Below are 144,179 nucleotides of genomic sequence, written 5' to 3' on the forward strand. Positions count from 1 at the left end.
TGCACGAGCCAAACTCTACAGTTAGCAAAATGCACGAAGAATAAACATAGAAGTTCGCATAAGTAGACAGGCAAGCGTTCAAAGTAGACAAAGAAAACTTTTTCAGTATACTACCACAAAGTATGTGATGCGAATGGACCATGGTTATTATTCCTCTCAAACCTTCTCTGTACTATGCTGCCTTGAATAAAGGGTGGTCGTTAACCATCACGTAACGCATGCTGAGCTTACATTTATATCTAATATAATGTTTGATATTGTTAGGAAACTTATTTGTTGTTAGAAAATCTTCCTTGTTTAATAATTATTTTTAGCTCTGTCTGCTTGCTTTCGACAATTTTTTCGTAAGTTAAAAATTGTTGATAAGAATCACAAAGTGAGTCGTATCCGCTTATTGAATCCACAAGGCTGCTATTCAAAGCATGAATCAGGGAAGAAATGACTGCCTGTAACTATATTTCAGTGTTTTTGTTAGCATATCTCCACATTCTCATTGCTAAATTAGTTATATGCTCATAATAGCGATTCTCGTGTTAAAATATAGACAAGGTGACAAAAATGGATTTTTAATCATAGTTCTTGAAATAATTACAATTTAGTTATGAATGGTTATGTTTGAGTACAACCAAATATTAGAAACTACAAAATTATCCTACGCCATTTTGGCATTGTGATTATACAAAAGCTAAAGTTTTAAAAAATCGTTTGCGATATTCACTCCTTCGCAGATATGAAGGATGTTTCATCATAAATTGGGTTAGCCTGATGCATGACCACCACCTGTCGACTCTGTCCTCTTGTCTCTCTAAAAGTTCAAAAGATAACATAAAAATTTAATTTAATTTATAATTAATAGGCTCCAAATAATTCTCAATGTTTGCAATAGTTCCACATGAATATATTAATATCAGAATTCATAAGTGCAATGTATTTTTTTCGATGAGTGGTAGGGTCTGAAAGTTTTTATTCCGGATTTCAGATTCCTGTATCGGAAGCCCGTATAGTTTTCACGGATGTGTAAATTGTTTTAAAGTTTCTGTTTACTTCCACTGTTTGCAGTGACAATGACATATAGTTTGTGTGCACGTGACCTCAAGGGCTTACAGTACGTCATTTCGGGGAAGTGAAGAACCAACATTGTTTCCAGTAATGCAAAATAGTCCATAATCATAGAATCAGGAAACACAGAAAGCTCACTCCTTTGAATTTTCTTTTGTGCATATCTTATTACACATTTGTTTACCATAATGGCGGGCCAGTCAATTGCCTGTTTTGACCTATAGGAATGTTAGCATGCGTAACTGCAGCCAGCACCAACTTACGGAGTGAAGTGGCCTTTGTGTGTATTCCTTTAGTCTGTGCCATAATTACTCGATTATACATCCAAACTTTTAATGCCTTACGTAATTGAAATTTTCTCATGTAAGTTAAAGCATAAGTTTCTCGTCATTTGTTCCACGTAAAACCTTGCTTTAATGGCATTAATTTTCATTTTTGTGGTCTTTTTTATTAGGTTGAAATAAGATGGCTGAACAGATTTGGGACCTGGAAAAGTTTTCCCCGTAAGTTTTGCTTTTTATCGTTAACATTTCTATGCTGCCTTAGACATTTCTATGCTATCTAGAAATAAAAAAACATTTTCTGTGTTTCTATGGAGTTATAGAAACACGCAGAAAAGTTTGGGAGAAATGAGAAATTACGTTTCAAGAACGCGTGCACGAAGTGCGATCGCTTCCAAACAATTTAAAATTTTATGTATTTTCAAAAATTCAAATTTTTTAAGTTTACTATTTTCTAAAGGGAATTAGCATAGCTATTACAACAGAAAAATACTCCAAAAAACATCCCTTTGAAAACTCAAGATTCGTGTTATATTGACAAAAGAAAAATTTATACTTATAAGACAAACTTATAAACGATATTTCCACTTTTTTTTAAAGTAAATATCCTTTCAATTAAAATCATAGATTTGTCTCTTGTTAATAACTCGAATCTTGAGTTTACAAGATGACGTTTTTTGTAGTGTGTTTTGTGCTATATTTCTTTCAGTAATCGGCTGAAATACTTTTTAGAATAGCTAAGCTTTATGTATTTTTCGGAGACTTGTTCAAAATTTGTGCGGTCTTTTATTTTGTGGGTTTTGCACAATTTGTCTGATTTGAGAGTTATTTTGACTTATCATTTAGGTATAGGTAATCGGACTTTGTCCGATTTTTATTGGATTTGAACGATAGGTAATCGTAGTTGTGCAAATGTCCTATTGGTTCCTGTTAACAGGTGCAAAATGTAATATTCTATCAACTTTTTCCGAATTTTGTCAATGAAAGTCAATTTGAAAGTCTAACTAAAAATAATCAACGTAAATAATTTTAGAGAGAAAGATCCTTCCCTAAACCATATCATACCTTCTTCTAAAACATCGTCGGTACAGAATAACTATTACCAATATTATGAGGATTAAGCCAAAGCATGCACCCACTGACGGTAAGACGATGTTGAAAATCAAGTTGTTCTTGTCTGTAGTCCTCGTTTTCGTCGATACGAAGAATTTGGAAGAAAACACGATTTTCACTCGGGTTGTGTTCCCAAAACTTGCCCCTCCAGAAATATTAAACAAATGAACAAAAATGTAGACGTCTTTTTCATTTTCTGGTAAGGAGTAAAATTGAAGTCGCATAGATGAATTCCACTGGCCTTCCCTCATAAGCACTTCTCCTAATTCAGGAGATACTTTGAATGAACTTTGTTGAAACTCGACTTTCCACGATATATTTATATCTCCGGTCGAACCTTTGAGTCTCATCAGTGGTAATAACATTTGTTTACTATGAAGTTTAGGATCGTACATCACACTGTCGTTTTTGTCAATGTACCCATAAGGCATATCACTACCTAAATATCAGAGAAAAACAAGAAAAACGTTGTTCAACAGTTTTGCGTGGTAATGAAACTTAATGCTCGCAATCGCACTTTTCTTCAATTATACTTTCAATAAATTCATTTACTCACATCAAATCATATTAAACGTTGTAATTTCTTTAAAAATAAACCTCAATCCAATTTTTGTCACCATGAGTAGAGTTAAATAAACTGTTTACGAGTTAGTTTGAGCATACCTAAATAGTTGACTCTACTTCAAGTCGGATCAATCCTATATTGAGTTATTTCAGCCCCCTCAGCTTATAAACTCCCTTAATTGATCAAAAGTTGCATTTTTGATCAGTCGACTTTCCGCCTTCAGCCAACAATTCATAAGCCGAACATTACCGTTAAATTCTCTCTTGAACTCCACGATTCCATTCTCTGCTTGAAATGTCCAAAATAATGCAAACTGTGTGAGATGGCAAATTTTCACTTTCAAGGTCTTCTTGATCTTGTCCACCGAACTCCATGGCTCCGGGCATGTTTTTGCTGCATCGAACCTATAGTAATCGTACGTTGATGATTAATCGTCTGTTGCATATTTTAATAAATATCGTGCTGTTGTAATTTGGAAGGAAAGTCGACAGCCTTATCAACGTTTTCATGCTCTTTTATCCAAAATTTTTCTACTGAAAATATCCTCATACCATGTTTGATTCTCTTTATCCCAGAGTAGTAAAACAGGATCGATATCTTTGCTCGTTACTTCATCTGTCACAACCTTTCGATTCTTTTTGAGCATTTGATCAACATCATAAACCAAAGTGATCGTTATCGGTTTTTTGAACTGATAACGGCTCTTTAACGTGTTATTTTCTGGCTCGTAAGCATTAATTTGAAAACTATAATCCCCAAGTTTGAAATGCTAAAAAAGAGAAGATATCTTTTAAGGCCCGTTTACAAGATCCGATTTTGTCGGATCCTAAAAAACGGATCGTTTGAACACATAAAGTGAGCTTCCGATCATCGGATCCGTCAATCTAAAAAATCGAATGGAAATAGCCGACTATTCAAATGACACAAAATTGAAAAAAAATTGGAAACAAGAACAAAAATACGAAAAATATATCGATAAATGTGCTGGATAACACAAATGGCTGCTCACACGACTATAAATATCGAAACAAGTATAAATATCAAGGAAATTATCGGACTGTCTGAAGAAGCAACGAAAAGTCTTATCCGAAACAATCGGATCCGACAAATCGGATCGTGTAATGTGTGTTTATACAAGATGAAAAAGTTAAGAGAATAAGGAAGAATAATCGGTTCAGCTCTGCAAGAGAATAACTTGAAACCCAAATAAGACCAAAAAGTTGTAATATTTCACTTATAAAACACATTGTTTTGTCTGCAGATGCTTTAAATTCCACAAAAAATGTTTCTCGTGCACGTTTTTACCTTTGATGGTTTTCTGTTATCAGGGTCAACAACTGTCGTGTCATCAACTGTGCCATTTTTCAGTTCTTTTTCATCGAGACTGTACATTTGAAATTTCACTTTATCTTCTACAGCTCCGGGCGGAACCTCGACGCTGCCATATGTGTTTCCAACGTTTTCTTCTTCCAAAGTTTCATTGGCGTCCACATTCATTGTGTTAAAAAGGAACAAACCTGAATCATTCTTAGAGAAAACGTATTCACTTTTCCCAACGGTAATGCCATTGGAAGTCAAAGGTTCTGACTCCAAACCCGCTCCGTTATAAGCTTTCACTGTAAGGAAGAATTTCTGCCCTTTTTTGAGTTTTCCATCTTCAAATGATGCGTACCAAAGTGAAATGTTGCCAACTTCTTGAAATTCCCAGACATCGTCTTTTCCAGGCTGACTACCCCAACCTATTTCGTAAAAAGCGATGCCACTTTCCGGATCTTTGGATTTCCATTGCCCGAACAAAGCGTTTGTAAATACCTAAGATGTAAGAATGGTAAAGGAAACGATATTTACAAGACTTGTTAGTAAGTGTTGTTTTAAGTAGATGATTTCATGAAAAAGTGTGCAACAAAGTCAGACAGTCCATTGTCAAGTAATTGTTTAGGAATAAATAGAACAAATTAATGCAAGTGCTGCTTTTGATCATATGCTGCTGTAGCAAATTAAACCTACTGCTTGAGGTTTGATGCCTGTTTCTGGAGCTTGTCCTAGCAACGCAAAGACAAGACAAAGAAAATGGCAATAGACATGTACCAAAAAATTATTCATACCTGATAGTCTATGTCATTGTCGACAAGTCCGTCAATTACGCTGTGTATAACAGGAGGTGTAGTGTCAACCAGCACTCCGTCACTTGACTTGGCCGTACACAATCCAGCGTAGTTACAGACTATAACAGTAACATAGTAGCTTTCTTTATGATTTAGCGACAGGCCGTTAAAGGTCTTATTTGATTGGTCAGTAGCGTTTTGGCATGCTAGTAAATCGTCACTTAAAGGCCTCGAACCGATGCACCAAAACTGTTCTGCAATGTTACTCTCGTTATCTTTGAAATCATTCCATCTTGCGCTGATTTCAGATGTGTCATTCGTGTAGTCTATGTCTGTGTCAAGGAAGTTTCTGCTAGTGCATTGGTGTTTTGAGCTTAAAGTCGTATTTGCTGAACAATTTTGGGAAGCATCACTTCCTGGTCCATCAAAAACTGAGCCTGGTTCTGGAGAAGTGTTGTCGATTGAGAATGGGAAGGTTTCTGACTCAGTTCTTGCTCCTGTCGGCAATATCTGTGCCAACCGGACCACATAACTCTGAATAGAGCCTGGTAGGTAAAAGTCCTGATTTTCGAGACTTGTTGCCCATTCAGTAACGGTTAAATTATCCATGGACGCATTTTGTACTATTGTGTGGTTTGACATGAAATGTGGTGGATGATTTGCACCATCTGCCAGCTTAAAATGTGCACTATTCGAATTTGAACAGACGCTGTTGATGCAATTAACACATTCTTCTTCGAAACCTGAAAAGGCTTTCCACCCGGAATGGCACTGGATGCACTTTATGAGCACACTCTGCTGTTTATTATAAAGTCTCTGGCGCACGTGATTGCGTTTACAAAATGTTGTAACATATAGGCGTCCAGATCCGGAAGAAACATCGTCTAATGACCAGGTTTTGATATTTGGCGTTCCTAGAAACAAATGTGTATCGCTAATTGCTACCGTTGGAAGTATGTGTTTGTTTGCAAAGTTAGACTTTGCATTGATGGTCATTTCACCAATTTTGGCGCATCCGTGAGAAGGATCGTAATTAATCAACACGACACCGGCATTTTTGTTGTATGTCATTCCTACTGCGATTATGAACTCTTTGCTTTCGGAAACATCTAGATTTCCGGTCAACTCGATTTTTGAGGCAAACTTGTAACTGCATTTCCGAATTGTGCTCCTCTGTGTGGTCGATATTTCGTATGCGTTTAATGTCTGAGAATTTTTCGAAAGAACTAGAAGCAAATCTACTTTTGTGGCTAAATAGACAGTTTTGTCGGCAAGCAGAGATTCTCGTAAGCTATTAGATAGTATTTGATCAATTTTCCAGGATGAATTTGACGCTTTCGTATATATTAATATCTTTGTGCTTGCTACAACCATATACTGATGATTAATAGACAAACTAACATTCTCGCCCGTTATAATGACTTGACGTAAATGCCATTCGTCACTTTCTTGTACAAAAACTGCCACAACGCAACTATTGCTTCGTGGATCTTGACCGCTTACAATAATTGTTCCTTTACCATCATATTCGAACTTTCTTCCAACATTTTTGTGTGTCGACCATCGGTCGTCACCATGACAATAACGGGGCATTGACGTCATGCTATATTTACAATTAGTCAGATGGACGGAGGCGCTCGAAGCGTTCAACGTTTCGACATGAATATTTTTGTAAAGAGAAACAATATTTGCGAATGACACCAGGAGGGTATCGTTTTTCGTCTTTGCTTTGTAATGCACCTGACTGTCGTGTGCTGCCGTATCATTGAGTGAAATACTAAAAATAGGTTTGATATTGAAAGAATCCACAGAGAAGAAATATACATATGTTGAAGACGAGACAACAATGGTATTAGAGTCCAAAACACTAAGAGAAACTCCAAAATACGTAGTTTTTGAAACTGGGATAAAATAGCGGTCAGGATTTACGGATCTCGGCTTCTTGTTCTGTTTTGAACAACACACCACATTATTTCCATATATGTGCGTATTGTTGAACATTTGTTGACTCACCAGAGTTTCGTTTTGAGTTTCGTTCGTGTTAAAGAGAACTCGATTTACTCTTGCTTCGTATGTGACGGGAATATTATTAATGGTGACAGCAGATTTATTGTTATCTTCGAGTTTCGTGTTCAGATAGAGACTGGACGGATCTGAGAAAAACAAAGTGTTGTCGGCAATTTTTCGTGTTAGTTTGGGTATTCTTACATACTTTTGCCAACGTTCTATCTCTTCGCCTTCGGCACCATTGCTCGTAATAACTTTCATTGGACTTGGAGTGTCAGGAACGATTTGAAACTGTTTCCCATGTGAATCTGTGCAAAGTCCGACCGTGTTGCATACCCTTACAATAACATGATATTTCACGTACGTTTCTAATCGAGAACCACTGAAGGTGATGTTGATCTTTCCACGTGGAGCTTCTACAAAGTCAAAGACAAGTGGCTCACCACGCCATTTATTTCCTATTGTATGATTAAAAGAATTTCTCTTTTGCATTGCTAAAGCAACATGCACGCTTAAATTCGAAAACCTGTTTTCAGGAATGTACCACCTTACGAAGATTGCATCAGAATTTCTTTGGTAGTTTGAAACAAGGCTAGGATTACTCCAATCTTCAAACATCGAAATGTTTACCAAAGGAGGAGGCTCTTTCTTGGGAACGCAAAGTGAAGATGTTAGCTGTGTATATTTTCCAACACCGTTCCGCAAACGAACAACGCCTCGAACATGAATGGCTGTGTGGAGATCGGGTACAATTGCAGAAACGCTTTGTGTATTGCGTGGTATTGTATGCCAAGCGTAAATGTCACACGTGCCGTTCACGGTTTCAAGACACCATTCAGTTGAAGTCAGACCAGTTTCCTTATCTTCATACTTTGACCACTTCATTCTGATAAGATCATCTTTACAGTTAATTTCTAAACGGTCGTTTTTCTTTGCTACAAAAACGAATACCACATTGAAGTTAAGATGGCATAATGTAAAATGTTCGTTGATGAAAAATTATCTTACCTGATGAAATATTATGTACACAGCCTTGAACTGCATCTGTACAAATGTCGCCAGAGCTCCATCTTTTTCCATTGTCAGCTTCTTTTGGTGGAGTTCTATCGACTGTGATAGCTAGCGAAGAAGCTTCCGATGATAAGCCCGCCAAATTAATTGCTTTCACTGTCACGTAATATTTTTCGTTCTGCTGCAAGTTTAAGCCGTTAAACATGTACGTTGTGTTCAAACCAACATTCCTAAAATCGATGACATTGCAATCGTCTGGTGCTGTGCCAAGACAAATCTCGTAGTAAGATATACCAGATTCAGGATCGTAGAAAGCCAGCCATCTAAACATTTCAAAACATCTTGGTGTCTCAAATTGACGAATATCAATATAAATTGTTTTGGATCAACAACCATAAAAATATAATAGGATGTATTAGCTACGTCAGTTTTGGGAGGTTTCTACGAACTCTTGCTCGTGCAAGTTTGGTTCAATATGGCAGAAATCATTGTATTGCTCTACCAAGAAGGAAATTTAAAGGGAAATGATTTATTTATCATCATTATAGACATACGACAAAACAATTTGATGAATTCACTGTTGCTGATGTATGCTACGTTTCAAATTTTTTTACGTTATCCACATAACGTACTTGTTACATAGAAATGTGAAGTTAATAAATATTTGCATTCAGGACAATTGGATCTTCCCAGGTGTTTTGTTTCTCTGAAGATAAATTTAGGCCTGTTTTATACGTCGCATTTACATGCGTCCAATGCATTAGAGACAAAATAAAATGAGATAAAATTGCTCATTATCTTTTGTTTTGAATCCATTCGACTCATGTAAAATGCGCCTTATAAAACAGGCCTTAGATTATTAGACTCTCATGACTTGACATAAATAAAATATGCTTTGTTGTTATTTACAAACTCCAGTCAAACCAAATTATATCTGATAGTTACCTCGCTGCGATTAGCGCTGTTTTATTGAAGAATGGACCAGAAGTTAAGATTGTACCAGCAACAGGATTGGTATTGTCGATCAGGAATTTGTTCGATAAAGTTTCAACGTTCAAACCAACGACGTCGGTTGCGCGAACTATGACAACATATTCCATTCCATGATTCAGATCGAGCATATCAACTGGATTGTAAAATTTGAAAATAAACAAAAAATGCTCTTTAGCGATCTTACATACATCATACTTTTCTAATTATTTATGCATTTTTCATCAGAAACTGTGCTGCTTATGGGACAATAATGCACAATTCTTTCTCATATGGTAGGGTCTGGTAAATTGGACAGTGGTTGGTTGATAGAAAGTAGAAGTTATACAATGTGCTTTGGCTGTTGAAAAAACGTAAAACGCTAAACTTCTTGATCAAAATCATCGAATGACCAAAAATATATTTGGCAGCAACTCACCCCTCAATGTTACATTTGTTTCCGTTCCAGCTCCCGTACCTTCCAATAGACAAGATGATCGGTTCAGTCCCTCGCATAGAGAAAATTCGTAAGATTGAATACTGCTTTGATTGTCTTTAAATCCAAACCAGTGAACACGAATATCTTCATTTCCGTTTTGATATCTTAATTTACCATTTTGACTTGCGACAACGATCCCGGCAGTAGGAGCCTTACTATCAATTGAGACTCCATCAGATATCGTTGTAGTGCTTAATCCTGCTCCATTTATTGCAGTCAATGATACATAATACGTTATTCCGTCATGAGCTTTTTGAGGAAGAAACGCGGTTAGCTTTGTCGAGGAGACCGGAATACTTGTTTTTTGTATGACATCGCATCTGTCAAACGATGTGCTTACACACCAGCTAACCGAAACTATGTCGCTATCAGGATCTTCAAGCTTTGACCATGTGGCAAATAGTTGATCCTTATTTTGTTGGTAATCAATGTCTCGAAGCTGAGTTGAGCCATCAAAAATTTCAACAGACAGTGGAGCTAAACAGGAAAAAAACTGACAATTGCATTTTTGATCAAAATGTTTTTTAATCCACGAAGAGAATTGAACGCAATAAAATCTCATAATACATTAATATCAAATATTAATAGTAAATCATAAAGCTAATCTTTTGCCGATTGTTCGATAATGGAAAATTGATCACCAGGGAATCTCAATCAGCACTAACCTGTTGTGTCAACGGAGAAGGGCTCGGAGGAAATATAATCGGAGGACAGGCCAGCATTATTGATGCTCCATATTGAGACAAAATAATCTTCAGAGTTGAGTAAACTAAGATTGTACCATGTATGATGAAAGACATTTCCCACGGTCGCATTGTTTGTGATATTACACAACCCAGGTTCGGTTCCAACACAAACACGATATTCTTTTATACCACTCTCGCGATCAATGAAACCATTCCATTCCGTTAATAAGCTCGTCGAGATAAAATCAAACTGCTTACCGATTGTGTTTGATACAGTAATTACACCAATGTCGGGAGGACTATTGTCAAGTGTGAATGGCTTCGACGCAGCAGTAGACACAAGACCAACTTCGTTTGTTGCTAGGATCTGAATGATGTACTTCTGTCCTTCAATCATTGGTGGATTTTCAATGCACAAAGACGTTTGATTGTTCACACTTTGTCGCTTTACGCTGCAATTTTGCTGGTTTGCATACAAGCATAATGAAAAATGATAGCTTACTATCTTTGTCTCCAAATCAGTAAACGAATGCCAGGACGTACACAGGTTTTTCAGATTGGATAAATGGATTACGTTGTTTATCAAAACGCTTGGAGATGTAATTTTAACCTTAAACAAAGAGATCGTTTATTCAATATAAAATGAATCCATGTTCATATACTTGTTCTTATCTTTCTTTAAAGATGTTTATGGTAAATGTGATAAAAATAGTGGAAAAATTGCACCTAACAGAATTTCAAAGTTTAGTGCTTTGCAAAAGAAATATATTTATTTAAATGGTTCGAAACTTTTCATTATGTCTAAATAATTTGCCAAGCACCTCCTTTTCACAAAACATTTAAAAGGGTAATAGACATAATTTTCTGCAGCGTCAAAGTGTAAAAGTAGAAGTACTGAAAAATTGATTTGGTCGAAATGCGAAATTGCAAATATTTCCTTGCCGGGAACATTTAAGAGATTATGGCTAAAAGCTTTCAAATGAAACCAAACAAACGTAAAATGTCTGCAGAAAGTGCAATTCATAAATCAATAAAATCTAACTTGAAATTAATCATATTGCATGGTAAATATCGATTAAATGAGTGAGATTTCATTCTTACATTTCCATTTTCAGGTGGTGTTCCATCTAGCAGTACTCCATTCGAGTATCGCTCAACCACTCCACCAGCATTGTTGTAGACCCATAAAGTTGAATAGGCTTTTGTGCCGGAACTAACATCTGGTCCAATGCGTAAACTTGCCTTAAGCACGTCTACAACTGTCACTTTCAACGACAAATCGCAAGCTCCTTCAACTGATCCAGCGCAAATGACGTACTTCCAAATTCCTGATTCTGGATCACTAAACTCGTCCCAGTTATATTCGATGTAAATGCCTTTTAATGTCACAGCTTGATCACCATTGCTGCCATCTCGTGGTGTAGAACCTCCAACTGGCGGAGTCTGGTCTATAGTCGTGCCACTTGCCGAGGAAAAACTGGTTTGACCTGCACCATTAGTGACTTGCACTGTGGTGAAATAAGTCGCATTTTGAGTAAGATTTAAGTTACGAACAACGGTCGCAGTGCTCAAACCAACGCTTCGATAAGCAGAAACATCACATACTCCTTCCATTGTACCAACACAGACCTCATAGCGAGAAATTCCACTTTCTGCATCGTAAAAGCCATTCCATGCTACAGATATTTGAGAAGGAGAACTTTGATAGCCATTCCTACTGATGGTGGTAATCTTCCCTATGTCAGGTGGAGTTTTATCAAGAATAAATGAATTTGAAAATGATTTGGTCTCCAATCCAGCAAAGTTCGCAGCTTTCACTACTATACGGTACTCTACTCCATGCTCGATTCCGGTGTCATTAAAAGTTATACTTGTTCTTAAATCGACGTTCACAAAATTGTTAAGACAAGAGTCTGTCTGTGCTGCATAACATACTTTCCATTGGTACTCACGAATGTTTGTTTCAGCATCTTCAAATCCTTGCCAAGAAACACGTATTGGTTGCCCGTGCTGCAACAGTATAACGTTATTTCGCCCGTTTACTTGTCCATTAATTTGAATGGTTCCTACATTTGGTGAGCTTGTGTCCACGAGGACCTTCCCTGTTTGTGCGAAAGTCATTAGGCCCGCACCATTCTTTACCGAAAGCCTAAGCACAAAAAGGTCACCTGGTCTAAGATTTGTGGGAAAGTGCAGGATGCATGAAGAGGCTTGTGTTCCACATCTTTGCCATTCCCTTAAATCACACGTTTCATTTCTCTTGCCCGCACAAACAGATATGTGTTTAATGTTGCTCTCATCGTCACCGATGTAGTCCCATGTTGCAGTTATATCATGTTTGCGTGTAGAAATATGTGAAATTCTCAAGTGGCCGAGACTATTACTTGTATTCTCATTTGACTTTATTGAAGATAGTATAGAAAATCCTTGAACAACTGGTGCTGTTCGGTCAATTGTTACTCCATCTGTAGAAATAATTGTTGATAAGCCAGCGCCATTAACTGCTGTTACAGTGACAAAATAGGTATAAGAGTGCTCCAAGGCTACTGATGCTTCAGCGATTAAGCTGGAATTAGCTGAAGTCTTGTTCAAAACGTCGCACATTTCTGTAAGAAAAATGCTATAAGGTCATCTACGTCGCAAGTGAATTTTCAAGTATGGGACCGATGAAACAGTAAAAATTAAAAGCCTATCAGTGCGTAAAGCAAAAGTTGTCAGTTAATAAAAGCAACCAACTTGATGGAAAGAGAGTTCCAACTAATTGAGCTTAAAATTTGAAAATACAATTTCAGATTCAAGCGGATACAGTTTGTTACATTTACAACTGACTATCTTTAAGTCCACGAGATTTTAACAACAGATCTCCCTATAAAATAGTTTTGCACGAGCCTTTCAAATTTTTTAAAAGTGTTGAAAAGTGTCATTATGTAAACTCTATCAAACACTGTGATTGGTTGTTTTTAGCAGCATTGTTTTATGTTTATACAGCAAGAAAGCATTTCCCAGTGCGCCTTAGTTATGACCACTATCTTTTTTGTTGTAACGTTTAGCAAGCTAGAAGCTGAAACGTTAAATTTGGTTCATGGTGTATGCGAAAAATTATAAAGATTAAATAATATCATAATTTGTGGGTATCACCGTGTATACCATTACTTTATGTAGAGAATTTCTATACTATACGTCACTTTAATTTTTCAAATCACAAGACTTTATTTACGAATCCATGTATTACTTCATCCACAAATTTCGCACTTACCTACTGCAGTTCCAACGCAGAAAAGATACTTAACAACTCCACTCTCAGCATCGACAAATTTATCCCAGTTTGCAACAATACGTGTATTATCTGTTTGAAACTCAAGATCGCTCATTCCATCACCATCCCGAAGTTTGTTTGCTAAAGGAGGTTGCCAATCGACAATTATTTCAGACGAAGTGATTTTTGCTTTAAGTCCCAAGACATTAATCCCAACAAGTGTGATATAAAATTGAAGACCGTGGGCTACACGAAATTTGACATCGTCTAGATTTAAAGCGCGTGTGCTTCCGTTAACACTTATATATTTCATTAGATTATCTGAATTTGGAAAAGTGCCCACTCCGATATAATACTTCTTCATCGCACTTTCCTTGTCACCCATTGTCCATGTTATGGTTGGTGCAATCGTTTCTTTGATATACATAGTTTTAGTTGCTTGCTTACCACCAATCAATAGTGTGCCTGGATCTGGTGGAGTTCTATCGACTGTTACGCCATTAGAAATTGCCTCAACACTTTTGTTTACTCGATTAACTGCTTTGACTTTTACGCTGTAATGCTTTCCATCCATTAATGTAATTCCATGAAATTGGTGGGCAGATCTCCTGAGAGGTGGCTCAACTGACTGCAACGGTATTGCACATGAAAATGTTTCGTTTTCCTCGTAAGTAGCTTCTCCATAACACCATGAATAACCCAGAAGACCATACACTGGATCCTCAAATCCTGACCATTGAGTCCACATTGCTTTATCATCCAATTGAAAATCGATGTCTCTTTGAAGAGGTCCGTCATATACTGCTCCAGCAGTCAATTTCCCTAACTTCACGTAAACTCCATTTGAACAATTCGTAACGGAAAGTCCAGCCTCATTTGTGACTCTAATACAAACATAGTAAGTTGTATTTGAATGTATTGTTTGGTTTGCAATTTCGACACTATTTAAAGAGCTTTCAAACAAAACATTTGTGTAGTGGTTCTCTTCTGCACGAAGAGTTTCTTCGAGATTCAAACCGATGGCCCATTTATATGATGCTATGCCGCTCTCCATATCGATGTATCCACTCCATTTCACCATGAACGACGCACCTTCGCTCATGAACGAATTACCATCGTACGCCTCTGGGAGAACAAAGTCTGCGATCACCCGACCAGCTGAAGGTGGAGATAAATCTGCAAAAACACCAGTTGACCCGAACGACGTCGTTAATCCTGCATGATTGGTTGCTCTGAAATGAATGCGGTACATTTTTCCCGGACTGAAGAACGCATTAGAAATTGTAATTTCCGAAATATTTCCATGAACTTTATGGAAACGTAGTGCATTCTCAGAATTAGTTACAGCACTTAAAGCCCATTCATTATTTTTGATGTTACTTTCTTTATCAAAAAGCTCCCAAACCACCTGAAATACATTTTCGTGACCACGGTATGAATATCGTATTAGGCGAAATTTTGGTTCCGTCGTGTCAATGACAACAGCATCAGACCAATAAACGCTTGTTAAATTAACATTGTTCGCCACGCGAAGTCCAACAATGTATTGGCCGTCATTTCGAAGTGTCACAGGGTATTTACCGAGTCCATCAACAACAAACAATGACGAAGTATCGCGTACTTTTATGCGATAGAATGGAACGACATAAGTAGACGTCAAACGTTCTTGAATTGCAAATTCGTAACTTAATATTCCCGTCTCGAAGTCGCTACAGTTTCCGTGAAGAACCAGTTTTTCTGTGTAGCTACTAAAACTGGTTTTCTCACTATCCACAGTAGAATGATACACGTCACTGCAAATGGGAGATGTTGCATCGACAACAAAACTGATGCTAGTTGCTTTAGATGTAAGACCAGCGCCATTTTGAGCTGTAACCGACACAACATAATGTTTTCCGTTCCGTATACCACTCATGTTTAACAAGAACTGTTCAGATGTTTGATTTCCGTCAAATGACCAAGGGCCTGCTACAATCTCCGTACTTTCATTTTTTAAGATGGAAACATTGTACTTAAAAATGTTGCTTTCAAAATCAACAAACTTCCAACGTATGTTTACCCATGTGCCGAGTCCAACTTTTTTCAAACTTTGATATGCATTTTCACCAACACTTATGTATCGAGATGATGGTGGGGAGCGATCTACCACTATGCCATTGCTTGACATGGAATTCTCCATCCCCACGTTGTTTGTGCATCTAACTGTTGAAAAATATTGCATCCCTTGCATTAGATTGAGGCCATTAAAAGCAATAACCTTTTGAAAAGGTAAAACTTGCTGACAGCGAACGACATCTTCTTCACCTGGCTGTGAACCAATGCAAACTGAAACTTTCTTTAAACTGCTTTCTTTATCTTCACACTTCCAATTTAATGCCAACGAATGGACATTATTTGTGTAACGATAGTCAACACTTAACATAGATCCGTCCTTCACAGGGAGTACAAAAACAGGTGGCGTTGCCTCTATCAAAACTCCATCGGAAACTGCTATGTCACTCCTTATTCCAAGGATATTGTATGCCACAACATGTGCAAAATATACCCGTCCATTAGTAAGCCTTGAAACCTGAAGGTTTGCTGACGCTGCCGAAGTGGACAAACCAACACTTGTGAATGGCTGAATGTCTGTCTTGTTGGGCGAAGTACCAAATCCTAATTCGTAGTGATGAATGAAGCTTTCATTTTCATGGAATCCTGACCAAGTTGAATGAAGAATATTTATTTCACGTTGATATCTTATGTCAGCCCCCCATTTTCCATCGTTCACTTTGCCGGCGATAGGTTTGGTGGTATCAACCAGCGCACCATCACTCCAAAAGCTTTCATAATTACCTGCTTTATCTGTAAATTTTACAAGCGCAAACACTTGCTGGCCAGACCTGAATGAGACATTCCCAAAGATGTATGCATTTGCTTTTGGCAATATTTTAACTGTTGGAAACAGATTACAAAGGTGGTCATATTTTTTCGAACTCAAACAAACGTCGATTTGCTGTGTTCCAGAAACGTCCAATGGCTTTGTCCAATGTATACGGTATGTGTTTGGAAACGGATGAAATTGAGAGTCCCTTATTCCCCATCCGTCTATTACACGTGTTATGAAGGGTGGTTTGTTGTCAAATAATAATGGCTGTGATGAAGCAATCGAAAGCAGTCCAGCTTTATTGGTTGCTTTGACCGTTATGTAATAACGATATTGATATATTAAAGTTATTGGAGCCAGTGCCGTCCAATTCACGAGAATTGTATTTAATCCCACTGGGACGTAATATTTCTGAAATTTTATTATGTCGTCAGCTTTAGGAATTGTTGAGACACCAACGCTGTAGGAGTGGATACTTGATAGGTCTTCACTAATTTCAAAGAAAGCTTTAAAGGCGTATTCCTTTGTGGATGTATATGCGACTGCCATATTTTGGACGCCATGATAGAGTTTGGTAATAGTTGGTGGGGTACTGTCAACTACAAAAGCTTTGGAAAGAGCGCTGGCTTTAATTCCAGCCCTGTCTTGAGCCTCGACAACTACAGAAAACACGCCGTTAGATAGTTTGACGTGAATACCAGCAATTTGAACGCGTCCGACTATTTTCACATCACCTACTTGACTAGCAGTATCATATGATAACACAGTCATACCAAACCGTCGTATTCCTGAATGTGAGTCATAGAAGCTGTTCCTATCACACATGTTAAGCAGATCAGGTTGCTTTTGCTTGTCCATTGGACACCATTCCCATCGAGCCCACGCTGATTGGCTTATCCAAGTTATACTTAGAGGTGGTCCATCATGACCTGGTGTGACCAGGCCGATATGCGGTTTAACAAAGTCTACCATTGCTCCATCGCTACTACCATTTATGCACATTCCCACTTGATTACATGCAATGACCGTTACAAAGTATTTCACTCCATTTGTCAAGTTATTGCCTTTAATCCAAGCCTTTGTTACCAACTTTTGTGATACAAAGGAAGACTTGTCATCCAATCCGGGTTTGGAACCAAGTCCCACAAAATACTCCCTAATTCCACTTTCTAAATCTGCAAATGCATTTTCCCAATGTGCGGGAAAGGTATAAATTTGATTGCTGTATTTTTTATCGATACCTTGAATACCATCTCTGATATACTCATATTGAACTTTGGGCTTTGTTGTGTCGATCAATACTCCATCGCTGCTGGAAGTTGTTTTATGGCCTGCTCTGTCTTCAACTCGGACTGTTGTATAGTACCTAACACGCTCAGTCAAAGAGACGTTGACAAATGAGATCCATCGAGTATGTGAGTAATCTGAAACTTTTAGGAATAAGTGTCTTATATCTGTGAACGGATGAATATCGTCTCCTCCGGGGTAAGTGCCAACGGCAGCTTTGATATTGTCCACACCGCTTTCATTATCGTAGCAAGTAAACAAGGCTGTAAGATTTGCAAATTGTGAAACGAAATCTTTATCCTCAATATCATTAAATCCAAGTACATCTCTAGGTTTACCATTGCAACGTGGACGAGTGATATCAGGAATTATTCCAGTCACATTGATGATGGCGTGAAGACCTGCTGCGTTGGTACCTTTGAGTACGGCCGTGTATTTTGCCCCTGAGGTTAAGCTCAATCTTTCTATTAGCATCGAATTTTGCTCGACAGGAATGTTTTGAAATTGTGTGGTGTCTGTTTTGGTCCTTTCATCAACAAGTTTCCACTCGTACTTAGCCATTGGACTCTCGTTATCAACGAAGTGGATAAATTTGCCAAATATTCGTCTTGTAGAGGGTATAAATTTTCCACCACCTTTTCCAATCGTGAAATTTTGAGGTACAGGAGGAGTTATATCTATTGTAACACCATCTGTACAGGCGATGGTAGTCATTCCTAAGCTGTTGATAAGAATCACTCTTGCGTAGTACTTTGAACCAGTTGGAAGAACAAGACCAGTCTTTTTGAGATCAAAACTTCCACCCGTTTCTCGGAGTGAAATAAAATCAGCTTCTTGTGTGCAGCTTGGTTTAGTCGAGACTCCCCAGCGAGCACTTGAGATATTTTGAAATGATTTCTTTAGACTAAAATATAACGATAAGGTTGTATTGTCTGTTTGGTAATCAATGTCATACGTGGGGTTTCCGTCGTTTAAAAAGTTCAGCAAAGGTGGATTTTGTGTTGCTGGAAATGGTTCACATTTCGCTATGCCACTTTTTAAACCATGCCCATTAACTGCTTGTACTCCGGCATGAACTGCCCTACCTTCTGCAATGTCAATATTGTCGACAACAAGGCTTTGACGCTCGTGTTCCCTCGAAAAATGGTCGTCTCCTGAGCCAGCAGATGAGCCAATTGTGACGATGTATGTTTGAATGTTACTATCCTCGGTGAAACCATGCCATTGAACAAAGTACTTTTTGTGTCCAACCTGTTTTGCCTTGCACACTCCGATACCGGGTGGAGTGTTGTCAGAATCTTGCCCACAGTTTCTGAACAGCAGTTTGTGAATGGAAGACGTTGACCATCTAATTCCATTTAACTCGCGTCTTGAACACCACCTTATATATGGTATTGGAATTTTTATTCCCCACCCTATGCTTTTCCAACGGAATGAAAAGCATGCCCTAAGACGGAACCACGGATATACACGTACAGCGAGAGGGTTAGTGTCGAGTTTGAGCTCTAGGCAAGCATTTAATGGCCACTTTTTCACACTAACTATGATCTTTGGAATAAGCTTTGTTTGCAGAATTTTTGCTTCTATGGTTATACCTGCTTCTACAACAATCAGAGAAACTTTTGCGCCAGCTTCAACAGTCAACCACACTCCAGGAATAAGAGCAATGTGAATCTGTCGTTCTGGGATACATAGCGACACTCTGGTGTTTACAGAGTAAAAGAACGTAGAACTGAAGAAAAATGTGATTGGTATGCCAAATACTATGATAGTAGAACTTACTTCGGGTACAAGTGGATATGAGTCTATAATAGAAAAAAATGTTCATTTTTGGCAATTGAAATCACTGGAGACTCGTTTGTCAATAACTTATTTAGCTTATTATTATAAATAATTTGGTCAGTTTTGTCAAGCACGCAATCATTTCTACATTTCAGTAGCAATTTTTAACATTTTTCTCAATGAGTCGTGTGGAAAAAAGTGTTCAGCTTTTGTCTTTCTGTTTTTGTTAGTTTTATATAATAAGCACTCGTTAGCTTTATACAAAAACGCCAAACCAGCTATATGATGACCGAAAGCGGCAATTTCACAAAAGAGGCTATAGTTGCCTAGTATTCAACTTAGTTGTTGTTAGAAAAGTTTATAAATTCAATATTTGGATATTGTTCGTAAATCATCTCACAATCATCGTGCTTTTTTATGTTTTAGCAAAAGATCCGACAAAACTTTTTAGATTGTTGTAGCCGACTCCCAAGAAACTTTGAAAAATGATTAAAGCTATCTTGCTTCAAGTGTCCATTTTCTATTTTTTCCAATGAAAAATTTAGAATATTAAAAAGTGACAACACTACTCATGCTGCTCACCTTTGGCCAGCTCAACGTCATGATTCCACAGGCATGATATTTCGCCATTGGTCTGCCGTTGACTTCGTCGAACTCTCGCCAGCTCTTTCGTATATATATCCCTTTCAATAATATTGTCTGCACTCCTTCGTTTCCGGTCATTTCCACATTTCTTTTTTCCAAATGGTACCAAACGCGATCGTGGAATTATTGTATTTCCTGCAACTTGGAAGTAAAGACAATTCTCGGTTATTGTAAACTCAGTCTTAAGAACTGGAACGTACATTCTAAAAAAGCGATCTTCGAAGTCTCCTCCAATTCGTTCAATCTTCTCTTTTTCTGATATCACCGCGCTTGAAAACGCTGCGATGACCTTGTCTTCACCAACTGTTTGCACTGCCTCGAGACCAGACGGCGTCCTTACCACTCTTAAAATACTAGACTCGCTAAGAACACCATTTGACACATTATGAAATTCTATTCGGCACTGGTAACCAATCACCAATTCGCACTTTGCAAGACATCCGTATTTGATTCCATATTGTCGAACTATTGTAAAACCTCGAGCAGGCTCTGGTATTGTTAATTGTTTCATTTCGCTCAAAATATCTCCATATGGGCTAACAGCGTAGCTATACGATCGTTTGCCCTCTAGAACCCAGACCTCCATGCCTGTGCTGTCATGCGAAATAGATTGCACTTTATACGGAACAGCTTTGTTTTTGACGACAGCAATCGTAGTTGGACGTTTAGATGCCATGCTAGCCCGGACATCAGACAATTTTACTGCGTAGAGACCATCGTCGTGTGCGATCCATATTAAAGTTGATTTGAGAATAACTATGCCACCCATGCTTATTGGAAATGGTTTTCCGTCTTTCTTGATCTGAATGATTTTAAGTATCTCAGTCTGTGAAGACTGGATCCTGACCACAACTAACAGCGACGCTTTTCCCGTATTAACTCCAACTCCTTTCATTCCAAGTATCATCTCATTGCTGGACAACTGCTCGATGCTGCGAATTTTGTAATCATCAAATAGTCCGGGGACTGGCCATTTACCGTTGTTTGCTAAGGATGTGGAGGACAGGTCGTCCAAATGAGGAAACTTAAGTGGAAATATCAGATTAAGGTAGGGTTTGGAAGATCGACGTATCAATCGCAAACAAACATCTGAAGAACAATGCGTGTATTGGTCCCAAGATTTGTAACTGGCACTTGAAAGTCCCTTTTGACGCAGTTGTATTGAGTTTAGGAAAGATGTGACTTTTTTAAGTAGGTCGTCTAATTTTTTTGACGCTTCTATAATCTTTGTCCCATAATGACTAAGTTTACTATCAAAGATACTGGTAAAATCGCCAGTTTTGGAAAGAACGTCGAGAATTGGATCCAAAATTTTGCCGACAGCATTTTGAGCGTTTTTGATGAAGGTAATTATATTATTGACTAAAGTATGAAGCGATGGCTGCAGGTTGAGAATTTGGCTTATATCTTGAGATTTTATCACTAACTTATTATAATTGTTCAACGTTTTAAGGATGCGCTGAAGTTTTTTGTTAAAAGGCTCAATATTATCGGTGTAGAATGTTTTCATTGGACTGATGACATTATCAACCAAAGATTGGATTGCTTCTTCAGTCTTGTTGACTTTTCTTACGTAGTCGGAAATTGTCTTTGGAACGTTTGCGGCGGAACGTCGTTTAACCTGTATATAACATAATGAAAAAATCATTTCTCCCAAAAAACAAAGCAATCATGCGCTAGTTATTGACGAAATTTAAAGGATAATTAACCTAAGTTCTTTTTATACATCATGCTTTAGCTTGATTTAGTAACCATGACGTCACGGTAGACCTAGACTTAGACTTTCTATGACAGCAGATCCTGTATGTTGTTATCAGAAAGAGCAAAAAGTTGGTTTATACTTCATCTGCATGGGTTTCTTTCCGATTTACTTTTTTCGTGAGTTTTTATCGTAACTATATATGTAGACAGGATTTCGGTCGCTGCATATTGTCAATAGGAAAGAAAGGAATCTAGTACAGAGTTTAATCATAGAGGGAAAATGGCATAACTTATTTATTTGAAACTTCAGACAAATCGGATTTTTCAATGAAACGTGTTTATTTTCAATAGCGTTTCATCAGCTATGTCATGAAAATCGGATATGGACTGTAGAGAGTTTGGTTTAACACTTTAAGCACTTTCGCGTGATTTCTGTATTATAAGTTTAAAACTTACTTTTACACCTTCGTCAGCATGAGAAATTTTGCCTCTTAATGTTGAAGATAATTCTTCAATTAGTCGAGTGTCGTCTTTCAAGGAAAATTCTTCAATCAAATTCGAAATGTTTTTCACGTTCGTAATGACACTGTAAATAGCTTCCACTTTCTTTTTGCATGTTTCTATCTTATCCGTGACGTTATGAAAAATACCAAAACTGTTTTTCAGTGTTTTCATCTCATTGAATACTTCACGAGCTTGACTTTTAAGTGCGTCTGATAAACATGTTCCACCTGGAAGACATTTTTGTAAACTCAATTCCTCCAAGTTTTCTGGCATTAGTTGAAGAAATGCTTCAATGTTTGCATACACCTTAGAGAATTCATTGTACGCTGATTGACCAAATGAAATAATTTGTTTTCCGCAGTGCGTTGACAATTCACCAAATATAGACCGCATATCTTTGCAACTTGGCAAACGTTTGATTGCTGTAAGTATCGGCGTAAAATTTTCGGAGAAGGGTCTCATTTTAAGCAACGTTGCTCAAATCAAAGCAATTATTTCCAACATTTCATTGGCATCTTCTCTTGCTTTTTCCATCGGCTGTTTTATTACACTTAGCTTCGCTACAGATTGTGTTATGAATGTATCGGTTTCTCTTGTAATGAATGCACGGAGAGATTTTATAACGCTTCCCTTATCACCGTAGACTCGCTGGGCGCTCTCAGTTAACAATGAACGAAACTTATTGCAAACGCTTTTCAACTTTTCATCAAATTTCAGTTTAAACTGTTCTCGAATGTCCAATTTTCCCAGTTGTGTTTCCCAATAACTTACATTAGTTGAAAACATTCTAATTGTGCTGGAAAATTCTTTAGCTTTTTGCGCGTACTTTGGGAATTCTTTAAGATGTGTGATCACTTTGTTTACAACATCGAAAACATTACGCACAACACCAAATACACGATTGTCAGTTTTCACTAACGACAAGAATTCGTTAATGATCCGACTTATTACAACTACATTGCCAACATTTTTCTCTAAATACTTTTTGTACCATTTTGTTACATTTTCCACTGAACTGTCAAAATTGTTAAGAAGGAAAAACTCCCCCTGACACTATTGACGTGATAAAAGCAGTCGAATCCCTTATTGCGCTTTGCGCCTCCTGCTGAATATTGTCTATTGCATCACCTGATACGTTCACGGCTTCGTAGCAAAGTCCCAAGGCTTTGTTCGAGGAATTAACAACGAGCTTCACAGTTGATTCAGCCAGCTCGTTTACATTTGTCAGAGATTCCTCGAATAGATCTAAGTGGTGTCTGACAAAGTCTTTTGAAGCTGTTGAAATGTTATTTTTTAGTTCGTCGATCATCTCATCAACTTTCAGTGAATTGTTTACAATCTCGTTCACAACACGTCTTGCTACGAAACCAGCGTTCTGTATTTCATTAACCATTTTTTTTCAATGTCATTTCCAAACGTTTCCAACGTGTCTGCAGACCCTAGAACAAAATTTTGTACTTTGCATAGTTCCGGTAGTGGACCGATTGACAACTTTTCAATCCACTTTATTAGCTCATCAAGAAAGAGTGAAAGTTTGCTGAGGTTAAACAACGCCAAATTAGATGTTTTTAAATTCCAACGGAAGCTTTGTAGGCTTATTCGAAACCATTTCAAAATGTTCAAACCACCTGAAACCTCGTAGAGTCGTAACTTTAACCTGAACCTTGGTAGAATGACATTGAGGAGCTGTTGAAAATCAATATTTGGATCTCCAAAAGCTTGAAATATATCAGCGAAATTTGGGAAAAATTCAAGAAATTTTTTAAAGCCAAGACCTGTAAAATTGCTTTTAAGGTTGAATCGTAATCTCCAGTCCAAAGACGGGAAAAAGCGGAGATCCGTAGATGGTAAATTTATGCCGAACCGTGGAAAATCAACATTCAAAAAATTGTCAAACATGAATTTCATATTTGAGAATGTGTTGAAAAAGTTTAACAGACGAGACAGAGATATTTTAATGTTGTGCAAAGTTGAAGTAAAACCCAACGTTAAACTAAAATCAAACAATTTGATGTTTGGTATAACAGAGCCATGTGTCGCGAGTCTAAACTTGGATAAATTGAGCTGTAAATTTTCAAGGAAACGAAGCGCTCCTAGGAAGCGGAATTTTATAAGACCTACTTTAGGAAGATTGATGGATAGTTTTTTGAGTAAAGTACCTATGTTCCTTAGCCAAAATTCACTTAAGCTTTTACTTGCTTCTTTAACGATTTTTTGAAGTTGGTTGAATGAACTTGCAAAATTTCGAACTTTTTTCGTGCGGCTGATAATATCTATCGCTTCTGATAGAAATCTCACGAAGTCTTTAGCCTTAAATGGTATGTACTTCCTAAGAAGCTCAATGAATTTGTTTACTTTGTCTGTGAAAATTGTTGAAATGGAATCAACTTTTGCCAAGAAACTATCCACAGTATCAGCAACGGTGTGAATTATATCTTTAGGTATATCGTTCTTAAATCCAGCTCCCATTCTAAACGAAGCCTTTCCGTTGACTATATCAAACTTCCAGCCAAGCACGTGGCCGTTGAACGAAGCTTTGTTGTCCATAACCACTTCAAAATTTCCACCAAAAATTCCAATTTTTAATTTGACCTAGTTCACAAAACGCAACATTGCCTGAGCGCCCGCTCTACTTACGCCAAAAACTTTTCTCCATATTTTACTTGCCCCGAGCTCAAATTCTCTTGGCTTTAACAGTGAAATAAATGCTCTCTTTTTTCGTTTAATCGATGCATGCCGCTGTTGTAACTTTGTGCTGTCTGGATGTTTCATTTGACTTTCGAGGAAATATGAAATTTTTGAGTCCAACTCGTCTCCGTCTTCACAACTCCAAAGGGCTACTTCAATCCCATCAAGAACTTCTCCTGTCATATTTTGCTGGCGTTTGATAAAGATGTCCATCACTTCAGCCTTAACTCTGATGTCTTCGTCATTGCGCAGGGCATGAAGTAAGAGATGATCTGTACTTGCCGCGGGAAGCTTACGTGATGCCGAAATGGCAGATGATCGTATACCAGAGTTATCGTGATCAATATATTTCTTAATCCTATCAAGAGAAGAAACATGGCCTAAATTTCCTATTGCTGTGAGATGATTCCAAACGCCATCTTCATGTCTTTGAGGATCTTTGCTTTCGGAAATTTCATTAAAATGCTCATCAAAGCTTTGATGCAAATAATCTGCAACTGTTGCCTGTAGTGACGTATTGTAGCCGGCTTCATAACGGCGATGCACTAAACCTGACAATACTAACAAAGCACGCGCTTTTATGTCATCACTATTGTTTGAGTTCTTATGTAATGATGCAAGAGCTTCTAATAACTCGAAATGTAATGGGCCATCAGGAATGAAGTAGACAGCCTCCAGTAATTTACCAAGTTCTTTGTCGGACAATTTCCGAGGTTCTTCTGATGAGATGATGTTGCTTATTATCTTTTGTGTCGAGTGATCTCCTCGGACAACGATAGCGCCAACTAATGCAGACCAAGTAGAGATATTTAGATGTGAACGTTTTAATGCTATATCGACTATCTTTTCAAACACTTTGTCATCATTTCGTGCAAGGTAGTGGATATCTTTGATGCAATTTAGTACTTCACTTTTTTAACTTTCAAGTCTGAGTAGCATAAGAGTAAATCTTCGAGTGATCGGTTTGGCCTTTTGTTCTCATGTTCAGGTGACTTTTTCAATTTACTTACGTCAACGTGGCGTAAATTATCTCGTTTGAGCTTCTTCCAACAGTCATGGCTCTGCTCCTTTACAGATCGCTTTGTGCGTTTAGCAGAAGTGCAGTAGACGAGATTTAGATGGCTTTCTCCTGTAACTTGTACATTAATATCCTTCGAAGACTGGTCAGGCCATTTTTCTGATACATTTAAAGCCTCTTTCTCGCCCAAATGAGAATAGTGAGCTCTTTGTACTCGAGTTATGATGCCATTTTTGACTGTCATGTGAGCTTTGTAGCTACTTTTTGGACGATGCTTTCCATTTACAGGTCTTCCATCAGCAAATTCAAAATAATCATCATGGGTCCATTTTTTTGTAAAATGAAGATCCGTTGAATTTCTTTCGTTTACGTCGTAGTACGAGACATGGATACCTGAATCGTCTTCTTCTGTAATTTTGTAAACACTACGCCATTCGGGATGAATGTGCACACTGAGCGCGCTCACCAAACCTACAGTATATATGTGAGTAATTGTATTATGTGATAACAATGAGACCTGCAACACAATGAGTTTTTCTGGTTTACTTTCAAAAGTACTATGTAATTGCAAAACACTATGTTGGTTTAAAAATGTCTTATAGGCTTGCCAGTGACAACCTACGTCAGGTAAGTTGCCAACGTCATCCACAATGTTTAACTTTATATGTAAAATACATGCGGTGTTTGACGGCTAAGCGAAAAAAATCATACCTTTCTTTAAGCCAATGACATCTGCCACTTCGTCGTGAGGAAAAAACACCATCTTAATCTTTCCTTTTAAATTTTGAGTAAAGTAGAATGGGTTTGAGAACTTGTTGTTGAGCTTTGGATCAATGGTGTGTTTAACGAGTCGTCCATTTTTGCTTGAACAAGACGCATGTTTCTCACGTTCAACTGACTGACATATGCGTTATTTTCCAAATTATGACGATTGACCACTTTTATATCAACCTGAAAAAAACGTTGACTCGTGAGTTTTTTAACGACTTCAAATTGCACTTGTCCTTCGGACTCGTCAAATTTTGATAGTCTTTGAAAAACTCACTCGTGAATGTTTTTTCCTAATTGCTTTCGAAACCATGCTATTACGTATACATATGCATAAGAAATTTCTCAATTCTGTTAAATTTTTACGTTGGCTTTGCAATATGTCAACACCACTTCTTCCATCATGCAGCGTTTGCAAAAACAAGGTACCCTTAGCAGTCTCTGCCAGTGATGGAATTAGAATACGTCAAAATAAATTTCTGCGGCACATTTTGGCGTGTATTTACATTTCTAAGACCCTTAGAAGGAAATTCATTGGTAAAATTATATTCTTTAAAAACTAAAAACCAATAGTGTTTTCTGAATGTAATTTGGATTTGAAATTCAGGAGCTATAATTTATTTTGACGTACACTGGATCCGCCACTGGTCTCTGCATTTTAAAAAGTGTCTTATGAAAGCTTAATTGTAGATTAGGTCGCCAAAAAGAATCTACTTAAATCTGACACCAGCTATTATATTTGACTTTCTCTTATGTTTACTTCTTGTTTGACCAATCTATCAGAAGCACTTTTAAAACGTCTTAAAGAAATTGGCAATGGAATTTCTTTTGTTGTCATAGTGTTGGTATTTCCTTTTTTTGGCACTTGTATTGGTATTAACTGAAAGTTGCACTACTCTTTATTAAACTTTGAGTGTTCTAAGCCAATCAGAACTGAAAAATTGTGGTATTTCTTCCAAAGTGTGTGGGCATTGGTTTCAAATTTTAATCTTAACGTTTTGAAGTGGTGTAATCGACCATAACTAGTGGTAACGACCTGTTACGAAACGGCGAATTGCTTCGTCAGTTACTGCCAACAAAATTTTTGGTCAAGTCGCAAAAAGATATAACGTCATAAAAGCAAATATTACGTCACTGATGTCATCATATTTTTGCAGTTAACATATGATAACCTGAATATATTGATCTGTTCTATATAAGAAGTCATAAAAAACTGCGATTTATCATGTAAAACATAAAAAGCGTGAAACATTATTCGACATTCACATCCCGTAAAAGAAGACTGAAAAGAATCTATTTTGTTATTGTGTGAGAGAATCATCATCATACATTTTTTTATTAATAAGAAAGTCGTGTCTTTGATGAAAATTTAATAAAATTTAACAAGGATAACGTCAGACAAGAAGGTTTTATTTTTGCTGGAGCTCGAGTAGTTGAACGAAATGACGTGACTTAAAAACATACCCAAATATGACTTAAAACCAGGATGATCTACTGTTAAGCAATTTTAACAACCGAGTTTAAGATTAACAGCCTTTCTACCATGCAAATGTACTCAGGGTTTAGACGATAACATTTAAGAATTTTTCTGTTTAAATCGAAGAAAGACACAAAAATATATGGAACTGCTCTTTTATTGCTATTATTTGTGTTTGTCAAATATAATCAACAGCAAAACTGCAAATGCATGTGATTATTTGGCAATGAAAAAAGATTGTTAATAGATTTGCGAAAGCAATAAGGATGTTTCTCAAAAGCTGACGTAAAAAATGTTGTCAATAAGGAATTTTAAACATTAACAGTTTCGACCGATTGCCAAGGCCACCAACTTATTGACTGTTGGTTTATGTCCAAGTTACCATACGATAAAACAGTTTTAAAGCTTTTAATTCACTATAACGAAGTAGAGGATTTCTCATTTCAGGGATATTATATCACTCAAGTTTAAAGCATAATTAACATTGGTCGGTCAATAAAAAATTACCATTTTAAAGTACAATTTGAGCTAGTATTGGAAATATTGCATGATTTAAACGATAAAATCTTAGAAAAACAAATTTCTGGGATACTCAATATAGTGTTAGTGAATTGTGTGACACATGCATGGTGATTGTCAACGTTGGCTTTTCATGTAGCTATTTTGTTTAGTCACTATTTTTGAACAAAGTAAAACTTTGCATATAAAAGACTTTTCCCATGTATTTTTTCACCCTTATGCATTAAACTATATTACATTAAATGACTGTACGCTAGCTGACAAAATAAACGAAAAGGAAAACCCCTTTCTGTATGATATAGCTATACTATTCAGTCCAGATTCTTTATCAAGTCTTAAAATATAAACGAGTGGGCATAATCATAGTAATAATCTATGAATCTAGGTCTAAAACAAGTTAAGTAATCCGATTCTTGGGAAATCAACAGCATGTACCTAGGTTCTGAAATAAAGAGATATAGTTGAGATTGTTTTGAAATAAAGAATATGTAGATGGTGAAGTTCTGCGCGAATGTTGCTGTCGATATCTTTCAGATTGTTATGCATGAAACTGAATAAAAAAGTACTTATGAACGCATAAGCTAGTCTTAATCAAGTTTGTTTTTCTCTTTGCTGAAGGAAAATTTGCTCTGAAAACTTTTTAAAACAATGGAGCATAAAAACTTTACTCAGCGTAGCTATAAAGAGTGCGTCGAGCACTTCATCCATTTGTTTTAAGCAGAGAATAAAATGCACCCCACAAAACCTATATAAGATTATGTATTAGAGTTGTAAAATGCTTAAAAAAGTCAAACTTTAGCGTTTAGTCTAAACTTTGAATTTGGCTTCTTGTGATGTGTGCTCACTGCCAGGTCGTAACTGTAGCTGCATTTTAATCCTGGCGATAGATCCAGCTGCTCCACATCATGAACACAATCAAACAAGGTACCAAGGGCGGCAAACATCAGAAAGTCAACAAGAAGCGTCATGTCTGGTGCATGCATGTGTAATGTTGAAATAACGTTCATATGGTTATTGAATGCTGCGTAATACAACACGGAAGTAAGCATGACAAAAAATTCCGCAAAGTCCTTTATCTGTTGGACATTTGAAAATTCAAAAGGCCTATACTGTAGAGTGTCGAAAATAGCCACCTGGGTTTTTTTTCAAAATTAGCGACCTTAAAGAGGCCGCTTCTTTTAGAGAGCGCTTCGTATCGTTAGTTCTGTAAAGAAGGCCGATGGTGTTTCCTGAACAAAAACATCGTGGGTGGTGGAGTCTTCCTGCCTAAACGCAAATTTCCGCGTTTTGTTCAGTAGATTTATTGAATTGTACACAGTGTTGGTCAACGTTGTCTTGTTATCTAGCTAATTTAGTTAATTTTTATGAACAATGTAGCTTAAACCTAGCAGGAAAGAGCGGGTTTCCATGATTACTTTTCACCCTTGCATAAAACTGTATACTTTCAGTGTACTTTAATAAGATTATGCATTAGAGTTGTAAAATGCTTAGAAAGTCAAATTTTAGCGTTTGGTCTAACGTTTGAATTCGGCTTCTTGTGATGCGTGCTCACTGCCAAGTCGTAATTGTAGCTGTATTGTAATCCAGGCGATAGATACAGCTGCGCTCTACCACTAACGCGTTCTAACAAGGTACCAAGTGAAACAAACGTCAGAAAGTTAATCAGAAGCGTCATGTTTGCTGCATGCATGTATGATCTTGTAATAAGTTTTTTTGGCCATTAAATGCTGCTAGTAAAACACGGAAGCAAACATGACCAAAAATTCCGAAGTCCTTTCTATGTTATTATACGAAAATTTGAATGGCCTATTGTATAAATCTATTGTATAAATGGCGTTTGCTTGATCAAAACAATCGTGGGGGTGGAGTCTTCCTGTCTAAATTCGCTTACGAAGAAAGTAGATACAATATTAAAATAGCTTTTAACGCAAAATTAAAATGGTTAACAAAATCTTTGTACAATATACCAAGTGTGACAAACGTCAGAAAGTTTATTACAAGCGTAATGTCTATTGCATGTATGATGTTGAATTAATTTACGTTCCTATGGCCATTCATGAATTAAAATGCTGCGTGATAAAACACGGAAGCAAACATGATCATAAATTCCTTAAAGTTCTTTATCTTTTGGAAATGTGAAAATTTGAATGGAGTCTTCTTGTCTAAAGATGCATTCTGAAACATCAACACTTGAAAGAGGAAACTAAATGCACTTTTACAATAGCTTATCATGCAAATTGAAAATAACAAAAACTTTTGCACAAGATACCTAGTGCAATAAACGTGAAGAAGTTCACCAGAAGCGTTATGCCGTCGACGTCATGTACATAGTTGAATTAACGTTCATATGTCTATTCATAAGTTAAAATGCTGCGCAATAAAACACGGAAGCGAACATGACTAAAAATTTGTAAAAGCTCTTCATCTGTTGGACATGCAAAAATTTGAATGGCCTCTTTCACAAATGGCCTTGCTTGCACTAAAATATCGCAAGAGGTGAAGTCTTCTTGTCTAAATACATAGATTTAGATTTGAGGACGCGACGTCTAAGACGACGTGAATATGGCAACAGAATAGAGATCACACAGAAGTTCCACTCTTGTCGGAAACTTTGAAGTTTTTGTCTCCAAAAATTTATTACATCCGGTTCTGACGCCATGTTGAAAGAAAGCCTCTTTACTTGCGCGATATAGAAACTGCTATGGGAATCAAAGACACTCATCAAAAAATCGATTTTGCGTCCATCGTTTCTTTTATGGCGCTTTGATATTTAGAAATGCAACGAGCAAGGTTTGTTTTCTTTTTTATTTTTGTCGTAATAATGTTATAAAATTCGGGGGTTTAGCTATGTTTACTAAATGCTTCGTTGATCGACTCCCAAGTGCATGCCGCTGAATGGATTATAAATGTGTTACTTTAATGAATTTTCTGTTCTTTCTTTTAGCTGCTACAAGATCTCGTTTGGCGAATTTGACAGCGTAGTAAATTCTCAGCCTAACACACAATTTTTTCAAGAAATTGTTAAGGTGTCGCAACGGGCGTATTGAACTGAAACACTGTGGAGCTTATCTAAAATAATGGACAAATTCTTGGTTCACGATGAAAAAGTGCCTAAAAATATCTTCTATGTCGCCTTTATGTATGGAAGTAGATTATGCATATAGTCCACCAAAGTCCCCTGTAGTGTTGTTAAATGCTAATATCAAATATAGCAAACTGCAAAACAACTTTGTTTGGGCATCTAAAATTTTGGTCTGTACAGCTGTGGCCCGTACAGAGCTTGAATGCAACTCAAGGCATTTGTGCTGCAGGTAGCAAGCAACACATGCTATTGCATAAACTTATATCAGACTTTTTTCTAGCAATAAATGTTATGGCCATATGCTGTTTTTGAATGGTGGCCTGAAAAATTGGAAAAACTGTTGTGCCATGAGTTATAATCAACTTCTTATTCAAACTTAGTCCAACAGTTGCATTTATTAATGAGGCTTTCACATTATACAAAGAAAATTTATAGTAGCACAAGCCTATGTTTAATTCTCTATGTCTTATTCTTAGCAATAAGAGATTAACATGAACACAAGACAATTGGACCTTCTACATTTTATTTTAGACAATAAAAAAAATTGGGAACTGCAATAAACAAATAAGATTACACATTGTACTTCCTCAATTATAGAAGCAGCTTTTTTACTTTGCAGCACCGTCCCAAAATTCAACTAATTAGTCTTCCAGGAAAAAAGTAAAGCAGAATAACAGAACGTCAAATAGTTGGTATATGAATAGTATCTTCTACAATAAATCAAATAGCAAACGAACATGACGATAAGTTACAAATATACATCAAAGCATACGAATACGGAATAATACGATGTTTTAAATCAGAAAAACGTATTGTGGGATATTGCATTCTTTTTAGCTTAGCAATAAAATTGTCGTAACTATGTTAGTTTCCCTTTAACATTTCTTTGTTTTAAGTACGTTTTTTAGGATCTTTGTTTGTTTAGTTAGTTCTTCTTTTTTGTTTCAACGCGCGAGAACTTGAAACGCAATGAAAGAGTGAGTACTGCTAATGACGTAAAGGAAAGCTCGACTTATGTAATTAACGATAGTATAAATAACATGTAAATAATTAACTCTAATAGATAGCGTAAGAATACCAGTGATGTACTTGTAGCTTGTTTAGCTTGTAAAGTAAAAAGTTCAAAACGAAGAGTGTTAGTGAACCAGCTGAGGAACGGATTCCTCGACACGTGGTCCTTGGAGCCGGATCGTTTTGAATTGATTGGATTGAAGAAAGAAAAAAGATTGTGAAATGGAAAATCTGAGAAAAAAGCAGCGCACACGAAACGGTCATCACGGGTTTGTAAAACGGATCCTTGCTGAAGTCCGACAATTGATGGACGGTGCCCTGGAAGATAAACAGCTGTTACAGAACCGTAAAATCACGTTAGAAGATCAGCTGCAGGGTATCCAGTCGCTTGATAGTGATATAATGCGTCTTTTAGAAGACGTTGAAGACTTGGAAGAAGACGTTCTTTTGAGTGAAATCGAAGAAGCAGGGTTGTTGAGAACTGAAATGAAGGAATCAATACGAAGAGCACTTTAGGAGCTAACAATGAGACGAAACTCGAAAGGGTTCTAGGCCTTCCATGGAATTTTTATTCTGATACTTTTCATTTTGAAATAGGCCGAATTGCATCAAAGGCAGTGGGGTCAAGCCGACTAGGCATAACATCTTAAGTATTTTAGCTACTCTTTACGATCCATTAGGAATAGTTAGTCCAATTGTGGTAACAATCAAAATTTTGATCCAGGATATTTGTAAGGAAGGGTTAGACTGGGATAGTGATATTAACAACAATATGTGTAATATATGGAATGGATGGGTAAATGACTTGAGTATAATACAAGAGATTGTTGTCAACAGATGTATATATGGAAAAATAGACAAGCCAGTGAAGTGTATGTTACATGGATTTTCTGATGCTAGTATTAAAGCTTATTGTGCTGTAATTTACTTTGTCTTTGAATTGAATGGCGCCTACTATGTCGAATTCTTGACATCGAAGACTAGAGTTGCTCCAAATTGCTTATGGCTATGTTCAAAATTATATGTTGGGCTGTTATATCTATATTGAGAATTTACGCTATATTCTTAATATAATCAAAAAAATCAATCTGCAATTCAAATTTTATTATTGAAAATCTTATTGAAATGCCATGAAAAATAGCAGTACTAAGATAAAAAAAATGGAATGTAAGTTAAGAAAAATATATTATGTTTTTCTAACTGTGCAAACCAACTATTATACTCAATTGAAGTGTTGTGTTTTTGCTCCATAATCCCTTGAATTATTAGCGACTGTGGAAACAATGCCATATAACTCAGTAAAATCGCTTGAAAGGTGAATATCTTTTTTCGTATAAACTCGTCATCTTCGCATATAATCTAAATCACTCTTAGATTCAAAAGATAATAAAAGACGACGGCGTCGTCGACCCAGATCGCCTCGGTCAACTTAAATCGTCTTAGACGTCGCGTCCTCAAATCTAAATCAATCTAATATGCTTTACCTACAATAGTGTTATTGAATCGTATACGACGCAGTGATGGTCAACGCTGCCTTGCCATCTAGCTTATATAGTCAATGTTTTTGAACCATGCAAAATATTGCAAATAAGAAAGACTTTCCACAATTACTTTTCACCATTACATGAAACTATGTTACGTTAAAGGACTGTATATTGACAAGACAAGTGCAAGAGAACATTGCTTCCTGCTTGACGTATGCAATTTTGTCCACAATCTTTAAAAGGTCCATAAACAATAAATGCGTTCATTGCCATATTTATATAAAACAAGGAAACAATAAAGTAATCACATTCAAAATAAATAAACTGTTTGTATAGGTTCTACTGCCTATAGCAAGTTATAACATCGTCCTAAAATAAAGGATTTATGGGCAAATGTTGCTACGCGTAACATTAAAACCAAAAAAATATTCATGAGCCTATAAGCAAGTCTCAATCAAGTTTGGTTTTCTTTGCTCAAGGAAAAATTTGTTCTGAAAACTTCTCTAAAAAACTAATCATGAAAATTTTACCCTGTGTATAAAGAGAGTTTTGATCACTTGATCCATTTGCTTTATGCAGGGAATGAAATGTGCCACACAAAACTCACGGTACCTATATCAGAATAGTCATAAGAGTTGTAAAATGCTTAAAAATCAAACCTTAGCGTTTAGTCTAAAGTTAGAATCCGGCTTCTTGTAATGGGTGTTAACTGCCACGTCGTAATTGTAGCTGCATTTTAATCCAAGCGATAGATACAGCTGCTCCACACCATCAGTGCGATCGAACAAGACAACAAGTGAAGCAAACGTCAGAAAGTTTACAAGAAGCGTCATGTCTGGTGCATACATGTGTAATGTTGAAATAACGTTCATATGGCCATTTATAAATTAAAATGCTACGTTCTAAAACACGGAAGCAAACATGACCAATAATTCCTCAAAGCTCTTTATCTGTCGGTATGTAACAATTTGCATGGCTTATTTTGCAAGTGGCCTTCCCGTACAAAAACACCATGGGGTGGGGTTTTTTCGCATTCGAAACATCAATTATATTCTAATTGTTTCAGTTAAGAAAAAGGTATTAAAGCTATTTCAAAATAACCAAATTTTTCGTACAAGATACGAAGTGCCACAAACGTCAGAAAATTCATGAGAAGCGTCATGTATATAGTTGAATTAACGTTCATTTGGCCATCCATAAGTTAATATGCTGCGTAATAAAACACGGAAGCAAACATGACCAAAAAATTCGACAATGCTCTTTATCTGTTTGATATGTGAAAAGTTGAATGGCTTTATTTTACAAATGGGCTTGCTTGAAGAAAAACATTCATAGGAGTAGTCATTCTGTTTAAAAACAAAAATCTTGCAGCAATAAATGAACATTGCGTTTTATCAACATGCAAATTTGCAATGATTGTTTGTTGTGGTTTCTAACAATTATAATTTTGTTTGGATTTATTCATACTGTTCTTATATTTCCGTACATGGAAATTCAAATACATAATTGTGTAAGGCGACGCTAAAGATAAATTTCAAAATACAGTTCCTTGTTACAGTTTCTTATAGTCATAGGTAAGAATATTTCATCGTAAAGTTGCAGAGTTGCAGTTAACCTCTTAAATATAAAAACATTGAAATCCATGATCAATTAGTCAGATCATCAAATTTTGCGAGGTATTGACCGTTTCATTGGGTAATTTTGGTATTTCTTGATTTGCATCGCTAAAAATAAATGCATTTGGGAGGTATAAGCTTCCTGTTTTATTTATTTTGTTATATATACATTAAATCTCAAAATAAATTCTCTCGTTTAGCAATAAAAGCATGTTCATAAAATGCTTTTTCAAGAAATTGTCCACACAGAATTTTTCTAATATATTCATAGTTGTTTGAAGATAGTCATAATATTCTAATATATTCATGGTTCAAAGAGATTGTCTTGAATAAAATTTAACCCCTTTTGAAACATTTATAATGAAGTTCATTTTTATATTTAACAGTCATTATACACAAATTGGCGATGACAAATTGATGTGGAGATTTCGTCGACAAGGTACGTCTAATAACAAATGAATAGACATTTATGTTATGTCCATCCAACCCCATGGATTAACACGCAACAGTTTTAATATAAATGATAAAACTTCGATAAAAAGCAAAGAGTCTTCGACGACTTCGTGACAGGACACGTAAACAAAACGTAAGAACACGGAAATTTAAAACATCAAATTTTTGTGAAACAAATTCTCCTGCTTTGTAAACTGCATCGAGTTTAGGTTTTCAGCAAAGTTTGTAGTTGAAAGAATAATGTATTTCCAAAATAGGACTGTTTACCATGCATATATATAAGACATCTACACTTAGATCCCATTCACAGTAGAGTTTCACTCCGTTTTGGCGCTGTTCAGTGTTCGATGCTCAAAGGTTTTATCCTATTCTTATACGATGCTTTAGGTTTTTCGTTTTTTTTGTGTTGTTTTCACGCAACGCCGGATCGATATTGGCTCCTACCTTTGTCTTTTTAATAAGCATGTTTGATGTTGTAGTGGCTATGTTTGAATCGACCCCGTCATTTTTGCTGAGAAAAAGTATTTACTAGCCCGTCATGAAACTCTTTCATATATGTGATGCTGCAGCGTGTTGTCACAGTTGCAAACTGGTGGTGGATACGGCGTTAGTCAAAACTAAAAGAAGCTCAAATTTAGATTCAAAATGTGTTCATATAACACTGCTAAATTGGCCATGAATTTAAAGAGTGAAATTTTATTAGTCGAGGTGTATTCAAATGTTAGTATATTAAAGAGTTAGCTCTTGTGATTTATTTTGATTTACACAAAATCCATCGTTGTTGTTGGGGTCTTTATTTATTTATTTATATCCCGCTTCATTGAATTCTGTTGGAATAAATTGTAATCGTTAGACAGGGAAAATGCTCTGAAAAACTAAAGAAGTGCTGAAGCAAACTTTTAGAACACTTTTATCGAAAGTTTCGTTTGCAACTATAGTTAATGTTAATGCTTGTATCTCACGTGACTGATGACATCATCCAATTAGCAAAAGAAATTATAAGTCAGTTATATTTTTGTCTGGCATGTCAAAATGGCATAATTGTGTAATATGTGAAAAAAGGGCAAAAATTCATACAAGTGATATATTTTGTTTAGAAATACGATGACGTCATCATTATTTCATAGGCAAGTAATGTCATGACGTACCTTTATTTTCTTCTTCATTTTCATGTTTTAATAGAAATTGAAGTATTTTTAAGTGTTAAAAATAATCTTGGTATCATCAAATATTCAATTTATCTTCACGTTACATTTTTACATCTGTAACCACAAATCATGTCTTCTCGAACTTGGCAGTCTATTGGCAAATAACCAAATAATCCATTTTGTTTATCTCTTAACAGTCTGATTGTTTACTTTCAGTGTATCAAAAGGATAGAGGTATTTTACTGTTCTATTGTTAACCTGTTTTCGGATGTCTGCTTTGTACCATAGTTCATACTGGAACTCAAGACTTCAATCATGGCTAGAATCTGAAACGTCTTCTTCCTCTCCCCTTATTTTGCCTGAAATTAGTTACTTTTAATCGTCTTCAGTGAACAGCGACTTTTCATCGAAATCGCTTTTACACATACTTGCATTGCCAGTGAATTGATGTTACGAATTTCTGATGTCGACACTGTTTGTTGACATCACCGGACTTTTCTTACGTTGCTTCTTTTGCCTTCTTTGTCGCTTTCAGCATTCTCATCTTCATTAGAAACTACAAATCGCATCATCAGAATATTTGCTGTGGTCAAATTTCAGATACCAATTCTTCGTAATTCTAAGCTTTTGATGGGTCCATATCATAAGGATATGAACGCCAGTATCTTTAGAACACAACGACATCACCACTTGCCGGCGAAGCGTGTAAAACTAACTTTGTATCCACCTCTTCATGGTTGCATTTGTACAGAATGCTGAAAACACCGTCACAAACCGAATATGTTGTATCTGCAGGAGTTACTATGAGCTGCTGGTTTCCCCCTCGTCAGTCTAGCAATCAGTTGTATAAATTCCTCTTTTTTTCTCCGCTAATGACAAACTCCTGGCATATATTTATGTCCACACACACCCTTTTTCAGCTGCGTGTCATCCTTTACACCGTATTTTTTGTTGGTGTCGTTGATAAGACCGACTTCAACCGCACAACATTCTTGGCCATTGGAAAGCCTCTTCTAGACAGACGGCTTTTGTAATAATTACACCAAAACGCTTGTTTGTCTTCTTTTAACTATCGATACTTCATTCTATCTTAATTTCTTTTTTTTTCAAATCCATTGTTGAGCTTTACTTTTTAATTGAGTTAAAGAAACTTTCAACTTTGCTCTGCACTCTTTCATTAATGAGAGTCGTCATCAATGTATTTTCCATCGTTGGGCTATTTAGAATATCTTCGACAACTGCCTTGTCTGTTTCAACACCGGTTGTTAAACACCTGGGGGCTTTTTTATTTTCGACACTGGGTCCTTACATTTTTCACATCATCTTCGAGGTCTTGCTTTTTACCATCTGGAAAATCCTTGTGCTTCGATATGGCATTCGACATGACTTCTCTGGAAAGGTTGCTCGTAGCTTGCTGTGCATGTGAATTGCTTTTATCCATGAGTTTACAGCCACTAGATTTCCACTGAATCCTAAACATAATTGGCCTGCAGTTCTTTTTGTCTCCTTGTTGAGCAGATCTGTGATCAGGTCACCTTGAATATTCAAAACTTCCTCCCAAACTCCTCTCCTTTCAATTATTCAAAGGCTAGGTGGCCTTGTGGTTGTAGAGTACGTATGTAAACATGTTGAAAGCTGCATTAACAGAGATGATTTTGATAAGGACGAATGTCTTCTTCAACATATCGTACTCAGATTGAAGACGTCTTTCAATACTGGCAGCCAAAACCATGCGTTATATGTAATACACACCTCATTAATGTGAAGTAAATGTACGTGAACAATTTCTTGTTATGTTTAAATAACAATTTAAATTAAAAAAACATTCATGGCTTTCACGACATTCTTCAGTTGACTATAAAATGTCTTCAAGGACGTTTGCATAAACACTAGCAAGCAACTCGCTTTGTGCACCTATCTTTATCGCTTTAGTCGACAAGTCTTATGAAAAATACATTTGAAGGCATGAGACGTGTTGGCCTAGGCCTGCAGTATGTCTGTCAAATACTAAATAAATCTTTATTAGGATTGTAGTCATTAAATTTTGAGTTAAGTATGCTAGGATATTGGCTGATGTCTTAGAACTAAATAATATTCTTAGCAATTTTTCATTTACATAAAGAAATATGTTTGTGTGCTACATAATTCAAAATGCTATGACATGATGCTATCATATTGTTGGTTAGAAATTTTAGATAATTTGAGCAAATACATTTCTAATTTTCTACAGGATTGAAAACTATTCAGCAAGACCCATGACCAACTGCTGAACTTGACTACATTTTTTTTATTGAAATTACAACTTATGAAATTATAGTGCCTTGGCTTCTTTTTATCCTTGCTGACTGTTTCATGAGAGCAAAATTTGTTGAAATATAGTAGTGTCCATTAAGATATTAAACAAGTTTTATAAACCATATTGTGCATTACGTGTACTACTTTTGCATTGTGTAATAAGTGAAGATCTTTCTGTACAAAAAGTGTTCAGAGAGACTAAAAATCAACGAAAAGACTATGGCTGGACCACTTGTAGTCCAAGCCCACCTTAAATCTTTACAGTTGCACATTTATTCAAATGTTTATTTTAGTTGTTTCCACTTTATCTTCATCAGATATATGAAAGTTTTTTCTATCCATTTTTGCTTCTTCTGCCTCCAACTTTATTACGAGTAATGCATCCCATGTGAATCCTCAATTACCTCTCATTATACCAAGTGGATTGTTAATAGATGAGGCTAGAGGTAAAATGCTTAAATGATGCATGCACATACTATTGAAGCAAATATTGGCTTGGTATTGTCCAAAGCAGTTCTTTTATGTTGGTTTTTCTGTATTAGCCTGTTTACTATTGCAATGCATACCTAAACTACAGAAACACCAAAAGCTAGCATTTATAATATAATAGAAAACCCCTACCCTCATTATCTTTATTGTTTACAATTTGTTGATTTGTGCAAAACTAGCAAAGATTTGAATATTGACAATATTGCCAGCACTGCATTCAATTTCAACACAACTCTTAACTTCCACTTCATATTTTCAGAAAAATACTATGAGCAGATCCTAATCCATTTATTGGCGCGCTAAATTTTACATATACAGCTTAAACTTAATTTAAAATAGGAAAACTTTGTTGATTACTTAAGCACATCACATCAAGTGACAGAATATATTAGAGCAACATCGCGTAAAGTACAGCAAAGCAATAGAAAACATTTGCCAAATATATGCCTTCATACTACAAGTCTACAAGTAGTACAATTATTGTAAACAAAGGACTCAAATCTTTCAGTGTCATACAATATGACCTTGCCAACCATTGTCATGAAACGTTTTCTGTTCTTTCACCTTGCACGACTTTAGCATCGGTATACGATGCAAGTTTACAGTATGTTTTTTTGACGAAACTTAAAGAGAGTTTGTGTTTGGATTAAAAGTTTTGACACTTTACTACAATCGCATTGGTTGAAATCAGGAGGGGAGAAAAACTGTTGACTGCATGAGCCTGTGCAACTCCGCTGATATTTTCATCGAAAATTTTTCATAAAAGGTATAACGGCATCCATGTTTTTGACAAAATGTTGCGCTTAATAAAATATAATAATTTTGATGATGTTTCCCGTCCAGGTAATTAGTATACAGGTCAGTGGTATAAACTGCCAAACCTGTTTGTACAATGCTGTCAAAGAACCACGTAAAGGCAATTGTTCACTATCGAATTCCTGTTGCAGTGAGCCTGCAGCACACCAGAGCATGTTGTTTTGAAACAGTGTGTAAGTTCTTCGCCCACATAAGTCGTCATCTTGGTATGTCTGATGGGTTAGCCAACGTTATGGATGCAATTTTTGCTTGTCCATCTTCAACATTATTACACAAATCAAGCCGCCACTCTTATTAGAGTCCCGAAATAAGGGATTGCTTTTTTCTCTTCTACTGTTGGCGGTTGGTATGATGTTTAATTAGTATTTTGTTATCTTGATAAGAAATGATGTCATTGTACTTGGGCAGCATGTTTACAAACTCTGTATTACCTTCATCTTGTGAATTACAAGTCTCGTCACAACTTGTTTCAGACATTCTTGGGCTGTAATAAGACTCGCCCAGTCATTTGCTAGTGAGCAAATCTTGATAGCTTTCAAGTGGATTGGTGTTGCAAAAACGCTGTATTCATTCATCGTGCCATTTTCATACATGGTGTGTAAGATATGGCGTTGTACAGACATTATAGAGGACGACGGTCAAACTTATATTGGTCAGTTCTTCTGGGGTCAATGGCTATCATTTTTTAATCAGTAATTTTTTGTACTTGTTCCCTACCCATCCGTCCGAATTACCTTGGTATATCACTATCTCATACTACATCCGTGGAAAGCAGCAATAGACAAATTGCATTATTACGTCACATAGCACGAAGCACGCGTTGCATTATGGTCTATGTACTCACGCACATGAAAACATTGCAATATGGCCACAAGCGAAAGTGAGTTTACCAGTCGCGGATCTAGAGTACGTCGAAATAAATTACGGCAGGACATTTTAGCGTATATTTACATTTCTAAACATCTTAAACGCAAATCCACTGGTAAATATATATTCTTCAGAAATTAAAAACCAATAGTGTTTTTCTGAATGTACTTTGACTTAAAATTGTGAAGCTATAATTTATTTTGACGTACACTGGATCCGCCACTGGACTTTACTGCTGCTCTTAGTCACGTTTCTGAGTCAAGACGTAAGACTGAATGCCCTAGTTCTTTTGAGAACACTTGCCCAAGTCGTTTAGCCTCGACTCAACAAGCTGATGAGTCCATTGTTGATGCTTCTGAAAGGACTGAAGAGCTCGCTACTTTGAAAGCTGCAATGTCTGAAATTTTAGTACTAAATAAGAAATTGAGGTTGGAAAATCAGCAGCTGAAAGCTGAAAATGCTCAAATGCACAGTGGGTGGTCGTTGGAATAAAATTCATGCGAGAAAGAAGATTTATCCATTTCTTTCAAACCTCTAGAGACTCCTTACTTTGACCTCCAAGAAATTGTAAAAAAAAGCGCTCAGGGTATCTTTTGTTGTTTGAAAAGCAACCAGGTACACAACATATAAATCCACCAGCACCCACTTTTCGTTTTGTTGACGATATATTGTCTAGCGTAGATTCGCCGCCACTTTCTGAATTAGGAGTCTCCTGAAGACCCGAGCAAGAGTTCTGAAAAAAGCTAGGGCCTTCAGTCATACTTCTTGACTCAAAAACGTGACTAAGAACAGCAGTAAATTCATTTCGCTAGTCGCCATATTGCAATGTATTTTTGTGCGTGATTACTAAAGCCGGTTTTCCACTTGCGAATTTTTTAGCGCAAATCGATAATTTTCGAATTTAGACATGCGCAGACGTTGAACGACAACACATATACACAGCGATAAAATTCGCAAACCTTTCGCCGCCATGAAATTTTGAGTCCGATTGATTTCTAATTTTTCGCTGCAAAAAATTTCGCTTGCCAATCAGATTTCAGTGTTTATGATTTGTGCACGTTTGCCAATCGTATTCAATTTTCAAAATAGTGGACATTGCAGAGTCATTTTCTCATGAAAGAAATTTCCTGTCATTTATTGATTATACCCAGCAGCAAACCGAAAATTTTGATAAAAGAACTTTCTTGGAACAAGTTCGAAAAATTGGTGTTTATGGGATGTAAACTGTGAGGCTTAAAAATGCGTCCGATGAAACAGCATGCGAAGATTCAAATCGCAACAACATTGAAAAAAGACGGTAATTTTAGATTCAAATATAATGTTTAGAGTTTATAAAAAAGAAAGTACTTTCTAATAATGTGTTTCTGCAAGGTTGAGGAAACAGAAATTATAAAAGTACTTATTGCTTGACCAAATTCAATCCACGAAAACATAATTCTATAAACTCAAAGTCTTTAACTTGAAAGCAAATAATGATTTGCATCATCATTTAACCTCGTGCTGTTGTATATTGCAGTTAAGTTCTCGCAACAAACCTTAAAAAAGATAGTCTAAAGAAATGCTTGGACAAAAGACAGCAGATGACAAAATCAGGTGCTCCAGCATCATCTTTACCTCACAGTAATTATTTTGAGCAAATGCGATTCCTTCACGAAAAAATAAATAACCAACCAACTGAATCTAATGTTATCTCTACTTTATTTGAGTCATCCTGTGTCAGTCAAACACTACAAAGTGATGCACAGGTAACCACTGTTTCCTATTCCAATAAGCGAAAAGCCAGTGACGAACCATTCGTGCCAGCAGTGAGTAACAGACATTTTTCAAGTAAGTCATCTCGACAGGATGCTATTGAGCTAGCTATTCTAAAACAACTCGACAAAACAGACAAAAAATTGATGAAACGCAAAAGCAGGAAACAAGAGATGAAGTAACTCTTTACTGCAAGAGTCTTATTCCCACTATAAATGGTCTCCTGAAAAAGAGAAGACTAGCAATGATCAAAATTCGTCAGCTGCTGTTTGAAATAGAATTAAATCATGAATAAACTTTTTTGTTATTTGAATTTCTATTTATCTTAGCTATTATCTATTTCTAAATTGTTGCTCATAGTTAAGCAAGCTTATTAGTTACTTATTCAGTTGGTTCTTTCTATGACTGTCTGAGACGTCATGTCTTATATGCTAAGTTACTGTGTTGATTGTTGGTGAAAGTAAACTCTAATAATATTGCATGTGGTAAAATAGGTGAGAAATACCAGCTGTTATTGCTGGAAAATGTTTGGCATTCCACAAAATTACTGCAGCAATTATATTTATATCTTGCAAGATTGTTTTTGTAAACTTACAGTAAATTCAGAATTCATGCAGGTGTATTAAAATGCAAGTTTCATTACGTTTCATCAGTGTTTCAACGACATCGAGGAACCATTTTCTTTTTCGCTTCAGTTTGTCCAGAAAGAAGCATTTCAATGAAAAACCTAAAACTTTTTTTACTTTGGAACTTAAGTTTAACCCTCTAGAAATTGTTCACCTTAAACATTATACAAAGTGAGCAATTTGTAAAAGCAATTGTCATTCTTCCTCAACGATGTTTGATATTGTTTAGAACATCCGTATCATAGCAAAGTACTACACTAATATTACTATGAAACGAATGGCGGAGCTGTTAAGTCTGAAAGTCTAAGTTTTCAGGAGTTTATAGGCAACAACTAAACGATGGGCAAGTGCTTGTCTTCAATAGTTTTATTCGTTAAAATTTTTCCAAGGAAACTTTTTGTTACTTTTGCAAACAATTTTTATTTTTGGAATTATCTGACAGGAAATACAATAGAATTCTTTGAAGCAGTTTGCATTTGTCAGTAATTTATCCGTGATCGATGGACTTGGAATACACATGCATAAAAATGTAATAAATAGATTATATTGTTTGTTATGTATAAAATACTGATTATTAACGATGAAAAATTAACATGTTCATTTTTATAAATTCTCGACTAATGATACACTTTTGGAATAGTTATTGGAACCGATTTGACATAATGGTTGCAGTCCCAAGATGCCAATTTTGTTACGCCTCCATTCTTCAGGTATATAGCCTATTGTGCTCTGGTTATTTGTAAAAATTCTTGGACAATCCTGATGTGCATCAGAAGAGTTATGGCTCATTAGAAAATTATATAGTGCAACAACAGCTTTTGTAGCTGCTTTAGCCTTTTTAAAGTTTGCGATTACTGTGCGGCTAATTATTCTGAACCGTGATGCAGCTTCTCCAAATGTAATTTTCAATCACCTTTCCAGCGCAAGAGAGCCTGTAATTAAATATGCGTTCATCAATAGACAGATTCTGTGATAGGAAAGGTTTCATCATGTGCACTTTAACCCAAACGCTTCATCAAATATCTGTTCGAAAACAAATATATTTTTGCACGAAATTTTTTGCCTTAAAAATTATTGCTTCGCGCTAAGAATTTGGCAAGTAGAAATCCGGCTTAAGACAAAATGCAAATGCGCTTCGCGCTTTGTGACGTAATAATGCAAGTTGTCTATTAGGTATTCATAATGATTTGTATCAGCAGGATGCATCGACATAGGTATCTTCCATGCGGAAAAAATGATAATTTTCTCCAAGCTCTTGATTTAACTTCATTTTTAGTTTGGTTATGTACTGAATGGCGGGAGAGGACAATCCTTGTTTGTCACTTAAAATCTTGACATCTTCTATAGCTGTTCGTTGTGTACGAATGAGTGAGCGTTCTTGTCATAAAGGAATTCTGTTTTTTACCTTATAGTAAAATGATTGCATTACATCTTTAATTCTTTTTTTGGCATCACATGAATTTCCTTTTTCTGGCACTGAGCACTGTCCATGACCTCTTTGTTACCATCAGTGAATTGCTTTCGGTTGCAAATGAAGCAGTGGTGCTTTTGCTTAGAAACGTTTCTGGCTGGACTGATGTCTAAATTGGGATTTGTTTTCGTCCGACCCAATAGAAACCTCCGGCGCAGTTGTGTCAATTGTCGTAGCTACTTTTTACGAAAACCAGATATATTATTTGCAAATTCAGTTTGGCAAGACTTGTGAAATTTACCAAATGCCTCGTGCACATCTGCGATCCGTGCATAGACTTCCTCAAAACTATGTTAAGTTTCAGAAATAGGGGTATTTACTTTTGCCCATGACTCAACGTCTTTTTCAAACTTCAGCCAATATGTGTTTCCCAATTGTTGCTGCTTTTCTTTCACTTCTATAATACAATTGCACATAAGGCAAACTGAAGCAAGTTTTTAACATTTGACTCAAAAATGGTGCAGGAGATTGCATCGTTGCATTAAAATCGTTAAGACAAAAGTATGTGTTTTTAACAACTATGTTCTCGCTACAAATACAGTTGTTAAAAACAATTTTCTCACAAGTACGTGCTTGCTATGTGCAAAATAATTGCTATTCTCTGAATTCGAACAAGTTTTGTATTTAAAATATCGTCGCATGCAAAGTAAAATCCGCAAAGGCAAGTTCATTTGAAGGGAAGGATGTGGTTCAAAAGAAGTCTTTTTTATATATTGCTTTACATACTTTTGAACGCACAATGGGATTTAAATATAGCGTGATTGTATTGAAGTAAAATTATATCATTTTTCAAAACTTTTCCCAACTTAAACTGATGAATCGTTTTATTTATTTGCAAATACATAAAAATGACGACGTAGCAAAAGTAAATGATGATATTTCCATTCCTAGTATAACATAGTATATTAATCGAATTGATTTCTGTTGCTTTGTTTGCAAATATAACTGCATCAGTAACACGATAAAAACATTTACAAAATGTTGTTTCAATTTAAACCAACACCAGCAAACTAAACGTTCACTAAAAGTCTTTAAAAGTTTGGTTAGGCACTTCCTTTGTTCGTTACAGCATTTTTTCTTTCTATACTGGTTACGCTACTCCAAAAAAGTTGAATGTCTCGATAATAATTTGTTGTATTAAATGTAGAAGCGAGAATGATGAAATTCAGAACTGTACTGTTGCCAATTCTAGTCTTGCTGTGCATAGTTAATCATTGCGCAGTAGGGTTTTGGTGGAGGCGACGATCAAGAGGATGTCATGCATCTAACTGTGCTGTTAGCGGTTGGTCATCATGGAGTGCATGTTCTAGAACATGTGGTCCTCATGGAACACAGTACAGAACCAGACATAAAACACGAAGTGAAAGTTGTGGTGGAAGCTGCCACTACTCATTTCGAGAAACGCGAAGCTGTAATCAAAATTGTCCCCATGGATCTTTTTATAGTGGGCGTTGCATTTGCAATACAGGATGGACAGGAGAATGTTGTAATAATGGTAATTTTACATTTTAAGACAATTAATTATGCTTTGTTGACTCTAATAACCTTTCTGTCTCTACCATGTGAAGTTAATAACTTTGACCCGGGGGCGAATCTAGTATTTGTCAGCCACCTGGCAGACCCCCACCTACCCCACTCAACAAAAATCGTTGATTTTCTGTGTTGGATATTTTCGTAAAGATTTAAGGCGATTATTCCAAACAAAAAATGGCTTTGCTTTTGGAGCCCTCGAAACAGCTAGGGCCCTGGCGATCGCCCATAACTCTCCCATAAAAAATTAAAACAATAAAATAATTCTTAGCTTTTCAAATTACTCTTATAGTCTGTAACCATGTTCCCGTTCTTCCAAACCACATGTTTTTTTGTAAAAAAATGTCACTCACATTTGAGATTCTCGACTTGAACTTGCACTTATTTGCATTTACATTTATGTAATTTTTCAGAATGCTAATTTTTTTTCCCGAGTCTTTCTAAAATGAAGTAAATTGTCGTTGTGACTTATGACAAATTTGTGCTATGCATACAGTGTCAACATGATCTCTTAAAGTGACCATGGTGGTGTCAAAATCAGAATTAATTTATTCTATGAGTACGCATATGCGTGGGTGGGTGTTCCCCTTCCCATTTTTGTAAATTATGTCTAGAAAGTAAGTGCGGAAAGGGGAAATTTGAATCGGCTATCAAAAAAACGTTATAATTTTTGAGGAGAAAAGAAAAACAGGACATGGTGAAGGTATTTGAATAAGAGATCAAAGAAACAAATCTATCAACCATTTAATTTTAATCTTGTCCGAAAATCATGGCGCGTTGTGTGCGAACACAACTCACGCCTACGTATTTCTTTGCCCTTTTTAGCTGGCTTTGTGTTAACGCAGTTCGTGTTAAAGGGAATCGTCATTTCTTTGACTATCGATGCAATCATGCCGTGAAGAAATTGTACCTTTTCAAACGAATATGCCTGCCAGAGAATGAACTTTATATTTACCTATTTCAGATATCGACGAGTGCCCCAGCAGTTGTGCCCATTTTTGCCAGAACACCCTTGGAAGTTATAACTGTTATTGTCGATCTTGTTATGATAAAGTTGGCTTTTTCGGATGTGAGCTGAATAAATGTAAAATATCAGATACATGCTACGAGTACAATGTTGTCAATCCAAGCAATCAATGTCAGGTAAATTGAATAAAGAAGCGGCAAGAAAATGAATGAAATTAATGAAAAAGGGGGTTTCAACGTGTAGGTTGACGATTTTTCATTGAGACTAGATTGTATGTTTCGAAGGTGCTGCTTTTCTTCTTACTCTACCGTGTTTCGTGTTGAATAGTAGCGCTGAAATGAAGTTGTAGAGTGTACAAAAAATAGCAAGGGCACCTAAAAACCGAATATCAAAAAATCCCAATTTTTTGTAAAATTGAATGTAATGCAGTTATGGAGATTATTTTCTAGAAAGTGTAAAGCTTTTTTAAGTAGAACTTATTTGTCCCAGACAATTTACCTTGAAAATCGTCATTGCTTCACAAGTGGAGGTTATTAGAGCTGAAAAGAGCGTGACCTAAAACTATTTTTACCACTGCCAACTATGGCTTTCTTTTCACTTACTGCCAAAGATTGTGCTAAATGATTTGATTTGCATTTTTACATTGTTTCGTGTTCCCTGTCCTGACAAAATTTCATTATAAATTTTGTTGGCTTGCTGCAGCTGTACACCACACTAGTAATAAAAATAGAAAATGAAAGAACTGTTTTGCTTCTAATGAATTTTCGTAAATATCACTTTGGCAAATTCGACAGCAATTTTAAATTGTCAGTTTATGAAAACAATGCACACTTTATATAATAGCAAATTCATCCATGTAGGAATGTAATCGTCAATATAAAAGAAAATGGACGAACAATAACAACCTTCCTTGTAATGACAACAGCCATGGAACTAGAAATGATCGTTGTAAGGAAGGTGTGTGCTCTGGTGAACAATTCACGTGTTTGTCATGCGAATATCAACAAGATGGGACATGTAAAGTAAAGAGTGGATTTTGTGTTATAAACATTAATGGCAGCAATACCTGTGTTTCTGCAAACATGGAAAATCCGAGCAATCCGTGTCAGGTGAATTGAAATGAGAAATTCTTTTCAGTCGTGTCAAAGTTGAAATTTACCAACTACTATTAGATTCAATCCACCATATTTTATTTTAAGCTACAATTCAATGACTGGATGTCTTTAGGGCATCGATTGCATATCTATTTGAATATAATAAGACACATGCCCCAAATAAAAGGTCCATGTCAGTGGCGTGCGGTCATGCAAGCGTAGGCAAGCGCCGCTTGCCTAAGCATTTTACCGAACAAAAATTTTTTAGATCAATCTCTGAGCAAAATCAGTTTAAATTTTTCTGTTCTAAACAATGTCAATGTAATCTTTTGTCTAAATTGTCTTTACAGTTGAAATGCTTGCTATTTATACGCGATTTACTGTCGTGGTTTTCGGTTTCACTTTGCTACACTTGTAAGATGAGTCAAGTGTATTAAATTAAGTGGATTAAATTAATTATTTATTAACCAAGGCAAGCGCGCTTGCCTTCGGAGCTCAATTTGAACATTTGCGCATGCGTTAATCTAGATTTGGAGGCTTCTTATTCGAGGAATATCGAGAAAGGCAAGCGGCGCTTCTAAGGGCGCCGCTTGATAGCGATTGGTCAACAGTCTTGTACGCTCGCAATTTTAAACACATATCAGCGCACGAATAATATTCGTATATTCAACACATTGGACATCCGAATTATTCACGCCGTTAATGTTATCGTTTATTAAAAGATGACTGAGAGCGAAAGGTAATGTTCTGATTTCTAATTCAAAGTAGTAGTAGATTTCTAATTTATGTATGTAGAAGATATTATCTGTAGCATGTTATACTTTAGCGTTATATAAGTCTTGCGTATGAGCTCTGAACGTGATTTCAATGTACTAGAACGCTATTAAATTTTGTGATTATTTTATTCACTAGCAAAGAAGTTATTTACAACAGTCGTGAGTATTCTATATGTTAGAATTTATTTACAGGCTTTTTATATATTTCGATAAACAAGGTGCAGTTATTACACAGCGGATAATGTACTTGAAATTTGAGTAGTTTTACGTAATTATAAAGTTAAGTGCGTAAGTTTAAGTAGCGCGTTTGAGTAAGTGTAGGATTGGCTATTTCCTCTATTGCTAATACATGAATCTAGATGAGTAATGTACGCACGTTATGTACGTCACTACAAGATATCATGTAACTGATGTAAGGTATAAATAAGATTGATGTTCCTATAAAATATATAGCATAGGAATTTTCATCCTTTTATGTTCTACTTCTACAATTCGGTATTTTCACGACACCTGTACAACATGACTGAATGCATTGTGGAATCACTGTTATCCCCCGCTCATTTGGATTGAGACCTTTTTCCGAGAAAAAGTAAATCTGTTGTAGGATTTTGGACTATTTCGTTCTGTTACTTCTTCACTACAATAGAAATGCACGCGTAGCCATTTACTTAAAACGACTTTATATCACAATACCACATGTAATACTTTTAAACCGTAATTGTGATATATACTCTATAAAAGTTTTTGAATTTTTTAGATTTTTTCAATACTGTTTCAGTCATGACAGATACATTTTTTCGACAAAGTACTCCCAGAAATCGCGGGAAATGCGCTCCAGTAGCCTTCAAAATCCAAAAATTTTCTGGAGGAGCATGCCCCCAGAACCCCTAGATAGCTTCGCGGCATGCCGCGAACCTCACCCCCAGCGCTTGCCTATTAAATTCGGTCACCGCACGCCACTGGTCCATGTTTAACTCAATATTTGAGAAACAAAGGCAGTTTTTCATACAGTAATATGTCGAATTTATTGCAAATTCATCTTGGAGTCTGATGATGAATTTAGTGGCAGATCTATGTTAGGTCAAAATAAAAAATTTTAACAACGCTATTGATTAGAAATTTCAAAAGATACGATATTTCTTCGCCTCTGGGATTTCATAGGTTTTGTACAGAATTAGTTCAAGTGAAATAAGTTAAAAGTACTATCACACACTGATTTTCATCTCAAATTCATCACACAAATGCTTTATAAAATCAAAGCGAAATTGAATGAGTAACAGCCACAAAAATCTAGTCATTTTTTTCAAAAGTTGCAACCAATAAGGTAAACTAGCGTTTAATTGAATTAACCATGAGGGACAATTAGCTATTATTTATGCCCCTCTACTTCCTCAGGTCATTTTCGCGGGAGTCTTAGGCTTAGTTCAAACGGCGAACTTCTCATATGCCGTGCCAAATTACTATTAAGTTCGGCAGAGCACGGCAAAATAAGAATTTGATTCAAACGTCGATTTTAATTCAGTCGAACTTAATTCCTTCATATGACCTTTTGTTCCTTTACGTCACGTTTATACAACGCGCATGCTCAAATAAATAGCGGGATTTTCAATATGGCGAAAACAAAATAGCACAAAGACAGATCATTTTTATGCGACATACAGGGGCGGATCTAGAGTATGTCAAATCCGTCGCGCGACTGATGTTTGAAATTCAAAAATTACCTATTCATATTAATTAAAAATCATTAATTATTCTTACTTTATTATCGCATTTACTTCGTGATAAAAATCCAGCTTTATTTATTATTGAAAACTAATGACTAATCCAATGAATATCTCGTTGGTAACCAGATCAGTTGAATTTTAATTGACCTGGAATAACCGACTGATAAGCGGGGTGGCTTGACTGGTTCGACTGATAAAGGAGTCTATGAACGCCAAAAACGCTTATTTCATTGGTCAATAGCCAGATCAGTGGACGATCTAGAATAATCTCGACCGATAAGCGGGGCGGCCGGACCTATAAGGGAGTCCACTTGCTATCGAGTAATTGGTTCGTTTAAATTTTTGTTTTACTGTGATTGGTTTGACTAATTTCGTCTGATAGCCAACTGAACTAACATAGTCAAGCTCACTGTCTGAATTGAATGTTTGATTGTTTCATAGTAATTTTCTGAAGCATGATAGAAACTAAACTACAATCAGATGGAATTTATGGAAATCTTTTACAAATTCATATATTGACATGAATGCTGCTTTCCAAACTGGGAATTTTTTCAAGAGGGCGAAAAATTTATGGATGAATTGTAAATGCTTGGCAAAGACGATCTCGCGAGCGACATTTCAGTCATTAAAGTAAATGGTTTGAACCCGGGAGTATCGTTATATGTTTGTAAATGATGATTGTCCAGGTTAATAAATTCCTGAGAAGGACTGTTTTTGATGTTGTTGACTGACGTTTCGACAACCTTAGCGGTAGTCATCTTCAGAGTCAAATGAGGAGTAAACGTCAGGTTAGCCGTATTTGTTGTCTGGTTCTTACGTCATTGTATTGTGTGTACAGGAAATGTGCAGGAAATGTGTATTGTCATTGTGGATTAGTGTGAAGTGAAATATTTTATTTTTAGTTGTGATGTGTGATTTAGGTGTGACGTTTTAGTTGTAGTGTGTGGGTGTCAATTGTGTATTGTCATTGTGAATTAGTTTGAAGTGTAATGTTTTTAGTTGATCGTTTGTTTGTATTGTGAATAAGTCGTTTGTAAGGTGCCGGTAATTGCTGTGATCTGTTCAGGGGGGTTTGTTCCAAGTTGGTATACCAACTTTCTAATGTAAGCCGTTGTCTATAGTCAGTACTGTAAGTGATGCATTTTGCCGAGTCCCAGTCAATGTTGTGCTTTGTGATTCGGTGATGTTCGGCAATGTGATTAGTTTTCTCTTGTTTCTTAGTAGCTCGTTTGTGCTCAGTAAGTCTTATGTTTAAGTTCCTGCCAGTTTCCCCGATATAGGAGGCGTGGCAGTCGGAGCAGTTTATTTTGTAAACTGCACCTTGTCGTCAGTGGCGTAGCTAGCGGTCCCGCTACTCCCGCCCGGCGGGAGTAGAAATTTCCCAAAAAAATAATAAATATTCTATTTGGACATAAGATATACATTATTTCACGAACAATTTGTAATATTATGTTTTATTCGTTCATATTTACGCTTTTATTAGGTGGTCGTAATCGTAATACAGCAAAATCTCAAGATTTGTTATGTAACCTAGCAACCGCCTTTTCTCGCACATTGCATACTCGCGCGATTCTCGACGTATTCCGCCCATCTTCAGAGGGCGGAACATACAATATAATTCTATATAAGAAGTTTTGAATGCTGGTTGGCTAAGGGACTTGACGCATGCTCAAATCTGCTGTTTTATAGTCGAACTCCCGCTATTTTAAATTGGCGGAGGTTGTAATTATTCGACCTTTTAATACGAGTACAGCGATTAGTGATTATCAAATTACGTGTCATTGTCGGTATTAATTTTCCATTGTGTTTACTCTCAAATTGCTATTTTGTATTTGTGTATGACACAATGGCTTCAAGTGCGACTGCGATTTGCTCAACTGATGTTGATTTAGTAAATAGCTTATTAGCTAAACCGTTCTCTGCTCGATCGTCGGTCGAACAGAATGTTATCGTTCATGAACGGCCTACTCCTGATTTAACTATCCAAAATAAAGGAAGAGCATTTCAGAGAGATTGGTATGAGGCGAAGGACTGGCTGTGTGGCAGTACAACCTTGCAGAAAGTGTTTTGTTGGCCATGTCTAATGTTTTCCCCAAAAACATCGCCATCGTGGACTAAGAATGGCTACAACGATATGCGGAGTATTATGTCTGATGCTAAGAAGCATGAAAAATCTAAATCGCATTTGACTGCATTTAAGACATGGAAAACGTATGGAGCTAGTGAACGAATTGATTGTCTTATGTCTCTCGCTAGAAGAAATGAGATTCAGCGTCACAATGAGGAGGTAAGACAAAATCGAGAAATTTTAAAACTGTTACTGAGGCCGTGCTGTATTTGTCAAAGCAAGAGTTGCCATTTAGAGGTCACAATGAGTCCGAAGGTAGCTTGAACAAAGGTAATTATAGAGAGTTGCTCGAATGTTTTGCTAAGTTTGATTCTGTATTTGAGCGTCGACTGCACAGTAGACTAGCAGAATCTGATATAGTTGGTGACAGAAGATTTACTGGAGTCTCCCAGAAATTCAAAATGGTCTTATCAGCTGTCTTGATTCAATTATTGAAGATGAAATCAGAAAGGAAATAAATGATTGCACATTTATGAGTATTCAGGTAGATGAAGCATCTGATGTCTCCACCAAAGAGCAGCTAAGTGTTATTGCTCGGTTTGACAAAGCAAGTGAAATTATGGAGAGGCAATTAGGATTTGTGGATGTAAGTATGAACAGAAATGCCACAGCAATATCACAAGTTGTCAAAGATAAACTTGGTGAGTATTCTAATATAAAAGAAAAACTGGTTTTACAAACATATGATGGTGCTTCTGTCATGTCTGGCCATATCAATGGTGTTCAAGCATTGGTTCGACAAGAGTATCCTTTTGCTCATTTTGTTCATTGTGCAGCTCATAGATTGAACCTGGTCCTATGCCAGTCAGCCTCATCAATTTCTCCTGTTAAAATCTTTTTATTAATATAGCTACATTCAGCACATTTACAAGCAATGCCCCAAAAGAAAACACCTCTGAGTTTCCTGCCCTGGTGAAACAAGATGGTATTATCGCTCTAGATTAATCAATGTATTGCACAAAACTATGAAAAACTTTTAGATATTTTTGAGGGGTACTTGAACAACCAGCTGGGTGGGATGATGAGTCATTAAGTAAAATAAGTGGCTTACTGCATTATCTTGATAGCTTTCTTTGTTTTCTAGTGTGTGTTTTTACAGGATTTTAGAACAGTCCACAATTTTGTATTCCATTCTTCAAAATAGGGAAACCCATTTTAACTATGGCATAAGCAAGATTGACAATTTCAAGCAGTTTATTGTGTCACTTCGCACAGATCAAGCTTTCACTGAGTTTTACCAAACTGCACTAGAAAAGTAGGCCCACCAGCAACCAGAGCAGATAGTAGATACAATTACAAACAGCTTTATTTTGAGATTATTGATTCCATTAAAGGCATGTTAAGTGAACGATTTCAAGATATTAATCAGTTTGAGTTTTTAGACCTTGTAAATCCTAAACTATTTACTACATGGAAGGGCATAGTTCCACAGGAGAAGATCAATCTTCTCAAAGATAAGTATAGTCCTCTTTTTGACATCCAAACTTTGGAGAGTCAACTTTCCTTCATTTACAACGACAAGGACTTTCACAAAGAGTGCAGTAATGAGGTTCTTAAATACATCTTCAAATTTAATCTCCAGTCGAGTTTAGGTCAAGTGGTAAATTTGTTAAAATTGAATGGTGTGTTGGCAGTGGCAAGTGCTTCAGTAGAGAGGTCGTTTTCTTGCTTAAAAAGGGTAAAAAGCTATTTAAGAAATAGAATGGGTCAAGGTCGGCTTAGCTCTTTGTGTAGAATATCTATTCACAAAGATATCATTGAAAAGAAAGAGGAATCAGAGGTGTTGCATAACGAGGTGGTTGAAAAATTTGTAGAAAAACCCAGGAGGCTGGCCTTTCTTTGTAAATGATGAGTATAGTATGTGTTTTGATATTTGTTCGTATAATACATGGTACTTCATTGAGAAAATTAAGCTTAACTTTAAGGAATAGAGCCATCCCTGTCAACTTGCCCCAATCTAAACAAGTTTAAACTAACAAGTAGAATGCTAAGAAAATCTCTCTCTATAAACTTTAGAAGTGTCGTATACTATATTATTTTTTGCGCTAATACAAATTTCTTCTGTTTATGCAGGGGAAGTGATGAGTAAATTATGTTTTAGGGGACAATTGTCTCCTGCGTAACGTTTCTCTGAGCCACCTTTAGTACCTTTTTAACTAGTTGCAGTTTCAACGATTGCCACATTAAGAATGCAGCTAACAAAAATGGGTTTTTATAAATTATTGTACAACAAATAATTCGCCCTCGAAATTGCAGGAAATGCTGTTTCCAAGGCTCTGGATTTCAAAATTTTCCGGGGGGGCATGCCCCCGGACCCCCCTAGTGGGGTCGCGCCTCCGGCGCGAGATGGATTGGCGGGAGTGACTATTTTTCCTAGCTACGCCACTGCTTGTCGTTCGTTGGGTTGTTCTTTGTCCTTTATGTTCGTTAGTACTTGTCGTAATGTTGTGATTGGTTTATGTGCGACACGTATGTTGTATGGTCGTAAGATACGCGAGAAGTCTCAGACGTACCTTTGATGTAAGGTATCGTTGCTGTTGTCACTGAGTTGTTCGTTTCGTTGGGTTCGTTGGGTTTGTAAGTGTTCCGTTTGATAAAGTCAGAGTTATAGTTGTTTTTGTCAAAAACACGTTTGAGATAGTTGTTTTCGTTTTGTAGAGCGTCCGGTGAATCACATATGATTTGTGCACGTCTTGTTAATATTCTGATTGTGGTGGCTTTGTGTGATGTAGGGTTGTAAGATGATTGGTCTAGTAGTCGGACTACAAACAATTACATGGTGGACTACAAACAATTACATGGTGGACTACAAACAATTACATGGGACAGCAATGGGCTCGCCCGTTTCTGTTGTAGTTGCTGAAATTGTAATGCAATCTATAGAGGAACGGGCACTCATGACTTACAAACATGCACTACCTTTTTGGTTTCGCTACGTAGATGACACAATCACAGCACTAAATGCAGACGAAATTGATGACTTCCATACTCACATCAACAAACAGAACAGCCACATACAATTTACCAAAGATGTCGAAGAAAACGGAACTCTTCCTTTTCTCGACTGTTTGGTAAAACATGACAATCAAAAACTAGGAACAACAGTTTATCGCAAGCCAACACATACTGACCGACTACTAGACCAATCATCTTACAACCCTACATCACACAAAGCCACCACAATCAGAACATTAACAAGACGTGCACAAATCATATGTGATTCACCGGACGCTCTACAAAACGAAAACAACTATCTCAAACGTGTTTTTGACAAAAACAACTATAACTCTGACTTTATCAAACGCAACACTTACAAACCCAACGAACCCAACGAAACGAACAACTCAGTGACAACAGCAACGATACCTTACATCAAAGGTACGTCTGAGACTATCTCGCGTATCTTACGACCATACAACATACGTGTCGCACATAAACCAATCACAACATCACGACAAGTACTAACGAACATAAAGGACAAAGAACAACCCAACGAACGACAAGGGGCAGTTTACAAAATAAACTGCTCCGACTGCCACGCCTCCTATATCGGGGAAACTGGCAGGAACTTAAACATAAGACTTACTGAGCACAAACGAGCTACTAAGAAACAAGACAAAACTAATCACATTGCCGAACATCACCGAATCACAAAGCACAACATTTACTGGGACTCGGCAAAATGCATCACTTACAGTACTGACTATAGACAACGGCTTACATTAGAAAGTTGGTATACCAACTTGGAACAAACCCCCCCTGAACAGATCACAGCAATTACCGGCACCTTACAAACGACTTATTCACAATACAAACAAACGATCAACTAAAAACATTACACTTCAAACTCATTCACAATGACAATACACAATTGACACCCACACACTACAACTAAAAACGTCACACCTAAATCACACATCACAACTAAAAATAAAATATTTCACTTCACACTAATCCACAATGACAATACACATTTCCTGCACATTTCCTGTACACACAATACAATGACGTAAGAACCAGACAACAAATACGGCTAACCTGACGTTTACTCCTCATTTGACTCTGAAGATGACTACCGCTAAGGTTGTCGAAACGTCAGTCAACAACATCAAAAACAGTCCTTCTCAGGACTTTATTAACCTGGACGATCATCATTTACAAACATTTCAGTCATTGATGTTCAAAAGCAAGCCAACATTGTTTTGAGTTTTATCAGCAGAAATTTACATCCAAAATCGTAAGTAAAGGACAACTGAAGTGTAAGCATGAATGTAATATATCAAAGTCAATTTATGCGAGTGTGTGATGCGATTTATGTTAATATGGCGTATGGTAAGCAGATTGATGCTTCTAAAATTGTTGTTGCCGAAGGACTTTTAGCTATTATTTCTTTAGTGCTTGGGGAATCGTGACAGTTATATGGCAGCGAAATCCTACATTCCTGCAAATATATTTCAATGGACGAAACATCTGTAGCCGTAAGGCGCCATACTATTATTTACTTTATCATAAACAAATGTTTGGGGCTTTTCAGTTAATGTAGAGATGTAAAGGTGTGTTAATCTACGGCTCATACCAGATTGTTCACCATAAATTCCAAAGGGCTATTGATGCATGAAAAGCATTTTCTATAAAGTAAAAATGTCTTCTAATGTATGCAGATAAACCTTGAAATTTGGCAAAACAGCAAAGTATTTTTCATGATCACTAGGTAATTTTTCTGATGATCAGTATAATTTCTAAACTAAATTATTTCAGATTTACATTTAAACGAGCTTTGATCATATGAAAAGATATTTATCATAACCAGTAAGCATGACACATGAACCAATTTTAACATTCATGTAATTATATAATTAAAGACATGTTGGTTACATTCTGTTTGTATTTGATAATACAATGCTACTAGTCATTGCTATATAGCACACCTTGCAGAAGATAATAGTCAAGTGAAATGCCTAATAAACATTTATGGCATTAAGCTGTCCTTAACTGCAAATTTTCACTCTGATAATTTTTGCTTAATCTTTGGCAGAAAAAATTTTTTGAGTTTTTTCTCAAAAGGTGAATTTGCTGGCACTGTTGTGGAGATGGGTAAAGGGTTACAATAAACTTGCATGGTTTGAAGTCTGAGCTTTTCTCTATCTATGAACTGTCACTTGTTGTACCAAATTTCTAATTTAACTCATTACATAGAGGTTTGAATGGGGGTCTCTAGGGGGTGTCTATGCCTGACAACTTGGTAGAAAAGTATGCCTGACAACTTTTTAAACACTACATATGTTTTTGAATAGCATTATTGTAAAATAAATTTTACGCTCCTAGACATGCTAATGAACCATATATTTGGCAAAACATTCAAGTATTGTTCACTTCATTTTTTTTTGAAAAAAACGTAAGCAAAATGTGTTGTTTTTACGCAAAAACGATGCCCACAAAGTACATTTTGTATTGCTCTAAAACGCTGAAAATGGCATTTTTAAGGCTCTGAAATTCAAAATTTCTCAGGGGAGAATGCCTCAGACCCCCCCAGGTGCGGAGCGCCTCTGACGTTTTATGACTGATGTTTGAAAAATCCTAGATCCGCCCCTGGCGACATATGCTAGAGCGTGCCAAAAATCGAAGGAGAATGCCTGATTCTTTTATTCAGTTATTGATTAATAGAAGAATAATGGCAATCAGAGCTGCGATAACCCTGATTCTGTGTTTACTCTCGCAAAACCCGCGTTCAACATCAATAACGCCTCGATCATGTCGGAGACTTGCTAGAAATAAAGGATGGTGGAATCTTGTTTGGGTTAACTATTCTGCAGTGAGATTCAAGAAAACATTTAGAATATCTCGGGAAACGTTTCTGTTTATTCTTGCTCGCCTAAGACACGTACTCGAAAAGAAAAACATAGTTGAACAGCCCATTCCTCCAGAGGTTCGACTAGCTGTTTGCTTGTATCGCCTTGGAAGAGGAACATATTATTATACAATTGCAGAATTGACTGGGGTTGGTGTTTCCACCGTATGTTCTATTACTGATGAAGTTTGCAAAGCCATCGTTGAACATCTCTGGGACGAATTTGTCAAACAGTTAATGCCACAGTCTGAGCAAGATTTCAAAGATTCAATGATTGATATGGAACACTTTTGGCAGTTCCCTTGTTGTTGGGCAGCCCTTGATGGTTGCCACATTTCTATAAAGTGCCCACCAGGTGGTCAGGAAGCAAACAAAGAGTCTCACAACTTTAAAAACTTTTACTCTATTGTTCTTATGGCATTGGTTGACTCCCACTATAGATTTCTTTGGGGAAGCTGTGGCTACCCAGGTAACTCACACGACTCTATTATTTTTCAATCCACACAGCTGTGGGCTAGTATTCAGGAAGGAAACTATTTGCCAGCAATTGGGAAAGTAATTGGTCAGCAAACAGTCCGGCCACTTATAGTTGCTGACTCTGCTTTTCCATTTACCAAATGGCTTATGAAGCCTTATACAGATGCTGCCCTTTCTGAAAGGAAAAGGTATTTTAATTACAGACTAAGTCGTGCACGAATGGTGACAGAGGGTGCTTTTGGACAGCTTAAAGGTAGGTGGCGTGTGCTGTACAGAAAATGTGAAAGTAATAGAAAAAGTGTCAGAATGACTGTCCTGGCTTGACTGGTCCTCCATAACATTTGCTTAATGAAGAAAGATACTATCTCAAAAAAATTGGATCTTTCACAAGACCCTGGAAAAAGTGAAACGCGAGATAGAGATTCAGTAAGAGAATTGCTACAAATGAGAGCATGTCCTAAAGTCAGGGAAACTTCCAAAGAAGCAGCTGATATAAGAAATGCTTTGGTGGAAAAACTTTGGTTGGAGAAGGAGACTGGAGAAGTGGTTTAATTTTTTTGACTTTTGAAAGAAAAAGGTAATTTGCATATATTGAACAACACATTCATAAAAAATTAATTTTTTGGTACTTTCTAATTCTCAATCTTAACTAATGTGATTATATAATGCTTTATTGTGCACAAATAACATTTGATTTGAAAATTTTGATAGTATAACAACATAAAGTTTGTGTAGCAATTAGTAAAAAATATCTTTATTACTTGAAATGTCTTTATCAACAACACAACTGAATTATAAGAACTAATTAAACATTGCAAGTGCTTCAGGGCATAATAAATGCCATAATATGTTATTTTTATTCACATACATAATTTCTATAAAGATTGATATTGTTTGAGATCATAGTCTGAATGACTATTGCTAAAGTTTGGAGTGCCTGCTCAATGACTTTGGGTTGGTAATTGATACTGCTGAAGATTAGCTGATGAGTGGATATTCGGTTCTTGTTGAAAATTTGGTATTGTTTGAAAGTTTGGCATTGGTTGAATATTGGGTTGTGGTGGAAATGGTGAGTTATATTGATGTGGTGACCAGGAATGATGTGCACCATTTGATGAAGTTAGACAATTAAGAAAAAGCTTGGTCATTTCAATTTCATGCTTTCTTGCTACTTCAGCTTCATCTTGCATGAAACGTAGCAGCTCCTTGGATGGATCATTGTCCACCATAGTCTTTGAGACACAGTAAAGTCGATGTTTTATTTTCTTTCATGGCACCTTGCTTTAAGCTCTGCCAAAATATTTTCGTATTTATTACCATTCTTTTGGTTTTTTGGTATTCGTGAAAATTAATTTTTCTTGTAGTAATCACTGTTATCAACAATATCGATAAAATCATTTAGAACGTTCTCGGTCCACAAGGCTTTCCTGCCAGCTTTCTTTTTTGAACCTTTGTCATTATCATTAACTTCAGATTCATCATCAGTTGAGCCACTACAAATAAAATATTGGTCAAAATATTAGTACGAATACGATATATTGAATAAAAGAAAATCGTAATATTTCTTGGGGCTTTAACAATAATTATTTAGGTCTAACCTTTTTCTTCCAATCAACGGAGAGGGTGTTGAAGTTTCTCGGCTTTCAGCGTAAAAAGTATTTGAATTATACGGATTGGAATGATTTTCCATCTCCGGTGATTCGACTGGATGCTTATCGGTGGTAGAATTCCCTTCACAATTTGGGCAATATCCAACAGATACTCCAGCCTCCCACCAATAGTTTCCTCATCGTCTTGAAACAAACTACAACGGTTACAAACTGGACTATTGCAAGTTATACACTTGTATTTCGTTTCTTTTTGTCAAAAATTACAGTCAACAATCGATTGGCTTTGTCTCGACGAAGAAGCCATGTTGTTTACAAATGAGCGCCATAAAATTCGCGCCAGTTTACTCGGGTTTAGATCATGGATTGAGTATGATATGTACCGCACGAATAGGGTGATAACGCTACTCGTTTCACGTCGCTTTTTTAAGTTCCGGCACATGAGAAGGTCGACGTTTGAATTGACAATGTGCCGTGTCGAACTTAATACATAAGGCACGGCAAGCCCAGCTGAGCTATATCCTTGAGTCGATCAAAATTAAAACCGCCGAACTTAATTGATTCATACGTCGTGCTTGTCATGTACTCAATGCGTTGTATTAAGTTCGGCACATGAGAAGTTCGCCGTTTGAACTAAGCCTTATTAGCAGAGAAAAGATGGCCATTTCATCCCTGTTGTTCTATTTTGTGGTTCCGCTTTAGATAATGTTCACACGACGCCGGTATGAAAAGTAGGAAACCGTAACGCTAACCGTGTTATTTTGAAAACGGTATGGCTATCTGTAGCAGTTGAAAACGGTATGAACAGTACCGTTTCCGATACGTAAGAGTTTCATTATGGTTTGGCGAAACTTTTTTCTATGCTAAAAATGACGCGTAAAATATTCAAACGCAGTCTTCACGGCGATAGATATGGTCAGCAAAAATAGGTTGACTTCAAATAAATACAACTTAAACTGAAAGCCGGCATTAATCCGGTGTAGTGTAAACACAACACCAAACGTAGCAAAACTCTGCATGGTGTCAACAGTACAAAACGGTATGAAACTTTACCGGTAGAGTTTAGTACTGGTATCGTGTGAATGTAGTCTTGTAGGGCAGTACAATTAACTTATCACCTTCGTGTAACACATTTTTGAATTCACAATGCAGAATAAATTAATTTGTGCAAATTTTATTTTTATGCCTACATAATTATTTGTGCAGGTTCCTTTTTTGGGTATTCTGTAGAAATAAATACTTGCACTATATAAAACTATACTATGTAAATAAGGCCAAATTTCTATCTATGTATATGAATGCAATTCTAAATTTGGTATTAAATGTGTTGTTAAGTTTGATTGCTATGTAAATATCTCTAATCTATCAATAATTTTGTATTTTACATTGTTTGGACTGGACATCCCTTAATTGCCATTCAATTGCTACTCCTAGTTATGTGATCCCGGTTCAAGTAAGTCTGTTTGGAGTAGTAAAAATAATGGGGTATCTTGTGACGATGGTGATGAATGCTCAAGAAGAGACGTGCAGGAATGGATCGTGTCACGGAGAATCTTTCAGATGTAACTTGGATTGTCAATCATGTAATGGTGAAAACTGCACTCTACATTCTGGTTATGGTTTCAGTGAAAATGAATGCAAATGCAACATAATGGGTAATTATGACATTTTTACGGTAAATGATTATTTTGGCTACCATTTTTTGAATTCAACTCATGATTTTATGTAATGTAAAGTTTGACCTTAGTCTGCATGAAATGATTTTGCAAAAGTTTATGTTTTGCAATGATTAATGCGTTACGAGCGTAGCGTAGAAAATTACATCAAACATTTTCATTCAGCTTTTTGCAGTTTACTGGTACTTTTAATTGCACCACGAACAGCATTATACGTAATTTGTAGGGTAAAACCATTTCTATCTTTTACAAAAAAGAGATAGCAACTTTATTTTTAACATAAACTTTGGCAAAGTGTCAAATAGTTTTATTAAATTTTTATCAGAAAAATACTTGATAAATTAAAAATGAGTGTGAACATATCACAAACCTAGCTTTTTATCAAGGTCAGTAGCAAAGCCAGCGCGATTTTTTACTCCTACTATGCACATTTTTTGAACATACGAAACACAATTTCATCAAGTGGAAGTCCACAGTAAATGTCTTTATTACACTGAGAATAATTAGCATTATTAACGAACTCTAATGGGTGAACGATCCAGTGTACGTCAAAATAAATTATAGCTCCTCAGTTTTAAAATCAATTTACATTCAGAAAAGCACTATTGTTTTTTGATTTTTAAAGAATAAATTTTACCAATGGATTTGCGAAGTCAAAGCATAGAGAAATTGCTTAAATAAGTTTTTTGTTGTGAAGTATTTATTCTTTCCATTTACCAAAATTATTTAACGCTTTGCTGAATCCCGTCTACCGGGCTCATGTGAAAGCCCTCAATTAGATGACGGCAGACAGCTACAGATTTCTTGAGCGACGTAGTCACAACAGCAAAATATTACATTGATCGTATGTGGAAATGGCGAATTTTGTTGAGGTAGTCGTGGTCGTAGCTGAAATGTGACGCGCTAAATTAATTCATAAGTGGTAAACACATCATACCTCCCCTGTAGTCACTGGGTGTTCTTATAACTACCTTATTTCATTATGATGTCATCTAAATGTATGTATGAATTATGCAATAACTAAACTTTGAAATATTGGTAAATTTTATCAAGTGTTGCTGCTTCTATACCTACAAGATCCTTAGGTCCATAAATTTTTCTTAGAATTCAAAGTGTTTTGGCACTTAAACTTAGTGCTCTTTTGAAAATATTGTTTGGTTCAATGAGAAACTTTCATTTCTTTAGGTCAAAACTATGACCATCATCAGCTAAATCCGACTAACGAATGCAAATGGTGTAACATATACGACAAGGCAACAAAACTTACTTCTTCTTGGTCTAATCGTCCTGCAGTACCTTGCAATGATAATGATTCTTGTACAGAAAGAGACCTTTGTAAAGATGGTTTTTGCAAGGGAATGAAATACAGTTGTAACTCGTCATATCCATCGTCTAGTTGTATTCAACGATCAGTGTGTGATGGAAATGGAACGTGTCAGCATTTAGCGCGTGCCAACGGAACTGTATGTCGTTCGGCTGTTGATTATTGCGACTTATCTGAAAGGTATTGACTTCTATTCGGTTTAAGACTCAGAAATATGATGAATTGCGTACTTTCAGGCTTAGGTTTGCATGGTCGTTGTCTGCTTAAATTGCACTTCGTCGATCACGCGCAGATCCAAAAGAGCTCTCGTAAAGAACTAGCTCCTTGCACTTAAAACAACTTATAGCTATAAACTCAGCTTTGTTTGTCGAAAACAAACCACACTGGAATTGTGGGCAAAACAAGATTTTGGTTGTAAATTGGAATTACACATTTGTTTCAAATGACCCCTTGCCTTCTTTCTAGATTTGCCATATCTTTGTAGAAATTAACATTCTAGATCAGCCAGAAATGTCAATTTTAAATACTTTTTCGACACAACTAGGATACCTGCAAAATGATACATTGTCAGCTACGCATTTCTTATGCGTTTTGTGGTGTATTGACGAACTATTATTAACATTACTAACATTACGGTAACTGCGGCTAGTTGTACCGCCTAACAAACATGTGAAGCTGTTCTTGTGGTAATTTTGCATATTGAAGCTACATTATATATAGAACTTCTCACATTATCAAAGATAGTACATGTTAAATCTCGATGTATTTTTATCATTCAAAGCGTCTTAACAGGAACAAAAATATTCTTGCTCATATTTTTCTTGTAATCACGCTCCATTAATCGACCCAATCCAATGCAATTGTATTTGTAATTAAAGTGAATTGGCTTAATTTTTAGGTGTAATGGCAAGTATCTTACATGTCCATCACAATCTAAAACACAAATAGAAATTATTAATGGTCAAGTGCAAATCACTGATTCCAATTGGATAAAATCAGTGAACTTTCAATCAAGAACTGACAGATTGTACCTTCAGACAAGAAATTTTTCTGCATCTTGTGGTATTCTTAAAATCAAATGGTCCATAATAAAAAGCAACAAACTATGCAGCCTAAGCGAAGTCAAACGAGTGTTTGTCGGGAATCCTGTTAACCACGTGATAACTGGTTTAAACATGACTTCAGATGAAACGTACAAAATTGTTGTTCAGGCTTACGATGTGCGCCAAAACCGCGCCACTCCAGTGTGCAGTAACGAGGTTACTATTGACACCAGCCGACCAACGAGAGGATCGATCTATGATGGATTAGGCCTCAACGATCTTCAATATCAACACAGTTCAGTTCTGAGCGCAAAATGGGGAGGGTTTACCACAACGTACGGCATACAAAAATACGAGATCAGCATTTCATATTACCCATTTTTATCTAGCCACAAGTTACTGCTACTTAGCTTTCGGAACGTTCATTTAAATGCTTCGTTCAGTAAAATTTCACAGGAATTGCGGATGGTAGCAATGTCACATTTAAAGTTCGAGCTTTTACAAAAGCCGGATTGTATACGGAAGGAGAAAGCAACGGTGTTGTTGTAGATGGATCTCTGCCAATGGCAGGTCTGGTGACTGATGGGTCCAGTACTGTTGCAGACATAGAATATGCTAACTGGACATCAACCTACACAATGAGCTGGGAGCCATTTCATGATCCACATACGCCAATTGTCCTCTATAGGGTAGGCGTGCAACGTAAAAATGGAGGCTTTGTTTCAAATGGTTTGATTGATGTTGGTTTGAAAAACCAAACTTCACCAGACCGTCTGGTACTTTCATCAGGAGAAGTGTACTGCGCTGTTGTAGAAGGAGAGAATGCAGCCGGTTTAAAAAGAAAAGCATTATCCAATTGTGTTCTTATCGACCAAGACCCTCCACGCTATGGTACAGTGAATGACGGTGCGACAAATGATATTGACTACCAGTCAAGTTCAAGACGATATCATGCAAATTGGAATGGATTTGATGACCGTACATATGGAAGTGGTTTGTTAAGGTAGGACTTTCAAATTAATTTTTCTATTACTGATAAAACTGTTGCGTAAAACTAATAACGCGAGCATTTCATACGTAAGCCTTTTAAAAGAAGACGGTTTTGTTTTCGTCAGTTGTTGTTTACAAATTTGTCAGAGTTAGTATTAAACCTTTCTGAAAAGGGTGTTGCCTTGTATTTCTTCACTCACGAATTATGTTAAACGTTTAAAATACTACAAAAATATTACATACTAAAATGCCTTCATTCATTTGAAAACATTTGAATTTACCACCTTTCTGTAAATTTCTTAGTACATGGATTGACGAAAACGAGGAAGTTTATAATTTCTTGCTAATTATGCTTTGCTCTTTTATTTTTGTTCATATTGATTTGAATTGTGATCTTGTAAAGGTATGACTACATTGTTCATGAAGAAAACGGGAGTGCTGTCACATCTTGGGCATCGAATGACTTGAAAACAAATGTGACAATCCTTAACGTAAGCCTTCATGATGGTAAGAAGTATTTTTCACAGTTCGGGCCGTGGATAGGGCTGGAAATTATAGAAACGTAAAATCGAATGGTGTGATAGTCGATACATCTCATCCTGTTCATAATGGTAAAATCATGGTGTCAGGAAGAACTGTCCAAAAGGATGGCAAGAATATAACATATGTACAAAATACTGGAGATATATCTGCTTCATGGCCTCCTTTCATTGATGAGCACAGTGGTATGTATAAATACCAGTGGGCAATCGCAGAGAAGGACCAGCAAGTAAATACATGGGAAGATGTGCCAGGGAAAAGACTTAAGACTACCGCAGATTTCCGGTAAGATATGTAAAACCATTTCCATTTGTCACTCGGTCACTCTGTGAATGAACTTAAAATAGAATTATGAAGTTAAAAAAGTTATAATGTTTTTATCGAGGTAGAAGCCAATCCATTAGGTAACATGAAAAATTAGACAAGAAAGGAATTTTGGATCTGTGCTTGTATTTTTCTTAATTTTTTTAGAAGTCTTGTGTTAAAAAATAACACCAAATACACGCTCTATATCCGTGGTATTAACAACGCAGGTCTTTATTCGCAACTAAAATCGCTGACTATAATACCCATCCCCGATGGAGGTGGACAAGGAAAGGTCTTGGACGGCCGGGACCCATCAAAAGACATTGACTTTCTTACGAACTCATCGGAAGTCTATGCTACCTGGAGTGGTTTTGAAACTGAGTCTGTTAAGGTCCGTGCGTATTTCTTTGCGGTTGGCAGCTGCACTGTAGGAGACTATCACGTGACTGACAATCAGTTTATACCAGTTAAGCCAGCAACTGCAACATCTTTTGGAATACATAATTCCAATTTAATAAACGGTCAGCGGTATTGTGTGAAGGTGAAAAGTGAAAATTTAGCAGGCTCTGAAAGTCCAATAGCGTCATCTGATGGATATTTGGTGGACATCACTTCACCTGAAATTCATGATGCTGTTGTGCTTGATGGCATGGGAAGCGACGATATTGACTTTCAATCCAATAGAACGAAGTTTTCCGCAACGTGGCAAGGATTTCAAGATTTCGAATCGGAAATAAAACACTATGAAGTGGCCTACAGTCGTGTGAGAGATGCTTACGAAAATAATCTTAAAACAAACTTTCTTTTTGTTGGCCGAAATATATCACATACGTTTAATGGATTGGATCTCGTTAACCACGACGTTTATTTTTTCCTTGTTTGCGCTGTGAACAACGCTGGCCTAAAGTCGTGTTTGTCTTCAGATGGAGTATTCATTGATATAACACCACCATCATACGGGTATGTTCATGACGGTATACTTGAACCGGATGTAAAATACCAAGCGTCTACTGAAACATTTAGCGCCAATTGGGAACGAATATGGGATTTAGAAAGCCGTGTTGATAAATTTCAATGGGGCATTAAAAAATGGGGCTGAACTGATTCGAGATTTTATTGATGTCGGCCTTCAAACGCACGTGACGTCAAATACAGTTTTGAATCTCGAGCATGGAGCAAACTACACAGTTGTGTTACGTGTGTTCAACAGAGCTGGACATGTCCAAGAAATTTCTTCTGATGGAGTTGTTATTGATACAACCCTCCACTCCCAAGTGAAATAGTACCCACTCAAGCCTTTTTTACATGGAGCTTTTCATCTGAAACGAGTGCATACTATTCTACCAACGCATCAGCGCTTTTTGTACAGTGGAAAACCTTTGAAGAGCACGAAAGTGAAATGTGGTATTACAAGTGGGCGATTGGAACGACAAAATTTGGTACGCAAATTCAGCCCCTGATCAATATTGGTTTTGCAACCAGTGCTAACACTTCCGAAAGCCAGATTTTTCTTCAATCTGGTGTAAAATACTTTGTGTCTGTAGTGGGACGAAATAGGGCAGATCTCGTTTCCGGAAACTGTTCCTTTCCTTTCATTATCGATAATACTCCACCCACTTTAGGAAGAATTACGGTGAAGACAAGTCTGGGGCTCCAAAAACAAATTTTTAACATTCGAGAAAACTTAACAATATCTTGGGAGGGATTTAAAGATTTAGAGAGTGGAATAAGAGAATATGAAGTTCAAGTTGTTTGCAATAACACAATCGTTATAACCTTTACTAAACGGAAAAATGAGACTAATATGAACTCTGCTCAATTTAAAGCGATCAACCTACAACAGGAAAGCATTGCCAAATTACTTGCAAGACAACAAACTATGCCGGCTTAATATCGATTGCTCGTTCTGAAACATTTGCCATCGACAGAACTGCACCAATATATACCGGACAAACAACTAATTTGCCAACAAGCCAAGTAATGACAAATTCTAAGTATTTTACACTATTATGGAAGACATTTGAAGATCCAGAAAGCTCAATTGACTATTATGAAATTGGTATTGGAAGCAAAGAATATGATGACGACATCCGTAGTTTTGCTGCGACCGGCCAAAATACTCACGTTATTATCACTAATCTTCTCGTAAATACGACCCAAGATTATTTCGTAACTGTAAGAGCTCATAATAAAGCTGGTCTAATGACGTCTTTATTGCTGAAAATCATTAAATTTGATGTAACCCCACCTTTAAACAGTGGGGTTGGTATAAAAGATGGATTCTCATTTCAAGACATTGATTATATATCCTTAAAAACTAAGATTTCGGCAAGATTAGACAACGTTAGAGATCCCGAAAGTGGAATTGCAAACATTGAATACTGTGTTGGTACAACTCCTCGCAATTGTCTAATCAAGCACTTCACTTCCATCAATCGAAACTTGTCATTTGTGTGCGATGATTGCAAGGTGGAGACAGGAATGACAGCCTTTTCAACATTTCGAGTGACAAATAAGGCTGGCTCCTCAACTTTATACACAAGTGATGGTATTTTTGTCGATTCAACTCCTCCAGAGATCTCAAACGTTTTTGATGGAGCAAGAAGCAAGATTCCTGACGTGGAAAAAGCCCATGCCGATTGGAGACCATCGGTCACGTGGCATGGCGCATTGGATGTGGAAAGTGGCATCCGTAATTGTAAGTGGATGATTCTAAGACAATTTGAACACAACTCGACAAGCATTTACGTCAAAAGCTTGAATGAAAATGAGACTACGTACAACACACGTCACAAAATTGATGCAGCTCACCAAGTGATGTTCCTTAACAATTCTAATTACCAAAACGTAAATCCAATGTTGGAATTTGGCTGGAGAGTCTAACAGTAGATTTTCGAACGGTTGGTCGATAGTCCAGGAATGGCCTATTCCTTCAAACGTCATCGATGGTCTTGGACCTCGTGACATGCAGTATGACGTCGTAGGTGAAAAAATTGAAGCTTCATGGGGTGAGTTTATGGCTGACGAGAGGGATCCAGTAGTAAATTACGAAGTAGCCCTTGGAACAAAGGGTTTTATTGACAACATCTTGGAATATACGGAAGTAGGCCTTGATACTAGATTCTCACTATCGTTAGCTGAAAGAAACATTGTGCTAAGGGAGGGAGTCAAACATTTTGTAAGTTTGCGATGTACCAGCAAGAGTGGATTGAAAAGCAGTGCGAAGTCAAATGGATATATAGTGGATAAAACGCCGCCATCGACAGGTAGTGTGAAACTGTCTTTTGACATTGTAAACCAGACCAGAAAAGTCGTGTACTACACAGTTTCTTGGGACGGATTTTACGATAATGAAACAGGAATAAAAAACTACGCATATTGCTTGGGATTCATTGAAAATGTTTGTGCAACACCGTTGATAAACGCTGGACTTTTTACACAAGGCAGCATTCAGCATTCCCAGTTTTTGGAAGCTGATGGCATGCATGTGTATGGTATTTTGATCGCTACAAACGAGGCGGGGCTTAAAGTCATTTCCAGTTCAAATCCTCTCAGTTTAGACAAAACTCCGCCAGTTCCTGGAAAGGTTATTGATGGAAAAATGAAGATTCGGACTTTATAGACTCGCGGCTAGGAATAGACACATCGTGGTCTGCTTTTCCGACCTCGAGTCCGGTATCAAACAATGTGTTCTCACTGTTAGTGAAAAACGTTCTTTCGCTATTGTCGCTGGGAGGTCGAACATTAAATCAAAGACTGTCGTAAATGCAACTAGAAATGGCACTGTTAAACATGACTTTGATTTGATATCTGGCTTTCGTTATGTTTCAACAATAGTGTGCGTAAATAATGCTGGATTCAAATCTTCTGCGTCATCAAACGGCGTGGTTGCAGACGACTCGCCCCCGATCCCAGGTGCAATTTTTGCTGGAAGCAATAGATTTCAGTCGTCCACAAGTACACTTGATGTAAGCTGGACAGGTGGTTACGACACTGAAAGTGGTATAAAGGAGTATCGCATCGGGATGGACACAAATCTCAGTAACTCTGACATTGCTAAGGTTTTCTCGTTTGGATTAACAAGGAAAGTAACTTTGAAAAACTTGACCTTATCAACTGGTCAAACATACTTTGTCATATTGGAAGTGGTAAATAAAGCAGGAATGAAAACACGGATATTCTCTAGAGGTATAACCATCGATACATCTCCACCTCGTATAATCAAGGTAAGAAAAAATTATCTTTATGTTCTTATCAGTCTTTATGGCAGGTTTACATTCATACGGTTGTGATACTGCGCTTGAAATGTAACGCCATCAGTAGCAAATCCATGCAACTCCAATTTTTTCCAATGCTGCTCAGCTTAATAGGAAAATCAATATGTAATTCTTTAGAAATTTTAATTTTGTCGTTTTTGGTTACATGTAGCTAATAGCAAAAGTGCTTAAATTAAAATATATAACTGTTTAAAAATACGATAATTTCTTGTAAGCTGCCAAGTTAATGACCCCAAGTAATGGTTTCGCACTTATACATATGTTTTTCTTGGTCTGATAAACGTATAACGCATAAACTGTTTGGTTTGTACAAATCTATTATTATGAATTATTCAAACGAAATAATAATACGGCAGAATTAAAGAAGTTACGTTATTCATCCATTCTGAAATCGATTACTTTGATTTTCACTTATTTACAGACAGAACTTCTTGGAAGTGTAGGAACACTCAAGGGTTATTTAGGTCCCGGAGAAAGTCTAGTCGGCAGATGGAAGGTTCTTGACGTGGAAAGTCCGATAGATTTTGTTGAATACTGCTTTGGTACAACAAAGGGGGGATGTAACGTACAAGATTTGAAACGAAGATATGTTGAAAAAGTTAACGATATCTATTGTATGCATTGCACGATTGAACACAATTACACGTACTTTTTTTCAATTCGAGTCTGGAATAAAGCAGGTCTTTACAGTCTGGCAACATCCAATGGAATGATCGCAGATTTGACTCCTCCAGACAGTGGGAAAATATCCATCAATGCCTCGTACATGTCTTGTGCTGGTAGTGCAACATGTCGGCAGAACTTAAAGATTTTGAAGACAAAGAAAGCGGAATAGCGCACTGCGACTTCACCATCATGGCTTCCACTAATTCAACAGTCATTGCTATCCAAACACTTAATCAAACGAGAAATGAAATCAATGCCTTTGCAACATCGTGAAAGCTACAATTTCGTTGCCGAGTGCTACAACAAGCTTGAAGAACGTGGTGCGATGGTTTTTTCATCCGCCATACTCATTGACAATTCCCCACCGGAGAAGGTAATAATTCAATTTATGTACCAGCTTGCATTACTTTTATTAGAAAACTTGTTACAGAGTTTTGTTTCCTAGAAAAATACGTGATGTTCAATAACTGTTTACCGTAAAGGAAAGAATCAAATGTTGACGCAATGTTTAGCTAAGAATGATGTGGCAAACAATAAATTTTCAGTAGAATTCATACAGTGGAATGGAAACTATTTAATTTTAGCTGGAAGGTGGGGTGGGGTGGGTAGTGTGTATGCAGTTTTTTACTACATTCAGTCGGATAAGCTTACTTTACAAGTTTATAATGCAGGAAGAGCTTAAGATTTGAGAATTGATTTTGGCAGACGACATTTTTTTGAGCAAAGGGCTTGTTTTATAATTATTTCATTGTTTCACAACGCAATTTTTGCTTCCAATGGTAGATGCTTCAATATACTAAACGCTTAGAGGGGTGATTTTTACGCTTTATCATTTTTGCCATCTTGCTTTTAATTAAACCTCAAAGCTTGCATTTTCTTAGAAATCCAATATCTATATATACTAGAGAATTTGCTTTTTGAAAAACACAAATCACGCAGTATTTCTGTCGTAATTATGCTACATTAAAATCATAATTTCCTTGTAACACATTCCATGTTAAAAAATTGTGTTATGTGAGAACAAATCTCTAGAACATTAAATGAAAAAGTCAAGGTGAAAATTAAACGCGCATACCTCTTTCTCTCGGAAAGTCAAGCTAGTTTCTGAACAATTTTTGGTGTGAAAAATTCTAATGATAGTTCTTGAAGATGTTTAACAAATCCAGTTTAAACCATTACTGGTATTTAGCCTACTGACGCAAATCAATAAATTATTTTGACGCGGCATCCAGTCTAAAATACTTTTATTTAAAGTGTCTTCATTTCTATGAATTCTGTCGAGCATTTTAAACCGTGTGTATTATGTCTCTGACTCATCCACATCTCTACGTATTTATTTTGTTGACAATTATATTATCTAACATTCAACACTTCAAAGATATTTTGATGAAAAAGTTTTCAATTAAATTATGTGTGTCGTTATTTCTGAAGTCTGTTGAGCATTATTTGTAGTACACCCACGACCCAGGTAAAGAAACATAAATTACCTGCAGGCCTAGTGTTATTGGAAATGTTTAGAATTTAGGATATTTCATGGAATTTAGAAATTAGAATATGTTTACAACAATCATTACTAACAATCATCAACTGCTATTTTAGGGTTTTGTTATTGTGAGCTCTGACGCGAATAATGATCGTCTTCGTAAGCACACTTACTGTCATTTCATCAACATGACATTACGAATCTACTGGTCGGGATTTTACGATCGCGAGTCTGAAATTGGCGGATTCCGTATTGCAATTGGTCGATCAAAATATGGAACGGATGTTGTTCCATTTAAATCTGTTGATATCACGGACGTAGCAGAGTTTAACGATCTCGGTGACAGATATGGTTTGTCTTTAGGAGAAATACTGTTTGTAACAGTCGAGGCAAAAAATTTAGCAGATCTTTCCTCAAGAGTAACGTCCCTTCCAACACGTCTTATTTCTGAGCAACAATACAACTCCGATGGTGACTTTAAGTGCATAAACATTTAGAAATTTCAGAATTTTTGAGTTTAGTTAGTGAAAACGATTAGTAAAGGATTTCTTTTTAATGACTACACAAATGACTTCTTTTGAAAATAGATTTTTACTTCACTGTGACGCATGTTTTGTCGTAATAAACTTGTAAATCTCTCTTCAAGTTGCGTCATTTATGCAAGGTTTTGTCATGTATCGCTATCTGCACATCTGTTATATTGTGATAGTTTAACGACATGTATAACCTATTTTTCAGGGGTTTTTTCTTTTGCTTTTTCTTAATTGTTTCCAAAATTAGGTAAGGATACAATGAATGAGTTTTTCACCATTTCATTTTGCGATATGAGTCAGATGATGTTATCAAAATCGTAAAATGATAGTAGTCATCATCATCCTTCGATATTAAGACAGATATGCTACCTTTTAGCTTTTATTAGTCTATGCAGTCTGAGAAGATACTCTAACTCGATGATCAAAAGCAAAATAATATCTAGCGTGCTTGATTTGTAGCAAGAAATTAATCTTATTCTAGCGCACATTTCATGCACTGTCACACCATGTGAATCATAAAAACTTAGTACTTTTTTGAATGGTGAGTCAACAATTGCATATTTACTGTGCACATAATTATCCATTTATCTATGTTGCGCTAAAATATTATGACGTCTTCTCGTTTTCTCTACCAGTGGCGTAGCTAGAGGTCATGCTTGTCATGCTGAGCATGACTTACTTTTTCGGCAATTTTGATTTTTTTCGATAATTAATTCTTTGATTTGTCTGTAAGACGTAGCTTTTGGTTTGCAGGCTTTTACAATAAAGTGCATGGAAGAAATGCGCTTGAGTTTTTGGACTACGCGTTGTGTTACGCAAAAAAGCCCGCAATTAGGGAAAACCTTAGCCACCTGAGCGCTGGATACGTTGCTTATTGATGACGTTTGAAACTCCTGGGGCCGGTTGTATAAAAACGTAGTTAACTTTAACTATAGTTAACGCTAACTACCGTAGTTAACTCCTTAACTGTAGTAACTTAACTGCTCGACTTAACTGCGTTGCACAAAACGTAGTTTGTGGGATAGTTAAGTAACTGCGTAGTTAACTTGCGTGGAAATTGCGTGGAGTGTTGTTTACGTTAAATGACATAAAGTTAAATCAATTTATGCTTTGTAATGGCGGGCAAGTGAACTATAAAATGACTTTAAAATGAAGAAAAATTTCTTGGCTTATGTAAAATCTTAAAATATGGCAAACTATTGTCGTTTTTACGGATATTTATGATGCGAAAATAAAAATTAATAAACAATTCACGGTGTCATGGTAACCGAATTAAATTGTAGCATATGCTTTGGACTTTTCTCAAGAAAATCGACCCTTATGTTCTGTGTATAACAGTACGATGTTGATGAGTGATATGCGTCTCGGCAAGGACTGCTTTCTTTCATGTACCAATTATATATAATGGACTTGGGCAAACGAAACTATGAACTCTTCTCAAATTGATTCAGATTGTGTTCTATGTGCAAGGATTTAAATAACTGAATGGCCTTGCTTCTACAGAATTTATAACTGAAAGATTAAGGGTAACAAAGGAAAAGGTCGTTACGTTTCTCTTTATAACAGCTGAGTGAAATGCTTTAATGAAGTGTGTTCATAAAGACATAAGTCACACATATTTGTAAAAGGTGACAGTGATGGACATTTTTATCATTAGAAAACATTTCTTTGAGTCATCATAGTTAGTAGCCATGTAATCCAGAAACTGTCTTTTCTCTGCTTGTGACATTTTATATTCACAGCTATACACAAAACCCTTTTTTGTTTTTAATTCTGCCTTCCAAAAAACTGAGTTATAAAAACTATTGGGTATATTTGTTAATGAGCCTTAGATATGAAACTTTTATTTATGCCTTTGTGATTTATTAGACTATCTTTGTCTAAAGCTTGAGAGTTTTATTCATTTTTTTCTACTTTTTAAATCATCAAACAATAGCTAGATTTTTATTGGCAGGCAAGATTGTATGTACATTGAAAATAAACATTTTTACATAGAAAATACTTGATGAAATATCAATAAAACCCACTAACTGACTGTCATGTATATTTTCTTCTTGTGTAATAAACCTTTTGCAATGGATAATGTATATATATCAAGCAATATAGACCTTCACCATGCATGCTGATGAAATGTTTTGTGTATTTAACAATTCCGCCGACTGTATCCGACCATTGAATATTGAATATTATTCATGTAATAATCCGGCCCACCAATAACTTCATTTTCCTAAATCCGGCCCGCCGACTGGAGAAATTGCCCACCCCTGTTATAGTACTATGGGTAATTGCAAAATTTTAAAGACATATTAAAGATCATCCTATGACTCACAAAAGTTGCATTTTGAAATCACTTAAAAACTTGTGAGCTTATTTACTAAAATCAAACTTACGCAAAACACAATCTGACTCTTTAAATAAAGATTTAATTTGTTATTATAACAATGACGGAAAGTCGCATAGCAGTCAAGGAAGTCATAAACGATAAGTCATAAACATGTAGACTAATTAGTTAATTGTGAGTTAGTCTTGAAATGACGATAGATTTTGCCGCGTGGAGCCAAATTTTAAAAATAACCAGTGGCGTAGCTTGAGGTCATGCTTGTCATGCTGAGCATGACTTACTTTTACGGCAATTTTGACTTTTTTTGGATAATTAATTCTTTGATTTGTCTGTAAGACGTAGCTTTTGGTTTGCAGGCTTTTACAATAAAGTGCATGGAAGAAATGCGCTTGAGTTTTTGGACCACGCGTTGTGTTACGCAAAAAAGCCCGCAATTGGGAAAACCTTAGCCACCTGAGCGCTGGATACGTTGCTTATTGATGACGTTTGAAACTCCTGCTTTCCACTTGAGAGCATGACTTCCTTCGAAAATACGCTTCTTTGATTGGCCAAATTAGGCTAAGTTCTTGCATACTTCCGCCAAAAGTCATGCGGAAGTCATGCCATGAACTCATCGCAGGAGTTTGATTGTTTTGACGATACTTCGATTGTTTATTTCGGTCATGGAAGGAGTTGAGCAAAATCAATCGACGATTTCCTTTTCCCCCTTTGATGGTCAGGATATAGTAGCAGAGCTGGTAGAGAGATCGTTTTCCTCACGAAATATTAGTGAGCAGAAACAAATAGCTCGCATGTCAAGGCCGATACCGAAGCTTACACTAAAGACGAATGATAGGAGCTTTCAAGAAAGTTGGTATTCGAACAAGGACTGGCTATGTGGTAGTGTGAGGAAGAATAGATTGTTTTGCTGGCCATGTCTTTTGTTTCATTCTTCCCCTAGAAAGTCTCCATGGGCTTCAACAGGCTATCATAACATGCATAGTTTTAGTGGTGACAGCATAAAACACGAGAAAACAAAATCTCACATGGAGGCATACAAACAGTGGAGGTTATTTGATTCGAGAGAGAGTGTTGATGTTTTGTTTTCGAGAGCTCGGCGAGAAGCAGTAGAGAGGCACAATGAGGAGGTAAGGCAAAACAGAGATGCTAAAAATATTGGGGAGGCAGTTTTATATCTTGCCAAACAGGAATTAGCATTTAGAGGACATGATGAGAGCAGGGCTAGTCTTAACCAGGGTAATTATAGAGAATTACTAAAATGCTTTGGAAAATTGGATTCTGTTTTTGACCGTCGTTTGCAAGGTAGACTGCAAGGTACAGAGAGAGTGGATGAAGGTGGAGTTTTTACTGGGGTTTCAGCTGATGTCCAAAATGATTTAATTGAGTGTATTGACTCAGTCATTCAGGATGAGATTGATGATGAAATGAAAGAGTGTCAGTTTTTTAGCATTCAAGTTGATGAAACAACTGATGTTACAGCAAAAGCACAACTCAGTGCCATTATTCGACTAGATAAAGGGAGTGAAATTGTGGAAAGATTTTTAAAATTTAGAAATGTTAGTACCGACCGAAGTGCACAAGGTATTAGTGATATAGTTAAAGGCATCTTAGAGAGATATGGAGAGGATAATTAGTGATGCAGACTTATGATGGGGCATCTGTGATGAGTGGTCATCTAAATGGTTTACAGGCAATTTTAAGACAGGTGTACCCCTATGCTTATTTTTTTCATTGTGCAGCACATAGGCTTAATTTGGTTTTATGTCAATCTGCTTTGAAAATTAAGGAGGTGAAAATATTTTTTGCTAATGTTTCTGCATTTTCCACCTTTACAAATTCCAGTCCTGAAAGAAAATCCCATTTGAAATCTCATGGGGTTGATATACCTGCTCCAGGGGAAACTAGGTGGTATTTCAAATCTCGAGCTGTGTCTGCTATTTTAATAATTATGATACACTAGTGAAAGCCTTTACAGGGATAAGTGAAAATCCTTGGAAATGGACTGATGAAACAAGTACACGTACTGATGGCCTCCTCCACTACCTTGAATCATTTCTTTTTTGTTTCCTTTTACTACTTTACTACCAAATCTTGGAGAGATCAGCCATTTTATATGATATTCTACAAAATAGGTCTACTGATTATGCATTTGGCATGAGAAAAATTGAAGAATTTGGTAATTTTCTAATTTCCCTCAGCAATGAAACAGCTTTTGAAATTTGTTATTCTGCAACTGAAAGTAAAACTGGTCCTCCATCTCGAAAATATGAGATAAATATAAATATAAATTTTAAACAGCTCTATTACGAAGTCATTGATTGTGTAACAAATATGCTTAAGGAAAGATTCACGGATGCAGAGAGCTTTTCATTTCTTGACTTAGTCAATCCTAAACTTTTTGTGCAGTGGAAAACAGCTATTCCTAATGAAAAAATTCAACAACTATCAGCAAAATATGGTCCTCTCTTTAATATACCTAGGCTTCGAAGTCAACTTTTTTTTGTGTACCAAGATAAAGATTTTTTAAAAGATAACTCCATGGAATTATTGAAATACATTTATCACATTGGTATTCACCAGTGTATACCGAATTTGTTAAATTATTGAAACTTAACGCTGTTATTGCCATTTCTAGTGCTTCAGCTGAAAGATCGTTTTCATGTTTAAATAGGGTGAAAACTTTTTTAAGGAATTCAATGGGGGATGAACGCCTTGGCTCATTATGCAGAATTTCAATTCATAAAGATATTTTAAAAGCAAAAGACGATCAAAGCAATTACATCCAGCCATCCTGGATAAGTTTATTAAAAAACCTCGCAGACTAAATTTTTCATACAAATGAGTCTGCATGGCTCATTTTTCACTCTCTAATGCTGCTTTAAGCAAACCAAAAACAAATCTTTGAAAATGTATGTTTTTGATAATTAGTTATTGCACTTGATACAACCATTTGTCTCCTCTGAAGCAGATCAGCAATAATCACTAAACCAAATAAACTGCGCTTAAAAATGTGCCTCGATAAAGGTTAAACTTTTCTGGAAAATTGTGAAATGGTTTTAAAGGGTTGGAAAAAGACCGGGATAAGATGAGAATTGAGCATTTTCATTCTTTAAAAATGTCCCAGATGGTCTCCCATTTCTAACCAAATTCCTCTTTTCAACTGAGGTGTGAGGGCGAGAATCTGGCGCCTTAAAACCAGACTGCTCATTAAAAAGGCTCTAATGAGGGCTGTCTATGTCGGAATCACATTTTTATACTTCCAGAGTGGATGTGTTGTGTGTTTCCTAGGCATGCTGATGAGCCCTGACATAGGGCGAAACAGTCCAAGACTGAAGGATATTTGAAAAATAAATTTAAACGGTTGTACGAAGCGTAAATAAAAACCAAAAAAAGCGTTTTCCGGGAGTTTAAGGCATTTAATTTTCAAAATTTTTGACGCTCGGCGCCAACCATGGTGGCGCCTCGTGGGCTGTGCACTAGCGTATGAGCATGACCTTGTTATCTCAACCAGCTTCGCCACTGTTCTCTACATTTTATTGTCTCTTGATATTTTAGTTTGCTTTTTCTCGGATCCTTTTCGAGAAATGTCGTTACGATATTTCTGTTTTACCAGTATCAACAACTTGTAAAGATTAGTGCTATCTGCTTTTGTTATAGCTAATTGTTGTTGGGATTGATGCTGACTTTATAGTGATAAGACTGCACAAATTTTCATTTATCAAGTGAATGTAAAAATATTTTTTTCAGGTTGATTCAATTGCAAGTCATAAGACAACGGTTGTTTAAATTTTGTACACATTGGATTTCTGCATGTTTTTCTCTTGTCTTGTGAATTTCGAATCTGGCATGAATTTCATGTTACCTTTGTGTGTGGACTGCGTACTTATTTTACTAATTTATTATGTAGCTACAATATTTCTTCACAGATCTTGATAATGACGTCATAAGCCATTTTCAAAAAGCAAATAATGTTCAACATTCCAACTCAAAAACATTTCAGTTTGAATGATTTTGTTTGCACACTCTCATAGCAGATACATAAGTACTGAAATTTCAGCTATACATTCGTGTATCACATCCTTATACCAAATAAGACAAATTTATCCGCAGTCCAAACGCTAAGCATTAATCACAAAAACAAGGATAACATATTGGTTGTACTTTAGATAATAATAGACATAAAGGTAGACACAAACATTAGATAGAACGATACAAAAAAACTTAGACAATAGGTAAACATAAAGGTAGACACGAAGGTAAACATAAAGATAGATATAAAGGTAGACATAAAGGTAAACATAAAGGTATATATACATAGGTAGAAATTAAAGTAGACATAAAAGTAGACATTAAAGTAGACACATAGGTAGACATTAAGATAGACATAAAGGTAGGCAATAAAGTGGACACAAAGTTAAAGAAAAAACGTTGAAAAAATGACTCACCAAAATGAAATGACCACTCATGTAAATGACGACTTAATCAAATTATGTCTCGTATGGAATAGCAACTTTTTGAAATTACGTTCCTGTCGTCTTTTTAAATTGCGTTCATGCCGTTTTTTCGAAATGTCTTCATGTCGTCTTTTTGAAATACCGTTCAAGTCGTCTCTTACAAATTTTAATATTCTGTGGTAAAGGTGTAATTAATGGTCGTATAATCACGTGGTCCTTTCGAAATGTCGTCCATGTCGTCTTTTTGATGTCGTTCATAATGTCTTTTTGAAATGATGTTCATGTCGTCTTTTCTAAATGTCGCTAATGTCGTCTTTTAGAATGTTGTTCATGTCTTTTTGACACAGATAGACACAACAGTAGACATAAAGGGAAAAACAAAAGTGGACATGTGAATTTAAACATGGAGTTAAACACAGAAGTAGACATAAAGGTAGACGTTAAGGTAAACATAAAAGTAAACACAGAGGTGGACTCATGGATAAGCACAAAGGTGGACATAAAGGTAGACACTGGGGTAGACACAAAGGTTGACGTTCGCTTCATTATAGTTTGCATTAGCAACAATAAAGTTTGCATTCGCGACATTAAAGTTTGCATTCGGGACAATAGTTGACGTTCGGGACATTATAGTTTGCATTAGCAACATTAAAGTTTGCATTTGCGACATTAAAAATTGCATTTGCGACAATAGTTTACATCAATGCTCAAATTTCATTACAGTTGAATATTGGCGGTTTGTGCAGGCGTACAATTTCCGACAAAATTATTTTCAAGGAGGTACGTGGAAACACAGATTCTGATGCACGGTGGTCAGATAAAGCACATGCGGATAACAGTGAATGCCAAAGGACCCAATATTTATTTCCATCAACTAACAAAGTACTTCAAAAAATCCATTGAATGTGTTTATGATTTGGCATAAAAGATAATGAATTAATTATGTTTATTTGAATGATTTTGAGCATACATACTCGAGTCCATAAAATAAAATCACCGCCCATACTATAATTCCACTAATCTTCTCTCAATTGCAATGCAGGCTCATTATTGCCTCCGTATTATGCTTACCAATTTCATATTAAGTAAAATTGGAGGGGGAATAACAGAGAGTGGATGTATCTACACAAGATTCGACTGAAATGTTAGAAGTAGTCCAGTATCTAGTAACAAGATTGGACGCAATATTTAACCCAGATGAAATTGATTGTTTACTTTTAAGGAGAGATATGATCAAAACTAGAGTTATCAGCCTCTGTGTCGATAAATTGTTTTTGGAATTGCTAAACACAGCTTATAACTGCCTTAATAGAGTAATTGCGACTGCATATTCACCACGTGACGCACGAAGTCGTGGACGACCTTCAATCGATGTTAACAAAGAACAAGTTAGCTTTCTTCCTTAGCAAATCTTTAAAGGGGCTGAAATTAGACGAATCACAGGAGTCGAAAAACGGACGCTGGAAAGGAGAATGAAATCACTTGGCTTGAGTGTTAGAGGTGTTGATATAATGATTACTATACTTATAATATATGTGAATTACTGAAAGGCTCGTGACATCTGCTTCAACTTCTTCCCCATTAATGACAGAATAGCTTATTCGTATTTTAAACAAAATTGGGAGAAATACTAAATAAATAAAAACGTAGAATAAGTTATCTTCTTCCTAATAAGAATCTTCCATTGACAATGGCTTGTAGCCTCTATATTGGTAATATGTGGTTTAGGACTGCTATGAAAACTATATTAAGATTTTTAGGCAGCTATATGTACATTGAAGATCAGACACTTGGGGAAGGTACAAACGGTACAAACAAAGGTAGACATTAACATTAAGGTAAACGCAAAGTTAGACACAAAGTTAGAAACAAAAATTTGAAATGCACGATCATTAAAACTTACGACGGAAAGCCAAGAAAAAATATCTATGAAATTAGTCTTTTCACGATACTCTTGAGTGGACAAAATTGATTGAGGACATACGCGTTATGACCCAAATTCACTACATGTCAATGGACGCCATTGGACATACTTTATTCCTCTTTTTTCCTCATAGTAAAGCATGAGGAAATACATTAATAATGGGCGATAATATCTCGTCCATACGCAGTTTAAAAGAGATTTGACTCGTCTCCAATGTTGTTGGCATCGTTTTGGCGTAAAAACAGCACATTTTGCTTACGTTTTTTTTCAAAAAGAAAAACAGAAATGAACAATACTTGAATGTTTTACCAAATATTTAAGCTCATTATCATGCCAAATATAAGGCTCATTAGCATGCCTAAGAGCATAAAATTTACTTTACAATAATGCTATTCGAAAAAGATATAGTCTTTAAAAATTTCTACCTAGTTGTCAGGCATAGAACCCCCAGAAACCCCCGTTCACAACTCTATGTAATGAGTTGAGTTCGCAATGTGGTACTACAAGGGACAGCTCATAGACATGGAAAAGCTCAGACTTCAAACCATGCAAGTTTATTGTAACCATTTACCCATCTCCACCTACAGTGCCAGCAAATTCAACTTTTGAGAAAAAACTCAAAAGTTTTTTCTGCCAAAGATTAAGCAAAAATTATCAGAGTGAAAATTTGCAGTTAAGGACGGCTTAATGCTATTAAAGTTTATTAGGCATTTCACTAGACTATTATCTTCTGTAAGTTTATGCAAGGTGTGCTATATAGCAATTACCAGTAGCATTGTATTTGCCAATATATACAAAATGTAACCAACATGCCTTTAATCATATAATTACATAAATGTTAAAATTGGTTCATGTGTCATGCTTACTGCTCATGATAAATATCTTTTCATATAATCAAAACTCGTTTAAATGTAAATCTGAAATAATTTATTTTAGAAATTACAATGATCAGCGGAAAAATTGCCTAGTGATCATGAAAAATACTTTTCTGTTTTGCCAAATTTTAAGCTTTATCTGCATACCTAAGAACACAATTTTCTTTTATAGAAAATGCTTTTCATACATCAATAACCCTTAGGAATTTCTGGCAAAGAATCTGGTATAAGCCCTAGATTAACACACCTTTACATCTCTACATGTGGTGTTCAGTTAGAAAAGGGACAACATGTGACATGGGACAACATTTCATGTATGTGAAATACTCAGGTTTAATACCATTCCAGTAAAATTGTCAAATTAAAAAACTTCATGGATCAGGAACACTCATAATCACAGGTTATAGTAAACAGCTTCTCATGTAATCAATATGAGTTTTCTCAAATATTACAAATGTGAAGTATAACTGTCCAATGATTGAACGATCATTGATTATAAACTGAAAAGCCCCAAACATTTGTTTATAATATGGTAAATAGTAGCATGCCACCTTATGGCTACAGATTTTTTGTCCATTGAAATACCTTAGAAGGAATGCAAGATTTTGATGCCATATAACGGCCAAGATTCCTCAAATATTAAAAAATCATAGCTAATAGTCCTTCGACAATAACAATTTTAGAAGCATCAATTTGCTTACCATACACCACATTGACATAAATCACATCACATACTCGCATAAATTGGCTTTGACATTTTACATTCATGCATACACTTCAGTTGTCCTTTACTTACGAATTTGGATGTAAATTTCTGCTGCGAAAACTCTACACAATGATGGCTTGTTTTTGAACATCAATGACTGAAATGTCGCTCGCGAGATCGTCTTTGCCAAGCATTTACAATTCATCCATAAAATTTTCACCCTTTTGAAAAAATTCACAGTCTGGACAGCAGCATTCACGTCAATGTATGAATTTGTAAAATTCAGACAGAGATTGCAAAGTTGCCGTTTGAGCAGTAGATGTCAATGAAGTCAATGCCTAATAATACAGGTCTTTTAGCATTTCCCTCTCCGCAGTAAAAGTTATATTTCATTTTATTTAATCTAAGACGAAAGGGGGTGTAATAAAGAAATGTAGACAAAAGTATTGATAAATTTGTTGATCTGTCTTTGTTTTTATCCAATTTTAGTCAAGTTTAATTTCAAAATATTTTTGGAAAAACTTGATCTACTTGTAAAGCCTTCAATAATACTAATTAATATGTGTCTTCATGTTCTATTTAGTAAAGATGATTCCACAGTATAAACAGTGCGGACAGTACAAATGGTTGAATGAAAGTAACAGAAATGTTAAAAATGAGTTCAGTAGAAATTGTGACAACAATCTCAGTGGATGGTACAGATTTGGTGGTGGAGCTCGAGCCAAACTGCCCAAGTCCTGTGTTCTAATGAAAAAATGTTGCACGTATGCGCCCGATGGTTAAATGATACACATCCCACGGTGGCTGAAGGAAAAGTGACCAGAAAAGTCTGCTATCATTGGAACAGTAATTGCAGCAAATGGTCAAATAATATTGCTGTCATCAACTGTGGTCCACATTTTGTTTACAAACTAAGCCACCCAGCAAGTTGCCACCTGCGTTACTGTAGTAAAGATTAAGACTCGCACATTATGGATGAAGTGTAATTAATGTACATGTTTTGCAGGTTTTCTCTTTCCTCAATAAAGCATTAAAAATTTATTTCATTGGGCTTTTTTTTTAAAGTTAACGTAGTTATCTTAGAAGTTCATTTCTTGAAACCTGACATACAACTCATCCCAAAAACTTCTCTAGCTATAATTACAAAAATACTTTCATTTTGTTGTAGTTTGTTCATCAAAGTTTTTTGTGAAAATTAAAAACAAAAAGTGTACGATCTAAATGAGTAATTGAGTACCTATTAACATAAAGTATTTGCCATGAAAAATAAGTTGAAAGAACGTCCAATCTCATAAAACACCGTAAAAAGCAAAACTTGACCAAAACTGCACAATTGTCTATCAACGCAGAAGCAAATTGCCATTTTTCAAGATGGCTGCTGCCTTTATTCGTAACTAAAGAATGATCATAATAAACTTAAATAAAATAGTGAAAGATTTCAGTAGTGGATCCAGCGTTAGTAAAAATAAATTATAGCTCCTTAATTTTAAATTAGGTACTTTCAGAAAAACACTATTTATTTTGAATTTTTACAGAATATAATTTCACCAATGGATTTGCCACTAAGGGGATTAGAAATGTAAATATATGGCAAAATGTGCTGCAGTAATTTATTTTGACTTATCCTAGATCCGCCACTGCAAGATTTTACTGAAGGTCAGCACGACCAAAGAAATTGTGCTAGTAATGAAGATAGTTGTATTTTTATATTTATAGCTCTGATCTTATAGTAGACTGGATGTATATATCCTTTTTGTGGATGGAGTGAAGCATATCTATATATGCAAAATTTATCTCCGGGCATCATTGGAATCAAAATTAGCATAATAATAAATGGCTGATGACGTGAACGAATGAGAATGTTTGAAAATTTAAGGCATTTTGCAACTCTCTACAGACTATTCGCCATGAAATAAACTAGATATGCGAAATATTTTAACATTAAAATGATAGCCATAGCTGTAAATGATAGCTGTAAAATATCGGCTGTACTATTCAGCTTTATTGAGCGCACACCGTCCTCTATATCTTGCAATTTTTGATATCAGCGGTAAGATAACCAGTACAAAATGTTGTCTCAGCCACTTTCTCATTGTGTCTTTGAGAAAAAAACGTTCACAAAAAAAGAACAAACTATCATTGCTACAACACAAAAGATTACCAAACTTCTCAACTGAAGCTTGATCTAACATAATTTTGCAAAAACTATGACAAGACTTTAAGTGATAACGTATAAAAAAAAATATTTATGTTGGTATCGAATTTACATATGTCACCAGTGCATTGTGGGCAGTTATATGAGTTTTTCGTAACTGATCATTCTATGTCAACCAAATGCTAGTTTAGTTTAGACTCCAAAAGTCATGCTATTAGGAGCCGGGAAAATTTTGGAATAAAGTCGGAGACTGATGTTTTGAAGTGCAACTGCATCAAAAAATTGTAGAGAAGCTTTGAAAAGTGGAAAAACCTTTCTTTAAAAAAGCACCAATAATGCATATGATAAATCTCCATTCTGTACTCTGTTGGGTAAATAAGCGCAAACTTTTTCTTAAAGCAAAAACTGTAATAATGAAGAAATATACAGTACAGTAACTTTAAAGGTTCCATCACTGAATCTTTAATGCTTCAGTATAGTGCATTAGATATTAGTAACATTCAAACAACATTCAACTAAAATATTTTGATAAAGATATGACATGATTTAAACATTAAGTTACATAAAACCCAATGGCTTATACAGTTTGAAGCTTCACATCTGCATCGAGTCATCATCAATCTCAGTACAAATGTTTACATAGACACAAGCTTTATGGTCTTCCCATTTTACATGTTTGTGAATTGATATTTCAATAAGCATCAAAACACACACAACCTTGCCATCTTTCTTTGGTTCATAAACTTACACTTCAAAGCATTCCAGGCATCATTAGTGAATCTATTGTCTCCATCTATAGAATTTGACCACGATCATATTAAATAACTCTGGATAGGGAAGACAATATATCAATTACCTTTACAGCTTTATCATTTTTTAAGACTCTGCCTGGTCAATAACATCTTCCAGTAATCTTTACTCCTTGATCTTCCCTGTATGTTGCCAGCAAATAGAACATAACAAGCTCTGCTCCAAATCATGGGTACTGTTTGGGCTGATCGATTCTTTTTGATGCTTACAGAGAAAAATGCGTGCAGGATCTTTTTTGCTTTAGGGAAACTATTTTGCAAATAGATGGGTAAATTTACGATTTTATGCATTAAGAAATGACAGAAAAGTATGCTGAGTTTTATAAACAAAAACAGGAAAACATCAGTATATTTGGTGTTCAAGTCAGTCTTAAAAAATACGATCTTTAATATGTATTGCATGGTTTTTCAAGTGCATGTATAATTGCTTTTCAATCGTTGACTAACAAAACAAGCAACTATCTCACCTGTGAGAAGCGATATGTTCCTTTTTGTGGAAACTACGACATCCAACAATTTAACGATTGAAGTGTTGGCATTATAAAAGAAATGCCAAAAAAGATATCGTCACAGAATATGGAACTAACGATATCCATCTTCTGTGAAATCGTGTTTGTTTTTGAAAAATTCTTTATAATTTACTATAGACACCAGGGGGAGTTCGAAAATATTATTTTTCTGCAAGCGATCATTTCAGCGGAAATACGTAAGTTGGCCGCCATTTTTTTGGCGTCCTCTCCCAGTAAAGTTAGCCGCTCCAGTTATTATAGAACTCAATGGTAAAAACACGATATTCGATGACCATTGCTAAAACGCTGTGATGTTGTTTAAGTCTGGGAACTGAGAAAGAGTGACGTATTAGTTGACATAACAAGCATCGTTCTTAAATCGTTCTACGACTTGCACTCAGTGCTTGCACGGCTTTCGGTAGTTTGCTATTACTGTTTTTTATTTATCAAAAATTAATGGATTCTTCTGAAAAAGAAGCCGATTATAATATTGTCATCAATAACAATGAGGTACAACCTTACATGTTTGAGCCTTTGGCCTACGCGCAAGGTAGTCAAAATGATTACAATTCTTCGTCATCGGAACGCGAAGATGAATACATTCACAGAATTGGAAATGTTGAATTGTTAGTTGCATTTTATTTATTAAAGCGATATTTATGTTGCTTAATGGCTTCAGCTTTGCTGATTTTTGATTTGTGGCGAGTCAATGGGACAGGTATTTTTTTTACTCCAGCGTCATCAAGAGCTTTGGACAGTGTTGGATTAATGCGTCTGCAGTACAAAACGTCTTTCGTCAAGTCCTTATTATATCTTGAAAAGCAAATCATATGTTGGCTTTGCATTGCACTTTGAGAAAAGGTAAGTTTATTTTTCTGTGCTAACCATAAGTGCTGTCAACTTTCACTGGTTTGATGACCCCTTGTCCTTCTTTTGATTTTGAATAAGCCACTCTCCAAATCAATACCTCTTCTGTTTCCACACCATTCTTCGTTTTCTGAGCTTTATTTCCATTCTCATTAAAATGAAGAGCGGCAATAAACAATCAACAAATGAATGTTAAGTTTATGTTATGACTATTGCAACTTTTAAGTAATCATTCACAAGTCATAACTATATTACCTTGCTTCCATTGGTCTGTAGAAAAAATGGGTATGTTTTGGTGCAAAAAGAATCGCCACTCGGTGGAAACCTTCGATGGACGAAGTCTGCTTCTGATAACTGAGTTTTCCAATATCTCTTATGAGATGCTTGGACTCAACAAATCCATGCAGCTATATGACAAATACTTGACACAATATCTAGGCGAATCACATCTTCCATCTCCTCCAAGATTAATGTTCCTTTCTCTGATTGATTCTAGAAGATGATTTTGGTGCATATGCCAAACATTTGAAACACTGGGTATCAAATACGCTGTTTGAATAAAGCTATATGTACGCTATGACAGAAATTGTATGCCTGAGTGACGAAGGAATTGAAGAATTTTGCTGGGGGCTACTACCACTAAACAAGATGCTGGCAGCAAAGACCAAGTTACCCAAAGGCATTCGCCCATGCATATGTAGGCTATTCCATTCTCGAACAGAACCACAATGACATTTTGCTAGTACGTTACCATACTACCAGTCCTTGTTCCATTGCAATGGAACAGCTTTCACCACAACATGGGCATTTACTCACTAACTGTCTCAGGCAACCATCAAACACTATGTATTTTTTCTCATTTTGAACATCTTCCCTATAACATAAAAATTACCATCAGAATCAGAGAGAGATAAACGTAACGTTCTGAGAAACATATAACAGAGAAAAGCAATGTAAAGAATAGTCAGTTGACTGGATAGTTGGTACTAACGTCGCATTGTCATTGTCCGATTCTTCATTTTCGCTCAACTCATTTGAACATTGAGAGTCTGATCCATTGTAGCTATTGCTCATCGTCGATGTGTTTTCTGTATCAGACCATACAGCGCTATCCTCAAAATGTTCAATTTCACATGACGTCGTCTGTGTGCTGTGATTTTTTGTTGAAATGAACTCAACCTCCGTATCTTAGCATAAAATTATCGTATTGCTGGATTTTTCACAAAAATCAAAACGGCCGAAATGGAAAGTCTGTACCTCTACTTATCATATTTGGCACTTTTGTTTGAGTGGTTCTTGACCTTACGTGTTTTTGCGGACGGATTGTTATGGCTGCTTGGCATTTCACATTGCGCTTCTCAGGTACGTTAAGGAATTTGCTATGAGTTAAAATAACACAGAAAAGACATTAGTCTGAATTAGTTACCACTGTATATGTTTGTGTTTCGCTGTCTACATATATTTTGACATCTTTTATCTTAGACAAACTTCCTTTGAGGTAAAACGCTCAAACATTTCGAGACGATGTCGACACATCGTGGTCGTTAATCTGGGAAAGAAAGTCGTCATATTCTGCAAAACGTCGTCAATAATCTAAAATTATAAAATTGTCTTCTAATTTGAGTAGGCTATATAAGCGGATTTTCTGATAAATGTAAACAAATATTGCTAACTATAACTATAATATTCACTCTTGCCTTCGTCTCTTCTGCTCCAAATGCAGTTCTATGATTTGTTGGCTGCTTCCTTTTAGATGCTACACTCGTGGGTTCCACAAAGTATTCAAAATCGTCGGTACAACATCCTTCTTAGGCGAAGCCTTCTATGTTCATCCTACAGCTTGCATCGCTTCAATTTTGCACGGCACGAACTCTTGAAATGTTGCGAGCACAATTTTGGAGCTGCTGTTGGCTTCAATTTTTGCGTCGGATTTTTCAATCCAAATATCTCGCATGCGCTTGTTTTCGAAACTTTGAAAAAAAAGAAACCTTTTGCTGCGGTGGTTCTTAGAAGAACCTTTTTTACAATTAAATGCGGCACAATAAACCAGATTTTCAATGCTAAATTGTCGTGTTGTTAAGAAGTTAACAATATATTTTGAACAAGCGCGGCAATTGACCGCGTTTGGCTAATGTGAACTAATACGTCACAACGGCCTTTTTCCAATCGGTAGCCGTCGCTAGCTCGTCGGGCATTTTCAATACGTTGCTCATTTAGCATCAGCTTTAAAACTCCATATGTTCAAAAATATTTATCCTTTGAGTCTAAAACTTTGGTGAACTATTAGTTGGAGCTATACCTTTATGTAAAGTACAAAATAACAATCCGAATTTTATGTTGCACGTGTCCTTTAAAAAAACATCCATTGCCATTACTGAAAATGACACCATATCTTACATATTCGTCAAATTCTATTCAAATGTGCCATGACAGTTTTAAGATTATCTATTCATTTGTGCATTTATTTATTTATCTTATTATTCAGTGTTAATCAATAATTCATATAAGTCGAAAAGACGCCTATTTGTAGCATTGAGAAGTAAGTGATCTATTCTCCACTCATTCCGTCGGAAATCAAATATCAATTCACATGATGTAAGCGAAGTGCTATTTTCCGGGACAATTTATTGTTGAGTACAAACGATGAGCAAATGCGAAGCCAGCCCGATCTTTTATTGCTACCATGCAAATTTTATAGCAAAATTATTGCTTATTTCTTTAGAAAATTAATTTCATTCATTGCTATTCCAGTGATTGAACACAACAATATCTGCATTGTAGAAGTAAAAAACGGGTTGGTTTTGTGACCCATAATGAGGTTCTTTTCGGCATTTGTTGATCAGTGTAACCCTATACTTCAATCTTTTTTCTTTTAACCATTCACTTACATGAAAAGATGGCAACTCTGCATGTCTTTTTGTTGCTTATGCTGATGGTGACTTCGTCAGTTCTGCCAGAAACATAGGCTATCCACAACAGCAAATCAACATTTAAAGGTTTAAAAGACGAAGATTACAAAGGCGGGCGATGCTATCAGCTGATTGTTGGCGTAGTGAATGCGATCTCTTATACTTTATAGCAGGGGCGGATCTAGGATTTTTCAAACATCAGTCATAAAACGTCGGAGGCGCTCCGCACCTGGGGGGTCTGAGGCATTCTCCTTGAATTTCAGAGCCTTAAAAATGCCATTTTCAGCGTTTTCGAGCAATACAAAAAGTATTTTGTGGGCATCGTTTTTTGCGTAAAAAACAACATTTTGCTTACGTTTTTTCAAAAATATTAAGTGACCATTCTTGAATGTTTTGCCAAATATTTAGGCTCATTATCATGCAAATATATGGCTCATTGTCACTAGAACGTAATTTATTTTAAAATAATGCTATTCAAAACAGATATAGTGTTAAAAATTTCTACCAAGTTATCAGGCATAGACCCCCGTAGAGACCCCCATTCAAACCTCTATGTAATGAGTTAAGTTAGAAATTTGGTACTACAAGTGACAGCTCATAGATATAGAAAAGCTCAGACTTCAAACCATGCAAGTTTATTGTAACCCATCTCCCACATCAGTGCCAGCAAATTCACCTTTGAGAAAAAACTCAAAATTTTTTTCTGCCAAAGGTTAAGCAAAATTATCAGAGTGAAAATTTGCAATTAGGACAGCAATGCCATAAATGTTTATTAGGCATTTCACTTGACTATTATCTTCTGCAAGGTGTGCTATATAGCAATCACTAGTAGCATTGTATTATCAAATACAAACAGAATGTAACCAACATGTCTTTAATTATATAATTACATGAATGTTAAAATTGGTTCATGTGTCATGCTTACTGGTTATGATAAATATCTTTTCATATGATCAAAGCTCGTTTAAATGTAAATCTGAAATAATTTAGTTTAAATTATAATGATCATCAGAAAAATTACCTAGTGATCATGAAAAATACTTTGCTGTTTTGCCAAATTTCAAGGTTTATCTGCATACATAGGAAGACATTTTTGCTTTATAGAAAATGCTTTTCATACATCAATAGCCCTTTGGAACTTATTGCAAACAATCTGGTATGAGCCGTGGGTTAATACACCTTTACATCTCCACACGAGGTGTTCAGTTAGAAAAGGGGACAATATGTGACATGGGACAACATTTCATGTATGTGAAATACTCAGGTTTAATACCATTCCAGTCAAATTGTCAAAATAAAAAGCTTCATGGATCAGAAGACTCAAAATCACAGGTTATAGTAAACAGCTTCTCATGTAATCAATGTTAGTTTTCTCAAATCTTAAATAATATGTAGTATAACTGTCTAATGATTGAATGATGAATGATCATAAACTGAAAAGCCCCAAACATTTGTTTATGATAAAGTAAATAATAGTATGGCGCCTTATGGCTACAGATTTTTTGTCCATTGAAATATATTTGCAGGAATGCAGAATTTCGCTGCCATATAACGGTCACGATTTCCCAAGCACTAAAGAAATCATAGCTAAAAGTCCTTCGGCAACAACAATTTTAGAAGCATCAATTTGCTTACCATACGCCATATTAACATAAATTGCATCACACACTCGCATAAATTGACTTTGATATATTACATTCATGCATACACTTCAGTTGTCCTTTACTTACGATTTTGGATGTAAATTTCTGCTGATAAAACTCAAAACAATGTTGGCTTGCCTTTTAACATCAATGACTGAATTGTCGCTCGCAAGATCGTCTTTGCCAAGCATTTACAATTCATCCATAAATTTTTCGCCCTCTTGAAAAATTCACAGTTTGGACAGCAGCATTCATGTCAATATATGAATTTGCAAAAGATTTCCATAAATTCCATCTGATTGTAGTTTAGTTTCTATCATGCTTATAAAAATTACTATGAAACGATCAAACATTCAATTCAGACAGTGAGCTTGACTATATTAGTTCAGTTGGCTATCAGTCGAAATCCGTCAAACCAATCACAATAAAACAAAAATTCAAATGAACCAATTGTAAGATAGCAATTGGACTCCCTTATACGTCCGGCCCCCCCTATTATCAGTCGAGACCATTCCAGACTGTCCACTGATCTGGCCATTGACCAATAAAATAAGCGTTTTTGGCGTTTTTAGACTCCTTTATCCGTCGAACCAGTCGAGCCACCCCGCTTATCAGTCGGTTATTCCAGGTCAATTAAAATTCAACTGATCTGGTTACCAACGAGATATTCATTGGATTAGTTATTAGTTTTCAATAATAAATAAAGCTGGATTTTTATCACGAAGTAAATGCGATAATAAAGTAAAAATAATTAATGAATTTTTAATTAATATGAATAGGTAATTTTTGAATTTCAAACATCAGTCGCGCGACGGGTTTGACATACTCTAGATCCGCCACTGCTTTATAGCACCGTTTGAGAAATGTGTATTTTATGTGTGTTTGGCGTCATTCGTAGAAATTTTTGTTTTAAACATTAATTTCTGTTTATAAAACATTAGAAATGAAAACCTGTCACATATAATACGCGCAATTTGTTTAATTTATTTCTTTTTTTATTGTCTTTAAGTTTCCGCTTCTATTTCTGTATTACTGTTCATCATTACTACCGTCATTTATTGCGCATTTTGAAAAGAAATTAGCCAGGCATAGCAGAATATATGAATATGGTCCCCCCCCAATTAGCAATGGATTGACGCCAATGCTCCTAAATGGTGTTTGGATCTGCGGCAAGCCTTCCAAATGTATATGTATTTTTCTCAACGGATTTCTTATGAAATTCGTTATAATTTTGACGAGTATTTTAGAAGCGGAACTATGGTGCGTCAAAATAAATTAATGCATTCATTTTGGATATATTTACCTTTGCAGTTACAGAGGCGACATGATTAAAAAATTAGATTCTTTAGAAATTTAAAACCAATTCTTTGGTTTTGAAAGTATTTTGAATTTCAAATTGAGCATCTGTACTATACTTTAAATAACGCTATACATGGATCAGTAGACAAACGGTTTTATAAACATTTAGTTAAACGTATTTTTTGCTGCTGTATACATTTCCTTGAAAGGGATTCTGTGGGATCAAGTCTCACTTTTTTAGATATTTTTTTAACGACTTAATCGGTCGTTTCACGTTACGTCAAGGCCGCCATGTCGGTGGTCAAATACAAAAGAATATTTTATCAATGCTATTGTGGAAGCCAACGGTCGTAGGCGAGCTACTTTCTTAAGTAATTCGGTGAAGATTGGTTGCAAGAATACATGATTTTATTTGGAATTTAATGTACTAATAAATGATTAGATTAAAGTTCACATGAAGGTTTGTACACTGTTACAAGTGAATTTTCATAAAGAAAAAGCTTTTGTCCTTAGATATTTGACAAACAATTGCCAACTTACGTGGTTTCTGCTTAGACAAAGTAGATGTTCGTAGAGTTTATTTTATATTGTTGTAAGTATTGAAATGTATCAGAATGAGTACATAAATTTAAGTATATAGCTAAGTTAAAACTTGAAAGACAGATATGCATAAGTATAACTGAGCATTGAACAATTTTACAACATAAAGGGTGAACTTCACATATTCTCTGACACAACGACAAATATCCGTTTCCCAATTACGTGTAAGTTTGTTGGTTTTAGTGTGAAACATTCGCTCCCTGCTTGCTGGAGCTAATAGTATCGCAAACTGCGACACTTACAGTCAAAATAAATTTTACTTTTCTAGGATATAAACTATTTCTACATTGTAAGTTACAATAAATAGATTTCAAGAACGGCGTTGAGCAATTACATGACGCTCTTCCTGTGAATTCGATATCAGCTCACTGTATCAGCTGTACGAGTACATTCATCGAACGTTCGTGTTTCAAAACAGGAGACATATTTATATTATCCCAAGCTAACTCCACGGACATGGGAATATGAAGATTAATAATTAGGGATTCTGCATATTCACAAAAGAATGATATCAGTGTTGGCTCGTTTGTAATCCATTGTTTTCAACACATTATAGCATGCATAAACGAATATGAGTTGAGCTTCAACAATTGTCGATCTTCCTACGCCCAATGCCACACACAGACAAAAGTCTGCATTTTAAAAATCATCGACACTTGTTGAATTTAAGCCTTCTTTCTTGAAGAGAAACGAGAGCATGTTCAGGAAATGAATTAATATCACTGTTTTGGCTAATTTGTAGGAAACAAAAGTTTTTGTTAGATCTCCACCTATCCGCTTTTATTGTTTCAGGTGATTTTTCCAAAAAAGCGACGTCTACATGAAGGTTTAATTTAATACAAACTCAATTAAGCAAAATTGAAGTAAATTGCTCTGTATAATGCAAAATGCAAGCAAAAATCGGAAATTAATGAATAGGATTTACAGTAAACTATGTCCGACTAATTAAAATTTAATGAACGATATATGTAGTATTTTCTGATTGACGATTTGCTTCAGTTGCATCACTTTATTTCCGCTCCTGTCGGGGTCAACGCGTGTTCCATTTTGGATGTCCAGAAAACGCAAGAAAACGGATGATTACGTGAAATTAAAGATACAATCGGATAAACAATAGAAATGCTTTTGCTGATGTTGACGTATTCCGTTCCTTCCTATAGAGGATATAAATATGCTTGAATTTAGAATTAGCGCTACTATATCATATTATTCGTTATTCCTTTAAAAGACAAGCCGTAAAAGTTAGTGAAGATTTCTATTAATAAACATCATGTATACCCTTCAAACGACATTTCATGTGATCACCTTTGTGTTGAGTTACAAGTCTTATAAAGGTTTGTAAAGATAGTGTAGTTCTGACCAGTTTAACAAGATTAATCAACACTTGCGATGTCAATGACCGTGCATTGACTGACGTCTGTTTAATTTTGGTCTTCAATTGAATATACACAATGATTAATGTTTGTATGTTTAATGTTTGATTATTTAATTTAACATTTAATAATACATAACAAAATATGTACCTGCTAATTTATAATGTGAATTACATTTAATTACTATGAATCAAATTAATGAGACGCATATTCATTGAAATACTGTTACAAACCTATTAAGAACATTTTCTACCATTAAATGGAGAAGTGATAAAATTTTAAATTTCGATAAAAATTAACAAAACATGAACAACTATTTTGTTTTTCCTTATCCAAAGTATTACTGAATGCGTTATTAGGTCTATGAGTGCTTCATAAAGCTATAAATGTTTTTGCTTATGTTTTAGTCTTTAGTAAGTGTTATGTTTTCGATTCCTCTAGATGAGCGTGCCAGTTATTATTTTTAGGAAGGAGCAGTCGGTACACTTTGAATTTTTTACAGCCTTATAGAGTTCACCTTTACCTCGATTTACAAGCAAATATTGCACAACTACATGGCCTAGTCTGCCTTATAGTTTGTTGAGTGGGAGGCTTCTGATCCTCGCCTTCCTTTACTGATACGCCCTATCCTCTATATTGATTCAGTGAAGACGTAGTGAAAAATGAAACACTATTTTGAGATGAAACCGAGGAGGATTGTAGATATTCAAAATAAAATTTGATTGCCATAAATGTTCATTTGTTTTTCACAGCCTTCGATAACGACGCGTAGACGTCGTTCGGAATTTGTTGCTTATGACAACCTATCATGAGAATGAACAGCTACATAATTACACAAGCAGAGCAGGTTTTGATCTTTTGTTGAGCAAAGGCTTTAAAAGAAAGAGATGAACTAGTCCTAACTTTATGGGAGAGATAATGATTGACAAATATTGAACATTTATAAATGTTCTTGTATTGGACAAAGATTTCTTTGAAATTCACACACTCAAAGAAGAATGAAATCCAAACAATACTTTTTACTAGCATTGTGATATCGAGGACACACTATTTCATTTGGATTTTTACGTCATTTTTTTAGCTTCTTCGCATGATATGTCCACAAAAGAAAGGTTAGAATGTGGAAGCAAAATTACAAAGGAAAATGTCTATCCACGAACATGCCGCTTTAATAAAACAAGAAAGCCTTATTGTTATGTTTTCAAAGAAGGTATGGAGATGACCTCTCGTTTTCGGGAATTTGAGAAATGCTGTTAGTTAACATGAACCACATTCGATGCTTGATGAAATCATTTTGGGTCCAATTTACTGCCTCGCGCAATTTAGTATAGTCCTTAATATTTATTTAAAGAAAGATATCGGAAGTCAAACTTGCTTGATGTCTCCTCATCCGACAGCAACGCATTTTCACTTTTCCGTTTTTAAGATGGAACATAATTAATGACGTAACAAAACGCAAATGGTGAGAACTATAATTCTAAGTGTTTGTTACTTTGCTAGATGATGAAACTCATTTACGATTCATCAAACAAGGATTTAAATTTTTCAAAAAGAACGTACATATAAAAAGCTAGCCGTTAAGATCATTTTCTCGCCTCGCTTTTAAAAGACTTGACGCTGCATGCTATTGCTAATATGGGAAAACTGACCCTTTTCATTTAAAAAGCCAACAAGAAGAGCTTGGTTTATCTTGATATGAAACTACTTCGAATCATCAAAGTCAAAGAAGAAAGTTTTGCGTAATGACTATTTTGAATGGTTCATTAATACCATTTATGACTTAAAATGTTATTAATACGATTAATACCATTTTAAGTTATATATAAACGGCTATAGTGTGAAAAATAACAATGCCCTCTTTGCCCACCGCACTGTGTTCTGCTAAAACAATAATTAATTCATGGACGTCGTCGAGGGAACATTGTCTCAAAAGGATTGACAAAATCCCAGAGTGATGAATGCAAAATATTACAAAGGGTACTTTCAAACTTTCATAACATCAAACCTCTTTTAAATAACATCTTATTAGATTATGGACCAATTCAACACGCCAATGGACTGTGCATAAATCTAAAAGATGGCTCTGATCAACTTATTTGGTCACGTGACTGCTCATCGGCAAGTGCGTTGTTCCTAATGTCACATCACTATCCACCATATCATGTGATCACAGGAAAATGTGTGATACCGAATACGTGAGTTGCTTTGTTGTTAAAAACTGCCTTTAGGGTGAAATTAAGAAGAGTGCTATAGTCGTGAGCATCATTAAGTTTAGTGTTTTTTTACACTTTAGTCCTCTTTAATCGTCTTTGTTAACTTCGCATCTGATGTTTAGCCATTGCTGCTTTAGGCAGACCAAATGCTGAAGTTTTTTCTTTTCCCCCATGAGGCTGGAGGCGAGATTGTCTGATCCGAAAAATGCTGATCTTACAGTGAGAAGAAGCAAGTATTGTGGCCGACCAATAGGAAGCTATCGACCTTCTGACAACGGAAATTTGAAATACCATCATTCAAACACGGCATATGAAATTTGTATAGGTAGTTCTACCGCAGGCAGAAATGAATGGAAACCTAGAGAAAACGAAAAGGTGACAATACGAAAGAATATCTGTCAAGAGAACAACTCTTGCAAGTTCAATTACGGTACGTTTTGTGACGCCCAAATAGTTGGTGGGGGATAATCTGATGATCTGAAATTTTTCTGATTAAAGATAATAATCAGCGAAAATGATGCCTAGATGCTTGAATATTGTGGAATAATATCTCCATGATTTAAAATGATAAATCTATCTTTGTCCAACATTTGAGTTTCGTATATTTAAGGAAACGCAGTGCTAACAAAGTTTAGCTACCATCTTTACTAAGCAAGTCATACATTGAACCTTAATCTTTAACATAAAAAACATTTGTTAGTCGAATGTTTGTTGCGTTGCCTTTATCTATAATATTACTTAGTGTTTGTTTTTCCAAACTATAAAATTGGGTGATGTCTATGAGCGACTGAACGCATACACCAATTTGTTCGTTTATCATGCAACTGCAGGTCACATGGAAGAAAAAGATATTTTCTTGCTTAATTTGCTATGAATTTCCTAAAACTGCGAAACAATATAATCGCTAACTCTTCCATTGACTTTTTGACATGTTTAGACTTACGGTTCATACATAATTTAGTATAATTGAATAACTTTGCTCTTTCCTCGTTGTAGTCTACGAAAAAAGGTTCGAGGCAAATTCTATATTGGATATTAAGTGTAGCACAGAATGCTCCCACTCTCTCCTCAAAGTGCGCTCAGCAGAATACGGAATTTTAATGAGGGATAAGCCGTACAAAGTTTACATGCGTGGAGATAGAAACTGTTTGTCTTCAACAGCTTTGGATGTTGTAAAACGGAAATGCAATGGAACCACCGATTGCTCATTTACTGTTCAAAAAGAAGACTTCTTGTCTAACTCACAACGATGCTCTCAAATGACATTTTTAGTTGTTCGCTACAGTTGCGAATGGTCAGGTACGCTTTTCTTTTATATGTATCTTTTGCGAATATCTACTTCACTCAAAAAAGAGCCAGTTTATTTTCACGTGGTTAAAATACTAATATCTGGATAGTAGATATTATCCACGTATTTTGATTGAAAAGCATACATAATGTGAGAAGAGAAGCGGTCTGGGTGAATCAGAATACATTTAAAATATATTTGGAAGTTCAAATTAGCTTATAAGCAATCCTATTGGTCAAATTTTGTCTTTAAATTATTCTTTACAAATATTTATCCAAAAGAATGATTGATTTTAAAATGAGACGCTGTAATGTATTCTGATTTACACCACATACGCAACTGGTTTATGGCACTTAGAGCTGGCAGCATGGTTTTAATTGAAGAATATTGCAACATTTAGTGTAAGCATGGCATTAACGAGTTTCTTTGGGAATACAGTTTTCATTGTTTTTTAAACAGATATGGCTCATATAGAAGAATTAGAAATGTTAGCCAAAAACAAATGAAAATTCATTGGTGGATTCCACCCAAATACGCTACTGAAATTTATAAAATATGCTGGGCCATGGTTGATAAGCCCCTGGATAAAACGTGTGAGGATATTGAAACAACGCAAAGTCCATATGGAAACACCATCATTTCCGGATTATTACCATCGACAGAATACGAGTTTACCATGATGAGATACACCGACAGTCGTAATTCAAATCCAATTTTTGGCACGACTACTTCAGGTGAAATCCTTTCGTGAGTAATATAACTTGTTGAGACTTGTTTTGAATCTCAAACTTTTACGTAGTAGAATACTTTAACGGTTAAAGGGAATGAGTTTGACATCATGACTTATTTCTACAAAAAAATTATCGCTTTTTGCCATCTCACGGAGTTTTTTACAACTCTATATGATGTATATAACTAAAGACAAATAGGCCATTTGTTAAAATTTCTATCCTGATCCCAATGCTAAGTCCACTTGTTCATTCCTGTGAAAATTTCCCTGTTAGAAGTTATTTTTCATCCCCAGAAACAGAAAGAGAAGCTTTTGGTTGTGTAATACATGCATGTAGCTAACAATATTACAGCAGTGGGCGGGGCCGTCTCTAGAACGTTAATTAGGGGTGGTTGTTTTATTCATATATTTAGTTTTGCCCGAATGATTCATTTGAATTAAATTCAATGAAGGTATTAAGCAATCATATATTCAAAAAAATCAGTCGGGCATATCCGAATACATGAGTAAACAGCCCACCCCCATTACTGTTCTAGGGAAGGCTCTGCCAGTGGGCATAACATGTCACAATACCTCAATTTCTACAAGTCTTCTTGTTTTGATATACCCCGTATAAGACGGTGAAAGACTGTGCTTTAACAAATTATGGTTTTTGAACTCATTTTCAGCCTTATTTTTGGCTTCTTGAATTTACATTTAAGACTTTCAAAGATGTGACTTTTATAATTTTTTTTCCAACAATCGATTTTAGCTAAGAATGTCATTCTTTTATATTAGATACAAAATAAACACCATCAGAGTAACTGACTGACAATTTGGTAATTTTTTATTTAGCTCCTGTCATTTTTACTGGAAGAAAATCGGAAGAATCGTTTGACATTCAACTAGGTCAACCCCAAAGCAATGATTTGTAAGCAAAATAATTTTGATTCATAGAGTTGAAATATTCAACTTCCTTCATGCGTTTATTTCTAATCACAGGTATTAAACTGGAGTATTTTAAGACTTAAGTTCGACAGGAACGCTCCCGATGAAGGCTGTAGAATACAGAAAATAACAAGTTGGATAACTTGTTAAGAACACTATAGACGGTAGTATTTGAGTGTTCAACCCCACATCTGTTCATGATTGAAAAGATCATACTCAAGTTTCAACGTAAATCACTTACGTATCAGGAAAACTGAACGCAAAGCTTGTAAATTGTAGCAGAACGTCGATCTGCCAAACTACGAATTAAGTTTAGAGACAATCTATGTAAAATCTGAAGCCACATATTCAACTCTGCCAAAAAACATTAGTTACCTTTATATAGATGTGGGCAGAAACTCACGAGAAATACCTACCGTTTTGATTTATGTTTTCAGGATTTTTGGTTTCCCATCTAGATACATTCAAGTTATTGTGTTAAAGCTGAAGTGCAGTGCTAAACCTTCAGTCATTCTCGGTGATGATATTGAAAGCTACAAACCAGAGAGTATTTTATACATAGCAGCCGAGATTGATGCCAGAGTTTTGGCTGATGAAAGTACATTTACTGTTGGCGATGGAAAGATATACCAAACCTCAAGAACCCAGGAGTCGTACGAAAATGTTAAACTGCAGCAGGATACCTGCTATTCTGTTGTTCGTAGATCGTTTAAACGAAGAGTAAGTAATCTGATCATTTTAAGCTGTTATTTTATTTAGTAAATATAAATAGGCGAAGCTCGTGCAGGTATAGAGTCCCTTACGAAAATGTCACATTTGATTTCATATATGAAATTGGAATTTCATATATGAAATAGACACATTTCATATGTGAAGTGTTGTAATTTCACATGAGTTTCAGATATCATTTCATATATGAAATCAAATGTGAAATTCTCGTAAGAGGAAACCATGAAAATTAATGATGAAACGTGCATTTCCTTATTGAAATGACATTTCGTTTGGGACTTTCATACCGCCGAAAGAAACTTATGTTTTTCTAATAAGTGACCCTTTCTGAAACTCTGAATAATTAAAAACTAAGAAGCAATGCCTTAATCAATAAAAGGAATAAGTCAATTCAGCACTTGAAATGTTCTAAGAATATGGTGCAGGCTTTGTTAACTAATTGAAAACTTGTGAGCATAGTTTGGCTTTCTTAGAAATCATTTAGCACGTGGTATAGATTAGGCATAAAACGTTACTTTACTTATATTCACATTGACATTTCAAAGTTGGCACTTTCGTATAAACAAGATGAAAGTATGTTGGATTTGGAGTTAATGTGTTACATTACTCATCACTAATATGAGACCTCCCTAATCATCGATCTTCCTACGCCCATGTCTCAAGCATCCCTTGTTTGCTTCCTTTAGAATAAGCACGACTCGAATTGGATGGATGTTATGAAGACAGATGCTCGTGTGGTCTCTACATCAGGTATATACATCATCTGCTCACAATACGAGAACATAGAACATTCAATTACAGCTTTTATTTAACAATGGCACTGGAGAAGGAACAATCAAGAGCACAATTCGACAATCAATAACATTTATTTATACCGCACAACAACCGGAAAGTAGCATTAGCGTGCATTTCTACTCTTCAAGTAGCATTAGCGTGCATTTCTACTCTTCAAGTAGCATTAGCGTGCATTTAATAATATCAAAGAAAGAATCATTTAGATAAAGCAGAAATTCCCTTAAAAAAAAGATGTTTACTGTGTTTGCACAGGCTTATGCAAACCGAGGAGAACTTTGGGAGAACTCGAGAGCAGACCAGTGCTAGCCCGATACCGAAGATTGCGGTTGCACCTGCTCGAGAGGTTGCACCGTATCCAAACCTTACTTAAGCCATTGCAAACACAAAAAACATCTTCTATTTCTTTTGTCAAATTAGAATAAGGCAAACAGACAAATTTCAAATAAAGTTTTAATTTTTCTTTGAAAATAAATTCATGACTGATTTGCCAATTTTCGTTGATTGATTGATTGATTGATTGATTGATTGATTTGATTGATTCATTCATTTGATTGGTTGAGCTCAGCTCGGTTTACACGGGCTAATGCAAAATTGAATGTACACTTTATCTAAATGATTCATTTTTTAAATTTGTGGAATGCACGCTGAAGCTACTTTGATATTCCCGATTGTTATGCAGTATAAGTAAATGCTATTGGCTGTCAACTAGTCCTCTCGATTGTACCTTCATGTTCATGAATATTCTACAGCGCTGTTTATTGGTATAGGTAATGGCATGGTTTCGAGTGCAATTTGGGAAAAACATGCACGAGTAAGTTTTTTAAAGACTATCAAAGACTATTTAAAGTCTTTGAAAAACTCACGAGTGCTTGTTTTCCAAATTGCACGAGAAACCATGCTATTACTTATTAATAGTATACGTGAAAAAAGTTTCTCAATTCTGTTGATTTTTAACGTCAGCGTACGTACATTTCAGCTGGCGAGTTTAACCATCGATCGACCGGCTCGTATTATTTAATTACGTTTGATATTACTTTTCACAACACCATAGCTTCCGCACACCCAGCAAGAACAAGATACCTACTTTTAGCAGTGTTGTTATTTTCATGCAGAAACACTTTGCAAACGGTGAACTGTAAACTCCTTCGCTAAAGAAAATCTACTTAAAACTTACGCCAGCCGTTGTAATTGCTTTGTTTACAATAATTTAACTTTCCCGCTTTTGAAATGCGTTATTTTGATTGGCTCTTACATTATTTCTTTGTTTGACTAACCAATCAGGAGCGCATTTTTTAAAATAAATTGCACTGTATTTCCTTTTTTTTTTGCTCTGTGTTTCCTATTTTTGCACTGGTATTTACAATAAATTGAACTCCACTTAACCAATCAGAATTGAGAAATTTTCTCATGTATATTATTATTAAGTGAAAACGTGTAACCGAAAGTTTTGTGTTCTATAATGATGAGCAAATTAATATCTTTTGCTCTCATTAAGTTGACGTAATGAAATAGAAGGAGGAAGCCTCATAAATGACAAGAGGAGCTGAATGATGTCTTATAAAAAACTGATGTACAATTTTTATAATAAATGTGAAAAGCCCAGCAGGGTGCTTTTAAAAGAACCCTCGAATACAAAAATTCTACAGACGTAACGTTTCGTCATAACTCACAAGACATTATCATTCATCATCTTTCATGTAATCTCCATATCCCACTTCATACCGACTGTTTGTAAGACAATATATTGCTGTTTTAGAAAGACATACTTTAATGTTGACTAAAAGACCGTGGTTCGTTGCCATTATGTCGTTTGTGCCAGGATTTCTCCTTGGGGCTCTTTTCATTTGGATTTTATTACGCCATCGCCAACTGTTGTCGACTAAAAAAAGCTTTCAGCCTAAATCCACTATGACGGAACTTACTAATGAAGAGCTGAATGTAACAAGAGAGTATAAAGAAAAAAATCGTCAGTCACTGACACGAGCCAATGCAAGGAGCCCACTTTATAAGGAATTAGACTTTTCTAAAATGAACATAGAAGATAATTACCAATCTTTGATAGCTAATCACGATTCGTTCTATTTGAATATGGACAGAGACGAGTCTTTGATCATGGCATCTTATCAAGGACTGGGACCATCAATAATGAACCAAAACGATGATTATCAATCGTTAACAGAAAATTTTGCTTTGAATTATGTGACTATTGGGAACGGAAGCGATGACTTAGTTGAGAAGAACTTAAATCCAACATCCGAACAGTTTTAATTAACTTAAGGAAAGCATTGTAGCTATATAAATTTATCGTTTTATCATCAGTCAAGACTGCTCAGTATTCATTGTGATATTTAGTTGATCAATTGAAGTTTGAAAAAAGCCTGAAAATGTAAAAATTGAAAATGCAAAAAAATACACGTAAGTAGTGTGAAACCACTCCTTGGAAGTGAAAGAATAAGGAAATTTTAAGGAAACTTGTTGGATGACACTCGAAATTTACATAAGGAAAAAGTCTTATCAAAATCATCAAAGATGGCATCAATGACGTAACTTGCCCAAAAAGAACACAGCATAAAATGCAACTTCATTTCTGTGTACGCTCTCGTAACAATGTGTTCATGTAAATAACTAACGATATTTATAAGATAAAAAATTAACATATTTATTTTTTATTTATTCAATAAAGTCAGCTTCCAAAGAGCTATATATGTTGTATCAGTGCAAGCACATTCCCAAGGCCGTAGCTAAACCATTAATTAAGAGGGGCTATTCATATATTTGTATTATGCTCAACTGATTCTTTGGATGGTGAATGGCTTCTAAGTGAGGCGAAATATAATATATGGATAGTCACCTCGCCACTCAATCAACGTTCTAGCTGCGGTCCTTCGTATTCTTGTAGCATTGCTTTCGCCGTACTATGCACAAGTTACCTAAGCAATGTTCGTATTATTTTGTTATATGCCTAATTATAGATTTTTTAGTTGTCTGTGTGAAATGCGCAACTTGTACATTAATTTGAGCAATGTGCAAGAGAATCGTGTAGTCATGAACATAGCTACACAAAAAACTGCGGAAACTCTCTACTATTTTCTTCGATTGAAACTGTAAATCAGCAATTGGCTCCAATTTGTTCGTCCAAGAGTATATGGCAAGAAAGATTGGGGTATTTGTGGAAGAAATTGAAAGTCTTTTAAAGATTGCAGAGCGTTATCCCCAATCAGCGTTTGCGGCGTTTTTTCATTGTATAATGGGAAAGTGGCGCTATATAATGCGAACAGTTGAGAACATCAGTGAGTTATTTCAACCTCTGGAAGATGCAATTTTGCAGACATTTATACCATCACTCACTGGAAGAAACCAATGCAATACAGATGAACGAACACTCCTTTCACTTCTTATACGATTTGGTGGTCTAAATATTATCAACCCAGTTAAAAGTGCAAATGAAGAATATCTTGCTTCTAAAAAGATCAGTCAATGCCTGAAAGAGGTGATTGTTCAACAGAAAGAGATACTTCATAAGCCTCAGTTACAGTCAATCAAAATGATTTTACGAGAGCAAAAGAAGAAGAAAGTTGATGATATGATCCAGGAAATAAGAGATAGTTTTACGCCAACAATGCAACGGAAGCTAGATATACTGAGCGAAAAAGGATCGTCATCATGGTTAAGTGTACTTCCATTACAAGATCAAGGCTTTAATTTGAACAAAGGGAATTTCGAGATGCATTAAGTTTACGTTATGGATGGCAATTGAAAAATACCCCTCAGCACTGCATTTGTGGAAAGGCTTTTGCAACCGATCACGCGATGATATGTCCTCGTGGTGGTTTACCAATAGTGAGACATAATGAAGTTCGAGATATAACAGAGCAGTGGATGGCAGAAGTTTGCTCGACAGTTGTGAAAGAGCCACAATTACAACCTCTTTCTGGGGAAGTGATATTACCTCGTACAGCCAATAGACAAGAAGAAGCGAGACTAGATATTCGTGCTAAAGGTTTTTGGTCTAGGCAGCAAGATGCATTTTTTGATGTAAGGGTATTTCACCCAAACGCATCGAGCTACCAAAACACCAATCTACCTGCACTCTATCGTCAGCATGAGATGGCTAAGAAAAAGGAATATGGTGATCGAGTAAGAGAGATTGAATATGCTGCTTTTACACCACTGGTCTTTTCAGCATCAGGTGGTATGGGGAAAGAGACTGCAATTTCTTATAAACGGCTAGCTGATCTGCTGGCACAAAAGAGAAAGCTGCAATATGGCATCACGCTAGCGTGGATGCGTTGTAAACTGTCTTTCCACTGATTAGGTCAGCAATTACTGCGATACGAGGAAGTCGATCTGCCTCAACTCGCGAACACACTTTAAATATTGACCAAGGTTATTGGGAAAGTTGTCTTTACACCTGACTGTCCCTTTTTTTTCTTTCTTTTTCTTTTTCAAGCTAGTAATTTGAAAATTATCATGGATATTTTAAACATTTATTTTAGTTAACATTTTTATATTTGTATGCTGTAGTTATAAAAGTTGTACCATTTTTATCATTAAATAAATTTACAGTTTCTTTACATTGAAACTGTAAAGAATACTACATACATTGCTTAACCTTTAGGCTTTTGAGCAGTTTGCGGGCTATCCGGCTCAGCATTAACTCGTTATTAGCTATGTATATTCTTTGACACGTCACATGGCCTTTTTTATTATCTCGGTCAACGAGAATCTCCGAAGCGTTAGTTGATTTTCGCAAAAAGAAATCGCAAACACGGAACACCGACAACTTTTCAAACATTCAAATGCCCCCGATAGATTTATGATATTACGTAATCAAATTATCAAAGATAGATATTCTTTGTGTAAAATAAACGACTGAAATTTCCAGGCTATTATTTGTTTGAAAATTTATTACACAGAATTTCTATAAGCTATTGCAATCACCACATGAAAAATCAAAAAAGAACCCAAGCGTGTTTAATTATATTATATGCTATCCATTAGTGCCACGATGACTTCAGTCTTGCTTGACTAAAATGCCCAATGTAAACCTTATAGAGAGGGTAGATGTTCTTCTTGTCCCAGGTAGGAAATAAGTCGCATATCCCATGCGCCAAGTTGATCAAGTCAGCGTTGTTTGTTGCATTCACACGAAACAGATGAAAGAAAAATCCCGTATTGTATTTTATACTCCATATAATCCGACCAACACTGTTTATAATGTTTGTATTAATTCATATTTGTGAAAAATTCTAGTCATTTTTCACTAAGGTCATGAAAATCCGCAAGTATTGCCATATTGATGATTTTAAGGAAGTCTTGTTTATAAACCTTACTCTTACGTGTTTGATCTGTTGATACGTAAGTTGATTCAACAAGATTACGAGGTTTCAGGTTTGTAGTAAAATCCTCTTAATGCAGTGGGGATAGACTGCTCATTCGATGACAGATCTGCATGGCAGAAACATGCGATATTTCAGCTTAAAACAGAAAAACTATATATTTTGCTTCCTCCGAGCCAAACAATAAAATTTCATTTTCTTCTAAATGATTTACAGAGTTCACGCCCATAGTTTATTTAATGGCTCAGAACGATTATTCTAACGTTAATTGGTCATATGTGAATAATGGACAACTTTTAACTTTGACAACTTTTGGACAACTTTTACAGTTTGAGGCGGACAGCAGACCTAAAAAATGCTAACTAACATCGATCAATCAGTGGCGTGCGGTGACCGAATTTAATAGGCAATCGCTGACAGTGATTCCACAATGCATTCAGTCATGTTGTACAGGTGTCGTAAAAATACCGAATGTAGAAGTAGAACATAAAAGGATGAAAATTCCTATGCTATATATTTTATAGGAACATCAATCTTATTTATACCTTACATCAGTTACATGATATCTACCGGATACAAATATCAAAACTACTACGCAAAGGGCTCTTGTCAATATCATAATCTTGTATTACATGCTACAGATAATATCTTCTACATACATAAATTGCAAGACAATAGGCGCGAAATGTATTGTAGCAGTCGTGATTATAACAATTAAGAACAGCCAGTTTCGCGCACAAAATTGGCACGGTGTGTTACAAACTGAGGCCATGGCGTTGTTTAATGTTTATATTTTGGTATAATGACGTCATGGCAACGTGTTCTCCCGTTCTTCAAAATGTGTCTGGCACTGACTCGTACGTTTCAGAATATCGGAGAGTCGTGTTTATTATTTAGTGTCTTGTACCTTTATTTTTAGTCATTAATTTACGAATTCAACGACACAAGACTGACAAGAGCATAGTGTTTTGGTCATAATGCTAGTCATACTTTACCACAACACACGTTTACGTGCATTTCGATATCTCTGCAGACTGCGGCCCCTGCCTGTTTACGCACATTGTGCGCAGAAAATAATAAATAACCAGTAAAGCACCTACTACTTTGAATTAGAAATCAGAACATTTCCTTTCGCTCTCAGTCATCTTTTAATAAACGATAACATTAACGGCGTGAATAATTCGGATGTCCAATGTGTTGAATATACGAATATTATTCGTGCGCTGATATGTGTTTAAAATTGCGAGCGTACAAGACTGTTGACCAATCGCTATCAAGCGGCGCCCTTAGAAGCGCCGCTTGCCTTTTCTCGATATTCCTCGAATAAGAAGCCTCCAAATCTAGATTAACGCATGCGCAAATGTTCAAATTGAGCTCCGAAGGCAAGCGCGCTTGCCTTGGTTAATAAATATTCGGTGTATTTAATCCACTTGACTCATCTTACAAGTGTAGCAAAGTGAAACCGAAAACCACGACAGTAAATCGCGTATAAATAGCAAGCATTTCAACTGTAAAGACAATTTAGACAAAAGATTACATTGACATTGTTTAGAACAGAAAAATTTAAACTGATTTTGCTCAGAGATTGATCCAAAAAATTTTTGTTCGGTAAAATGCTTAGGCAAGCGGCGCTTGCCTACGCTTGCATGACTGCACGCCACTGCGATCAATGCACTATAGGAGTGTTGGTGATAAACATATCAGTCATCGCAGTGATTAAATAAAAACATTGTAGCCACAGGATACCAGGGCAAAAAAATCCTCTTTTGAAATAAACAAGACAATGCAAGACAGCTTAGCAAAATATTAATATCGCTACGGGCCGTCTAAAAGCAATTCCTCGTTTGCCCCTTTTATGAATGTGTGATAATCATTCCAAAAATATGTTGGTCCTTCTACGTGGAAGAAAAAAAGACTCACAAGGGCACAATCAAACATTGAATACATATTTCTCCACTTTTAATAGCATAATTGGACATAGACTTACCAAGAAGCAGCTGCAAGTCACTCTTGCTTGCTGAGGAAGGCAATTACTTTGATCTGATCTTTAGAACAAGCAGGAGGCATTTTACATATCACATCGGCCATTTTTTTCTCGCACTGCTTGTCAGCCAAATTGGCTTGCTTCAGACGTTTATGATCGTGAACAATGATGTTGCTAATGCCAGTCGCATTCATCATATCTGCATTAATCATCGGTTCTGGAAAAAATACAAATTTTTGAAGATAGTTCATATCTAATTACAATAAAGAAAATCTTCAAATAAAATTTGTAGGAATTTGTAGCATTTCCACTTAAGTAAAAAGAATTCTCAAAAGTCAAAACTATTCTTAAATGATTACCTTATAATTTCTGGCACACGAGTAGGACTGGACTCGAGCTTTGGAAAAGGGACACATTTTCCTTTAAGTGAGATTTTTACTTCATTTATAGGATCATCAAGAATGGATGAGGAATTGAAAATTAAATCAAATAAAAATGGATCTAAAGTAGAACAACTTTTCCTAGCATTGTTGCACGATGTCTGAAGTTTGTCTGTGGCTACCACAGCTTTGTCGCCCTTACAATGGTATCTGAAACTTTGATGACAAATGTACTTGACTCCAGAAGTTTTAAGAACCTGACTTCCAGCCATTGTCTTGAACGTACCCATGTAGTGAAGAGGATTGTAAATGTGGTATAGAGTTGAAATCTGGAATTGAGTAGTTCAACACACCTACACAATCCGGGATCTTCAACTTGGATCCTTGCATACATTTAACAGAAGACAAAGGATGAGCAACATACCCATTTTGCGTTTCACCTCGATGAATAGTGACGACGAGGAAGAGAGCGATAAAAATTTCAACAAAGACCTTCATTACTTCAGGTATTTTGCAGTCCGAAAGATCAGCTCATTCGGCAAGAAATAGCACATATGCATAACAATTTGAAACAGATTGGTCTTAAGTTTCCAACTTTTGTGTACGCCCTTTTACATCACAGGGTTTATTGATCATATTAGTCGATAATTAATGAATTTATAAATTCAATTGCTACTGCATATTTGCTTAACTCGTGTGAACAAATTTGAACTTTACACAAATCGCAATTTTAGGCTTCTAAAACTTCAAAATTTCCTGGATTCCTTAATCAGGTACACGCCTTGTGCAATTGGCAAGAGCAAATAATCTCACCAATATAAAGGTGTTAATTATTGATACCTTGTCGCAATTTCGTTGAATTATTCGACATGTTTGCCTTACGCTTGATGTACAATAAATAAAGATTACTCATGAATTTGGGTTTTGGGAGCAATTTTTTACCTGTGAAATAGGATTTGACTTGACGTAAACTTTCATCAAAGGACGAAAGTCGAACATCATGAGCTTTTCTTTCACAGCATTTTATGCAAATGTGTTTTACAATATTCACAAATTACGAGGAAAGATTGAAAGCAAACAGATTTTTGAAATGTCTTTTTCGATAAATGAAAATTTACGATATCAAAATTTTTCAATATTAGTTAGATGTAAACCCACGCGACTATTTATGAGTATTCGCCTTGCTGCCGTCGCATTGACTGAACTTTTTATTTTGTTCTGATGTATCTGTCTTTTCTATTTTATTCATTCTGTGTTACCTTATTGAGCTGGTTCAATATCAACACTTTCTGTCATGCTACACGTTAGAATTTCTTCAATTTCAATGTAGTTATTATGGACAGAAAGGTATATAATAATGCATGCTTAATATAATTAACAACAAATCTAAATATAAACCATTAGATAATGACCCCACTCTACTTAGAGAAGGCAGACTACAACGCTTTCTCAGAAATCTCAAAAGACAGGGCTCTATAGACAACCATATGTACTCTTCAGGTTTCCCTAGAGGCTACAACCAGCTCGCTTTTATGGTCTCCCCAAACTTCATAAACATAGAGAAAACTATAATGCCTCTCCCATTCGATCTTTAGTCTCTTCCACCAACTAGTATAACTTTAATCTCTCCAAGTTCTTATGCACTCTACTTAACCCTGTCATACCCAACGATTACACTAAATCAGACTCTTTTACTTTTGTTAACGAACTACACACCCAAAGCCACAACAACAACTACTTCGTATCTTTTGACGTCCAAAGTCTTTTCACTAACATCCCCTTATCCGAAACCATAGACATTGCATTAGATCTTATTTATTCACACCAGCCCAGCCTTATCATTAAAAAACAAGACCTAAAACAACATTTTCATTGCCACCTCACAAACTCATTTCCTATTTAACGGACAATTTTTTACCAAATCGACGGAGTCGCGATGGGCTCACCATTAGCACCACTTCTTGCCAATCTTTTCATGGGATATCATGAAAAGAGTTGTATCAAGAACTATGACGGACCTAAAGTATTGTTTTACAGACGCTACGTAAATGACATATTTTGTATTTTTAACAACGAGGATGACGCTCTCTCTTTTTTAATTATTTAAATTTACAACACAAGAACATTGACTTTACCATAGAAAAAGAACACGACAACAAGTTACCATTTTTAGACATATTCATTACTAAAAACACAGCCACGAACACATACACAACATCTACTTTTCATAAGAAAACCTACACTGGCCTATTACTTAACTTCTTTATCTTCACCTCACAAAAGTATAAGACAGGACTAATTAAAACTCTCATCGACGCACATACGGAAAATTAACAACACGTCGACTGGCTATTATCATGATTTAAACGCTCTCATTGACAATCTCAAAAGAAACTCCTTTCCCTCACCTTTCATAGAAAAAATAAGCACGAGAAACGAACCCACATCTACCCAACTCGAGACTTACTTCTTCAAACTACCCTACATTGGCTACATTTCACAAATCACGGAACGGAAATTACATAACTTAATAAAACGCTACTACACAGACTTAGACATCAAACTAGTTTTTTCATCTTTCGAAATCAAAAATCACTTTAGCTTCAAAGATGTTATTCCCAATCTTTTAAAATCCAACGTGGTTTATGAATTTTTTTGTTCTGGATGTAATTCCAGTTACATTGGGGAGACCACCCTTCACCTTTTCACACGGATTAGAGAACACACAACCACGGGCAAAAACTCACACATATTCAGACAATTACTCTCGTCACCACACTGAAAAAACAATTACATACAATCCTGTTTCCGTATCTTAGACACCGCTCACACTCCTTTCCCACACTCCTCAAAGAAGCCCTTTATATCAAGAAACGTAAACCTAACCTCAACAAACAAATACAACATCTTAACACTATCTTTGACCTGTAACTAGCAATTATTACTTTATCAGATAATATTAATTTTCTTTGATAAAACCTAACACAAACATTTTATAACACCTTATTCAACTGTAAATAATTATTCATAACTTTCGATACTTCCGCTTTATCACTATAACATATTATCATGTAAACGTTCTATATCGATTCACTTTGCACTGAAAATGGCATAAAGTATGCCGAAACATGTTTGCTATAAAGAAATTTGTCGTCTATTTTAAATGTGAATTCCTATAAAATTATAACTAAACTAAAACTCAAGTTGGAAAGAAACTGCTTTTTACACGCTAGTAAAAATAGAATGATGATTTCTGTACGATATCACGCGTCCGCTTTCAAACCGCATGTGAAAACGCCCCGTTTTTGCGCAGTTTAAATACATTACCGCTGACAAATTCGATGCGCAATGGCAAAAAATGATCAGTAAAATGGGAAGAAAAAAAACGACATGGCATATTTTGTTTCAGCAGCTTTGGAGTTTGGAATAAATTAATGAAAGCAACCGCTATGCAAATATTGAGATTGTTTTCAATAAAGGGTCTTTGCATTCTTCAATAAAGGCGGAACCTGATTATGAAATATGAATACATTGCGCAACGTGAGGCTTCACACAGAGCTAAGAAAATAAGCCAAAAAGTAGAAGTTCTTAAAAGATATTTCATTTTGACGTATCTTCTTCACTCAAGACATAGCATGAAATATAAATAGTTGTGCATGTTTAGTAGTAGAACCTGATGTTTGTTTCGAAGCATGTAGAATTATACGTATACATTGTAATGATGAGCTTCCGTACTGGGCCAGCTGCTAGACAGCCGGAAGAGTTGATGATTGAAAGTTAAGATTGGGCTTATATTGATTAAGTAGCATCGTTTTTAGGTTAGCTTTTGTTCACATAGGAAAAAAACGCTGCGGAAAAGCGGTTGGACAAGAGCAGATATTCACAATGGTGTCAAATTGTGAGAATGTCAATATTTGATACGCCCTCCAACATGAAACATAATTGACAGATGTTGATCTATTGGCATTGTGATCATTTTAATGTAAACATTCTGCCACATTTTTGGGGAAATATGGCATTCCGTTCCACTCATTCTAAACTACGTAGACAATCAAATAAAATAAAAAAAATATTGACATGCCACTGCATATACATACAACGCGATAAATATATTGCTCTTCAACTACAGCTATTTGTCAACAGGAAAAACAAACATGATGAAGACAAGCGAGGCGATGACATACATCTGTGCCGGGACACTGGTTTTTCACATGGCACTTGCATGGCTTTTTCGTGCGTTTATTTTCATACATTTCTTTGCTGAATATATTTCTTGTACAATAGCAGTTTAAAGCTAAACAGTTAACCGGAAAACGCACCTTCATAGACAGCTTTTGATTTCTAAGCGCTCGCGACATAAAATAGTCATGTCGCAACTGCTAAATTTCTGAATTACTTCCTCCAAATGTGTAAAATGGGGAAGTAATTTTACCATATGGAAGTCAGAATGCTTTCCGCATTTTTTTTTAAAATGATACTGAGGTTGTATATTAAAAAAACTACACCTATTCAATCACAAATCGTTCAAATTTAAAAAATTTAGTGACAAATCATTCTCAAAACAGTGCAATCAGTGTAATTCAACAGGCTGTCTCGTTTGAAATTTAAAATTCATGAAGTTTGAAATCAATTATTATTGAATCATGCAAATTTTCACTCGGTTACATTAGTGTATAACATGGAGAAAATTACTGATTTTGCAAGGGAAGAAAACTTCAAATTATCCTATGCTACATTAATGGTTTTATATCAGTTGTTGTATTAGAAGATTTGTTATTTATTATTTATGTATGTCTTTGGACAAACAACTTTAACAGATTTATGAATTTCAATTTCAGTTTACGGCAATGTGAGAGGAAATAGGAAGCTGTAACATAATACCACGAAATACTTAGAAAATACCTAGAAATACAACAGACTTCCAAGCGATATATGCACGTGGTTGGGAAGATGTTATAATTCGTGAAAGTCAACCAATGAGATAACGTTTTACAAGTCACATATTTGAATAATTTATGCCATGATACTAAAGGGCGTAAGCCAAGCGTAGAATATTTAAAGCCTGAGTTTCGTACCGCCGTGTATCTTGTCGGTGTTGCTGGTCTACGGTCATCGTTGTTAGTCATCGAACGTTTATAGACGGAGAAGAAATGATAGAAGTAACTGATTCGACGCTCTTTTTTGTTTTTCTCTTCTTCATCTTGGCTGTAGGGCAAAGTAAAGCGGAAAATGGATATGTTGTAGCCAATGTGACAAACATCACTTGTATACAAGGATCGACGATAATCAAGCAATATAATATCAGTGAATGTGGGGATGTCCTGAACTACAAAACTCCCGATTACAGCACAATTCCATTTTCAGATACAAACATAACACAAGTTACTTCTAATCTCAAACAGTCGTTGAAATCATTTACTATGATTCCATCGGCAAATGCGACCTGCAAAACAGCAAGCATCAAGTACCAATGCCAGAACGCCTTCCGATATCGTTGCATGGGAGAATCTGCAGTAGTAGATACGGATAACCTTAGAGCATCCTGTAACGATGCCAAAACAAGTTGTTCTGCATTAAGATCAATTTATGAAAAATATTTCGATATTTTATTTAACTGCTTATCTATTACTTCTCAAACAATCCCTCTGAAGCAACATTGCGTCTCCTTTCCAAAGCTAGAAAACGAGCCCTATTCATGCGACAGTAATTTTCAGGTAAAATATATGACGTATTTTTACTACGCATACACATGCACTCCATCGTAGGCGGTTCTTAAATGATTCAATCTATAAGAGTAATTAATATTTTTACATGTGTTAGCCCTGTAATCCTGTGTGTTACAAAGGTGATTTTTGGAAAATATGTCGCATCAATATATCCATGCAGTCATGGCACTTAAATAAATAAAATTTTTGTAAATATTTCATGCTAGTAAAATCACTGACGCACTGTCACACTCAATCTCGTTTCATTTTGTCCCAGATCCTCGTGGCAGGAGGAAGGAATAAAAGCACCATCAGTGCAAAGATCGTCCAAGAACAGCAGTATCTGAAGAAAGCCAACTTAAGCGACAAGGAATGCGAGAAAAACGTTGGAGAAGTTATATGTAAGATGACACCTGCGTGCTCTAAAGACAATACCAAAGTTATTGCCTTCCTAAGAAAACAGAAATGCCTTGAAATGGTCTCATGGTAAGTTAATGACAACCTAACTAACGCACTTTCTGCATATTTTTGGTCGGGGATGCATAAGGGTTTAGAAGTGGAGGGTCAAGATCAAAATGTCGAATACAATGATATCTGTACACATAAAGGCAATGATTTCTATGAAATAAAAATCAAAAAACATAAAAATACCCATTGGGCCAACTATTGTAGGAGTAAAATCTTGACTTTGCTTCGCCCCTCAGTGCAGCTATCATATTCTTTTGATAAGATATTTTCCAAAATGCTCCCATATGCTATAAAAACATTATTATTTCTTGAAATGCCCTTCCCAGGAGACTTGAGCGCTAATTTGCTGCATGAAAATTAAATTATGGCTATAGTTTTCATCGTGAACTTGTATTGTTTACACTAGCTTTGTAGAATTGTTGACCTGTTGGCTTTTTTCGTAAAAGACGTATACAGCTTTCGACTTGTGTTTATATAATAACAAGATTATGGGTGTCAAGAAAAAACACATCTCGTTAATTATGAAATGCAATAAGTGAATTGTATTAACAGCGACAGAAATGGTTTTGTCGTCTAATTAATAAACAAAAGTTGCACGCAAGCTGATCAAAAGCTTATTAAGATGTGTCAAACGTGTTTTAATTACTGTTTTGACCTGTTTAGTGTAAATACCACGAAAAATGAAACTCTGATAAAATGGGCCAGCGAATTGTGCAATGATTTCGCCAGCGATACAGACAAACCATACCCTCTTGACAAAGTGTACACTAAAAATGACGTCAGTAGTACAGAAAAACCTGATAATGGAGTCAACAAAAACGTTCTGACGTGGAACGCTTTCTTCCTTATTGCTTTCGTAGCGTCGAAATTGAGCATCTAACCGAAGCTTTGCAAGTTCATGCTTCAATATTATCGACTCTATTTGATCGTTAGTTGTGACGAACATGTTCAACGTAAATTTAAAATGCACGATTTAGATATTTACTTAATTTCTTATTTAGGACAATTTGCTATATTATTATTTGCAAATTGTAAATCTTTATTAAAATCCTATGACGGGTGTAACAATTTTTAATTCAAATATAAATTATAATTAATATTTGGTAATTGTATAAAATAGTGAGTTACGGCTTTGATCATTCGCGTTTCTGAATTGTTTGTCTGTCGACTAGCATAGTGTTATTGGTCTGATCGCCAGATTGCCAACGCTGGCACTTGGAATACGTTCATGTTTCACCTGAGCCATCTGGCATTGGATGACGCAAGGCAAGGCAAGGCAAGGCATTGGTCTGGGATGCCGGCAAAATCGTTCATTTCAATTTTAACATATATAGTGAATATTGAATCATCAGACAACACGCTAAAACTTGGAAAACAACACCATACTATTTGTAAAACAAACTCTTGAAAGGTCAAAGGTCAAAACGAAAACTTTTAATTTGACAAGTATCGTACGTCATGCACACTGTATGGTAATGGCAACTCAAATTTAAATGCAAACTTTCAACAAATTATACATTTTTCCCAAAATTTGGTTTGATTTTTTAATTATCGTAATGCAGGTGTCGTTCATCAATACATTTATAAAATAAAAACAATAAAATACGTGCATTGATTTGTCTAGAGCCATATTTGCATAAGCCAGTGCAAAACAGATATGAGCTCAAATCAATCAAAACAATCAATCCGTCAAAGAGTACATGCAAATCGATCATGAATACATTTTTGAAGAAAAATTAAAAAGTTATTTTGCAATTTGTCTTTTTCGCATTATTGTTATTTTATAAAAGAAATAAAAGATCTCTTTTGTGTTTGCAATGGCTTATGCAAACCTCGGAGACCTTTGTGAGAACACTCGACCATGTGCAACCCTCGACCTTCGGTCTCAGGCTTTCACTGATCAGTTCTCGAGTTCTCCCAAAGTCTCTTCGGTTTGCATAAAAGCCTGTGCAAACACAGAAAAGTACTTCCTGGTATTTACCACATGGTCATGAAATAAAGATAGTTCAAAGTGGCTCGATAGGTAAAATTCGCCATTTCCAAAAGCTTATTTTATCATTACAGAATTATTGGAATGCCATGATTTTTGGGGGACAGAAACAAAACACTTAAGTAAATTAACCATAAAAAATTGGTATATATTCATACAATTCTAAAAGTGTAGCGACCTGGTAAGTAGTGTAGTGAGGCAGGCAAGGATCTGATTTCTGATGCGCTCGTAGATGCCACTTCACTTGACAAAGTAGTCGTACTTGTTTCATCTACTTTCTCAGTTTCAGAAGACTGAGAATCAACTAATTTGTTGACTTTAACATAACAATTCTCATGAAACGTTTTTTTTTTACCCTTCGATCGAACAAACTTCTTATTATTAGGCATTTTGACCAGATTTGACGCGATTACAACAAAGTATTTCACTGACTTTCTTTACAAGCATGAATCATTGAGCATAGAGCTCAATGGCATTAATGCATGAACATTCTGACTTGGTAACCAGGCGATGTAAGTGGGCTACTTACCAGTCCTCTTTGTAAGGACTCTACTTTATAAAACAAAATGAAAATCACCATGCAAAACTGTATAACATGGTTATTTTGAAAAAAATTGATGTGGTTTCCATGGTTACCAATAAAAAATTTATGGTGCATCTTAGAAAACCTCTAAAATCACGTAAAATAAAAGCCTAGTATTATAAAACTCAATTGTATATGAAAGATTATTAGTAAAACTGTCTAAAAATGATACTTTTGAAAAATTCAATTTTTCTTGATTTTTTTCCTATCGAGCCACGTTTCGACAACCTAGCGGTAGTCATCTTCAGAATCATTTCAGTCAACAACAACAAAAACAGTCCTTCTCAGGACTATACCAACTTGGACGATCGACATTTACAAACATGTAAAGATGCTAAATACTTGTTAAAAATTTTTTACAGGTATTTCAAATTTAAATTAATATATATGTTTTCGTGATTCGATTCGATACATGAATTTCCTTCACGGCTTCGATCGTTTATTTAACCGTATTGATTGTCTGTAGTGTCATCACAGTGCTATTGGTCAAATCGTTCAATTCAATAATGAGATTGTAAATCATCAATCAACATACAAAAACCTTAGGAAAAAATAACACCATACTTTTTACAAAAAGAACTATTAAAAGGTTCCAAAAGTCAAGACGACAATCCACGACAACTCATACAGGGGCGGATCTAGGATTTTTCAAACATCAGTCATAAAACGTCGGAGGCGCTCCGCATCTGGGGGGGTCTGAGGCATTCTCCCCTGAGAAATTTTGAATTTCAGAGCCTTAAAAATGCCATTTTCAGCGTTTTAGAGCATTACAAAATGTATTTTGTGGGCATCGTTTTTGCGTAAAAACAACACATTTTGCTTACGTTTTTTTCAAAAAAAAAATGAAGTGAACAATACTTGAATGTTTTGCCAAATATTTAGGCTCATTCTCATGCCAAATATATTGCTCATTAGCATGTCTAGGAACGTAAAATTTATTTTACAATAATGCTATTTAAAAACAGATATAGTCTTTAAAATTTCTACCAAGTTGTCAGGCATAGACCCCCTAGAGACCCCATTTAAACCTCTATGTAATGAGTTAAGTTAGAAATTTGGTACTACAAGTGACAGTTCATAGATATAGAAAACTCAGACTTCAAACTATGCAAGTTTAATGTAACCCTACCCATCTCCACATCAGTGCCAGCAAATTCACCTTTTGAGAAAAACTAAAAATTTTTTCTGCCAAAGATTAAGCAAAATTATCAGAGTGAAAATTTGCAGTTAAGGACAGCTTAATGCCATAAATGTTTATTAGGCATTTCACTTGACTATTATCTTCTGCAAGGTGTGCTATATAGCAATCACTAGTAGCATTGTATTATCAAATACAAACAGAATGTAACCAACATGTCTTTAATTATATAATTACATGAATGTTAAAATTGGTTCATGTGTCATGCTTACTGGTTATGATAAATATCTTTTCATATGATCAAAGCTCGTTTAAATGTAAATCTGAAATAATTTAGTTTAGAAATTATAATGATCATCAGAAAAATTACCTAGTGATCATGAAAAATACTTTGCTAGTTTGCCAAATTTCAAGGTTTATCTGCATACATAGGAAGACATTTTTACGTTATAGAAAATGCTTTTCATACATCAATAGCCCTTTGGAATTTATGGCAAACAATCTGGTATTAGCCGTAGATTAACACACCTTTACATCTCTACATGAGTTGTTCAGTTAGAAAAGGGGACAATATGTGACATGTGACAACATTTCATGTATGTTTAATACCATTCCAGTCAAATTGTCAAAATAAAAAGCTTCATGGATCATAAGACTCAAAATCACAGGTTATAGTAAACAGCTTCTCATGTAATCAATGTTAGTTTTCTCAAATCTTAAACAATATGTAGTATAACTGTCCAATGACTGAATGATCAATGATCATAAACTGAAAAGCCCCAAACATTTGTTTATGATAAAGTAAATAATAGTATGGCGCCTTATGGCTACAGATTTTTTCTCCATTGAAATATATTTGCAGGAATGTAGGATTTCGCTGCCATATAACGGTCACGATTCCCCAAGCACTAAAGAAATCATAGCTAAAAGTCCTTCGGCAACAACAATTTTATAAGCATCAATCTGCTTACCATACACCATATTAACATAAATCGCATCACACACTCGCATAAATTGACTTTGATATATTACATTCATGCATGCACTTCAGTTGTCATTTACTTACGATTTTAGATGTAAATTTCTGCTGATAAAACTCAAAACAATGTTGGCTTTCTTTTGAACATCATTGACTGAAATGTCGCTCGCGAGATCGTCTTTGCCAAGGATTTACAATTCATCAATAAATTTTTCGCCCTCTTGAAAAAATTCCCAGTTTGGAAAGCAGCATTCATGTCAATATATAAATTTGTAAAAGATTTCCATAAATTCCATCTGATTGTAGTTTAGTTTCCAAACCAATCACAGTAAGACAAAAATTTAAACGAACCAATTACACGATAGCAAGTGGACTCTCTTATAGGTCCGGCCACCCCGCTTATCGGTCGAGATTATTCCAGATCGTCCACTGATCTGGCTATTGACCAATGAAATAAGCGTCTTTGGCGTTCATAGACTCCTTTATCCGTCGAACCAGTCAAGCCACCCCGCTTATCAGTCGGTTATTCCAGGTCAATTAAAATTCAACTGATCTGGTTACCAACGAGATATTCATTGGATTAGTCATTAGTTTTCAATAATAAATAAAGCTGGATTTTTATCACAAAGTAAATGTGAGAATAATTATGAATTTTTAATTAATATGAATATGTGATTTTTGAATTTCAATCAGTCGCGCGACGGATTTGACATACTCTAGATCCGCCCCTGAACTCATAGAGAAGTACCATGTGGCATGCACACTGGCAAGAGTGTTCGCATGTGACGTCAAAGTTGCAATGTTGGAGAAGTACATCAAAGTGCCGATGCTCAACAAAATATGAAATTAAGCGACTGATGAAAACAATCTCGATTAGCAGCCCAAATTTACGCATGTTATGCAAATTTTCATCGAATTATTCTCTTTTTCTAAAATTTTGCTTTCATTCGTTGGTTATTATATCAAACAGTACAGTGCATGTTTTGTTTGTCTATAGTCTATACCATTTATAAAATACCATAATTTCGTAAAAGCCCTATCGCCAATGCCCATTTAATGTGGACCATAAATTTTTTTAAAATAGACATGTTTCGACATCTCATGATGCCATTTCAGTATGAGTGAATAATTACATTACAAAGATAATACAAAGTTTATATAAGAGCAATATGATACAGTAAAATAAATATATAAATATATATAAATTATAACAATAACAAGGAAATGAGATAAATAAATTGGGAGCGTGTTACAAACTAAATATTGTGTTGAATTTAAAAACTTGAACATTGAGGTCAGGTTAGTTTTGTTAATGTGGAGTGTTTCTTTGATTTTATTTATGGGAGAATGAGGTGTCTGCGGTGTCTAAGATTTTGAAGCAAGAGGTGAATGGTTGGTTTTGTATGAATGAGATTTAAGAAAGTGTCTGTATGAAGAAGGTTAAGAAGAATATGAGAGTTTTTGTTTTTTGTGGTATTTTCCCTGATTCTGGTGGATAAATGGCGCGACGTTTCGCCAATATATCGGGAATTACATCACGCGCAATTGAATTCATATACTACCATTATTTAATTGAATCAGGGATCGGGTCTTTGAATAAGAAGAAGTTTCTGATTTTAAATGATGTAAAAATTAGTTGAATGTCAATATCTGTACAGAAGCGTTTCATAATGTTCGTGGGTCTGCGTTGTGTGTGTCGCAAGTATAAGGAGTTTCAGTGTCCAGCTTGAGGTTATTGCAATTTTTGTTGTTGAGATATCGTTTTACGGTTCTGTTAATAAAGTGTAGTGGGAAGGAGTCTCGTAAAAGAAAGGATATGAGGTTTTTTGGAAGATGAAGGGCGAAATTCTTCCTGAAAAGATGAATAAAATGTAGTTGAAAAGAATGGATGTGATGTATGTAAAACGTCTACATATCACAAACCAACATACACAGGACTTCTGACGAACTATTTTATTCAAAACCGGACTTACACGCACATTCATCGACAGAGCATACAAACATAACAATACGCCAATGGCTTTCAACGAGACATAAAAAAATCACATCCATTTTTCATGTTTGCACCGGATATGCAAACCTGGAAGACATCTGTGAGAACTCTTGAGCGGGAGCAAACCCACGACATTATGTTTCTGGCTTGCACTGATCAGCTCCCGACCCTTCAGAACTTCTCCTCTGTATGCGTAATCCTGTGCAAACAAATTAAGCATCTTTTTTCTTACTTTTTGCTGCATGTCACGGGATCGGAAGGTAAAGAGAGATCAAAAGGCACAAGTAATTATTACCCTGTTTAACTATGTTATTCCGTTTATGTTTATCCTCTTGATAAGTTGAAAACACCAGCTATACAATATTTGCGATTCGGAGTAAATGTGATTGCGCTTTTTCTTTGTTTTAGTGAGAATTGTGTGGTGGTGCGACATATCCCGCAAGATTTCAATTGGCAGGAGAACCGACATCAAAAAAACAGGCAACTCTGTGTTTGAGAGGAAGTTCTTTTAGAGCTTTGCTTAAGTGAAAAGAATACCATTATCAACATTTTATTTTCACTTAACAATTCTTCTCACGCGCCCTGCTGTTAATTTGATTGTCATTATAACATTTTACTATGAAACCAAGTAATTAAAGTTACTCTAATGGCACAAATACACACTTCGACTGTGTGTGGTGTAATATTCTTTATTTTTCTTTGATACGTCTCTGACTCTGTCAGTCAGACTACTACCTACGTACACGACTACTGGTTTCTTTTATAGATAAGAATTTTAAGATATTTTTCAAATTTGTACAAAATCTTGGTTCGTCCAATCTTGGAATACGCCTGCCCGGTGTGGTCACCACACCTCATGAAAGACATCGATGAAATTGAGAAGATACAAAGAAGAGCCTTGCGAACTGCCTTAGGCCAAAGAAGACAAGAGATGGCGTACACGGAGAGGTGTAAAATTCTTAAATGGAACTCTTTAGTACAAAGGAGAGATTTCCTTTCCTTAGTGGAATGTTATAAAACTGTATTCAATCTAAATGGATTGAATTTCAGCGAATATTTTGAACTTTGTAAAAACACTAAATCGAGATCTAACCACCCATATAAACTACAACTCAAACTCATAAGACTGAACTGTTACAAAATTCTTTCTTTGTCAGAATTATCAAACCCTGGAATAATCTTCCTATTAATTTATTTAATTTTGTGACAGCCCTAACGTTCGAGAGTTTAAATCAAAATTGAAGAAACACATGAATATTTATTGAATCGTCTGTTAATAATTGATATTTAGCTGTTTCTTATTTGACATTTTATTTATTTATTATTTACTATTATTTTTTTATTTATTATTTTTTATTTTTTATTAACTAGTTCTGTAAGATTTTTTACATAAATAGGAGACCCTTGATATAGGGCTAACCTCTGGGTTTCCTTTTTCTTAATAATGATGTATTTACATGTTGTTCTGAAATAAAGTATTGTATGTATGTATGAATTAGCATAAATGTATATTAATCATGTTTTATATCAATATATTACATGTGGTGGCGGTCATAGTTTTTCACCGTGCTGAGATTGTATTTCGTCACGGTGCATTTTTATACGTATGTATAAACGTACCATAAATGTAGTCATAGTCACAATATATAAAAACATACACCTTTTGCCAAATATCCGCGATTGAGCACACGTGTAAAAAAACCTAACTTCCTGATGATGTCTTCGCACCAGTATAATAAATAAGGAGATACTATTACCTTGTCAATTGGTCTGATGATGAATTTGTAATAAATTCGATATACCACCATATATTATAGTGTCTTTCTTCTTTCTCAAATGTTAGCTAAAGAATTAAATTCCATTAGGATTTTGTTTCACTTTATAGTTTGATAGGAACTTAGCAATCTTGGGTGGAACACCAACGTGGCGCTTCTCCCATTATTTAGTCGATCACTGGGAAATAAGGGAAGCGATTCTGCTTTTGAAAATAAATACCTTTAGAACTTAGCCTGTTGTTATAATTTAAACGGCCCATTAAATACTACGTTTTTATGGATGCGAGAGTACCATGCACATGTCACATATGTTTGTCAAATGAACACCAGCTTTTCTGATGCCTAGAATTTAACCTAAGTGCATAGATTCCAAAGGGTAAGTCTGCACAAAAATGCAGGATGATCAGACATGGAAAGTTTAACATTCCGCTGATTTTTCTTGATGCGTTATGTATGAGAATGCAATTTTACTAAAAAAATGTTTGCTTCGATGGAACTTTTGAACGTCATGACATCAATGCCAGGTTCAGCCAGCCTGCAGATTTACTTCCGTTGAAAAATTTTAAATGATTACATTATTTATTTCTTTAGAAATCTATTGTTCTCACAGTCAGTGAATACAAAATATTTCATTGCATTCTGGAGTAATATGTCTTCAATGCTCAAGATACGCTACTGATCAACAGCATGCTTGATTCGGGCAAATAACTGCGTAAAAACAGACGAAAATTGTTGGTAATTTTATGTCCGCCATGCCGGTGAAGGAAACCTATCAAAACAAATCACTAACTTTTCCTTGTTGTTGACTGACCAGGTGGATGCCTTTACTTCGCTGAAAATTCCCTTGAGTAACGAAATACTACTAGGGATGTTATTGCAGCTTATAGCAGTGATGTAGCGTTTACGTAGCCAATCAGAAAGGCGTTGTCCTCCTATGTAAATTTCATAGCACTATCATAATTCATGTCTATAGAAATGCATGCTTAATGCAGTAAGTTTAGCAAAACATGATAAACTACTACGAACTAGTTGGATATCATTAAATTCTGATTTCTCTTTTAATAATGAGCAATTTGCCTTCAAACACGCCAAAGCGGCAAAAAATGTTAGAACGCCTGGAACAACGAATGGAGGGCTTTCGAAAACATCACGATAACTGCGAAGCGAGACAGGCAAAAGCCTTTCCAGCCAGAAAACGCGAGCATTTACGCGACAGTGTTCTGTGCAGAAAGAAATTAGAGTTAGCAAAGAAACTCAAGATGAAAGGCGCGACTCTTCCAGAAAAGATGGATAAAATGTCCTTGAAACCACAGGAAAATGAATGCAAATCGACGGCAAGTACAGTGGGAAATATTCAGAGCTCACAGGTAACTTGCTTATATCTGTAAATGAAAGCCTCATTGACAATATAGTTGTCTCTTACTTTCGATTCAGGTGATATTCATATTGTCGTTATTTGGCGTACGTAGTCGTTATAATATTCTGTATCAACGCCCTTTTTTTTTGAAATATTAGTCAATTCAGGCAAAGAAAGGCATGTTAACGCAACTGAGTGACGAAGCAGGGTGGAAAAACAATGAAAATTTATTGGCCACAGTAGAAAGAAATTATAGTTGTTTTGAAATCCCTGGGGATGTTTACCATAACGTGACGTTACTCGATGACTCGATGCAGCATCTTGCAATCGCCAGCGACATTACTTCGCATGCAAAAATTAATGAATGTACAGCTGATTTCACGAGAAAAGATTTCACAGATCTGCCAACCATCGATGTCGGACAAACAACATCGAGAGTATTGCAACAGTTCAATCCCCTTATATGGATACATCGACTTCCACAAGTCGTGAAACCAGCTTAAGCGCAACTAACGAAAGGATGAGTACTGTTTTATCAACTGCTAACATTGACAAACCTTTTTTTAGTCGATCGAAATCTGACGGAAACGTTTGTTCCATGACAGATGTATGTAATAACAGCACTCAAATTACTCCTGGTCGCCATGATGAAGATCTCAGAAACGAACTAAGCTATTTTGAAAGCATTTTACAAAATATGGGAAAGAGAGACGAGAGCCGTACTGTTTTATCAACTGCTAACATTGACAAACCGTTTTTTAGTCGATCGAAATCTGACGGAAACTTTTGTTCCATGACAGATGTATGTAATAACAGCACTCAAATTACTCCTGGTTGCCATGATGACGATCTCAGAAAGGAACTAAGCTATTTTGAAAGCATTTTACAAAATATGGGAAAGAGGACGAGAGCTCAAACGAGGTTGGTTTGACTTACAATGATAGGAATGCCAGCGATCAAGGTTCAAATCTCGGAAGCACCTTGAGTGAAATTCCTGGAAAGAAAAGGAATCAACTGAATTGAACAACGAACGCTAAATTATAAGTGAAGACCAACGATCCTGAACAGAACAAAAAAATCAAAACAATCAAGCAGAAATTATTCCTCTCATTTCTTCTTCACGAGAGCCACATTATGTTTTACTATAGTTAAGGCAAAACGTGTCTTAAAATTCTAAAGAAGGCTCTTGTATATTTTTATTTGGGATAAAACTTCTCAAACGAATTTCAACCACAACTCCATCGACAAACTGCTATATAACTGCAAATTTTTTCTTCAGGAATCAAACTAATCTGATGAAAAACGTCACATGCAACTGAGACGATCCCACCATAACTTGAGGATGCATTAGCCACCGCAATTAGCGCTATTTTCTGATCTATCTCACCAGAAATATCTTTCTCAAAGGATTGTCAAATCTTTTAGTTTCTTAATGTAAGGGACAACATTTAATATCATCCGCCATGCATTGATCTAAAAACAAATGTTTTCTGTCCTGGTGGCCTGCATTTTACAACACAAGTCATGTGAGATTGCGGCAGAGTAATGGAGTCCTGATCTTTTCCAACATTTTAAGTTTTTATCCCTCCTGACGATAAAAATCATTCAGTTTTGCAAAATGGGAATGCAGCGTACTCCCAACCAGATTGTATGTCATTATCATTTTGATTAGTTAAAAAAATGAAATCAGAAAAAGAAGGCGTTATGAGTTTTATTGTTTCTGTAATTTTACCCCACTTGCATATGAATTGTAGTGAACATATATATCGATTCTACACATGAGAATCGCTTTGCTTTGCTTCATAATTCACTTCGTAAAGTTTTCAAAGTTTTCCGTGTGACTTTATTAAAACATTCATTCATATAGGTATTTTTATATCTGCATCGATCATCATCACGACTCATTGCATGCTGCAAAATTAGCTTCTCGACTGTTGCCGACTCCGAAGGCAGAAAATGATGAAGACTCTCAGTAATAAGATCTTCTCAAATTTGGAGAGATTTTTTGACAATTAATTTCTTGTTCAATAGACAATAAGTCAGCGTTTGTCGACTCTTGAGGAAGGAAATGATGAACGCATTGTATTGTCAGGAAGTTTTTTGTAGAGTTTTAATTGTTTTTGCTCAATATAGGTTAGAGATATAGCAGCCCTAAAAAGTTCAAGAAATGTGTCACACTCAATGGACGATTATCATGTCTACTTATATGTCATAAATTACTCTAGATCAAATTTTTAAGAATCTATCTTCTTAAAGATAGATTCCAATTGAATTGATAGAATTATTCGAGGGAAATTAATTTTGACCTTGAGCCATTTACGACTTCCTTTTTGTTTCAACTTTAAATACATGAAGTCAATTTTGTAACTTTTAAACGTTGTGAAGCGAATGGCGTGAGTTAAGCGTGATATTTTAAGCGACTATTTATTTATTCCTCCTCTTACCAACTAAATTTACCCCCTGAAATTCTTGTTCAAAAAACAAACGCGAAAAAGCTTGCCTTGCATATCAATCACAGAAGCAGAAGCACGTGCTTTAATTAATGTTCAGAGTACGTGTCCATACGTGTTCAAACGTGTTCGTGCGCACGAGATAAGCAAATATAAAATCGGAATTGAACTTCTATAAATTATCGTCCAATAAGATAAATGAATGCTGTGATGTAAAAGGGCGTAGCTAAATGGAAAGTTGGAAACTTAAGACAAATCTGTTTCACAACACCATGCATATTGTTCTGTTGCTTGTCGGATCAACATCAACTGATCTTTTGGACGGTAAATATCTGACGTAATGAAGCTTTTGTCGAATTTTTTGTTGTCCTCTTCTTCATCTTCGCTATTCAGCGAATCGAAGCGCAAAATGGATACGTTGCTAATCCTTTGCCATCTATTCGATGTATCCATGGATCCATGGTGAATGTCCCGGATTGTGTAGGTGTATTGAACTACTCAATTCCAGATTTCAGCTCTATACCAGATTTACAATCTTCTTCACTGCATGGGTACGTAAGTACGGCGACTGGTACGTTCAAAATGATGGCTGGAAGTCAGGCGTGTAATTCTGCTGGAGTCAAGTACATATGTCATCAAAGTTTCAGATATCGTTGCGAGGGTGACCAAGCGGTGGTGGCTCCGCACATACTTCGGGCATCGTGCAACAATGCTAGAAAAAGTTGTCCTGCTTTGGATCCATTTTTGTTAGATATATTCTTCAATTGCTCATCCATTCTTGATGACTGGATAAATAACGTGAAGTTCCCATTGAAAGCTAAATGTGTCATTTTTCCAAAGCTCAATAGCAGTCCTTACTCATGTGCTAGGAATTATAAGGTAATCATTAAGTCATCAAAATCTTAAATTAAAACTTACATTAACGATTTCCAACAGAAATCATATCACAAAAATCAGAATCTACAAATGAAGTACACTTTGCCAAAATTCCGTTTTCTTTCAGATCCCTGTGACTGATAAGATGAATGCAACTGGCGTCAGCAATATTGTTGTTCGACATCATAAACGTCTGGAGCGAATCAATTTGGCTGACAAGCAGTGCAAGAACAAAATTGCCGATGTAATGTGTAAAACAACGCCTGCATGCTCTAAAGATCAGACCAAAGCTATTGCTTTGCTGAGCAAGCAAAAGTGTCTCGCTGTTGTCTCGTGGTAAGTCAATGGTAAAAATGAAATGCATCTTGCATTTGTATTAGAGTTGTATTCACGGGTTATTGAGCTATGTTATTTCTTTATTAAAAGTACGGGATTTGGACAAGACGTAAGGTATTTTTCTTCCCCATTGAATCATGACATGACCTTTATTTTGTGACACGAGAGTAACTCGATCATTTTTGAAAATGCATTTCGACTCTTCTAGTTCAATGAGGAAGTATTTTTTGAGCTTCCCGTGGGGGTATTAAATGCGGATGTGTATAAAACTGACTTGTTTTTTTTTCTCATTAAAAAGAGGATGTTTTCTATCGATCCAGTATCAGTCTCCCCATACCTATACTTTTTTATTAGCATGAGTTGAGTCAAGGGCATATTGTCTTTTTGACCTTGTCAAATGATTTAATAAAAACCCTATGAGTAGTGATAGAGGAATTACATAGGATCAAATCACGGGATTTTCGTTTTGTTTATTTAGTTTGAAAGCAACCAACAACGCTACATTGATCAACCTGGCGCAAGGAATGTGTGATTTATTCCCTGTCGGAACCAAGAAGAACATCTACCCACTTCATAAGGTTTATATCTGATCAATAAGTGAAAGCGTAAAAAAGGCCATTAGGTCTAATAAATCATCGCTGAACAGGTGGGGTGAAATAACATTAACTAAACTTGGGTATAACGGATTAATTTTTCATGTATGACTGCATATAACTTAGAAAGTTTCATTTTATGAATGAATTTTGAAATAAAGTTTAGAAGAAGTGATAGCTTGGAAATTTCTTTCATTCATTTAGGCGAAGAACGCAAGCGTACCTCTGGCTAGTTTTTAATTTTTTAACATACAATTTCGCCTAAAATGAGAGCAATTAAATATTGTATATCAGTCACACGATGAGATTCCTTGAATTTTATTTGAAAAGCACCTCTTTCTTGACTTACTAATACATCAATAGATACACAGAATTGCAATTGAATTGTGATAGGATAATACATGGCTCGAATTTGATGCGGAATACAGACGAGACCCTGTATGGTCAGCGAAGATTTTGTAATGAGTGAAGTATTTGAGGCTTAATATGGGTTTAACCTTAGCTCCATCTCTGTTGGCATTGGCGTGTCTTTTTTGTTACTGTGCCAAAAACACAAATAATTGCTCTTACACCACGAATCACTTATATTTTTTTATTGCACAAATAGACTATACTTCACCTTTGGGGGGGGGGAGGCTTGGTGTGTTATGTGGATTAGTGCTTACAGTTGCTACCTTTATCTTAATTTTTGCTTAATTTTGTTGAATGAATGTGTTTTTATGGTCATGTTTACCAGCACAAGTTTTGATGTTTATAATTGTTATATTGACTGCAAGGACTTCGTCTCAGTCACATTGTATCTTGGTTTGGGCATTTGGGGAAGCTGTGTTAATTTTAATATGGCGGATCGTTCTAAGAGATACAAGAAAATAGGATTTCTTGGTGAGGGGCAGGTGCGTTTCCTTTTGCATTTTCGGGAGCATTTTAGTGTTTCATAAGCAGTTGATTGTAATATTGTTTCAGTTTGCCACAGTATTCAAAGCGGAAGACCAAGAAAACGGTCAAATTGTCGCCGTTAAAAAAGTACGAAATCACACGAGTTCATGATATATAATTGATGATGATCACCTATCCAAGCATATACTTCACTAGTCTACAGACGAAAATTTCTTTTTTCTGTATATGTTATAGATAAAACTCGGACAAAGAAATGAAGCGAAAGATGGTAATCATATTCTTTAGCACATATTAACTATTATTGGACTGAAAGGCTATAGCCTACTCTGGAAAGTATGTCTTATGTGCATCATCAGCGTGCACTTTAAAATTTGATTCTCTTACCAGCACACCAATAATTGCTCTGTATCTACTGAAGATCTTGTTGAAAATTACATGCCTTCCAGAATGGACGAGAGTAAAAGGGGTGGTGGTTGTGTAAACAAACATAATTTGTGTAATTTAATTAAAGCAGTAGCCACTCAGAATGGAAAGTATGTAAAATTTACCCAAGATTTACAGTTTGCACACATAAATGCCCACTTTTCTCAAAATTTTGCATCTGAGATAGGTTTGACTGGCCAATAACCAGTAGCTTACCATTCTCTTCTTTAAACTGCTTTTAGATGGCATTGAGAAATTATTTTGGGGGATTACAGATGCATACCTTTAAAATATGTTTTACATAGCATAGCTAAATCTATTTTAAAATTTGTGTTTATAATTTTTACTGTACTTCAAATTGCATGAAGCAAATTTTCGAGAGTTTATGTGTAAAGAGTTTTATTTTGATGAAAGGGCTTAGTAAAGGAATACAGTTGGGGAGCTTGATTATTAGAATGTGTGATCAAATTGCTTGACTTTTTGTTACATTCAAATTTAATAGGTATTAATAGGACTGCATTGAGGGAAATTAAGCTTTTGCAAGAAATCTCTCATGAAAACATTCTTGGTGTAAGTAGCTAACTGAAAATGTAACATGACATCAGGATGTATTGTCCCTGGGTAATTTGGAAATTCCTTCCTTCCACCATTTAACTATATTTTTGACTAATTAAAACAATTGCCAATCATATATTGTACATTTCTCTATATGTTATATATTTTTTCAGCTACTGGATGTGTTTGGACATAAGTCAAATGTTAGTTTAGTATTTGATTTTATGGAAACAGATCTTGAGGTGAGAAGTAGACTTATAATTTTTTTGCATGGAGCCACAGACAAGCAAACAAAAGAGTGGAGCTCAATCTTCTTTATCGAGAAGATTTACACTTATGCTTTATTTATGGTCTGTTTTGTCAAAATTTAGGGAATAATGCTTGGCTCAAGATATGAATGAATATAAAGTGAATCTGTCAATTTTAACTGAATTTTTCATTTTCCTATGACAAGTACAAATAACTATTGCTTAAAAATTTAATAACAACTTGCAGAGCCCATGTCTTTATGGGAAATTTGTTTTTAAGTCGGCACTCTGAAATGCAGAATGATCCTGCATCAACCTGCTAGATCGTATGACGTCCATAATCTTTACAAATCCTGATTGATGTTGTGTATATTTGTGTATTGCCCCAAGCCAATTATTATTAGTACTTCTGGTTCCATCTTAATGTGGATTTGATTTTACAATGGCAAGGGAGAAGTGAGAAATGGGATGATTAAATGGTTTCCTTCCCAAATTATTATTTTCCTAGGTGATAATCAAGGACACCAGTATCATGTTGACTCCAGCTCACATCAAAAGTTTTATTTTGATGACTTTGCATGGCTTAGAGTATCTTCACATGAACTGGATATTGCACAGAGTGAGTGTCTTTATATATGTTTCCATATTGATTTTATATTTGTACTTTGTTTATATGTAGTAATTATTTTGAATTCTCAAATTGCTCATGTACTCTGACCAAGTTTCTTCAAGGGTAGTTTAATTATGAAACACTCGAGACTTGTGCATCTTGAGTTAATTCTCTTTATTTTCTTTAGGATTTGAAACCGAACAACCTTCTTATTGATAAACACGGTATTTTAAAAATTGGTGATTTTGGTTTAGCAAAATACTATGGCAGTCCAAGCAGAATCTATACTCACCAGGTTGTCACAAGGTATGAGTAGGAGTATGTTCAATTTTGTGTAGAATGGGATCAAGGACTACCCATAACTAGACTAGTTCCTAGTCCTCAACACCTTGTCAAACATGTGCGACCATCACAGTGCAAAGCAAACTTCCAGTTGCACAGTGTTTTCAGTGCAAAATTTTTCGACAATATTTATTTCTTCAGTAAATTGATTCAAGTCAATGTTTTTTTCAGTGATTAATTGAACTCAAAAATATATGTATTGAAAGAGTTAAAAATGGTCTGGCTTTCAAACTTTCTATGAATGAATGAATGAAAATTTTATTTTGACACGCTGGCCTTGTCAACTGGTATTTATTTCCACGAGGGCGTGCTTTTTGTTCAAAAACAAATACAAAATTTACTAAGAATAAAATATCTATAGAAGAGAAAGATAATTTTAAATATTTACAGAGTTTAGTTTATTCGATTAGTTACATGTTAAACTAAATCATAAAATTCAAGCAGCAATTTTCTTTGAAAACACGCTTTTGATATTTCTGATTTCTGCTGAAATTGAATTCCAAACAGAAGCCCCATCATACGCAAAGCTTTTTTTCAAGGAGTTGGTACTAGGCATAGGAACATTCAGACAACTTGTGATATTTCGTATGATCTATTATCGACTGATAAGCTCTTTCATTTGGCTAAATAAGCAGCTAGTTTCTTAACAAACATCATCACTTTGTATTTCCGATATTCAGATGGTATCGTTCTCCCGAACTGCTGTTTGGCGCTCGCATTTATGGTACTGGTGTCGATATTTGGGCAGTGGGCTGTATTTTGGCCGAATTGCTTTTGAGAGTGAGTTTGTAGAGCAAAATTTTATAGAAAGAGAGTTTCCAACGCATGTTTTGAGCAAAAAGATTTTGAGTTGAGTGGGGAAATCTGTCAATGAATTTGTCAATTTGAATTTTTTATTGTCAATTTGATTTTTTTATTGTCAATTTGAATTTTTTATTACCATCCTATTTAACGGTTCAGGTTTCGACATCATTCTCTCTCCTGATCGAGTCATTAAACGTATGCACCGTAAACCTCCTCTGCTTGTGCGTAAACCTTGGGCTTTTATAAACCCTGAGTTATTTTATACAGTATACATGTAAGGGCTTACATTTCGGGTGGGGGGATAATGCACGAATCATATTATACAACAGTTATGTTTTCAAGGGTGTTGGGTATAACTGAATGTTATCATATCAACACAGGTCACTCCTCTCTTGAGTCAGTCGTCCCATGCAATGGTCGATTGTTCTCTTTGTGCTCGGGCTTATAATCGGGTGGCCTTATATGCAGGGCCCACTTTTTCTAGAATAAGTGTCACGAATCGCGATTGTGGTGTGCTTATGTGCTGGAGATAGGCGTACAGGCGAGGTTTGCAGTACACGATGCCCCCAAAAAAGTGACAGTCGTGTTATTGTTCGTGAATTTTTGTTGAACACGTAGTTTAAATTAAATTTATAATTAATAATTTAAAGCAAATACATGATTTCCATATAGTGTCACTATTTTGGAACACCCTGTACGTAAATACTGCGATGTTCGCTCACATATATTATTTTTTAAGAAAAAAATACCTTGTGCGAATGGTTGGAAATTTAAGTACGTAGCATCACCAAATTTGCCTGCTAGCTACGTCACTACTGTCATATGTCTGTACCTACACAGGTACACACGTGTTTCCTCACAATAAACAAGTGTGACTGAAGTGTACCAAGGTTAAAGCTTCATTACTTTAAATAAAGAAGAAAGATCCCGAAATGTTGAATATGAGACTTCATTTCAACACAGGACTGCAGCTGTTAGTGCCATGGTCCCAGAATAGTGAATATACAGTAGAGCCCTCAACTGAACTTTCTCGTGCCACGCATATCTTATTACGCATTTGATCATCACAGTGACAGCCTGTCATCTGCTATTTTGACCCATAGGAATGATGTTATGGTTAACGGCAACCAGTCATCTAATTAAATATACAGTTGCCAGTTACACACCAAGAAGACCTACTGTATATTCCCTACACTTTGTCATGCCTAATTTGTGACAACAAAGCTTCTCTTCAGTTGCGCCTTGTAATCATATACAAATTTACTTCTTTAGGTACCGTTCTTGCCTGGAGAATCTGATTTGGACCAGCTAAGTCGAATATTTCAAGCTTTGGGCACACCCAATGAAGATTCATGGCCGGTACTCTCCTATAGATACGTACATGAAAATAATGCATAAAGTAAATGGTTTGAACCCGGGAGTATTGTTACATGTTTGTAAATGTAGATCGTCCAGGTTGGTATAGTCCTGAGAAGGGCTTGTTTTTGTTGTTGTTGATTACGACCATTTGGACGACAGAGCGAACAACTTACTAACGACTACATACGTTTTGCAAGCAACGTCAGACGCATACGCCAACAACTCTGGTTCAACCACCGCTGCAAGGATTTTGGTCTCGTTCCGGCAGGATTTTGAATTAAGTCCCCGTTGAACACACAAGAGGCTATTCAGATTGTCAAATCCACTAGCAGACGACTGATACGAGCACGGATTAACGACTGTCACAGACGAATCAACTATTACACCAAACAACAAGAACAAAGACTGAACAAACTGAAGGAACTCATACCAACGACAGTAAGTGATACTTTACTTTCTACGATACAAACTATTGCAGAGAAACGAGCAAACAAGACAGAGACACAACACCAAATCAAACAACAACAAAAACTTGAACGTTTAAAACAAACTAAAACACGTACAAGACATAATCATGACGATAACTGGGTGAGGAATATTTCTTCCCGCTCATTAGACGAAGCTGAAACACGACTACTATCTTACGGACTAAAACATTCCATAACACCTAGACGAACTTACGACCATACAACATACGTGTCGCACATAAACCAATCGCAACGTTGCGACAAGTACTAACGAACATAAAGGACAAAGAACAACCCAACGAACGACAAGGTGCAGTTTACTAAATAAACTGCTCCGACTGCCACGCCTCCTATATCGGGGAAACTGGCAGGAACTTAAACATAAGACTTACTGAACACAAACGAGCTACTAAGAAACAAGACAAAACTAATAACATTGTCGAACATCACCGAATAACAAAGCACAACATTGACTGGGACTCGGCAAAATGCATTACTTACAGTACTGACTATAGACAACGGCTTACATTAGAAAGTTGGTATACCAACTTGGAACAAACCTCCCCGAACAGATCACAGCAATTACCGTCACCTTACAAACGACTTATTCACAATACAAACAAACGATCAACTAAAAACATTACACTTCAAACTAATTCACAATGACAATACACAATTGACACCCAAACATTACAACTAAAAACATCACACCTAAATCACACATCACAACTAAAAACATTTCACTTCACACTAATTCACAATGACAATACACAATTGACACCCACACATTTCCTGTACACACAATACAATGACGTAAGAACCAGTTAACAAATACGGCTAACCTGACGTTTACTCCTCATTTGACTCTGAAGATGACTACCGCTAAGGTTGTCGAAACGTCAGTCAACAACAACAAAAACAGTCCTCAGGACTATACCAACCTGGACGATCTACATTTACAAACATGTAAAATAATGCATGTTAACTTCGTTATTTAAGTAGCACGTGAGATCGTGGAAATACCTTTTTTTCAGGGACTGAAGAGCCTGCCAGACTATGTAGAGTTCAAGGAATTCCCGGGTACACCTCTTAAAGATATCTTTAGCGCTGCTAGTGACGATCTCCTCGATCTCCTTGCAAGATTACTTGACTGCAACCCGAATGGTAGAGTCGCTTCAAGTCAGGTACATATACATACCGATGGGAAAAAACTCGTTGTTTCTGTTACCTTGAAAATAAATTCGCATTCTTGCGTTTACACGTCTCCAGTTCGTAATTTTGAAACTCTTTTAAAGGCTCTGCAGATGCCGTATTTCTCGAACAAGCCCGCACCAACCCCTTCTGCTTCGTTACCGTTGCCTAGAGTGTCAGGCTCCAGTATTATTAAAGAAGAGGAAAAAGCTAAGAAACGGAAACTGGCCGGCATTCCAGAGGCTAGTCATGGTAAGTTTTGCAAATCTTTCGTGTTTAATGACTTGTATGCTCAGAGCAAGTTCAACTTGTGGATAATTGCTACACTTTACGGATAAACATTGCATATAAAGCTGATTCACCTTGCTGAATCTCATAATTAGAGAGTTTTACTTTGGCTTTTACGGCAAACGGCAAACCTCAACCTGCCGTTAAGGTTTTCCGTTTCGAAAAAAAATTGAATTTAGTTTTGCGTTTTGCATTTGTATTTTACAGTTCGCATTGTCATGAGCTAAATTTCATGTCTCGTTAAAAGTTTGTCGGTGAAAAAGGCATAGTCATGATGATTACTCCCATGAAACAATTACATTGAGCCATAAACCTCACTCTGTTTGTATCAAAAATACTAAAAGGCTTGCGGTTCATCACCTACCGCAAGAAGTGCCTCTTGCCGTTAAAACCTGAAGTGCAAACCACAACGTGAACCGCAAAGCCATGATCATGTGCCTTTTTGTAGTTTGTCATCAACACCAATCTAAAACCACAGAATAGATATCTTAAGGCTGATATCCATTCAGAGCAAATTGTCGCGCAATCGACTTTGTCCGATCACTTTCTTTTCAATTGTAAGCTCTCGACTGGAACAGTTTCACACTGCTGCACACAATTCAAAAGAACTTGATCGCAGAAAGTAGACAATTTGCGACAATTTGCACTGAATGCAAATCAGCCTTTAACAGAAGGTCCACTCGTGTCGGAACCTTTAGTGTTCGTGTCCCCTACTTTTCTGGAGCAAATTCTAAGCAGACACATCTTCTAGCAACATACTTCCGCTAGATCTCAATAGGAAATATAGATGTTTTTACAAATATGTCGTGTTGCACTACAAAAGCTTGGAACCTTATCTCTTTCCCAAGATGATAACTCTTTGTAAAAATTTCGTCAAAGCTTTGCTTTAAACGTGAATTATTAGTAAAATAGCATTCTCGTGCAATACTATTCCATATTGATTTTGTGAAAGTATCTTGCTTGGAGGTCACGCATGTGTAGTGAAAAAATACGCCACGATTTTAGCCGAGTGGGCCTTCTGTTAGATGTCCATTCTGTACTTAAACTCTCTATTAACGAAATAAGTACATGCAAGGTGATCATTTTTAATTGTAAGAGACTGGCGTTCAACAGTTTCATCAGGATGTATCAAGAAAAAACAAAATCTTTCGATATTGACGACTTTTTGCCAGTTTCAATGCCTATAACTATGCTAAACCCTCGGATGCATACAGTATCGTCAAACGAAATATGCACAAACTTCTCAACTCACCAATTCTAGGGCTAAAATGTTGAAGTAGACTCAACAGAAGACCTTAAGAAATTGACTTATTGTGAAATTTCGGTACCTAATCACCATGCTAATCTCACAAGTGCATTACTGTGCATGTTTCTCGTTAGACTTTACATCAAACTCTCAGGATCAGAAAAGCTTTTGTTCTTACAAATAAAAGTAATCTATGCCCATAGCGGAAATTCTTTATGCACCCGCGAGATTAGGATAGCTGAGATTGAAATTATCACACAACATTGATTTCTAAAGTTCCTGTTTTCATACACCCTGTAGATCTCATTCTTCTTTAAAAGATGTGTAAAGCGATTTTCTATATAATATATCTTCCAATATTTATCTTCCTTACTCTTAATCGATGTAAAAATCCCACTGCCCTTCGCGTGAACTTGTAATGACAGCATGTCAATTTTTATTCAGTTGGAACCAAGCGGTTGGTATTTTGATGGCGTCATGTTGAAGCTGCTTCTTGTCGAATCGGGATACTGTCTCTGGATTTTCTTGCGCAGAAGTCGATGGATTCTACTGGGAGTCGTGTGACGTCATTTGAATAAACATGTTTCATGGCATTTCGCTTCGTGGCATTTTGCCAACCAGCCAAATGGTTTCGGTAAGGCTATTTTTCTCATCAAGTCTTAGCATCCAAGTGAACCGAGAGTAGAACTAACTACTTAACAAATCAATGTTCGTTAGAACGAACTTATAATATTAAAGGTGAGAAGAGCAAATTATTGTCGAGCGAACTATTGCTTGATCGCTCTTTGCGCATGTGTAAATTAAAAAATTCACTTAAGGAACTGTACATTTTAATGAAATTGTAATGTATATCTGTTGATAAATGCGAACTGTGTAGATTATTCTGAAATGCTTGCAGTTATGGTGGTGCAGCCTTCCCGCATCTGGAACGTTAATTGGGTTGAGGTGTTGGGGTTCATCTTATATTCAGTAGTACCCGACTGGTTCAACTCGCTCAGCCTGGTAACTTGGTTCAATATAAACAGGCCCTAAGGTGCTGATTACATGAGCCCGGGTAGCTGGTATTCAGCCAAGCGTTAAATGATTTTGGCGAATGGAAACGATTCAATACTTATCATCAGATAAATCTTCTCGAGCAATTTCACAATATTCTGATTTAATAATAACTACACAAAACATTTAAAATTAAAACAGCCAATTTGGCCTAATTTGAGAATTACAATAAAAATGATCCCTCGAAATCATTTCACGCATCACTGAATCCCGGTTAACCGGGATCATATAAATAGCCCCTAAAGCCTGGTTTTCACAAGCGACATAAGCATAAGAACAAACAAAGACAAAACAAAATACAAAAGAAGGCAATGAAGCGACTGATACAATTATCAACGTAAGCTTAAGCCCAGCAACTTGACAAAAGCATCAGGTAGAACAAAAACAAATTGAAAAGACAATCCTTTTTCTTTTATTTCCTCCAATCTCTGGAGATTATGTTCTGCTTTGTTTTATCGCTTGTGCTTATGTCGCTAGTGAAAACCAGGCGTAAGAATTCACTTTCAATATCAGTCGGGCACAACTGAATATATAACGTAACACCACCCTCAATCAACGTTTTTTTGGCGGCGCTGGCCGTCCACCTCAGTGACGTAGACAGCGTGCAAATTTGGTCTTGCTATGTGACTTACCGATCATTATTTTAGCATTATTTTCTTTTCGAATTCCTTTGTTTTTATAGTCAGTAAACACCGAAATATTTGCATTTATTTTTTATTCGAGGAATATAAGATGTTAACTGTATTTGCATTAGCTTATGCAAACCGAGAAAACCTTCGGGAGAACTCCAGAGCAGATCAGTGCTATCCTGACACGGTGAGACCTGCTCTAAAGTTCTTACAATTAGAGGTTTGTTTTAGCCAATACAAGCACAAAAGCCATATTTTATTATTTTAATAAAATAACAATAGTGCGAAACAGATAAATTCAAAACAAACATTTTAGTAATGCGATCAAACGTTCTCTGATATATGTTTTTTATTGAGCAAGCTTTCGGCTGTCTGACTACAGCCTTCCACCCGGCATTTTTTCAAACATTTCAATGTTTTTTTTAAGATGTATTCATGATTGATTTGCAAATTCTCATTGTTTCATTTATTGATTTGATTGGTTGATGCCTGGCTTCATTTTACCCAATGAAATTCTTAATTTTAAAAAATAAACAAATAAAAACGTTATTTGCCTTTATGTCCGTCATCTTATTGAAAAAATATTTTCCGTAAGAAATTTCACAATTAAGTTAAGTGGTTTCTGACCGCTTCCGAGTTCTCGTGAAAATATTTTTGCCGTACGAGCCTCCCAGCCGGAAAATAACGTAAATTTAGCATTACTAAACCTGCCGTCTAGAAAATGCAATGCCAATATGTTCGCCTCGTCGATTTTTGATTTTAAGCAAGTCAAAGTTAGACGGAAATATTTCAGGATATTTTGCGCTTGTAGAGAGTAATCTTTTTTGTTTTGTATTTTCGATGCCTGACCGCTTGTACGAGTAATCAAATCAGAACGTAATCAAGAAAAACTTCAGTAAATAAACACTTAGTTGGTTCGCGATTAGAATAATTCTATATGGAGATTGTCCAATTGAAATTTTATGATATTCTATCTAATATCAAGCACATGAGGGCAGTTTGTACACACAAAGAAGACCGATCGAAAGAGAAAAACTGTATTTTGTAAATTTTTTCCTTAATATTGACTATTGAGTGAATATGTTTTTCTGATCCGTTGTGTTTTCAATGTGTGACGTCTCCCTCACGCCTACCGCATGATACGAATCAAAACACAAGAAACACTGAAGTATGTAAATTTTTCATGTTTACAAATTAAATGCATTATTAATCTCCATGCGACGCCTTGCAACTAAACATATAATTGGAGCGAAATAAGTTCGCGAAGTCTACATTTCTCCCACGCAGTTTGGTTTTTCTTGCTTTATTCCGAAAAACGTTCACGTGAATGTATGGCCGAAGACTTCGCGAAACTGGAGGAAAATCTTCCCGTTTATGGCTGGCGCGTTAAGTTGGATCACACATTTCCGACGAGACCTCGAGCGAGCAAATTACCGCGATGGAAACAGTTGCCCAAATTAGTGGGTCTAGGATATCGGTAATTTTCTACAATATAATTGTCTCTCTTTACATTGTTTTTTCGCTATTTACTTTGCGTGGAAGATCTAAAACCTTGGGTTTTGTTTTGTTGCTTTTGTAATGTTATCCGCACGCAAAGTAGAGGAGTTATAACGAAGGCAAATGGTTGTTCCTTATCATGACTATGTTCTTTTGTGTCCTTTGGTTTCCATTCAGTGTGATTCAAATGTTTGTAACTTGATTTCGCGTTATGCTTGAGCAAAGACAGAAAACGGGGAACGCGCGGTTGAAGAGATTTGTACATTAGCCGGCCTTCGAATGATCGTGACTAAAACACCACACGAGTACATACGAGTACATACGAGTACATACGAGTAACATACGAGTACATACGAGTGACATACGAGTACATACGAGTAACATACAAGTACATACGAGTAACATACGAGTACATACGAGTGACATACGACTATTTTCTAGTCAACAAATGAGAAACAACACAATTTCTTCAATACATTGATATTTGCGTTTATTCTTCCTTGTATTTGTGTGGACTTTGGGGCAACCATTTGATGGATTTAAATGCTGAAAAGGTATTTTACTTTCATACTA

The 144,179-nt window shown here is 35.8% G+C and overlaps 12 protein-coding genes and 1 pseudogene across 17 annotated transcripts in view; 11 read left to right on the forward strand and 2 right to left on the reverse strand.

Moving 5' to 3' along the window:
- Positions 1 to 550: 550 nt before the first annotated feature.
- LOC124451461 lies at positions 551 to 23,230 on the reverse strand. The gene is made up of 14 exons (XM_047002091.1): positions 22,289 to 23,230; positions 20,069 to 21,752; positions 13,552 to 19,509; positions 11,397 to 12,901; positions 10,275 to 10,905; positions 9,550 to 10,086; positions 9,087 to 9,267; positions 8,139 to 8,464; positions 5,124 to 8,065; positions 4,324 to 4,830; positions 3,570 to 3,787; positions 3,268 to 3,422; positions 2,406 to 2,892; positions 551 to 805 (listed from the first exon to the last, which is right to left on the reverse strand). The coding sequence occupies exons 1-14, from the start codon at positions 22,796 to 22,798 to the stop codon at positions 715 to 717; spliced, it is 15,732 nt and encodes a 5,243-aa protein (XP_046858047.1). The 5' UTR covers positions 22,799 to 23,230; the 3' UTR covers positions 551 to 714.
- Positions 23,231 to 23,282: 52 nt separating this feature from the next.
- On the reverse strand, positions 23,283 to 35,230 carry LOC124451470. 2 transcript variants are annotated; one of them, XM_047002097.1, is made up of 3 exons: positions 35,043 to 35,230; positions 26,754 to 26,993; positions 23,283 to 26,513 (listed from the first exon to the last, which is right to left on the reverse strand). In XM_047002097.1, the coding sequence occupies exon 3, from the start codon at positions 24,881 to 24,883 to the stop codon at positions 23,696 to 23,698; it is 1,188 nt and encodes a 395-aa protein (XP_046858053.1). In that variant the 5' UTR covers positions 24,884 to 26,513; positions 26,754 to 26,993; positions 35,043 to 35,230; the 3' UTR covers positions 23,283 to 23,695. The 2 variants fall into 2 exon arrangements, with proteins under 2 accessions (XP_046858053.1, XP_046858058.1); XM_047002102.1 differs by lacking the exon at positions 35,043 to 35,230 and adding an exon at positions 29,601 to 29,702.
- Positions 35,231 to 48,410: 13,180 nt separating this feature from the next.
- On the forward strand, positions 48,411 to 69,592 carry LOC124456627. The gene is made up of 8 exons (XM_047007026.1): positions 48,411 to 48,589; positions 49,274 to 49,522; positions 63,502 to 63,722; positions 64,929 to 65,247; positions 65,966 to 66,655; positions 66,799 to 67,103; positions 67,613 to 67,925; positions 68,112 to 69,592. The coding sequence occupies exons 2-8, from the start codon at positions 49,467 to 49,469 to the stop codon at positions 69,043 to 69,045; spliced, it is 2,838 nt and encodes a 945-aa protein (XP_046862982.1). The 5' UTR covers positions 48,411 to 48,589; positions 49,274 to 49,466; the 3' UTR covers positions 69,046 to 69,592.
- On the forward strand, positions 59,681 to 61,303 carry LOC124451263 (protein ALP1-like). Its single transcript, XM_047001889.1, has one exon. The coding sequence runs from the start codon at positions 59,735 to 59,737 to the stop codon at positions 60,782 to 60,784; it is 1,050 nt and encodes a 349-aa protein (XP_046857845.1). The 5' UTR covers positions 59,681 to 59,734; the 3' UTR covers positions 60,785 to 61,303.
- Positions 69,593 to 70,591: 999 nt separating the features above from the next.
- LOC124451273 lies at positions 70,592 to 75,095 on the forward strand (annotated as a pseudogene).
- A 2,813-nt stretch (positions 75,096 to 77,908) lies between these two features.
- LOC124456637 (zinc finger MYM-type protein 1-like) lies at positions 77,909 to 78,880 on the forward strand. The gene has a single exon (XM_047007033.1). It carries the CDS (start codon positions 77,909 to 77,911, stop codon positions 78,878 to 78,880), a length of 972 nt encoding a protein of 323 aa, XP_046862989.1.
- An 18,200-nt stretch (positions 78,881 to 97,080) lies between these two features.
- On the forward strand, positions 97,081 to 100,173 carry LOC124458353. Its single transcript, XM_047008387.1, has 4 exons — positions 97,081 to 97,330; positions 98,451 to 98,579; positions 99,399 to 99,564; positions 99,759 to 100,173. Exons 1-4 carry the CDS (start codon positions 97,267 to 97,269, stop codon positions 100,048 to 100,050), a joined length of 651 nt encoding a protein of 216 aa, XP_046864343.1. The 5' UTR covers positions 97,081 to 97,266; the 3' UTR covers positions 100,051 to 100,173.
- A 1,159-nt stretch (positions 100,174 to 101,332) lies between these two features.
- Positions 101,333 to 106,752, forward strand: LOC124458363. The gene is made up of 5 exons (XM_047008395.1): positions 101,333 to 101,604; positions 102,435 to 102,510; positions 102,986 to 103,247; positions 103,943 to 104,006; positions 105,808 to 106,752. The coding sequence occupies exons 1-5, from the start codon at positions 101,373 to 101,375 to the stop codon at positions 106,317 to 106,319; spliced, it is 1,146 nt and encodes a 381-aa protein (XP_046864351.1). The 5' UTR covers positions 101,333 to 101,372; the 3' UTR covers positions 106,320 to 106,752.
- A 10,045-nt stretch (positions 106,753 to 116,797) lies between these two features.
- LOC124457053 lies at positions 116,798 to 119,066 on the forward strand. The gene is made up of 3 exons (XM_047007348.1): positions 116,798 to 117,468; positions 117,737 to 117,945; positions 118,591 to 119,066. The coding sequence occupies exons 1-3, from the start codon at positions 116,905 to 116,907 to the stop codon at positions 118,805 to 118,807; spliced, it is 990 nt and encodes a 329-aa protein (XP_046863304.1). The 5' UTR covers positions 116,798 to 116,904; the 3' UTR covers positions 118,808 to 119,066.
- Positions 119,067 to 127,390: 8,324 nt separating this feature from the next.
- Positions 127,391 to 129,388, forward strand: LOC124457396. 2 transcript variants are annotated; one of them, XM_047007665.1, is made up of 2 exons: positions 127,391 to 127,752; positions 127,901 to 129,388. In XM_047007665.1, the coding sequence occupies exons 1-2, from the start codon at positions 127,450 to 127,452 to the stop codon at positions 128,243 to 128,245; spliced, it is 648 nt and encodes a 215-aa protein (XP_046863621.1). In that variant the 5' UTR covers positions 127,391 to 127,449; the 3' UTR covers positions 128,246 to 129,388. The 2 variants fall into 2 exon arrangements, with proteins under 2 accessions (XP_046863621.1, XP_046863625.1); XM_047007669.1 differs by having other exon boundaries at positions 127,910 to 129,388.
- A 1,071-nt stretch (positions 129,389 to 130,459) lies between these two features.
- LOC124453634 lies at positions 130,460 to 132,106 on the forward strand. The gene is made up of 3 exons (XM_047004439.1): positions 130,460 to 131,071; positions 131,196 to 131,404; positions 131,883 to 132,106. The coding sequence occupies exons 1-3, from the start codon at positions 130,652 to 130,654 to the stop codon at positions 131,992 to 131,994; spliced, it is 741 nt and encodes a 246-aa protein (XP_046860395.1). The 5' UTR covers positions 130,460 to 130,651; the 3' UTR covers positions 131,995 to 132,106.
- Positions 132,107 to 132,714: 608 nt separating this feature from the next.
- LOC124449045 (cyclin-dependent kinase 7-like) lies at positions 132,715 to 141,290 on the forward strand. 3 transcript variants are annotated; one of them, XM_046999990.1, is made up of 12 exons: positions 132,728 to 132,890; positions 132,961 to 133,020; positions 133,129 to 133,162; positions 133,820 to 133,887; positions 134,046 to 134,114; positions 134,629 to 134,739; positions 134,918 to 135,036; positions 135,753 to 135,852; positions 137,149 to 137,235; positions 138,737 to 138,886; positions 138,998 to 139,145; positions 140,872 to 141,290. In XM_046999990.1, exons 1-12 carry the CDS (start codon positions 132,837 to 132,839, stop codon positions 140,895 to 140,897), a joined length of 1,026 nt encoding a protein of 341 aa, XP_046855946.1. In that variant the 5' UTR covers positions 132,728 to 132,836; the 3' UTR covers positions 140,898 to 141,290. The 3 variants fall into 3 exon arrangements, with proteins under 3 accessions (XP_046855958.1, XP_046855946.1, XP_046855952.1); XM_046999996.1 differs by lacking the exon at positions 133,820 to 133,887 and having other exon boundaries at positions 132,731 to 132,890; XM_047000002.1 differs by lacking the exon at positions 133,820 to 133,887 and having other exon boundaries at positions 132,715 to 133,020.
- Positions 141,291 to 143,052: 1,762 nt separating this feature from the next.
- LOC124448971 (non-lysosomal glucosylceramidase-like) overlaps positions 143,053 to 144,179 on the forward strand; it is a 19,435-nt gene continuing 18,308 nt past the window's right edge. For both annotated transcript variants that reach the window (XM_046999918.1, XM_046999925.1), the window contains exon 1: positions 143,053 to 143,586. In XM_046999918.1, the coding sequence (XP_046855874.1) occupies positions 143,441 to 143,586 (146 nt within the window). In that variant the 5' untranslated portion in view covers positions 143,053 to 143,440. The remainder of the gene's footprint in view (positions 143,587 to 144,179) is intronic.

Source organism: Xenia sp. Carnegie-2017, unplaced genomic scaffold (assembly GCF_021976095.1).
Source record: "Xenia sp. Carnegie-2017 unplaced genomic scaffold, XeniaSp_v1 HiC_scaffold_13, whole genome shotgun sequence".
Taxonomy (NCBI): Eukaryota; Metazoa; Cnidaria; class Anthozoa; order Malacalcyonacea; family Xeniidae; genus Xenia; species Xenia sp. Carnegie-2017.

What these genes read in the sequence shown, in the direction of transcription:
- LOC124457053 (XM_047007348.1), top strand. Translation starts at nt 116,905, where the DNA reads ATGATAGAAGTAACTGATTCGACGCTCTTTTTTGTTTTTCTCTTCTTC. An exon ending in CATGCGACAGTAATTTTCAG is followed by an intron (nt 117,469 to 117,736) that starts GTAAAATATATG and finishes ATTTTGTCCCAG; the next exon opens with ATCCTCGTGGCAGGAGGAAG. An exon ending in TGCCTTGAAATGGTCTCATG is followed by an intron (nt 117,946 to 118,590) that starts GTAAGTTAATGA and finishes TGACCTGTTTAG; the next exon opens with TGTAAATACCACGAAAAATG.
- LOC124451461 (XM_047002091.1), bottom strand. Translation starts at nt 22,798, where the DNA reads ATGAGACCCTTCTCCGAAAATTTTACGCCGATACTTACAGCAATCAAA. An exon ending in CTGCGTTGGAACTGCAGTAG is followed by an intron (nt 12,902 to 13,551) that starts GTAAGTGCGAAA and finishes TTTTTCTTACAG; the next exon opens with AAATGTGCGACGTTTTGAAC. An exon ending in AACAAATGTAACATTGAGGG is followed by an intron (nt 9,268 to 9,549) that starts GTGAGTTGCTGC and finishes TTTACAATCCAG; the next exon opens with TTGATATGCTCGATCTGAAT.
- LOC124453634 (XM_047004439.1), top strand. Translation starts at nt 130,652, where the DNA reads ATGGTGAATGTCCCGGATTGTGTAGGTGTATTGAACTACTCAATTCCA. An exon ending in CATGTGCTAGGAATTATAAG is followed by an intron (nt 131,072 to 131,195) that starts GTAATCATTAAG and finishes GTTTTCTTTCAG; the next exon opens with ATCCCTGTGACTGATAAGAT. An exon ending in TGTCTCGCTGTTGTCTCGTG is followed by an intron (nt 131,405 to 131,882) that starts GTAAGTCAATGG and finishes TTGTTTATTTAG; the next exon opens with TTTGAAAGCAACCAACAACG.
- LOC124458363 (XM_047008395.1), top strand. Translation starts at nt 101,373, where the DNA reads ATGAAAATTCATTGGTGGATTCCACCCAAATACGCTACTGAAATTTAT. An exon ending in TTTTGGCACGACTACTTCAG is followed by an intron (nt 101,605 to 102,434) that starts GTGAAATCCTTT and finishes TTTTTTATTTAG; the next exon opens with CTCCTGTCATTTTTACTGGA. An exon ending in CAACCCCAAAGCAATGATTT is followed by an intron (nt 102,511 to 102,985) that starts GTAAGCAAAATA and finishes TTTCCCATCTAG; the next exon opens with ATACATTCAAGTTATTGTGT.
- LOC124457396 (XM_047007665.1), top strand. Translation starts at nt 127,450, where the DNA reads ATGAGCAATTTGCCTTCAAACACGCCAAAGCGGCAAAAAATGTTAGAA. An exon ending in GAAATATTCAGAGCTCACAG is followed by an intron (nt 127,753 to 127,900) that starts GTAACTTGCTTA and finishes TTGAAATATTAG; the next exon opens with TCAATTCAGGCAAAGAAAGG.
- LOC124456627 (XM_047007026.1), top strand. Translation starts at nt 49,467, where the DNA reads ATGGCAGCAATACCTGTGTTTCTGCAAACATGGAAAATCCGAGCAATC. An exon ending in TGACCGTACATATGGAAGTG is followed by an intron (nt 67,104 to 67,612) that starts GTTTGTTAAGGT and finishes CATGATGGTAAG; the next exon opens with AAGTATTTTTCACAGTTCGG. An exon ending in AAGACTACCGCAGATTTCCG is followed by an intron (nt 67,926 to 68,111) that starts GTAAGATATGTA and finishes TAATTTTTTTAG; the next exon opens with AAGTCTTGTGTTAAAAAATA.
- LOC124451263 (XM_047001889.1), top strand. Translation starts at nt 59,735, where the DNA reads ATGCTAGAGCGTGCCAAAAATCGAAGGAGAATGCCTGATTCTTTTATT.
- LOC124449045 (XM_046999990.1), top strand. Translation starts at nt 132,837, where the DNA reads ATGGCGGATCGTTCTAAGAGATACAAGAAAATAGGATTTCTTGGTGAG. An exon ending in ACTCACCAGGTTGTCACAAG is followed by an intron (nt 135,037 to 135,752) that starts GTATGAGTAGGA and finishes TCCGATATTCAG; the next exon opens with ATGGTATCGTTCTCCCGAAC. An exon ending in CATTCCAGAGGCTAGTCATG is followed by an intron (nt 139,146 to 140,871) that starts GTAAGTTTTGCA and finishes ATTTTTATTCAG; the next exon opens with TTGGAACCAAGCGGTTGGTA.
- LOC124456637 (XM_047007033.1), top strand. Translation starts at nt 77,909, where the DNA reads ATGGAAGGAGTTGAGCAAAATCAATCGACGATTTCCTTTTCCCCCTTT.
- LOC124458353 (XM_047008387.1), top strand. Translation starts at nt 97,267, where the DNA reads ATGTATACCCTTCAAACGACATTTCATGTGATCACCTTTGTGTTGAGT. An exon ending in GAGTTACAAGTCTTATAAAG is followed by an intron (nt 97,331 to 98,450) that starts GTTTGTAAAGAT and finishes TCATTTTTTTAG; the next exon opens with CTTCTTCGCATGATATGTCC. An exon ending in AAATGTGTGATACCGAATAC is followed by an intron (nt 99,565 to 99,758) that starts GTGAGTTGCTTT and finishes TTCCCCCATGAG; the next exon opens with GCTGGAGGCGAGATTGTCTG.
- LOC124451470 (XM_047002097.1), bottom strand. Translation starts at nt 24,883, where the DNA reads ATGGACAACAAAGCTTCGTTCAACGGCCACGTGCTTGGCTGGAAGTTT.